Here is a 110,600-nt window from a genome sequence, read left to right as displayed (position 1 = left end):
CATTACGGCAGTGGAAAATTTAGCCCGTCCTTATTTGAACAAGTTTTGAACTCAAATAGATTTTGATTAAATTCCCATCTCTTCAGAAACCGCTGCCAACTCAATTAACGTGTCCTTGCAGCACAGTTCCTTTTAAAATGACAAATACCACGGACTTGGTTTGTGGTAGTTATGGAAATATCTAAAACATTGGTGTTATCCTATAAACCCGGCCATGGTGAGGTAATTACTGTGCCGTTTCTCTTCCCTTGAATTGCCGGATCAGATTTACATGCGATTTCGGAGGATCACTCACCATATTAACACTGTTTTACACAGTTCTGCCAGAGTTCCTGTCAGGCCTGGGGTTTGTGCACAAAGGAACATTTTCAGTGAACAGTATTTGAAGAAAACTTCCCACATACTATAGATCTACTAAATTCAACTTTTTTTGAAGTCTGTCTTGAAGTATCATTCAAGAAGTCCATTTGGATGTCCAAAGATCATTTTCAAACATTCTAAATGACAACATAATCAACAGTTTCTAGAAGCAAAAGGAGTGATTTTGATTTTATTGAATATATATTGAGCACAGAGTAAATAAGAGAACATAAACACAACTAAAATATTTTAAAATAACTCAAAGAATAATAATTAATTCCATTATATATTTTATGTCACGTACCCCGTGACGGGGATTAAGAAACCAGCAGAGATGGAAAACACTTTGGAGTCTCGTATTGCTAACAACAAATAATATTTATTAGTAACTACGCAATACAGTAATATAAATGTAAATAAATCAAACAGGTTAGCAATGATTATATATAAAAGTAAGCGTGGAATATGTATGTATGAAAACCAAGCTTCGTTAAGTCTAGGGGGGACAGTCTTACGATGTTGAGTAAAGTTCAGTTCAGTTCAGTTCGTGGTATTTAGTTGAGTAGTGATGGAGAGAGAGAGAGTTGAGTCTTCAGGTGAGCTGATGCCGTCAATCTTCTCGTCGTCCTCCCAAATCCTTTACAAGTCACCGACTATGACTTTAACCAGGGGCACCGGTCTTTCTGTGGTGGAGCTATCACCCAGGCGAGGGTGGGCACATCGACAACTCCCCACCAGTCAACCCCTTCTTCACCGTTGGAATAGCAATTTGGATCAATCCGCCTGATCGATCCTCCAAAACCCACTTTCTCTGCGGGCACAACAATGCTCCAGATCATGTGTCCTCTGTCCCGAGGTCTGTATCATCTGACCTCCCATTTATCTCACCAGGCTGAGCATCACACAGTCCAACTGTTAATCTTGGTCCCTCTCTCTCTCTCTTTTCAAAAGCAACATATCAGTGGTAAATAACTCTGTCTCTCTCTCCTTTCCAAACAAACCATTGTGACAAGAATACACATAGATGTTAGCTGTCCTGTGTGATCAGCAGTTGGTCTGCCACCTGTCTTCAGGAGAAAGAGAGATAAGGAAGACAATGCAGCAGCATTTGGAGATGTGTAATGAAGGGACCGGAGAGAGAGCTGTCTGGAGCGGCTCCCCCTTTGAACCCTGAACTGTTTGAAGTGATGGACAGGCGATACCCCAGCAGGGGGATAAAAAGGGACAGGTTCGCTAAGGCAGGACACACACGACACCCGAGGTAACGAGACCCTGGAAGCGGTGCCCCCCCCCCCGCAAGTCGGTGGGAAGTACCGGGCCATAAACGCACAGGGTGGAAAGGCACGATCGGCGGGAACCTGGTGTGTGTCCACCCTTGCCTGGGTGCCAGGTTCAGCGCAGAGAAACGATCGTATCTGGAAACGGAGGGGTCACGGTCGGTGACCTCATACGACATCACAAAGGGCTCGCACGAAAGCTGACTGCGAAGGTCTGTGTGGAAGCTGTGTTGAATATTCATTCGTTTTGCTCCCTCTCTCCTCCCCCCCCCCCCCACTGTCCATCGCCATGGCAACGATTACTGCGAACTGAACTAAATTGAACTGAACTTTGTGTCATTTTGAAACTGGTCATTTGCCCCTAGACAACGATAGAGCTTGTTTGATCCTGAATTCTATGTACATGTATGTTTATCATTGCTGAACTGTTGCATTCATTATCCTTTTGATTAGAGTACTGTGTTGCTTGTTTCTTTAATAAAACTTTCTTAGTTCTAGTAATCCAGACTCCAACTGAGTGATCCATTTCTGCTGGTTTGGCAACCCAGTTACGGGGTACGTAACACCATCAATGATAAATGTCTCTCTCCAAACAGTTAATAGGAGCACTCCAGGATCCCCTCACACTCCCCTTCCTCAGGGAAAAAAAAATTGTCAAAGACGATTTTTTTTAAATGTCCGTCACAGGGTTTTATACAACACGGGAAAAAAACAGATTACAAAGCAAAAATAGTTACAGTTTTCATCTTAACATCTGGATAACTAATCAGCTATAACATTGTCAGTACCTTTCACATGTTTGATTTTTAAGTCACCTTCCTGCAATACCAGACTCCAATTTAACAACCTTCTATTCTTATCCTTCATCTCAGTTAGAAACATCAACTGATTATAACCCATGTAAACCACAAATGGTCTCTGAGCAACAGAAAGGTTTTGAGGTCTCTGATCACGGGCCTCAAAATGTTGTAAAGCCAGAATAAGTGCTAATAATTCCTTTTCAACAATTGAATAATTTTTCTGGTGTACATTAAAGTTCTTTGAGAAATAAGCTACCGGATGTTCAGTATCATCCACTCCGTTCTGTAACAGTACTGCCCCAGCAGCTTCCTCAATAACACCTGTTGTTGTAGAAAATGGCTTTGAAAAAATCCGGTGCTTTGAGCACAGGATGGTTTTCAAATGTTCAAACGCCTCCTGGCAAAGATCACTCCATTCAAACCTTTCACTCTTCCCTAGGAGTTTTGTTCGGGGGAAAGCAATGCCAGCTAAATTCTTACATAACTTATGATAATACTCAACCATTCCTGAAACCCTTCTCAATCACTTGAACCTTGGCCTGTACAGGAGCCAGCTGGCCTTGGCCCACCACATAACCCAGATATGTGACTGGGGCATGGCCAAACTCACTTTTAGGAAAGTTCACCACAAGATTGGCCTTGGAAAGTCTGTCAAACCGTTTCTCTACAGCTGCAATATGCTCTTCCCACGTGTCATTCCAGACCACTAATTCATTGATATGAACTCCTGTGCTTTCTAACACTTTAATCACAGAATTGATCATTCTTTGAAATGTTTCTAGAGCATTCTTCATCCCGAAGTATAAAACATTGTATTTATGCAGTCTAGATGGTGTCACAAATGTTGATATCTCTTTAACCCTCTCTGTTAAAGGACCACCCCGGTATCCTTTCAACAAGTCAACCTTAATAAGGGTATTTAGCCTTCCCCACTCTATCAATACAATCATCCATTCTCTTTCTTTGTTCCTTCCTGTTTCTAATTTCTTCTCCACCCATTTTACTTTTCTCAAAGTTCACTCTGTGAAGATGCCATTTCATAAGCTGGACTAAATTCATAATGATGTCATTCACTGCACTGTGCCCCATTTCAAAACACCAATTAGTCCTTTTACTTGTTTTTTCGACTTTGGGTCCAACTGGTGGACCTTATCAGTAATAATTTTCAAAACAATGGAATTCTGACGTCTTGGTGAGTCTAGATTCAGTGAGAAAACATGTTTTTCCATTCCATTATCAGATTTCACGATTCTATTTTGTACTCCAACCATTCTCCCAGCTGCAATTCTAGTAAACAAGTGTCTTATTTTGACTCGACCATTTTGTAAACTTTCCTTGACAAAGTCACAAAGCTTACCAAATCCCTTCCAAAGTTCTCTGAGTAGGGTCAAAGGTCCTCTTGGCCTGTAACTGAACACAGGTTCCAACAAATTACCCCTCACTGCCTTCTGAATCGCATCTCCACCACTAAATAAGAAGAGGGGAACCCCCTTGTTCCCACTTTCCTCATTTCTCACACAATGATGTCCACCTAAAGGCATACTGTAAGCCACGTTTAAAATTTCAGCCTTGTAACCTTCCAGAACCACCACGTGTCTTGCAGGCACAGTGGCTGGTCTCCACTTCCTTATCAACACCCCATCTTTAAGGTAACGTCCCACTGACTCTCTCTGAACTTACTCTCCTGTGAGAGCCATCTCCCTTAAAGCCACCATTCCAGAATCTCGCTTCTGTTCCTCGATACATTCCTTTCTCAATAAAGACAAACTTTTCTTATACACCTTACCCTTATCAGCTGTACTACCTTCTAAGTCCTGCTGAAATCTAGAAGGTAGAAAAGTCTCTGACACCTCATAATAATTTAAACCTTTGGTTTTTCTATCACAGGTCTCAATAGCAACTTTGCTCATTAGCTGAATTGCTGAAACACTCTTATCGTGGAGAGCTGTCAACATGCCTCTATTGTTTATTAAACTCAGTACCATCATCAGGCTGATCAGAATATGAAAGAGACCAAATAAACTACCCATCTCATTACGACCTATACTTCGACTTTTATCCATGGCAATTTCCACTCCAAAACCACAACCATTTTCCTGAACAACAGCATGACCTTGCAGATGCATACTTCCAAAGGTCCAAACAAAATCCAACAAACTAGCGCATCCTGCCTCAGCAGGCCTTTGTCCTGCAAGCAGGGTCAAAGGGTTGTGCAACCAATCCAACCTTTTCCAGCACTTTATCCAAAAGTCCAGGAACAGCACTTTTCCCATTACTTCCAGCAACACTGACTTCACCAGGTTCCATTTCATGACCAACTTTTAAAACATGGTCTACTACAAATGACTGAGAATCTTCACATTCCACTGGTACCAAGGTTAACCCCTTACTCACTGAACCAAGATCATCTGACACACAAAAACTGCTTTCCTGTCCAACCAAGTCAGACACCTCAGACTTCAACTGAGCCTCAACACAAGGTTCAGTACCCTGTGAATCCACAGGTACTTCAACAACCTGAACACAGGCAATCGGGACAGCTGCCTCTTCTGGGCTGTCATCACTTGTCCCAGTTTCAAATTCAAGGTCGTCTCGAACCTCCCAGTTATTCTCTGGCAAACTCCCTTCTGGAGTTAACTCAACCTCACAGGTTAAAACTTCTTCGTCTGCTTTCTCATCAGACCCCTGCAGGGTAGGGGCATCTCCTGCCACTGCATATGCCCTTCCCTCATCATTTACACAACTTTTAAATTCATCACACGAAACTAGCCCTTCCGAGCTGTAAAAATCATCAGGGTCCGACAATAAACCTCTTTGCTGCAACCTCTCCCTTTTAAACTGTCTCTGCCTTTCTGCCACATGACATTCACCTTGCCATTTCTCCCTCTCGAGCTGTCTCTGTCTTTCTGCCTCCTCTCACTGTCTTGCTGCCTCTTCTCTTCATTTCTCTGCCTCTCTGGCCTCCCTCTCGAGCTGTTTTAAATTCAGTTCATGCTCCCTGTTTACCATTTCCAACAGAAGCTGAAACTCATCCTCAGTAGGTTCACCTTCCACGAACAACTCTAACGCCTCCTCATCAAATGTTCCCTTATCTATATAATATTCAACTATTTTCCTTTGAATTACTACCTTACTCACACCCTTCTTTACCTCAATTCTCAATTCTTCAGCGATGTCCCGCAACTCATACTTTTTAGCAAACTTCAATGTCACCAGGTCTGGTGATTTCAGAAAATCTGTAACACCCATTTCCGCTGTTTTTCCACATAACCAAATCAAAAGTCCAAATTCAAAAGGGATTTTCCCCAATCAATTCAAACCAGCCTCCCGACCAATTTGTTCATATCGTGGACACAGGCCCCAATTTATGTCACGTACCCCGTGACGGGGATTAAGAAACCAGCAGAGATGGAAAACACTTTGGAGTCTCATGTTGCTATAAACTACTAATATTTATTAGTAACTACGCAATACAGTAATATAAATGTAAATAAATCAAACAGGTTAGCAATGATTATATATAAAAGTAAGTGTGGAATATATATGTATGAAAACCAAGCTTCGTTAAGTCTAGGGGGGACAGTCTTACGATGTTGAGTAAAGTTCAGTTCAGTTCAGTTCGTGGTATTTAGTTGAGTAGTGATGGAGAGAGAGAGAGAGAGAGAGAGAGAGTGAGTTGAGTCTTCAGGTGAGCTGATGCCATCGATCTTCTCGTCGTCCTCCGAAATCCTTTACAAGTCACCGACTGTGACTTTAACCAGGGGGACTGGTCTTCCTGTGGTGGAGCTATCACCCTGGCAAGGGTGGACACATAGACAACTCCCCACCAGTCAACCCCTTCTCCTACGTTGGAATTGCAATTTGGAATCGATCTGCCTGATCGATCCTCCAAAACCCACTTTCTCTGCGGGCACAACAATGCTCCTTCAGTGTCTAGATCATGTGTCCTCAGGTCTGTATCATCTGACCTCCCATTTATTTCACCAGGCTGAGCATCACCTATCAGTCAAAGAGTCCCTCCCTCCTTTGTCTGTAAAGGAGTACAAGCAGGCAACAAGTCCTTGAAGAAATATCAACAATGTGTTGAAAATCATAACATCGAGTGTCCATTAATTAACACTGCCTTCAGTCACCATAGCAACTTTCGAGCTGCTCGGTGCTGTCTCCAACTCCAAACTCAGTAAAAATCCAAAGTTACTTCCAATGCCTTAAAGTGACAGTCCAACCGTTAATCTTCGTCTCTCTCTCTCTCTCTCTCTTTTCAAAAGCAACATATCAGTGGTAAATAACTCTGTCTCTCTCTCCTTTCCAAACAAACCATCAATGATAAATGTCTCTCTCCAAACAGTTAAGGCACCCCAGGATCCCCTCCCAATTGAAATACTAAAAATATTGACAATATATTTATCTGAAAAAACATTTTATGAAAAGACTTTGCTCACCTGCAGTTATAGCTGAAAACTCCATTTAAAATCACTTGGACTTTATCTTAGATTTTAAAGGTAACTGATATCATAACCACAATGTGTTATGCCTTGTTCATGCTTTACATCTAACCACAGTCTGTACATAGGATATTAATTTGTAGAAACTTTAAAATAAACACTGTATTGTGAAAAGCCTAAATTTGTGTCAGTTTTACATATAATAATTGGGAATACAAGTTCTCAGTTATCACCATTCACCATTTCCACAAAATCCATGTCCTTCTGCACTTTAAAGACATGCCTTATGCTTACAAATTGTAACTTAAAACCCAGAATTACTTTTGAATTTTTGGATGTCAAAACAGGTGAAGTTACAAAACAAAATCCCTTAAATTTTAAATAGGTGGGAATAATGACTGAAGATTAACTTTAGTTTTATTTGACAGCTAAACCTCTTCAGGAAGGGACCAAAGTAGTGAACTAAAATCCTTGAAGTGCAGGTTGATACAGTAAAATCTCCCTAAAGTGAGGGTATTAATAGATTCTTACACCACATACAGCTTCAAATCTTGACTTAAGTTTAGCCCTCTTAAACAGGTACACAGAAGTGACTTCTTAAACACCATCATCGACAAAAGGGATGTTATGTTTTGTAATTCCAAAACATAAAACTAATTAAAAGAAATGGAGCTAGGAGATGCATGTCTTAGTTTCGGTTTTGCTTTAGCAAGACACATAAATATGATGTGGTGGTGTAATTTACTTATACATATTATATAACCTGCAATGAATTATTTAAACTAATTAAACCATATATATTTACAATAGTATAATATCAATAAAATATTAAAAACACATCACTCCTCCTTGCTAAGATATAAACTGCAACTCAATATTGAATGCATCTTAACTATATAATACAACTACTATATAGACATCCACAGCATAGTAAATTTTAATTTGTCCCATTCGTGCCTCAAGATTTATTTGCTGTGGTGGATTTCTTGCTCTTACAGGATAATGTCTTTTCTAACAAGGGGGTGGGGGGGGTATCACACTGCTTGGAAGGTGAGATTTGTGGCTGTGAAACAATCTCAGGCTCTGGGACCTGCTCTGTGGTGGTTTTAAGAATTGACTCTAGGACTGCAGGGAGCAGCTCTGATAGCTCTGGACACCTGTCGTCTGGAGGTGGTGTATCCCGAACAGTGCATGGTAAGTTGATCAGTCTGCTGACCAGACAAAGATTTGAGCCAACACTTTCATTTTGACTATCCCTAGATGACTGGCATATAGATCCTCCAACACTTTAGCTCTCAACTTGGATGATACAACAACTCTCAATCCCCACATGAGGCAACCTCCTTTAAGTGCAAGTTCATCCCAGCATTGGTAACAATAGAGAAACTGGGATTTCTGCTGCACTTAACATTCATTTTGCATTGCCATGTATGGGGTCTTTTCCGGTTTCCCCGTGGATCATCTCTGCTGTGATAGAGAGTCTTTTGATTTGCATTAAGGAGAATATGTCAAGAGAAGTAGCCTCTTTTGTAAATTTTTCTTTATCCACGAGCAAATAGGACAAGCTGTCAGCATTTTCATGATTAGTTGTCATCTTGAATTTGGTCTTATACTTGTGTACTCCAAGAAACAGAGCCCATCTCTGCATTTGTGCTGCTGCTGTTAGTGGAGGGTCCTTCTGTGGATTCAAAATGGACATCAATGGTTGATCATCAATAATGGGGGGAAACGCTCTCCTCAAGTACCAGTTGAAATGTTTTTACACCCCAAACCAGATTCAAGGCGTCTCTGTCAATCTGTGCATAATTTTCTTGGCAACAGTAAGGTAATGTGATGTAAAGGCTACCTCCATCACTCATAACATATAACATGACTGCACCTATACCATAAGGTGAAGCTTCACTGCCAAGCTTCACTGAACAATGTGGATCACAATGTGTGAGTACAGTGTCTGATGTCACAATTCCCTTTGCCTTTTGGAAAGCCACCTCAAATTGCTTTGTCCATTGCCATTTTTCCCAATCTGTACTATTGAGTTCTAGGAGTGAAGCACAGAGGCCAGGTTTGGCTCGAACGTGTTACAGTAATTGACAAATTCTAAAAAGGACCTCAACTGTGACACATCCTTTGGGTTGGGGCATCCAGCACTGGTTGACTTTTCTCAGCACACTTGGGTAATTCTTGTATGTCAATGGTGTGACCACAGTAAGTGATGCTTCCTTGAAAGAATTCACACTTGCCATGTTGTGATCTGAGCCCATAACCTTGTAGTCCTTTTAACACTGTCTTGAGAGTTTGGAGTTACCAGTAGCAATGATGTCATCCAGGTCACACTGAGTGCCTGGGCAGCCTTGCAGTACCTGGTCCATAGCTTTCTGCCAGAGAGCAGGTGTGGATGCAACTCAAAAAAATAAACCTATTATAGTGATAATGCCCTTTGTGGGTGTTATGGTGAGAAACACTTTGGACTCTTCCATCTCCATTTGTAGGTAGGCCTCAGGAACTCCACTTTACTGAAATGCTTTCCTCCAGAAAGGTTTGCAAAGATCTCCTCTATCCTGGGCAGAGAGTATTGATCTACTTTCAGTACTGGGTTGATGGTGACCCCACAGATCCTAACAGACCTTTTCTTCTTGGCTACTCAGACCACTGGTGTTGCCCATTGACTCCACTCAACCTTGGAAAAATTATTTCAGCCTGCATGCGATCTAGCTCACTGATATGGATGGTATAAGGAACTAGATGGGCTTTGGCAATTTCATTTAACACCATTTTACCCTTGATATGTTTGAGTTTTCCAAAGCTACCCTTGAACACTGCTGTGGCATCATCCAGTACCTTTCTTAATTCATTTTCAATTGAATCTATTGCAGGGGGGTGTGGTATGCAAATAGTACATGGACCTCCAGTCAAGTTGTAGTTTTCGGAGCACTTATGACCCCATAATGCCGGTCTTTTTGTTTTTACCACATACAAGCCTAGTTCTGCTTGTTGGTTGTTATATTTCACTGTTACAAATGTTATTCCCATAGGAGTTATCTTTTCTCCAGTACAAGTTCTTAGTTGGATGTCTGTAGACTTCACTTCAGTATCTTTGAAATGCTGTTCAAGCTCATTTTAAAAGTTCAAGGTAAATTTATAATCAAAGTATGTATCAATTATACAACTCACAGGCAGCCACAAAACAAGATATCAGAAAGAACCCACTGAAAAAAGTCTAACAAACAACTAATGCGCAGCGAGAAAGAAGAAAAAACACATAACATGCAAACAATAAAAACAAGCAACAGTATTCAGAATGAAAGCAACTCGGTACATATGAAGACCGGAACAGGCCACAGCCTCAGCCTCAGCGCCATGGAGAGCGGAGTAAATGTCTTGGAGCAGTGAGCAGAACCAGCTTGATCCTTGCCTCCAGTCCCAATACGCTGTCTTTTCATCCATCCAGCCTGGCGTTTAAATTTTCCAAACATCTCACACTAGGACCCGGGCTGTTATATCGATAAGCTCAGGGCCTGAACCCTGCCATCATGTTCCCAAATCATTCCAAACATCCTCAATCATTCCAAATGTTCCGACCATTCCAAATCAGCCCAACACTTAGGTTGATCAAACCCCGCTCTCACTTTAGGTGGACAGCCTCCGAATCTCCTCTGCTCTGACTTTACTTCCCTTTGCATGCCCCGGCCCCATTTCAACCTTGTTCCAACCACTTCTCCTTGAGCATATCTTGACCTCACTCCAAAAAGGCATCGCAAGCCTCAACCCTCGAGTCAGCCTCACCTTTGCTCACCTCTTCATTGTTTGCAATGATTATTTACCACAATTCCTAACAGAAAAGGTATTATAAATACTTAGTTGTATTTCTTGCTTTATGAACTACCAGTCAGATGCTGCCAGTCTTCAGTAGCACCAATTTAAATGAGAAGGTGTAAGATTTGCATTTGTGGAAGAACTGAAACAGCTGAGCCAGTGTCTAATTCCATTTTAGTTCATTTGCAATTCACTTCTGGTGTAATCCATATTGCTTGTCTATTGTTAGTTTTCACACTGTAAATTTCAAGACTACTCAGTCCTGTGTCTCATCAGTATCAGATTTTTCATCAGCGGCATGCAAATCAGTGTTCTTTCTAAAACTGCAAATTGACTTATCAGCTTTTTCTCTTCCCTGTGCAGTCCATTTATTTCTCTCTGCCCAACATTCTGTTTGTATGTGCCCTACGTTGTTACATTTTCTGCAAGTTTTACCTTTAAACCTGCATTGTTCTGGTGTATGTGAGTCTCTAGCACAACGATAACACAATTTGTTTAGCCTGGCCAGTTTCTGTTTAAATGTTACAATTTTGTTCACGATCACTTTCATTCCTGACTACAACACAATTGCGTTTCTGTCTGCTGTTTCCATTGAAACAGCAATTTCAACTGCTCTTTTAAAAGTAAGTTGTGTTTCAGTTTGGAGCCAGTTTTAAATGCTTTCTTGTAAGATTCCACAAACTAAACAACCTCAGTGCATCAAGCCCATCACTAAACTGACAGCTTCTTCAATTCAGCTACGTATGCTGAAATGGATTCCACTTATGAAACCTAAAGACTATAAGATATGGGAGCTGAATCAGGCCATTTGGCCCATGAAGTCTGCTCTGCCATTTTATCATGGTTGATCCATTTCCCCCATCAGCCTCAATCTCCTGCCTTCTCCCTGAATACCATCATGCCCTGACCAATCAAGAATCTATCAACCTCTGCCTTAAATATACGTAAAGACTTGGCCTCCACAGCCACCTGTGACAATGAATTTCACAGATTCACCATTCTGGCTAAAGAAATTCCTCCCATCTCTGTTCTAGAAGGACATACCTCTATTCTGAGGCTGTGTCCTCTGGTCCTAGATTCTTACACCACAAAACACATCCTCTCCACATCCACTCTATTGAGGCCTTTCAACATTTAATAGGTTTCAATTGAGTCACTCCTCATTCTTCTGAATTCTAGTGAATATGGGCCCAGAGCCTTCAAATGCTCTTCAATCCTGGAATAATTTTTGTGAACCTCCTTTGAACCCTCTCCAATGTTGGCACATCCTTTTTATGTAAGGTGTTCTGCAATCAACAATGGTTTTGGTTCTAAATGTTCCTGCATTACTTTCATGATATCAACTAAGCTCATTTTGGCTGGTTTGGTTAGAGCAGTCAAACTTCAAAGTTAACTGTTTGCTTTCCCACCCAATACACTCAGTAAAACTGGCACTCGCTTCTCATTGGCTATTTCATTGCTTCAAAATACTGTTCAATTCACTCAGTATATGTATTACAGTTATCTGTTATGCAATTGAACACATCTATCTTTCCACTGCAGCTAGCCAGTTCTGCTTAATTTATTATTACCACCCAGTATTCACTGCTTATGAACCCATGAATTTTATCCATTTTCTGCCATTGTTTTAATCTCGATCATCTTTCCTTTTCTGAAGAAACCACACTTCTTTAAAAACTCTATGGACTCATTGTGTTTTTTTTTAAACTTGGACATATCTTTACCAGTTACAAAGAAAAGAGACCTGGGCTTCAAACAGGATGGTAGTTGTCACCACTATTATGTTCTGTAACTCCAAACCATAAAACTAATTGAAAGAAAAACATGGAGCTGGGAGATGCTCACCTCAGTTTCATTTTTTACTTCAGTGAGACTTGCAAATATGACATGGTGGTGCAATGACATATGCCATTCACATATTTTACATATAATGAATTATTTAAACAAAGAATGCTTAATATATTTACAATATTACTGAAATATTATCAGTATTATTACTAACAAAATGGGAACCCAGTAAACAAGTATGTAAGTTGCATTTTAAGCCAAAATATTATAAATCTATTCTACCTCAGTTTCCTTGAAGTTCTTAGTCAATTTATTTTATACCATGTGTCATCAAGAAATGTTTGAGAACAGTGAATGCAGCAAGCCTAACAGTATATTCAACATAGTGTTAAAGAATTTGTTGTTTCAAGAACCAGTTGACAATTTTTGGTTTCAGACTGGATAACAATTTATAATATAGAACAGCATTGGGCATGATGTTCCGCTGATTTTGACGCTAATCTGTACAAAATGTCCTCCATATGGACATCATCCATATCCCTCCATTCCCTTCACGTTTGTGTGTTTGAAAGCCTCCCAAACTCCACCAAAGTACAACACCTCACACTTGTCTGTGAAACTCCATCTATCACTTCTCTGTTCATATCTGTAACTTGTCTATATCCTTCTGCATACTTTGGTAATCCCTTACACTTCCCACAACTCCACTAACCATGGTGTCATTGTAAATTTGCTAATGCATCCATTTACATTTTCATCCAAGTCAGGAATAGTTGAAGCTAAGTAGGTGTTCCTGAACCTGGCGATATGGGACTTCAGGCTTGCCTGAAGATAGTTGCAAGAAGATGATATGGTCTGGATGGAAGTGATCTTTGATGATTTATGTCACCTTCTTAAGGCAGCACCTCATGTAGATACCATCTCTGTTGGGGAGGGATGTGCCTATGATGTAATGGGCTCTCCCCGCAACCTCTTACATTCCTGCATATTTGAATTGCTGTACCAGACCATGTTGCAACCCTATCAGGATACTTTCAGCAGTACGTCTGTAGAAGTTTGTTGGAGAAAATAAGCATGCTGGTGTACCTTTCTTGTGATTACATTCACATGCTGGGCCTAAGACAGGTGATCTGGTATGTTAACAGACAAAAATTTAAAGCTGCAGATCTTTTCCACAACTAATCCATCAAAGTAAACCAATGCAAGCTTGTCCTCCTTTCTCTTCCTTAAGTTAAGAGTCAGTTCTTTAGTTTTACTGTTGTCTTTATTTTTGGCATTAGATATTGTCATGACACCACTCACTCTGTATGTTGACTCATCACCACCTCTGATTGGCTCAAAAACATTGGAGTTGTCAGTGAATTTCTGGCTAGCTGCACAGTCTCATAAGTACAGAGAGTACAGCAATGGATTCAGCATGCAGGCTTGAGGAGCACCTGGAGGAGGAGATGTTGTTTCCAATCCTTGAGGTCTGCCAATGAGAAAGTTGATGATACAGTTGCAGAGGAAGGAATGGAGACCCAGGTTTTGAAGCTTGATGGTGAGTTTGGGTGTGATGGTTGTTTTGAACACTAAGTTGTAGTCAGTTATCAGCTTATCAAATGCTGTTGTCCAGATAATGCAGAGCTAAGGGCCAGAGAAATCGTATTTGCTGTTGACCTGTTGTGGAGGTAGGCAAATTGAAATGGATTCAGGTCATATATGAGACAGAACATAATAATATAAGAAATAGGAGCAGAAGTAGGCCATCCAGCCCATCAAGCCTTCTCCGCCATTCAATAAGATTATGGCTGATCTGACCATGGACTCATCTCCATCTACCTCCCTTTTCCCTACACAGTGCAGTGAGAATGGTTCTAAATGGGACTGCGTTCTTTGTGTGAGATGAGGGAATTCTGGGAAACCTCCAGCCTCCCGGACAATCAAATCTGCACCAAGTGCACCAAGCTACAGCTCCTCAGAGAACATGTTAAGGAACTGGAGCTGCAAATCGATGAACTTCGGTTCCTATGGGAAACTGAGCAGGGGATAGATAGGAGCAACCAGGAAAGATACTAGCAAGGACTGATTGGCAGGAACAAAGAGTGGGGAAAAAATGGAGCCCTTTCTGATTGGCTGCCAGTGACTAGTGGTGTTCTGCAGGGGTTGATGTTGGGACCGCTTCTCATTATATTGTATGTTGATGATTTGGATGACGGAATTGATGGCTTTATGGCCAAGTTTGGAGATGACACAAAAATAGGTGGAGGGGCAGGTTGTGTTGAGGAAGCAGGGAGGCTGCAGGACCTAGACAGATTAGGAGAATGGGCAAGGAAGTAGCAGGTGGAATAGCATTGGGATGTATATCATCATACACTTTAGTAGGAGAAATAGAAGCATAGACTATTTTCTAAATGGGGAGAAAATTCAAAAATCCAAAGCGCAAAGGAATTTGGAAGTCCCGATGCAGGATTCCCGAAAGGTTAACTTTTAGGTTGAATTGGTGGTGAGGAAGGCAAATACAATGTTAGCATTCATTTCAAGAGGAATATACTAGAATATAAAAACAAGGATATACCCTGAGGTTTTATAAGGCAATGGTGAGCCTCACTTGGAAAATTGTGAGCGGTATTGAGCTCCTTATCTACGAAAAGATGTGCTGGCATTGGAGAGGGTTCAAAGGAAGTTCATGAAAATGATTCTGGGATTGAAAGTGTTAACATATGAGGAGTGTTTGATGGCTCTGGGCCTGTACTCATTGGAATTTAGAAGACTGGGGGAAATCTCATTGAAACTTATCAAATGTTGAAAGGCCAACATAGAGAGGGTGTTTCCTATTATTGGGGCACCTAGGACCAGAGGGCACAACCTCAGAATAGAGGGACATCCATTTAAAAGGGAGATGAGGAGGAATTTCTTTAGCCAGAGGGTGGTTAACCTGTGGAATTCACTGCCACGGACAGCTGTGGAGATCAGGTCATTCAGTGTATACAGGTCAAATGTTGATAGATTCTTGATAATTCAGGGCATGAAGGCAGGAAAATGGGGTTGAGAGGGAAATGGTGGAGCAGAACAAAATGGTTAAATTATATAATTCTGTTCCAATTTCTTATGATCTAAATAACTTTATCTTCTGTCCTCTCCATAATAATTCTCATTTCTGAGATATCAAATTTGTTACTTACTCTATTGATTGCATTGATTCATCTTCTCAAGAAAGAAGCGTTAAGCAGATTAAATATTAAGTTATCACTTTCAATTGAAAACAGACCTGGTGGACCAGAACAAAATAAAAGAAGCAAGTTTGTTCTGCAACATAAAGGCAGCATAACATTAAAAGAAGGCTGATACGAGGCATGTTTCCACACTGAGAAGGGATGCTAGAATAGCTCTGTTGCATGAGTCTGGCCAGTTGTGAAAGCAAAGATTCAACTTGCATAAATGTTTTACTGTTTGGAGGAAAATGAGCCGTATTTTATTTAAATGCTTTCACATAAATATGGTTGCATTCTCATTGTATAAATATGATTATTGGCCTGGATATTTGGCTAGACTATCCCCACAAAAGAATCTACACTTTATCCAACGTCAATTTCCTTTTCACAGGGCAACTGAGAAGACAGAACATCTTTCATCATCCATGGGAACTGACTAAGAAATGATAAAGTATAATTCAATGTTATGGCTTACACAGCTGTTGCAAAAGCCAGCTCTTGGAAGTGTCAAAGGCCATAAACAACTTTCAAAGATCGCACTTTGTAATAATCAATTAAAATATATTGGGATATTATTTAGATACCAATTGATCTGGATGAGAGTAACATCAGTGAAGTATTATCAAACACAGCAGCTGGACTAGATGGAATGTTCCACAAAAGCACATTTACTTCTCAACCATCAAATGCATCAGCTGTAGAAGGTTAGTTTCTGATTTTATGAACCATCAAGAGTCTTAGAATATCAACGTTCAGAATTTAATTGTCCTCGTCTTCTAACATATGATAATCCTAAAGGCAAATATATATTTAAGTTCCCAATAAATCTTGTATCATCAGTGTAAATCATGGTCTGCCTAAATCGAAAAACAAATCCAACACTGCAAGTCTGGCTTTTCAAAAAGGGAGAAAATAAATACTCTCCCGGAAAGCCCAATGCTTATGAAAGGAGTGTTTCAGAATCTCTAATGGATGCCAATTTCACCTTCTTGAAAGTGATGTGCATGGCTTTATGCAATTGCACAAAAAGATTATGATAGACATTAATTCTCTACTCTTCTCTCATCATGTCACATTGAAAAGAGTGACACAAAAAGAACAATTTGTTCTCCCAACCCCACCCAGTCTCCCTCAAAGGACATTTGATCAAATATACCTGAGAAAATTTGAGTCTTACACCAAAATCTCAACACTAAACCAGACTGTACCAAGGAGAATACACATTTTAAGCACCCAATGTTCAGATCCTAGTCAAAATACTATAACACAACAGGTTATATAATCCATTCAGGATCAGATTTATTAATTACTGATATATGTCATGAAATTTGATGTTTTGTGATAGCTATACAGTGCAAGACAAAAACATTATAATAAAATAAATACATTATGCAACACAGGAATAGCGAGGTAGTGTTCATGGACTTTTCAGAAAGCTGATGGTAGAGGAGAAAGTGTTCCTAAAATGTTAAGTGTGAATCTTCAGGCCCTTGTACTTCCTCCATGATCCCAGAAATGAGAACAGGGCATGTCCTGAGTGGTGAGGGTCCTTAATGATGGATGCCGCCTTTTGAAAATGTTCTCGATGGTGGAGAAGATTGAGCTGGTGATGGAGATAGTTGAGTTCTACAACCTCTGCAGCTTCTTCTGATCCTGTGCATTGCAGCCTCCATACCAGGCAGTGAATGCAACCAGTTAGAATGCTGTCCATGGTACATCTATAGAAATTTGCATCAGCCTTTGGTGGCTTTCAAATCTCCTCAAACTCTGAATGAAGTATAGCCACTGGCATGCCTTCTACAGGGTCTTGGCCCAAAACATTGCCCGCTTATCCCTCTCCCTAGATGCTGCTCGAGATGCTGGGTTCCTCCAGCATTTTGTGTGTGACTTCTTCATGATTGCATCAGTATGTCGGGCCTTGGATAAATCCTCTAAGATGTTGAGCTCAGGAACTTGCAACTGTCCACCCTTTCTACAGCTGACCCCTCAATGAAGACTGGTGTATGGTTCTCTGACTCCCCCATCCTGATGTCCACAATCAATTCCTTGGTTTAGGCAGGAAAACAATGATCTGACCAGGATCAATAAGAATGAGCTTTGGTGCTAAATGCTTCTGCAACCCTCCATTCTGATTACTTATTACTTCCTGTGGCTCTCTACATCAGCAATAAATTCATCACTCCCCTTTTTTGATTTTCCACAGAAATCCCTTAGAACTTAATTCATTTTAAAGAGAGTTATCTACCAAATGTTGGGCGTGGCTTGAACGGTCAAGGATAGTCTGTTATTGTATGTTAATATATTGTATTTGTAAACACAAACTTTGTGCTAGTATTTGCATATTTATCAGTGATCTCAACCTTTCAACTTACTCATTCATGAAATAGTCTTATGGGTATTTCTATTAGATTTTCTAATGAACATAATCATGTCTTCTGAGCAATTCCAAGAGTTTGTTTTTTTTTTAATTTCCCTGTCATATTTTGCTTCAGGCTTTGTTTTCTACATCTTTTTAAGACCATTTGCTTGTCCTTCTAAGAACCAGAACTTCTAAACATTATTTTATTAATTCAATAATTTAATTAAGATTATGCCTTGTTTTGAAATTACTAAATTTCATCATTCAGGTTTTAATTTTAAGAAGAGTCTCATAGTTGTTGCAACAGTCATTTTCAAAGTACTATTTTTGAGAGCTGGTAATATTCATCTCATGGAAACTGCTAGATTAGGAACAGAAGCAACATTAATCATGACAGATGTTTTGAATACAGGAAGAACAAATCATTCTATAAGTAACATTGCCAACAAGATGTTTTTAAAAAATTTTCTAGCTCTGACATCAGAAGGATATTGTAAACATGTATACAACTTTTCACATGCATAATTATGTGGATAACATTATCTCCAGATGCATGATTGTTGTTTTTGGAAAATAATTTAATTAAACCTTTCAGAAACAGTGGTAGTTTTAAACAAGGATCCAATATTAATATAGCTTGAACATTTCAGTTACCGTTAAACATTTCTAGGTAGTAATACAGACAAGGATTTACATTTGAGAATTAGTAGTTTTGCACATAATGATAGTTCACTTTATGTTTACTTCATTGTTCCCATTAGTTTTCCACAGGCAATGAAGATAATCCCTTGCTGCAAGCCATAGCAGACCTCATTTATGTGCTAAAATGTTTAGGAATATAATGGCCATTTTATCAGTGTTTGCCATTCAACTCAGTTTCAGTGCATTGAAAGATTTGCAAGCTTTGTTCTATTCTGTATGGTCTTACATAATCTAAAGTGAAGTTACTTCAAACGCTGAACAATCACCGCATTTAGCAAATTGGCTTCTTGCAGAGTTTGCTCTTCATCTGTCAGTTCTTTATTTGGAAATGTGGTCATCAGTACAAAGGAGGAAGTGGCAAAGACAGGATGATGTTGAATAATAAACTGGCGGATATCACTAATTCTGTAATTAAAACAACATATTCTGATTAATTCACAAGTTCAGGAACTATCAAAATTTACTGAAGGAAAAAAATTGATAAGTGCATCCAATCCAAAAATCTATTACACCAGAACTGACATCCGAAGATACCAGTGTAGATGGAATACAGGGTGACTGGCAGGAGGCACAGAGTGGGAATAAAGGGGGCCTTTACCGATTGGCTGCCGAGTGGTGTTCCACAGGGGTCAGTGTTGGGACTGCTTCTTTTCACGCTATATGCCAATGATTTGGATGATGGAATTGATGGCTTTGTGGCCAAGTTTGAAGGGGATACGAAGACAGATGGAGAGGCAGGTCATGTTGAGGAATTAGGATTGGGAGAATGTCTAAAGAACAGTCAGATGGAATATAGAGTAGGGAAGTGTATAGTCATCTACTTTGGTAGAAGGAATAAAGGTGAGATTATTTTCTAAATGGAGAGAAAATTCAAACATTAGAGATGCAAAAGGATTTGGGAGTCCTCATGCAGGATTGCCTAAAGGTTAACATGTGGGTTGAGTAAGTGGTAAGAAAGGCAAGTAACACACATCAAAGTTGCTGGTGAACGCAGCAGGCCAGGCAGCATCTCTAGGAAGAGGTGCAGTCGACGTTTCAGGCCGAGACCCTTCATCAGAAAGGCATGTGCGATGTTAGCATTCATTTCAAGAGGACTAGAATATAACAGCAATAATGTAATGCTGATGCTTTATAGGCATTGGTCAGACCAGATTTGGAATTTTGTGAGCAATTTTGGGCCTTTTATCTGAGAGGAATAATAAGTCAACTATGATGGAATAGTGCAGCAGACTCAGAAGGCCGAATGGCCTAATTCTGCTCCTATGTCTTATGGTCTAACTGCTTGATATTCAGGGACAAATCCGCTGAATGAGGAAATGTGCCAGGAATAGTATATTCTTTACTTCCACTCTTAAGGACTGGCTTGGACTAATAGGTTGTTCTTCTTAACTCTTAAAGTCTCAAACAAAATATGTATTAGCAATCAATTCATTTTGAAATGAACAAGTCATTGGACAAAATCATCCATTACCTTTTCAGAGCTATATTCATTACACTGAGCCAGAATAGGCAGGTCGTGGATGACATCACATGAATATATCTGCAATGATATCAGTCTCATTAAGAGAGAATGAAGGCAACAAATCCATATGTCTTCTTCATCACCCTATGGACCTTTGGCGTCACATTAAGGGAGGTCTGAACTTGTATCCCTGAATCACAGATCACAGGCAGACCCTTTTACTCCACCATATGTATGCATACCGCAAAGCTTATCTACACAAATCTCATGTCCATATGCTTCTATACCCTTCCTAAATAACTTCCAAAATATCATTTAAATATCATTGTGTCTGCATCTATCACCACCTCTGGCAGCTCTTTCCAAAAAAAAACACCGCCCTGTGTGTGACAAACCTAGCTGCTCAGATCTTCTTTAAGTTTCTCTGCTCTCATCTTAAACCTGTGTCCTCTAGTTTTATAGTCATAGTCATACTTTATTGATCCCGGGGGAAATTGGTTATACTCGCTGACTTGAGAAAGAGACTATTTATCCTATCCGTGCCCTTCAGAATTTTATAAACTTTGACAGGTCACCCATCTACGTTCTATATTCCACTAAGAAATCCAACTTATCCAACCACTCTTTATAATTACAACCCTCTATGCCAAGCAATAACCTGCCGAATCTCTCCTGCTGCTCTAATGTGAGCTATAGCCTTGCACCCCAAGGCCTCATGTACATCAAAGCTTCTAAGGCCCCTGCCATTTACTCTATATGTTCAAACAATACTTTGATTTCACCAACAACACACACAAAATGCTCAGCAGGCCAGTCAGCATCTATGGAAAAGAGTATAGTCGATGTTTCGGGGTGAGACCCTTCGTCCTGCTGAACTTGTGCAAAATGTCAACTGTAGTCTTTTCCAGCATTTTGTGTGTGTTGCTTGGATTTCCAGCATCTGCAGATTTTCTCTTGCTTGTTGATTTCACCAAGGGCCTTTTATTCTTTAATCTTCCTTATTGTCCTAACATTCACAGTATATTTCCAAACCTTATAAGGCTCCCAAAAATACATCACCTTATACTTACTAGGATTAAATAAACAATTTCTCAACCCTTTTTACTAGCTAATTAATATCATCCTACACCCTCAGACTATCCTCATCATTAATATTAGACTAAGTTTTGTGTATTTTGTGAATTTTACTAAACATACTTTCTACATTCACATCTAAGTCATTAACAAGAATCCCAGCATCAAACCCTGTGGTACACGATTGATCACAGGCTTCCAAAGACAAAACCAACCCTCCAAAATTAACCTTCTTCTATTACCAAGCCAGTTTTGAATCCAATTTACCAACATGACATGGATCCCATGGGCTCTTAGTTCTTGATCCATTTGGTACCTTGTCAATCTTTTACTGAACTCTATGTAAATCACATCAATCATGGTGTCCTCATTAAAATAAATTCCAAATTGACAGATTCTCCCACCTGCAAAGTTGATTATCTCAGGTCAATTTTTGCCTTTCCAAGTGATGATTAATCTTGCTCTTCAGAATTATTTTTCCAGTAATTTCACCACCACTGATAATAAATTAACTGGCTTATAATGACCTAACTTTGTTTCTTGAAAAAAGATTTCACATTTGTTGCCTTCAACTCATCTGACAACTCATCTGTGGTCAGCAAAGAGGGTTCCAGTTGATACATCTCCAAGAGGGTTCCAGTTGATACAAAGACATTGTTGATTAAAATAATGCACATTACTACAGGTCCAAAATGTTTCATGAACTTCTGAATTAATTGCTATCAAGACAAATTGGAGACTAAAGATAACATTACTCAATTGCTGGATTAATGAGCAGTGTAGAGTATGACCTCAACTGAATACCTGCTCCACATTGGCACCACATGACTTTTTTTTTAAAAAGAGAAAAAAGTGCCCATAAATCCCATCTTATCACTCAGACCTCTAAACTCCACAAAATTGAAGAAATGAGCTGACGTCATAGAAGTCACAAACACTGGTAGAAAATGTGAGTAAAGTTTGATGCTGAATGAAACTGAAGATATTAGGCTACTTTTATAAAATAATCACAACGACCTGCCAATCATTCCAGGTGATTTACAGTGGAATAACTGTTCTTTCTCTTTCAGGGGCAACAATCATACTAGTGTCCAAGAAGAGCAGGATGAGTAAGCTCAGCCACTTTCTGCCAGTGGCTCTCATATCTACTGTGACGAAGCGCTTTGAGAGACTGGGCATAGCCAGAATCAACTCCTGCCTAAGCAAGGACCTGGACCCACTGCAATCTGCATATTGCCTATTCTGACCCATGACTTATGCAATCTCACTGGTTCCCCACTCGTCATTGGATCACCTGGACAACAGTAATAATGACATCAGGCTCAAAGTCTGAAGTAAATTTATCAGCAAAGTTTATGTCTGTCACCATATACAACCATGAGATTCATTTTCTAGTAGGCATACTCAATAAACCCATAATAGAATCAATGAAAGATCACACAAACTGGGTGTTCAACCAGTGTAAAAAAGACAACAAATTGTGCAAATACAAAAAGAAAGAAATAATAAGTTGAAAGACTTTGGAACATTTGAAGTTCAGTTCTTTGTTTACACAACTTCTCAGAGGGAGCTGTAGCATATTTCTTATCAATTTCCTTAATCTTGTCCACAAGAACCAGCTCCTCCTAGTTCAACCTTTTCCTCAAAGCAGCAGAGTACGAAATGATCTGACCACGAATATAAGCTTTAGAAGTATCCCAAAGGGTGTTCATGGATATATCTTCTGTACAGTTAATTGTAAAGCAAAATCAATCTATTCATTCATAAAGTTAACAAACTCCATGTCCTGAAGCAACAGCGAATTAAAACGCCATTGTCTATTATTTTGTGTATTGGCCAATATTTTAATAGAAAGCTTAAGTGGAGCATGGTCCGAAATGGTTATAGAGTCATATTCACATTTAACCACTGAAGAAGTAAGACGAGAGTCAATAAAAAAATAATCAATTCTTGAATAGGAGCAATGAACATGTGAAAAAAAAGAGAAGTCTTTTTCCTGCGGATGCAAAAATCACCAAATGTCCGTTGACCCTGAATCTGAGAGAAATGAATTAATCAAGGTTGCAGATTTATTGGGTAGAGTCCGTATAGGAGCCGAACGGTCCAATAATGGGGATAAACAAGTATTAAGATCTCCGCCCCAGATTAGTGAAAACTCATTCAAATTCGGGAACAAATTAAATAATGATTAATAAATTTCTGGACAGTCCAAGTTTGGAGCATAGACGTTAACCAAAACTACCTTTTTATTAAAGAGTAAACCACTAACCAGTAAAAATCTACCATTCGGATCAGAAATAATATCGTGTTGCACAAAAGTGATTAAGGGATCTATAAAAATAGAAACTCCTCTAATTTTGGCGTTGGAATTCGAATGATAGTGTTGACGCTTCCAGAACTTAAAAAAAAACGTAATTTGTCCCCCCTCTGCACATGGGTCTCTTGTAAAAATAGAATATGTGCTTTAAGTCTCTGGAATACTTTAAAGATTTTTTTCCTTTTAATTGGATGATTAAGACCGTTAGTATTCCAAGAGACAAAATTAATAGTAGACCCCATAATCCCTAAAGTCAACCCTCAAATAAGGGAGGATTGACAATAGGTTCGACCCACGAACCCGGAAAGGGAACAGAGTAAACATGAGATATTGAGAAAGAGGACGCGACAAATACTTCAATATAAGTAGCCCAAGAAGAAAGAAAACCTAAAAAGTGAAGCCCCCCACCCCCCACCCCGTAACCCCAAAGCTAAATCTAAGATAGACTAGCCAGAAAGCAAGCACTAGATCTACCCCCATGACTTCCGATAGACGCTCACTTAAAAAGTGTATATATAGAAAGATCAACTAAAGTTATAAAAAACGTAAGAGTAAAAAAAAGTACACCGATTAAAATGAAAATGATATAATACAAAGAAAAAAACAGGTATATATAAAGAAAACCGTTAACCTACAACAGACCGTATAATTAAACAAGAAAATGAAATATCAGCATAGACCAGCCAAAAAAACTACAAAAACTACAAAGTTTAAGGCCTCCAGGTATGTATGTAAAATGATGCTGTGGGAATGGCCACCCAGAATCCCCAGGGAAGAAGAAAGAAATGACGCAGTTAAAAAAAAAGTTTGGCAACCATATTAATTAAACCGAAAAAAAACATTTCTGCCCTTATATAGAGCAAAAGAAAGAAATTAAACCCAACAGATTAACAGCCTCCGATCAGAGATGATTTAATAGTGTGATTAGGATGTTGAAGGCAAATGTTGATCCAGGTAACTCTGGGCTTCCGACGGAGAGTCGAAAAAACGGGAAGACCCATCAATCGAATCCTCAAACGTGCAGGATAAAGCAACACTGGTTTTAAATCCATCTTGATGTATTCCGACATCACAGATCTGTAACGGACACGTTGATCGTGAACCTGTTTACTAAAATCCTCCACCAATTGAAAGCGGAGATCCGAGAAATCAATATAGCCTTTAGGTCGAGCAAAGCGAAGCAGCTTCTCCTTGTCTTGAAAATAATGAAATTGTAAAATAACATGCCGAGGTTTATCTGACTTAGGCGACTATAATGGGACTCTGTGAGCCCTATCCAATAGTGGTGGTTGATCAGGAAATAAGGTGGGAAATGAATCTTTTAAAAGTTGAGAGAAAAACTTTATAGAGTCATCAGATTCGGCAGCTTCATGAAGACCAATAATTCTTATATTTTGACGTCTCATTCTACATTCTAAATCAGAATTTTTAAAGGTAAGAAAGTCAAGTTTTTTCTTCATTGTACTAATTGTTTCTTCAATTTTCCCCAACTTGAGTTCATTCTGTTGCGTGGAAACTTGGAGATTAGATATAGCAGTCTGATGTTCCGTGATAGATGCTTTCATTTTTTCAATTTCAATTTCATCGATGATTCTCTCCAGTTTAGATGAAATTTCCACACTAATCAGATCCGATATAGCTTGCATAGTTACCTCCAGTTCAATCGGAACAATCAAATGGAACACAGTTTATTACTTTCGTCCTCTACTGCAAATCAATTAATGAAAACAAGAAGCGAATTTTATATACATAGTGACAATGTTGGTAAACTGTTGGCTAACCAGTTGAAGACTAACTCTACTAAATTTCAAATTAATCAGATTTATAATCAAAAAGGTCAACTGACATTTGATCAAGCTGAGATTAATCAATCCTTTTTTGACTTTTATTCCTCTTTATATTAATCAGAGTCTCCTCGAGATTCTAAACATATGTGTGACTTTTCCGATAACCTAGACTTCCCTAAGATTTCACATGATATATGTTCTATGTTAGACACTTCTTTTACCACTGATGAGATTAAGAATGTTATTTTTTCTATGAACTCGGGGAAAGCTCCTGGTCCTGATGGGTTTACCGTGGAACTTTTAAAATTTTTTGCATCCTCATTAATCTCCTGGCTATTCAGGGTTCTGGAGGCCTCATTAAAACTTGGTAAACTACCCGAAACCTTTTATAGAGCATCGATCTCTTTAATATTAAAGACCCCGCTCAATGTGCATCTTATAGACCAATATCCTTGTTAAATGTTGACTCTAAAATTTTTTCAGAATTATTAGCAAATAGGCTAGAAAAAGCACTTCCTTGTATTATCTCGGAAGACCAAACGGGTTTTATTAAGAATCGTTATTCTTTTTATAATATTCGTACACTTTTAAACATTGTCTATACCCCGTCACAAAATGACCTTGAATGTGTCATTTCCCTAGGTGCTGAAAAAGCCTTTGACAGGGTCGAAAGTCCTTACTTAGTTAAGGTGCTTGAAATGTTTAACTTCAGCCCAAAATTTATATCCTGGATCAAATTGTTATACCATTCTCCTATGGCCTCAGTTCATACTAACACTTTAAATTTACCCTTTTTTCCTCTTTTTCGAGGTACCAGACAAGGTTGTCCTCTTAGTCCTTTATTATTTGATATAGCTTTAGAACATCTTGCAATTGCTATTCGAGGAATCTCCTAACATTATTGGTATAACTCGTGGTTTAAAGTCTCATAAAGTATCACTTTATGCTGATGACTTACTTTTATATATTTCTAATCCTCAAAAATCTATTCCTGCAGCTTTAGATTTATTAGCACAATTTAGTGTTTTTTCAGGTTATAAGTTAACTCTCAATAAGAGTGAACTTTTCCTGATTAATAAGCAAGTTCCCTTATATCAGAACCTGCTGTTTAAATTGGTTAATAATCATTTTTCATATCTTGGGATTAAAATTACCTGTAAACATAAGGATTTATTTAAGACTAATTTCCTACCCTTAATTGACATTACACAACTTTCCTTTAAATGGTCTCCACTTTATTTAACTTTGATTGGTCGTATTAATGCTGTTAAAATGTTTATTCTGCCAAAATTTTTATATATATTTCAGGCATTACCGATTTTTGTTCCAAAATCCTTTTTTGACAAAGTTGACTCTAAAATTTCTTCATTTATTTGGCAAAATAAAAACCCAAGACTGGGTAGAATACATCTACAGAAAGCTAAGAGAGATGGAGGCTTGGCATTACCTAATTTTAGATTTTATTACTGGGCAATTAATATTCGACACATGAAATTTTGGTTACTTGACCAAGACACACTATCCATTCCTAAATGGGTAGTATTAGAATTACAATCTGCTCAAGGTTACGAACTTGGCTCCATTTTAGGTTCTTCTCTTCCTTTCGATTTGAAATGCCATAAACAGGTTTGTAACCCGATAGTTAAAGATACCTTACGCATCTGGTTTCAATTCCAAAAATTTTTTGATCTTAATCAATTTGTGCTAGCGATTCCTATTTTAGGCAATATATTCTTTCCTCCTTCCTCTACAAATTTGGAAGACCAATGGTATATCACGGGTTTTGGATTTATTTTCAGATGGCTCCCTTATGTCTTTTGAACAGTTATCTAACAAATGTAACTTACCAAGAATACATTTTTTTAAGATATCTGCAAATTAGAAATTTCCCAAGTACCATACTTTCTTCCTTTCCGGCATTAACCCCTACAAATATGTTAGATACTATAATTAACCTTAACCCGTGTCAGAAAGGTGTAACGGCTATTATTTATAATACTATCATGAAACTTGGATAGCTCCATTCGATAAGATTAGGTCCGACTGGGAAAAAGAATTGGGCTTTATTTTTGGAATTTTGGCGGATGACTGGGCGCATATTTTACAACTAGTCAATACTTCCTCTATCTGTTCCAAACATTCCCTAATTCAATTTAAAGTTGTTCATAGAGCACATATGTCTAAAGATAAATTAGCTCGTTTTTACTCTCATGTTAACTCTCTTTGTGATAGATGGGGAGATAGCTTCCTTAACTCACATGTTTTGATCCTGTCTTACTCTGGACACTTTTTGGAAAGACATTTTTAATATTATCTCAAAGGTATTGAATATAGATATTTCTCCCCATCCTATTACTGCTATCTTTGGATTACCTAAAACCTCCAGTAATCTTTCCCCTTCAGCCCATAGAATGATTGCATTTCTCAGTTTAATGGCGAAAAGATGTATTTTACAACATTGGAAGGAGATTAATGCCCCAACTACCTTTTTTTGGTTCTCTCAAACGATACTATGTTTAAATTTGGAAAAAATCAGAAGTAATCTTTATGATACTTCAGTTAAATTTGAACAGACCTGGAGATCTTTTATTTAACATTTTCATTTAATGTGTAACTTTTTTTTTCTCTTTGACCATATTTACATTCCCTTCTTGGTTTTTAACTGTTATTAATGGAGGTCGGGTTTGAGGACGTGATTGTTTAAGTTGTTTAAGTCTACTTGGTACCTAGTTAGCCCATTGTTTTGCTTTGCTTTTTAGGTTAGTTGCACGGTGGGTTTTTTTTTGGGTTTTTTCTTCTCTTTATTTATATGAAAAATTAGTATACTACTATATTACCTCGTTATTTTATAACTAAACTGCACTGTTTGTATTGTTTTTTAAAGTATTAATATCTCTTGTGTAAGGGGGTTTCGATTTTTATGTTACTGCGGAGGCTAATTAAAATGGCATCTTTGTTATGTTAATCTGGGGAATGCGGCTTTGTTGTGTTAAACACTGAGAAAGTTTGCGCTAACAGTTTGTTTTTGCTTTAGAGTCTGATAAGAGAGTGCTATTAACCAATTGGGATAGTTGTTATGGTTTTGGTGTATTTGAAGATACTGTATGCACGGGGTTTTGGGGCAGAAGGCGGGAGAGCGAGACAGAGGATGGACGAGGTGCTGTGAGTCCGCTAACGGGGTCGGACCCCGAGCGGGACGTTCGGTGAGGAGACGGAGACGGACTCGTGTGGAGCGTCTCGTCGACCACCGTTGTTGGTCCCAGGCGGCCGGTCGAGGTGGTCCGAGGGGGTCGCAGGGTGAAGAAGAAGGTCCTTGAGCTCCAATGGTTTTTGTGCACGAAGAGATTGAACTTTGATAAGTGTGGCGCCTTTTAGTTTCCTTTTATATTTTATTCTTTTAATTATATAGTTCCAGTAATATCTATAAACTGTAAATCATTTAATTGCATCTGGTGTATTGTCTGTTATTTGGGCAGGGTGGGGTACCTCACACAGCATCCACACAAATGAATTATCCAGTTTGGAGGGGCCGAGGCTGTTTCCCTAGATGACAGCGAGCCGAGCGACCCTGAGAGTGGCCGGGGGGGCTACACTTGTAAATTTATATCGCAACAGTGTATTAGTTTCTATATGTTTTACCTTTTGTGTACTAATTCAATAAAAAGATTTAAAAAGAAAGAAAGACTTTGGAACATGACAGGCTATATATACACATTATCCCGATAGTAATATCTACAACTGGTGTCATCCCAAAGGCACTACACAATAGCATTAAACAATTAGGGTTACACAGCAACATCTATGTAAATCTCCAGAAAGCCACAATAGTGAACACCACTAGAATAGACTGAAAGTTCCAAGCAATTGACAAATGAGCGTGCTTGGCTATGCCTGTAACTCAGGTTTTACCAGCTTGAGCTCAGAAAAATAAATAATTAAGTTATAAACTCAGCCAGCTCCATCACGGGTACTAGTCTCCCTAGCATCCAGGAAGCCATCAAAAGCCGATGTCTCAAAAAAAAAGGCATCATTAAGGACCCCCATCATTGCTACCATCAAGGAGAAGGCACAGGAGCCTGAAGAGACACTCAATGTTTGAGGAACAGCTTTTTCCCCTCTGCTAACAGATTTCTAAATGGACAATGAATGCATGAACACTTCCTCAGTATTTTTCCCTCTTTTGGTACTACATACATATTATATATATGTATTACATTTGAGATATTTGATTTCAAACAATCTTAGCCATTCTTGTGCAAGATATAATTCCAATCATTGGAGTGTATGCTTCTTGATGCCCGTAGAACGTATCCTCACCCAGTGATGATGAGACCTGGAGCCAGCTGGTGTTGGCAAAATCCAAAATAATTTTGGGGAGAACTTTGCGAGGTTTGCTAAGCTAGGAGTAATGTTGCTTTGTGGCATACAGAATCAGAATCAGCTTTAATATCACTGGCACATATTGGGACATTTATTGTTTGGCGGAGCAGTACATTTCAATACATAATAGAAACTATAAATTACAATAGGTATCTGTGTATATATCTCTCAATCCCTGAATACCAAAGCCAAGTTCTTCAACAGATTATCTGAGGGCCAACAACCTTCATCTGCTTCCTGAATGATATTTCCTCCATAAGGTTAGAAGTGGTAACATTCAGTTACTATTCCACAGGTACAATTGTACTTGCACTTCTTCAACAAATGAGGCACTCAATGCATGGAAACATCTAGACCTAGACAATATTCAAGATAGGCTAAGAAACAGCAGTAACATTTGTGCCATATGGCTGTCAATGACCGGCTCTCTCTCTTGAAGCCAAGCTACCTACCCATGACAATTAATGGTAATGTTGTCAGCAAATCCTTCATTTTTAGCCTCTGAGATCATCCCTGACAAGAAAATGATATGCATCACATCACTGTCAAAGCTACAAAGGCAGTATATGGATTTGATATTCTGTTGCAAGTTACCCACCTGACAACCAAATCCCTTCCAGAAATTTCAATGCAAAGGTCAGGAGGATGGTCCACTTTTCTGCATGACTGTAGTTCCAACATGTTCAAGAAACTTGACATCACGCTGGACTAAGCAACTCACTTAAATGGTACCACATTCACCAACTGAAGGATTTATTCTTCCACCACTAATCCAGTGGCTGCTGGGACGACAATCTTCAAAACGCACTGTGGTTATGGTATTTACCCATGCCACATCAACAGCATCTCCCAATTACTCATGGAGGTGTATGAACACTGCCACGGGTAGGTTGCCCTCCATTTGCCCGGCCTTGTATGGAAGTACACTAACATTCTTTCATTGAAACAGAGTTTCAATCCTGAAAGCCCCAATCTAACAGCAAAGTGGAAGTACCTTGACGAGATGGACTGTAGCAGTTCGGAATGTGGTTCACAACCACTTCCTCAAGAGCCAAAAGGGATAGATAATAAATGTTAGTCTTACATTGGAAAGGACAAACATTTAGAAAGCTCAGACCAAACTAGGTTTTAGGCACTTGCGTGCAACACAATGGATTTCTCTTTTGAAGGTATACAGCACAGCGGAGGAAATGAATGACCTCCTTCTGTGCTTTCCTACAGGCGCCAAATTTTGTTCGGAGTCTCAGTTGGTTCAGGAATGTAAATGATCTACAGTGCAATATTTTCCAGGTGAAATATCCCAAGTGACATAAATGGACTGAAATTAAGAAGCACCACCACCCTGGTGATGTCTATATTGCATGGATGGGGAAAGAGGAGGAGACCCAATCTGGATCGGTACTTGGATGGTAGGGGTAGGGAGGGCCATGGTCCCAATGTAGGTGGATGACAGTAGGCAGTTTGAACTAGGATAGATGGGTCGATCGGCCTGTTTCTATGCTGTACATTTCTATGACTCTAAAAAGCCAAACAGTATTGATTAATGGATAACAATGGAAACGTTCAGAATCTTATGCTCAAAGTTCAAAGTAAATTTATTATCTCGTATATATTTATCACCATATACATACAACCCTAAAATTCATTTTTTGTGGGCATACTTAATAAATCCATAATAGAATAATAATCATACTAGAATCAATGAAAGAAAGCACCAACTGGGCGTTCAACCAGTGTGCAAAAGACAAACTGTGCAAATACAAAAAAGACGGAAATAATAAATAAAAAAGCAAACAATAGATATTGCCAACATGAAATGAAGAGTCCGTGAGAGTGAGTCCACAGGTTGTGTGAACATTTCAGTGAAGGGGCAAGTGAAGTTACCCCCTTTGATTCAAAAGTCTGATGGTTGAGGGGTAATACTGTTCCTGAATCTGGTAATGCGAGTCCTGAGGCTCCTGTATCACCTTCTCATTGGCAACATTGAGAAAAAAACTTGAGCAGGATGGTGGGGATTCCTGCAGATGGATGCTGGTTTCCTGCGACAATGCTCCATGTAGATGTGCTCGGTGGGGAGAGCTTTAACCGTGATAGAATGGGCCATATCCACTACTTTTTGTAGGATTTCCCATTCAGGGGCATTGGTGTTTGCATACCAGACTGTAATGCCGTCAGTCAATATACTCTCCACCATACATCTATAGAAGTTGGTCAAAGTTTTATATATCATGCTAAATATTTGCAAACTCCTAAGAAAGTAGAGGTGATGCCTTGCTTTCTTTGTAATTGTACTTATGTCCTCTGAAATGATAACACTGAAGAATCTAAAGTTGCTGACCCTCTCTATTTGCTGACATTGTGTAGGACAAAGTTACCAAAGGCGAAGTGTCTGAATCTCAGTGTGAATATTTCTACAATGTTGGACCTTCTCCTTGGGTCATATGTACTATCCAAAGTGCAGGAGCAGCAAGGTACATTTAAATAACACCAGCAACTTCCCTTCTGTGCTAGAACAAAACCCTTAAAGTCAACAATATCAATCCTGCTTACAAATGCTATAACAAAGAATACGATTTCTAAAAATCTTACAACCTTCCATCACTACAAAGAAAGACATGGTACAGTCAATTCTACTTAATAAAACTCAAGCAAAATCACTGGTCAGATACCCTTTGGTAATAGTCTTTCAGGGTCACTTTAGTAATAATCTCAGAGATTATTACTTAGCATTCCTTTACTAGTTTAATTATAATCTCAGATTATGTTGTATTTTCTACATTGTATTGTTCTTCACATAAAAGCTTGAGATCTTTTACACTGAAGATAGCTTGAATAAAAGAAAGCAGAATGTTAAAGTGACATTGTCAGCTCAGTCCTGTTGCAAGTGCTCCAATAATAAAACAAGAATTAGTTGACATAGCTTTGAATTTACTTTTGGATCTCTGCAAATCACATGAAAGATATTCTTTGATATTGCAAAGTGAGACCCATATAATTCCTTACCTATGAGTTTGATTAAATTTCTGCACTAAGCGACTCCCATCTGCGAGACGAATTTGAATGTTGGTAGTTGGCTCAGATTCATTCACGTTCAAAACATTAACAAAGTATTTGAATTCCTCTTCTGGGGAAGACGGAGTGCTAACTATAGTCGGAGTGGGGCTGTATAAAAGAACAAAAGATGATTCAAGATTGCCACAAGCACAAAACATTTTCTGGATAAGCAACAATTTTAAGAAATACAAAAAAAAATTCAATTAATATACATGAGACATGGATTATATTTTCAAATACTACTAGTCCAGAGTCTGGGTCAATCATTTATCTTCAGAACAGATAAAAAGCAGTTTTGACTTCCACCGGACATTAGAGGAATTGAAGTAAGAAATATAATACTTAGATTAATTTACACAGGGATAGGTTAAAAAATTAAAAGGGAAAAATACAAGAATCAAATACAGTAAAACAATGATAATCCACTATATGAATGTATGGAATTAACAGTGTTTTAGCAGTTAATTCACCGGGTATGGATTCCTGTGCTTCTATTAATACATCAGCGCCTCCACTGGAGCCCCAGTCCCTACACTCCCTTTAAATACATTGGGGCAATTTCCCACACTTATTTTAAATGAACTGGGCTTGTTAGAAAATTCATGATACTGATGTGTAACACTACTGAAAATAAAAAGTGAATTAAAAATGTAAGGGTGTTAATTGGAATAATATCCAAGAGTCTAGAAAATCTGCCAGTCTGGCTCCAAAACTTCCAGCATGCCAGATTAATGAAGTTTTACAACATAATTAATTGACATTAAGAAATACGGCTCAGCAAAGTAATTAATGTTAATACAACACACACAAAATGCTGGAGGAACTCAGTAGGCCAGGCAGTATCTATGGAAAAGAGTATGGTCAAAGTTTTGGGCCAAGACCCATCAGGACTAGAGAGAAAAAAAAATGAGGAGTAGAGTTACCTTTTAACTCTGACTCCATCTTTTTTTCTCCAGTTCTGCTGAAGGGTCTCGGCCCGAAACGTCAACTTTACTCTTTTCCATGGATGCTGTCTGGCCTGCTCAGTTCCTCCAGCATTTTGTGCGCCTGTTGCTTGGATTTCCAGCATCTGCAGATTTTTGCTTAATATTAACGTGACTTATTTTAAAGAAAGACCCCTCCCCCAACCTAACATAATTCTTTTGACTCCATATAAAATTCCAGGTTTTAAACTTTTGTAAGCAAATGTTAAGCATATTTACCATTTTCAAAGATCAGGACCCGAGTAACAATTTCTTCATATGTAGAATGAGCTGCCACAGGAAGTGATTCAGGCAGGTACAATAACAACATTTAAAATACATTTGGATAACCGCATGGATAGGAAAGATTTAGAAGAATAGAGGCTAAATATGGGTAATTGGGACTAGCTTGCTGGGTCCCATGGTAAGGAAGGCTGAGCTGGGGCAAAGGAACTGTTTTCATGCTATTCCACATCCCATTCCCATTCTGACATGTCTATCCACGGCCTCCTCTACTGTAAAGATGAAGCCACACTCAGGTTGGAGGAACAACACCTTATATTCCGTCTGGGTAGCCTCCAACCTGATGGCATGAACATTGACTTCTCTAACTTCCGCTAGGCCCCACCTCCCCCTCGTACCCCATCTGTTACTCTTTTTAATGCACACATTCTTTCTCTCACTCTCCTTTTTCTCCCTCTGTCCCTCTGAATATACCTCTTGCCCATCCTCTGGGTCACCCCCCCCCCGTCTTTCTTCCCGGACCTCCTGTCCCATGATCCTCTCGTATCCCCTTCTGCCTATCACCTGTCCAGCTCTCGGCTCCATCCCTCCCCCTCCTGTCTTCTCCTATCATTTTGCATCTCCCCCTCCCCCTCCAGCTTTCAAATCCCTTACTCACTCTTCCTTCAGTTAGTCCTGACGAAGGGTCTCGGCCTGAAACGTCGACTGCGCCTCTTCCTATAGATGCTGCCTGGCCTGCTGCGTTCACCAGCAACTTTGATGTATGTTGCTTGAATTTCCAGCATCTGCAGAATTCCTGTTGTTTTCATGCTATATTACTCTATAACTGGGTTGGCTGTTATTTTGATTTTTATTTACTTACTCATTGCCCATTACACCACTGGCATTTAGGGCAGCAATAAAGGTTTTTTCCCACTGCTGTTTGTTTCGGTTTCTGTCAGGGAGCGACCTTATCGAGGGAAGTGCCTTGCGAGAAAAGTGCAAGTCTTTGTCTCAGGAGTCTTCAGCGAGGAGGTTGAGAGAGGAGACTACGCCACAGTTGGAGAGGGTGAGAAGTGGAGAAGAGATGACCAGACTGATTCAGTGTGCTGCGTGCATGATGTGGGAGGTCAGGGACACTGATAGTGCCTCTGGCTCCTACACCTGCAGAAAATGTGTCCAGATTCAGCTTCTGAAGGACTGTGTTGCAGCACTGGAGAGGCAACTGGATGACATTATGTTAATCCGGGAAAACGAGAGTTTTCTGGACAGGACCTACAGTGAGGTCATTACACCCAGGATACAGGAAGGAAGAAGGAGGACGACGATGAGCAAGGAAAGGATGTTTGAAGTACAGGAGACCCCAGGGGATGTGCCTATTGTAAACAGGTTCTCCCTCTTGGAAGCTGTCGGGACAGAAGACAGTGCCAGTTTGAGAGGCGGATGGGTTTGCGAGTCAACAATTGGCGCTGAGGCAAAGTCGAGGAGACAGACGTCAGGCAGAGCTGTGGTAGTAGGGGACTCCATAGTGAGAGGTACAGAAAGGGATTTCTGTGGCAACAGGCGAGATTTAAGGATGGTGTGTTGCCTCCCTGGTGCCAGGATCCAGGATGTCATGGACCAATTGCAGGGAATCCACAAGGGTGAAGGTGAACATCCGTAAGTGGTGGTGCATGTCGGCACAAATGACATGGGGAAGAAGAGGAAAGACATGCTAAAGCTCGACTTCAGAGAACTCGGAAGAAGGCTGAAAAGCAGGACTTCCAGGGTGGTTATCTCCAGCTTGCTTCCAGTTCCCCGTGCTGGAGTGGTCAAGAACAGGGAGATAATGGATCTGAATGTGTGGCTGAGGAACTGGTGCAGGAAGCAAGGATTTACATTCTTGGACCACTGGGGTATATTTCGGGGTGAGGATGAATTGTACAAAAGGGACGGGTTGCACCTTAATAAGCGGGGCACCAGCATTCTGGCAGGCAGGTTTGCCTCTGCAACACGGGTGTGTTTAAACTAAGTAGTGGGGGGGAGGGGACAAACTGGAAACATAATGATGGAGATAAAGGGAAAGTGAGAATAAGAAAAGTTAAGAATGACAGCAGAATCAACAGAGCAGAAAGCTCAAGAAGGGATCGTACAGTATGGCCAAGTGAAATAGGAATTGATATGGGAGGTGAGGGAGTAATGAATTAAAAGTATTAAATATGAATGCACGAAGTATAAGAAATAAAGTGGATGAGCTTGAGGCACAGCTGGAAATTGGTAAGTATGATGTTGTGGGAATAACAGAGACATGGCTTCAAGTGGACAGGGCCTGGGAAATGAATATTCAAGGGTATACGTCCTATCGAAAGGACAGACTGATGGGCGGGGGGGGGTGGCTCTGTTGGTGAGGAATGATATTCAGTCCCTTGCGAGGGGGGACATAGAATCAGGAGACGTAGAGTCAGTATGGATAAAACTGAGAAATTCTAAGACCCTAATGGGAGTTATCTACAGGCCCCCAAACAGTAGTCTGGATGTAGGGTGTAAGTTGAATCAAGAGTTAAAATTGGCATGTCGCAAAGGTAATGCTACAGTTGTTATGGGGGCTTTCAACATGCAGGTAGACTGGAGGAATCAGGTTGGTACTGGACCCCAAGAAAGGGAGTTTGTGGAGTCCCTCCGAGCTGGATTCTTAGAACAGCTTGTACTGGAGCCTACCAGAGAGAACGCAATTCTAGATTTAGTGTTGTGCAATGAACCGGATTTGATCAGGGACCTCGAGGTAAAGGAGCCATTAGGAGGTAGTGACCATAATATGATAAGTTTTAATCTACAATTTGAGAGAGAGAAGGGAAACTTGGAAGTGTCAGTATTATAGTTGAACAAAGGGAACTATGGTGCTATGAGGGAGGAGCTGGCCAAAGTTTAATGGAACAATACCCTAGCAGGGATGACAGTGGAACAACAATGGCAAATGTTTCTGGGAATAATGCGGAAGGTGCAGGATCAGTTCGTTCCAAAGAGGAAGAAAGATCCTAAGGGGAGTAAGGGGAGGCCATGGCTGACAAGGGAAGTAATAGACAGTATAAAAATAAAAGAGTATAACACAGCAAAGACGAGTGGGAAGCCGGAGGATTGGGAAACTTTTAAAGAGCAACAGAAGGTAACTAAAAAGGCAATACATGGAGAAAAAATGAGGTACGAAGGTAAATTAGCCAAGAATATAAAGGAGGATAGTAAAAGCTTCTTTAGGTATGTGAAAAGGAAAAAAATAGTTAAGACCAAAACTGGGCCCTTGAAGACAGAAGCAGGTGAATTTATTATGGGGAACAAGGAAATGGCAGATGAGTTGCACAGGTACTTTGGATCTGTCTTCACTAGGGAAGACGCAAACAATCTCCCAGATGTAATAGTGGCCAAAGGACCGAGGGTAATGGATGAATTGAAGGAAATTTATATTAGGCAGGAAATGGTGTTGGATAGGCTGTTGGGTCTGAAGGCTGGTAAGTCCCCGGGACCTGGTGGTTTGCATCCCAGGGTACTTAAGGAGGTGGCTTTAGAAAGTGTGGACGCATTGGTAATAATTTTCCAATGTTCTATAGATTCAGGATCAGTTCCTGTGGATTGGGGGTGGTTAATGTTGTCCCTCTCTTCAAGAAGGGAGGAAGAGAGAAAACAGGGAATTATAGACCGGTTAGCCTGACGACGGTGGTGGGAAAGATGCTGGAGTCAACTATAAAAGATGAAATTAAAACACATCTGGACAGTAGTAACAGGATTGGTCCGAGTCAGCATGGATTTACGAAGGGGAAATCGTGCTTGACTAATCTTCTGGAATTTTTTTTGAGGATGTAACTATGAAAATGGACAAGGGAGAGCCAGTGGATGTAGTGTAACTGGACTTTTAGGAAGCCTTTGATAAAGTCCCACATAGGAGATCAGTGGGCAAAATTAGGGCACATGGTATTGGGGGCAGAGTACTGACATGGATTGGAAATTGGCTGGCTGACAGAAAACAAAGAGTAGCGATTAACGGGTCCCTTTCGGAATGGCAGGCGGTGACCAGTGGGATACCGCAGGGTTCAGTGTTGGGATCGCAGCTGTTTACAATATATATTAATGATTTAGATGAGGGAATTAAAAGTAACATTAGCAATTTTGCCGATGACACAAAGCTGGGTGACAGTGTGAAATGTGAGGAGGATGTTATGAGAATGCAGGGTGACTTGGACAGGCTGGGTGAGTGGGCTGATGCATGGCAGATGCAGTTTAATGTGGATAAATGTGAGGTTATCCACTTTGGTGGTAAGAACGGGAAGGCAGATTATTATCTAAATGGAGTCAAGTTAGGAAAAGGGGAAGCACAACGAGATCTAGATGTTCTTGTACATCAGTCACTGAAAACAAGCATGCAAGTACAGCAGGCAGTGAAGAAAGCTAATGGTATGCTGGCCTTCATAACAAGGGGAATTGAGTATAAGAGCAAAGAGGTCCTTCTGCAGCTGTACAGGGCCCTGGTGAGACCACACCTGGAGTACTGTGTGCAGTTTTGGTCTCCAAATTTGAGGAAGGACATTCTTGCTATTGAGGGAGTGTAGTGTAGTTTCACAAGGTTAATTCCTGGGATGGCGGGACTGTCATATGTTGAAAGATTGGAGCAACTGGGCTTGTATACTCTAGAATTTAGAAGGCTGAGAGGGGATCTTATTGAAACATATAAGATTATTAAGGGATTGGACATGCTGCAGGCAGGAAGCATGTTCCCGCTGATGGGCGAGTCCAGAACCAGAAGCCACAGTTTAAGAATTAGGGTTAGGCCATTTAGAACGGAGTTGAGGAAAAACTTTTTCACCCAGGGAGTGGTGGATATATGGAATGCTCTGCCCCAGAAGGCTGTGGAGGCCAAGTCTTTGGATGCCTTCAAAAAAGAGATGGATAGAGCTCTTAAAGATAGCGGAATCTAAGGTTATAGGGATAAGGCAGGAACTGGATACTGATAGTGGATGATCAGCCATGATCACAGTGAATGGCGGTGCTGGCTCGAAGGGCTGAATGGCCTACTCCTGCACCTATTGTCTATTGTAACAATTTGTTTTTAACTAGCAAGGTTGTGGTCCTCTTGGAGAAAGTTGATTTTTAGCTTGGGGTTTATTCCAATTTTTTTTCTCTAGCAACTTTCTAAATAAAGTTCTATAGAGGTAATAATCTACAAACTGGAATATGAAAAGCCAGATACTTATTTCCTACCTTCCCAATTTTTGTCCATCTCCAGAAAATGCCTTAAACTTCAACTTGTGCTTTAAATATTCTTCACTTCTGTGATCCTCCATATCCAAACTTACTTGACTTCTATGAACCAATTTTTGGAGCTCCGCAGGAATTTCCCTGGATAGAATGCACATAAGGAACAGAGCTTAAATGCTTTAAATGTCAGACAAGCTCGAAGTTGTTGCAAACATGCCAAAGTAATTGAACTCTGACTGAATGAGCCATGAGAAAGATAGGACAAAAGTGAAAGAAGAATAGCAAGGAAAGGGAAAATAAATATTAGTATACGATAGGGTCTTTTAAGAGACTTTTGCATAGGTACATGGAGCTTAGAACAATATAGGGCTATGGGTAAGCCTAGTAAATTCTAAGGTAGGGACATGTTTGGCACAACTTTGTGGGCCGAAGGGCCTGTATTGTGCTGTAGGTTTTCTGTGTTTCTAAAACAGATAGTACACCACATAATGGTCAAGGAAGGTTGAATGGACATGACCCATAGCACATATGAAGAAGAAAAAAGTATAATGACAGGGAAACACACAACCAGCTTTTTCCACTGAGGTTGAGTGAGACTATAACCAGAAGTCGTGAGTTAAGGATGAAAGGTGAAAAGTTTAAGGGGAGCATAAACTTCCACGTGCTCGTGACCCTCTTCACTCAGAGGGTCATGAGCATGTGGAAGAAGCTGCCAGCACTTGTCCCGGTCCCGGGACAGGTTGATGGGAGGAGGCAGTTCAGATGAGCTGAAGAGACTGTTTCTGTGCTGTACTTTTCTATGACTCTCTGACACAACATAAATGATACTTGTATTAATTTTTTTCCACATCAGAATCATTCTATGAACAAACTTACCCCCTGCTAATGGATTCCAAGAACTCTGCGTTTTTAGGGTCTGTGTAGGTTCTGAGTTCTCCATCATCCAAGCTGAAGCCATTTTTCCACAACTTTAGCAAAATCTGAACCTGTCAAGAATCAAATACCTACACAAGTCACACAAATTTTTGGGAAAAGAAATTCATACACACAGAATAATTGATAATCAAGAATTAAGATCACTTTAAAAAGTGAAAAAAAACTGAACAGTTAGCTGTGATTTTTGTAGTAGGATCTACTCAAATAAACAATGACTGAATAAGTGAGACGAGTCTTAGAAGCAACAGCTGGACTGACAGTACCTGCGAGATTGATGGCAGATATAAAGAGAGGCAGGTAGAGTGGGAGCAGTCATTTAAGGAACTGCTTGGATAATATTTTCCCTTCATAGACCTATAAGAGACCAATGGGGACATCTTTCCCTCAAATAGCGACTCAGGTCACCACACTGATTAGACCACACTGTGTGCAGTTCAGATCGCCATGCTTTTTTAAGAATAAGACTACACCAGAGAAAGAACGGAAGAGATTAAATACTCTTTAAGAAGTGAGGAAGGCAAAGGAAAGGAAATTATAGACCAGTTAGCCTAACCTCAGTGGCTGGGAAAGTGTTGGAGTCTATTATTAAGGATGAGATTTCGGGGTCTTGAAGACTAATAATAAATTAAGTCAAAGTCAGCATAGTTTCTGTGAAGGGAAACCTTGCCTGATAAATATCTGTTTGTTCTTTGAGGATGTAACAATCAGAATGGACAAAGGAAAGGCAGTGGACGTCATCTATGTGGATTTTCAGAAGGCATTTGATAAGGCACCACACGAGGCTGTTTAACAAGATAAACAGCATTACAGGAAAGATACTGGCATAATGGACAGAGGAATAGCTGACAGGCAGGAGACAAAGAATGAGAATAAAGGGGGCCTTTTCTGGTTGGCTGCCAATGACCAGTGATGTTCTTCAGGAGTCAGTATTAGGATGGTTACTTTTTGCATTGTTTGTCAGTGATTTAGATAATGGAACTGATGGCATTGTGGCAAAGTTTGTAGATGATACGAAGATAAATGGAGGGGTAGGTAATGCTGAGGGAGCAATGTGATTGCAGCAGGACTTAAGACATATTGGAAGAATGGGCAAAAATGTGGCAGTTAGATTACATTGTTTGGAAATGTATGATGATCAATTTTGGTAAAAGGAACAATAGTGCAGACCGTTATCTAAATGCGGAAAAAATTCAAACATCAGGGGTGCAGAGGGACTTAGGAGGTCTTGTGCAAGAGTCCCAGTCGGTTAATTTACAGGTTGAGTCTGTGGTAAAGGTGGCAAATGAAATGTTCGTATTTATTGCAAGGGAAAGAGATTATAAAAGCAAGGAGATAATGCTGAGGCTTTATAAGACACTAGTCAGGCCACACTTGGAGTATTGCCAACAGTTTTGGGCCATATATCTCCGAATGATGGATGCGTTGTCTTTGGAGAGAGTCTAGAGGAGGTTCACGAGGATGACTCTGGGAATAAAAGGGTTAACATATGAGGAGTGTTTGGCAAGTTTGAGCCTGTACTCACTGGAATTTAGAAGAATGTGGGGTGATCTCATTAAAACCTACCGAATGTTGAAAGGAGTAGATAAGGTGAATGCAGACAGTATGTTTCCTGTGGTGGGGGTATCCAGAACTAGAGAAATTGAGAGGCAACCTTTTCGAACAGAGGTAAGGAGGAATTTTTTTTAGCCAGAGAGTAGTGAATCTGTGGAATGCTCTGCCGCAGACTGCAGTGGAGGCCAAGTCCGTGGGTATATTTAAGGTAAGTTGATCGTTTCCTGATCGGTCAGGGCATCAAAGGATATTAAGTGAAGGTAGGTGTACGGGGTTGAGTGTGATCTGGAATCAGCCATGATAGAATAGCGGAGCAGACTCGATGGGTGAATTGGCCTAATTCGGCTCCTACGTCTTAAGGTCTTATGTTTCCAGGATTGGAAGACTTTAGTAAAGGAGAGAGATTGGATAGGCTATTTGTTCTTGCTGGATTGATGGGTGACAATTATAGAGCTATATAAAATAAGAGGCATAAATAAAGTGGAGAGTCATATCCTTTTTTCAGGTGGTAATATCAAAATATAAGTACATAGAGGGGGAAAGAGTTTAAGGGGTTTGAGGGAAAATTGAGTGTTTGATACCTGGAACTCGCTGCTAGAGGTGATGGTGCAGTCACATACTATCATTTAGTCATGCATTTAAATTCAACTTCTACTTCTTTCACTCCATTGTCTGGTTTGGACAATACACACATCAGTAATGATTCTTCAACCAGATCTGTTTAATCTCTTCAAATATGCTACTGATTCCCTGCCAGGGTATTTGGCTTTCTGATGACCAAAAGTCTTGGTTTTAAAGACACTCAAATCTGGGTGTTTCCAATCAAGAAAGCATAGATGAACTGGGTAATCCACTCTCTTCTGAAGTCTAGCTCTGCAGCATTTAAATCAGGTGACCCTGAACTTAACAAGAAATCAAGATATAAAAACAGAGAAAACCTAAAGCACGGCCAGCTGGTGGTGCAATGACATCAGCACCGTACTCTGGAACTGAGGTTCTCGGGTTCGAACCCAGCCGGGTCCGCTCCCGAGTTCGCTTTCCATCCGTGCTGGGTTGAGTGTCGAGATCGCAACTTGACCTTATAAAATAAAGGGGAAAATACTGCGAAATGTCTGTGTGAGGAGTGTCACGCCACACAGTCTCTCTATCTCACTCCGAGCCTTGTAAAGGCATGAAAAAGACATCGTCCTGCGAACATCGCACACTCACGGACGCACGCACAGATGCATGCGCACGCAAAAAGAACCTACAGTACAAAACAGGCCCTTCGGCTCACAATGCTGTGCCTAACATATACTTACTTTAGAAATTACCTACGGTTACCCATAGCCCTCTATTTTTGTAAGCTCCATGTACCTATCCAGGCGTCTCTTAAAAGACCCTATCGTATCGCCTCCACCACCATCGCTGGCAGCCCATATCGCGCACTCACCAATCTCTGCATAATAAAAAACTTACCCCTGGCATCTCCTCTATACCTACTTCCAAGCACCTTAAAACTGTACCCACTTGTGTTAGCCACTTCAGCCCTGGGAAAAAGCCTCTGACTATCCACACAATCAATGCCTCTCATTATCTTATACACCTCTATCAGGTCACCTCTCATCCTCCGATGCTCCAAGGAGAAAAGGCTGAGTTCACTCAACCTATTCTCAAAAGGCATGCTCCCCAATCCAGGCCACATCCTTGTAAATCTCCTCTGCACCCTTCCTATAGTTTCCACATCCTTCCTGTGCTGAGGTGACCAGAACTGAGCACAGTACTCCAAGTGGTGCTGACCAGGGTCCTATATCGCTGTAACATTACCTCTCGGCTCTTAAACTCAATCCCACGGTTGGTGAAGGCCAATACACCGTATGCCTTCTTAAGCACAGAGTTAACTTGCGCAGCAGCTTTGAATATCCTATGGACTCAGACCCCAGGATTCCTCTGATCCTCCACACTGTCAAGAGTCTTACCATTAATACTACATTCTGCCATTATATTTGACCTACCAAAATGAACCACTTCACACTTATCTGGGTTGAACTCCATCTGCCACTTCTCAGCCCAGTTTTGCATCCTATCAATGTCCTGCTGTAATCTCTGACAGCCCTCCACACTATCCACAACACCCCCAACCTTGGTGTCATCAGCAAATGTACTAACCCATCCCTCCACTTCCTCATCCAGGTCACTTATAAAAATCACAAAGAGAAGGGGTCCCAGAACAGATCCCTGAGGCACACCACTGGTCACCGACCTCCATGCAGAATACGACCCGCCTACAACCACCCTTTGCCTTCTGTGGGCAAGCCAATTCTGGATCCACAAAGCAAGGTCCCCTTGGATCCCATGCCTCCTTACTTTCTCAATAAGCCTTGTATGGGGTACCTTATCAAATGCCTTGCTGAAATCCATACACACTACATCTACTGCTCTACCTTCATCAATGTGTTTAGTCACATCCTCAAAAAAATTCAATCAGGCTCATAAGGCACAACCTGCATTTGACAAAGCCATGCTGACTATTCCTAATCATATTATGCCTCTCCAAATGATCATAAATCCTGCCTTTCAGGATCTTTTCCATCAACTTACCAACCACTGAAGTAAGACTCACTGGTCTATAATTTCCTGGACTATCTCTACTCCCTTTCTTGAATAAAGGAACAACATCTGCAACCCCCCAATCCTCTGGAACCTCTCCCTTCCCCATTGATGATGCAAAGATCATTGCCGGGGCTCAGCAATCTCCTCCCTCGCCTCCCACAATAGACTGGGGCATATCTCATCTGGTCCCGGAGACTTATCCAACTTGATACTTTCCGAAAGCTCCAGCACATCCTCTTTCTTAATGTCTATATGCTCAAGCTTTTCAATCCGCTGTAAGTCATCCCTACAATCGCCAAGATCCTTTTCCGTAGTGAACACTGAAGCAAAGTATTCATTAAGTACCTTTGCTATCTCCTCCGGTTCCATACACACTTTTCCACTGTCACACTTGATTGGCCCTATTCTCTCACGTCTTATCCTCTTACATACTTCATACAGCTGTGATAGGACTTACATGCTTTAACAAGTTACAAAATGAAGTCAAGCAGCGTCAATGACAACAGAACATCCCTTTCTGATGAGTTTAACACATTCTACACACATTTTGAACGGCAACGGGAAGGTTACCTCCCACCCTGACTGTCTCCATGCACCCAAATCTACAGTCACTACCACAGACGCAAGATCAGTTTTCTGGAGAGTGAACCTGAAGAAAGCGTTGCGTCTGGATGGCGTCCTGGCCCACGTTCTAAGTGCCGATCAGCTGGTGGGTGTATTTGTAGATATCTTTAACCTCTTGCTGCTTCAGGCTGTGATCCCCTCCTGCTTTAAAGGCACTATCAATCCAGTACATAAGAAAAACAAAATAACCTGCCTTAATATCTACCGCCCTATGGCTCTGACATCTATCATTGTGAAGTGCTTTGAGAGGCTGGTCACATCAACTCCAGCTTTCCATTAAATTTCAACCGACTGCAATTTACCTATTACAGAAACAGGTCTATGGCAGATGCTATCTACCTTGCTCTACACTCACCTCTGGAGCATCTGTGCAGTAAAGACACCCATGTCGCACTACAGCTCTGCCTTCAGTACTATGTTAGTCAGTACTATGATTCAAAGCAAACTCATCACCAAACTCCAGACCCTGAGAGTCAATGGCTTCCTCTGCAAACGGATTATCTGACTTCCTGACCAACAGACTGCAATCAGTAAGGACAGGAAGCAACACTTCCATCACCATTATTCTAAACATTAGTGCTGCACAATGTTGCATCCTCACCCCCTAACTCTGCTCCCTGTACACTCACCACTGTGAGACCAGATTCTGCTCTAACTCCACCGACAAGTTTGCAGATGATACCAGCATAGTGGGCTCCATCTCAAATAACGATGATTTGGAGTACGAGAAGATTATAGAGGGCTTAGTGACTAGGTGTCAATATCCACAAAATAAAAAAAGCTGGTCACTGACTTCAGAAGGGGGAGCAATCACATGCTCTTGTATATATCAAGAGTGTTGAGGTTGAAAGAGTTAACGGCTTCAAGTTCCTGTTGAACATCACCAACAGCCTGTCTTGGTCCAAAAGGGTTGATGGCACAGTGAAGAAAGCTCATAAATGCCTCTACTTCCTTGGGAGGCTAAAGAGATTTTTCATGTTTCTGTCGACCATTACCAATTTTGTGAAATCAATGGACCATACAAACTATTCTGTTTGGATACATAAAAGCTTAGTATGGTAAATGCTCTTCATGCGACTATGAAAAACTGCAAAGTTGTGGACATAGCTCAACACATCACAAGAACCAGCCCCCTTCTCTGGACTCTGTCTATGCTTCTCGCTGCCTCAGTAAAGCAAAGTATAATCGAAGATCCTAGGTAATCACTCTTCTCCCATCTCCCATCTCCCATTGGGAAGATACAAAAGCTTCAACACGAGGAAATCTGCAGATGCTGGAAATTCAAGCAACACACATAAAATGCTGGTGGAATGCAGCAGGCCAGGCAGGCCAGGAAGAAGTACAGTCGACATTTTGGGCCAAGGCCCTTCATCAGGACTAACTGAAAGAAGAGATAGTAAGAGATTTGAAAGTGGGAGGGGGAGGCGGAGATCCAAAATGATAGGAGAAAACAGGAGGGGGAGGGATAAAGCTAAGCGCTGGAAAGTTGATTGCCAAAAGGGATATAAGGCTGGAGAAGGGAGAGGATCATGGGACGGGAGGCCTAGGGAGAAAGCAAGGGGGAGGGGAGCACCAGAGCAAGATGGAGAGAAGGCAAGGAGTTATTGTGACAGGGACAGAAAAAGGGGAAAAAAAAAAAAAATAAACAAAGGGATGGAGTAAGAAGGGGAGGAAGTGCACAAACGGAGGTTAGAGAAATCAGTGTTCATGCCATCCGGTTGGAGGCTACCCAGATGGAATATAAGGTGTTGTTCCTCCAACCTGAATGTGGCTTCATCTTGACAGTAGAGGAGGCCGTGGATAGACATATCAGAATGAGAATGGGACGTGGAATTAAAATGTGTGGCCACTGGGAGACCCTGCTTTCCCTGACGGACAGAGCGTAGGTGTTCAGTGAAATGGTCTCCCAGTCTGCGTCGGGTCTCACCAATATATAGAAGGCTGCACCGGAGCACCGGACACAGTATATCACACCAGCTGACTCACAGGTGAAGTGTCGCCTCACCTGGAAGGACTGTCCAGGGCCCTGAATGGTGGTGAGGGAGAGCTTGAAAGTATATTTCATCAGGTTCAATGATAACTTCTGCCCCACTATTATCATACTCTCAAATGGACTTTTTATATGGTGACTCTTGGCCTCAAAAGCTACTTTGTTATGATCCAGTCTTTTATCATTTACTTGCACTACACTTTTTTCATAGTTTTTACACATTATTCTGCATTGTAATTGCTTTACTTTATTCTAGTTGAATGCAGTGTCATGATTTGAACAATATGCTTTTCATTGTATCTCATGTCCACGTGACAATAATAAACCAACACCAATACCAGATCTTTAGAGCAAGCTATCAAGAAGGTGAGTTGTGAGTGGTGTTCCTTATCCCATCAATTTCAAAATCTGAACTATTGCCTTTATGGCATTTTCTTGAGGTTTACTCTCAAAAAATTGGAATCTTTTGTAACTTGGAAATATATCCTCATTCATTCATTATATTAATATCCCAGAACTCCCTCCTTAATAACGCCGTGGAACATGGATTGCTGAGGTTGAGCAAGGAAACTTTCTTGACTACTATCCTGACTAGAATAAGGGATGGGCAATAAATACTGATAAGTTTACATTCTGGTTCTTTGGGCGGAAAACAAAGAAAGCACCATTTTCACTCTAACATGAACATGACCTTTATTCCACGCCACACTTTCCGCCCTACGTTAACTCACGTGTTCACATTAAGAAGGTCTTCCAAATAAAGTTGGCAATTGATGTCTAAGCAGAATATATGAAATGGACAATTCCCAGTGAGAGTACAGATTATAAGACACTACACAAGCAGGTTTGAGAAATATAAAGTAATTAATTCCCGAGACCTTCTTTAACCTCCAGCCTTAAATTGTCACAACTCACGTCAAGGTTAGAATCTTGTTTTTTATCTTGTGAAACATATTCAGATGATTCTTGTGACGATGCTCCCAATCGGTATCCACCACCAGCAAATGGCTACAAAATAAATTTTAAAAATTGCAATAACTGCTACCACATATATCTTGGTCTCTGTTCACATTACTTACTGGAGCATTAAAAATCTTTAAGTATCAATAACTAAATATTATTTAGATTAGCAAATTTGAAGATCTCTCAATGCCAGCTTGAAGGAGTGCAGAGAAACTTTATATGGATGTAGACAGGACGTTGGCTCCTGAGTTACAAGAATAGGTTGAAAAGTTAGGAGTGCAGGAGAATGAGGGAAGATGTATTGATGTATACAAAGTTATGAGGGGTATACATAAGGTGAATGCCTGCAGGCTTTTTCCCCTCTGGTTGAGTGAGACAAGAACAACAGGTCATAGGTTTAAGGGGAAAGGTAAAACATTTAAGAGGAATCTGAGATGGAACTAACTCGGAGGGTGGTGAGAGTGTGGAATGAGCTGCTAGCGATGCAGGTTCAGCTGCAGCATTTAAAAAATGTTTGGATAAGAATATGAATGAAAGGGGTATGGAGGGCTATGGACCCAGTGCAAGTAAATGGGAGTAGGTTAAAAAAACCGGAACGGCATGGACTAGGCGAGTCAAATATACTACACCTGTCGTCTTTCTGTGTTTGCAGTGCTCTGTGATTCTGACCAGAGCTCCCATGTGAGGCAAACATTTTAAAATGAAAGACAACAGGTGTAGTATAACATTATAGAATATAACCCTTCTACATTATTACCAAATTTTATCTCCAAATGAAGGCAGAATACAAAATACATCAAATTTCAGTAACCTGGCATGCTGAAAACATTGGTGATGCTGAACTGGCAAATTTTCAATATTGAACAAATTGCTCTTGTTACCTTAATGGGACAAATATCACGCGATATGTCATCACTCTGTTGTGCAGCAGGATGTTGAAACCTTATATTTCATCTTGTTTACTTGTTAAATAACACCGATATGACACATTTTTAAGTATTAACTTAATAACACCCTTTTAGAACCGATTATCAAAACAGATAATGTTGAATTTTCACAAAAAAAAATTTCCATTTAAACCACCAATTCAGTTCTTCCACAGATGCTGTCTGGCCTGCTCAGTGTTTCCAGCATTTTCTATTTCTACTTCAGATTTTCAGAATTTTCAGTTATTTTTATTTTGGTTTGGAGAACTAGTCTAGGGTGCATCACAACCTGGTATGGAAGTTGTCCTGTCCAAGACCAAAAGAAGCTGCAGAAGATCGTGAACACGGCACAGCACATCACACAAACCAATCTTCCGTCCTTGGACTCACTTTACACCGCACGCTGTCGGAGCAGCACTGCCAGGATAATCAAGGACACGACCCACCCAGCCAACACACTTTTCATCCCTCTTCCCTCCGGGAGAAGGCTCAGGAGCTTGAAGACTTGTATGGCCAGATTTGGGAACAGCTCCTTTCCAACTGTGCTAAGACTGCTGAACAGATCCTGACCCAGATCTGGGCCGTACCCTCCAAATACCCGGACCTGCCTCTCGGTTTTTTTGCACTACCTTACTTTTCATTTTTCTATTTTCTATTTATGATTTATAATTTAAATTTTTAATATTTACTAATTTTAACTATTTTTAAAATTTAATATTTGTAATCCAGGGAGTGGGAAGCGCAGAATCAAATATCGCCGTGATGATTGTACGTTCTAGTACCAATTGATTGGCAACAGTAAGTATAAAGTAGTCACTTGCCAATTTTCTATTATCCATAAAGGTTCCTTACTTAATGCCATAAGATGATTGCTCTATCCTATTGAACTGAATTAAATTGACTTTATTACTTAAATCCTTTATGTACGTGAGGAGTAAAAATTTTTACGTTTCCTGGATGGTAGCTGCTGGAACAGTTTGTGGTTGGGGTGACTCAGGTCCCCAATGATCCTTTGGGCCCCTTTTGCAGCAAAAAAAATTACTTCTGCTTTACAAAAAAAAAATCAGCATGGTAACTTTTTAAAAAATAGCTAAAAAGAGCAAAATACTATTTTGAGAGCCATGAATTCAGACTGTCTCAAGGCATTCCCACATTCTCTTACCACAGCTCTGTTTGCCTCGCCGACACTTTCTGACCACTGATCCACTGGAACTGCCCCATGTTCCTTAGCTCCTTTAAAAAGGTCATCCACAATGTCATTTAGGTTCTTCTTCTTTGGCGGTTCAACTATTTGTTGGCCACTGTGTTCAGAACCACCTGCATAAAAGCTTAAAAAATTAATGTATACTGAGTGAAATCTAGTGCTTTCATAAACTGACAGAAGCAGCACATTAATAAATGACAATGTCTATCATCACATTTGTTTGCTTCCTAAGCTGGTGCAATATGCATCACATTGAAACATCCACTATAGTGCACCCATTCAATGAAATATTGCCTCAGGAAAAAAAAAAGTTTCATCTTTTGCAAGTCTAAATTAATCACCTAATGCATGCTATATAATTAAATTTATTTGAATAGTTGCAACATTGCTGGAATGGGTTAATACTTCCTTGTATATATCCAAGTAAAATGAGGAAGAAAAAATATTTAATGTGTTAGATACTGTTGATTTTACAATTAATCACTTCTGCAATACAGTTATTATTACATGGCTTAAACAAAAAAGTCAGTCAATTTGTAAAGTTTTCCCACCAACAATACGCAAAAAAAACCAAGCAGTTAATATAACCGAATACTACTGATAGAAGGTGCATTGTAAGATGCTAGGAGGCTATTGATTTGACATCAGCTATTCAGAGTTCAAGGCTATATTGTTTTTCAGACTTCCTAGTCTAATCAAGGGAAATCTGTCAACTCAAGATAATTCCAAAAACAATGTGTATGCTCTGTCCCTTAAACACATATCTTACCCAGCCACCTCCCTCTGCTGCGCCTTCTCCTTCCTTTGTTCCCATAATCCACTCTCCTCTCATCAGATTCCATCTTCTTCATCCTTTTACCTTTTCCATCTATAACCTCCCAGCTTCTCACTTCATCCCTCCACCCACCTACCTTCTCCTCATATGGCTTCACCTATCACATGCTAGCTTGTACTCCTTCCCCTCCCACCTTCTTATCTGGTTTCTTCCCCCATCATTTCCACTCCTGATGAAGGGTCTTTGCCCAAAACTGGTTATTCCTCTCCATAGATGCTGCCTGACTTGCTGAGTTCCTCTAGCATTTTGTATGCGTTACTCTGGATTTCCAGCATCTGCAAAAGCTCGTGTTTTACATAGTTATGTCCCTCATAATTATTTATAAATACGAAAAATTGTGAAACAATTAAATTTTATTTTAATGTTTCTGATATTTTGATTACCTTAATTTTGCCTTTTGGCTCATTTCTTTGTGTTGTACTCTAATTGCTTATTTTAAATATCAGGTTAAAACTGTGCTTAATGCTGTCTGGTATATAGGACTCGATAGTCTTCATGAGCTGGGGCAGGGACAAGAGAAGGGTGCCGAAAGAAAAGTGGGTAAAAGTTATTTTGGAATTAATAAAGCCACATTTTGTTATGTTTCATATACAGCTATCTGTTGAAAACTACTCATCGTATGAAATATATCGTTCTTAATTCTATCTCATTATGTGAAATAGTATCTCCATTCCACTGCTGGCAAAAAATTAAATGCAAATTATATTCTATTCAATTAATTGGATGATTCACACTCTACCCCAGAAATCACCTCAGCAAAAGTATTAGTTATTTGACATTCAATACTTCTTGTTGTCTCCAATGCATTGTCAATTTCAAAGAAATGTCACAAACTCTTACTGTTCACCCATATCAGCCGAGCTGTTACTTTGTTCCTTCTTCAAGTCTTTCAAGGAAGATATCCGGGAGGCACCAGAGCTTGGAGTAGAAATAAAATAATGTTGTTGGATCATTAGGGGAAAAGTTTTTAAAGAATATATAGTTCCAGCTTGTTATTTAATTCAACTATTCACTGTCACTCAATTTTTAATATTCTACTATGTTGGTTGAAAAAAAGAGAAATTAGTGAGTACTGACCCTTCCTCACACCTCCATCTATGGAGAGCTAACACTGAATGTCGGGTCACCCTCTCCAATATGCCTCGTTTCTACTGGAGACCTTCCAGGTTATCAAGACACTATTTAGACACAACCCTCTCTTACCTCCTCAAGGTCCACTGGCAGGAATGACTGGGCACTACACCAATTTCCTCAGAAATTTCTTGTTCCTCAGAATTTATTTTCCTACCCTGACTCTGTTCTCTCTTCCTTTATCCAGTCTCTTCCCATTTGTGTCTGTAAATTTTCATCATAAACTGAAGAGTAGGAACTGCAGAGAATAAAACAATCCTAACAATCTATTCAAGGATACCAGAAGCTATTCAAGGTTGCAAGGTTTGCAAAGCATGGAAGGTAGCAAGGAAACATTTAAGCATAAATTAGAGAAATTAAAAACCATGAATATTTAATCATGATTAGAATTGGTAAATAAGATACATTTGTATCTGATTACTTTATTATGCTTGTATAGAAAGTAAATGGGTATTTACTTTACAATAACATATATAAAGTAAGACCATTCTCTTGGATGTTAGAAAGCCAAAGTAGTAGTGAATTTAAAGCATATTTTATTCTTGTTTGGTCAGACAAAATGAGATGAAGACAAAATCTTTAGTTTGTGGTTAATGCAAAAATGTTTTAAATATCACAAAATGACAGCTGGCCATCAAGTTGACTAACTTCCAATAAATTGATAGATTTGTATGAAAATAACTAACTAAACTTGCTGCACTGGTTAAGCAACACACACAAATTGCTGGTGGAACGCAGCAGGCCAGGCAGTATCTATAGGAAGTACAGTTGACATTTCGGCCCGAAACGTCGACTGTACTTCTTCCTATAGATGCTGCCTGGCCTGCTGCGTTCCACCAGCATTTTGTGTGTGTTGCTTGAATTTCCAGCATCTGCAGATTTCCTCAGGTTTGCACTGGATAAGACTAGATTGCCACTCAACCTATTGCTGAGAGAAAGGGAATTTTTGAAAATGTAGAGTATAATTTCTTCAGATACTTAATTTTTTAAATTAAGAATATGCATAAACACTTTGTATTCTCATTTGTTTGTAATATTTCTAGCAGCAAAATATAATTAAACTTTCCCATTCAATTGGAAAACTATCATGATTTAAAAGACCTATTGTAGAATAAGTCTGGAACAAAATAAGTATGCAAAAACAAATTTCACATCATGTAAGACAGTGATAATAAACCAATTCTGATTTTAATCTGATCAGAAAAGAGGGACGGGCAAATGTCAATATATTCAACCATAACTAACTTGGCTATCTAAGATGTTTTGTAATATGATGGATTTTGGAATTTTTAAGCTTGTTCCCACTCAACTGCAACTTTTATTGCATTTACAATGAAGCACATCTAATAACAAAGTGTTTTTCAATATATCAACAATGTGTTAACGAAAGAAAGTCATAAGAAATTCACAGGTTTTATCCCTTTATGAAAGATGCAAGGAGTGCTTTGGAAGGTAATTTTCCTTTTCAGATTTTTGAAGGTTGTTCAACCCAACGAATTGTATTATAAGAACAGATAAAACTTTCACTAAAGTTACAAATATTTTTTCTTTACCCATTTATGGAATGTGGACACTGTTGCTTATCATTTATTTATACTTCCCAAATTTCTCCTGAACTGAAAAGGCAATTAAAACCACACTAACAGGGCTAAACTCATAGGCCAGATGAGGCAACAATAGCAGATTTTTTACCCCGAAGGTCATTGAACAAGTTAACGTTTTACAACAATCTAACAGCATTGTGATCACAATGCTAAAAAATATCCTGGCAAAACACAAAATTATGATTCTTTGAGTTAGTTGAAGTTTATTTCCAGTGATGGGATCTGAAGTCATGTCTCTCTTCTAACTACCTGTGCAGAGACGCGAGGGCTACAATATCCAATGAAATAAACCTAAAGCAGTTGAAAAGATGTATCAAACATTTGCAAAAAAACAAAACTTGGTTTGATGTACAACTAGTCATTTCTTACCTACGAACTGCAGGTCTGAAATTAGAGGCATTATTAGACTTTGGTACATCTTGAACTGCTTGATTGTCACTGCCATCCTCAAAGAAACTAGATAGTGCTAGCTGCACAAGAAAACACAACAAAAATATTCTTTAGCTAGCTTATATATTAGTATTATGTAATTTATTTTGTTAAACTCGTTAGAATACAGCTGAAAATATGTTCTCAGCTTTGCAATATACTCAAAGGAGAGAAAGCACAAGTTAATTCTTCTGAAAGTATACTCCAATGTTACAGTTAATCATAAACAGCAGACTCTAAATTCAGGTGCACGTGTTTGATAAAAACTATTTTTAAAACACACAGCAAAATCTAGAATTAGTTATCAATAGTTTTTCATGTTTGATTTGTTTAGATACAACAGAGTACAGGTCCACAATCCCTTATCCGAAATCCTTGGGGCCAGTTGCATTTCAGAATTCAGAATTTTTCGTATATCAGACTCCCCCCACCCCCCCCCGCCAACCCGATACCAAAAAACATGTGTGATCAAGTCTCTTATTTAAGCTGTCTCAATGCGATGGACTTTAGGACCCAGCGGCACACCAAACCTACGCACATCCTCCCGTATACTTTAAATCATCTCTAGATTACTTATAATACCTAATACAATGTAAATGCTGTGTAAATAATTGTTATACTGTATTGTTTAGGGAATAATGACAAGAAGAAATTTTAATTCCAACAAAAACATTCAATAAAACATAAAAATATATAGCTTCAAACGAACCGAATCAAACACATAGTAAATGACTTATTGGAATAAATGTAGAACGTTACTGTCACTATAAAACTTCAGTAACTTGTCTTTCTGTTTATTTAAATTATATACAGTGGTAGTTCCGACACTATTTTCTTCAGTAGGATGCCGCACAGACACACCATGATCAAGCTTCTGCTATAACTCCACTTTCTGTGTTATTGATAGAGAAGATTCCGTCTCTTTTTCTCATTGTTACCCATAGGGGTATCTGCAGCTCTTTTTCACTGTTGACTTTGTGTTTAATTTCACCGTGAAAACAAAATATCAGCGAACAGCAACTGACGTCTGGCGGCCTTTGCTAGTGTTGTCACGTCACACCTGAGTGACGCCAGCTTTTGGCGAAAAAACCTTCGGTATTCGGAGCTTTTTGGATTTCAGAATTTCAGATAAAGGAATGTGCACCTGTACCAAGCCCCTGCAGCCCAATGAGTCCACGATCCCCTATTACACCCATGTGACCAATTAACTTATTGATCTGTCTGTCTTTGAAATGTAAGAGTTCAATGCTGTTTGGGTTTGGGCAGATGGGGCTCATCAGCCGCCGTTGGCAGCTCGTCTAGAAGAAAAACTCTGATCTCAAACTTCAGCTAGCTTGCGGCTATATCCACTCATGGGGAAGGTTTTGGGAGTTAAGCCAGAGGGAAGAAATCTGGAGCTGGAGTCCCTAAGGCAGTCCTACGTTGAATTCAGCACCGACGGGCAACTCCTGCAACGCCACTGCAAACTGCATCGGTCTCTACCATTCCTTTGGATTCATCAGCTGCTTGGAGTTGGGAGAGCCTGCTACACGGGCAACAGCTTGCTCTCCGTATCATACTGCCCTGGCTTGCATATCCACTTGAACAGCTAGGACACAACATCTATAGTCAACTCCAACAACAGAGGCCATCAATACTGCTCAAGATAAATTTTAAAATAAACAATTCCATTGTGAGGAAGGAGGACCATTCAAAACAACCACTGATTATAAAAACTCAGATTTATTGAAATTGATGAAATTTCCTTTGTAACATGCTACAGAGTAAAAGTGCTTTAAATTCTTCAGTTAAAACAGTCTTATTTGTGTTTATAGGACTGTTAATGTTATTAAGATGTACCGTGAAGAGCATTATAACTGGTTGCATCAGCATCTGCTACAGCACAGGATCGGAAAAAAACTGCAGGAAGTTATAAACGTTGCTAGCTCCATCATGGGCACCAAGCTCTCCAGCATTCAGGACACCTTCAAAAGGCAATGTCTCAAAAAGGCAGATTCCATCATTAAAGACCCCCATCACCCAGAACATGCCCTTTTTTCATTGCTACCATCAAGGTGGTGGTACAGGAGCCTGAAGATGCACAGTTAACATTTCAGGAACAGCTTCCTCCCCTCTGCCATCAGATTTCTGAATAGACAATGAACCCATGAACACTACCTCAGTATTATTCTTCCTCTCTTTCTGCACTACTTATTAATTTAATTTTTAATGTATAACTTTATTATTATGTATTGCAATGTACTGCTGTGACAAAACAACAAATTTCACAACATTTGCCAGTGATATTGAATCTGATTCTGATTAAGCTTTCTTTTCCTCTTCCTGGTTCTCATTCCAGCCCCAACTTTGAAAAGGTATTAGCCAGCGAATTTTTAAGAGTTCCCTATTCAACATTAATTTCATTTTCTCTAGATTCACTTCTAATGCCAGAGAAAGGACGAGAAATGAAATAAATACAATCCATTCATATACTGTACAGCAATAAAGATGTTTCACAGCTGGTCTCTTTACAGTGCACCTAGCCAAGGAGCTGTCCATGGTATGCTTTCAAAACAAGATGAAATTCCGTGGTACAGTACATCTAACAAAGTGTTAGCAAAAACAGCTCACTGAATTAAAAATATGACAAGATCAGAAAATCCCCTCTGTTTTTAACCTACATGGATTCCTAATGAATGAGATGTAACTGAATCTTTAACACTTTGCTACAGAACAACCTCTCACAAGCCTATTAACTTGACAGATGTGGATATGTACACATACACACGTCATTTTTCCAGAGCATCCAAAATTATTAAACTTTCAAAAATTGTTTAACTTGCAATGTTATTTTTGATATTTTGAGTTTTGATATTCCAATTTATAAAGAATGTCTTTTCCTTTATTTACTGAAAGCTTCAGTTTGAGTGATCTTTCAGGCACCCTGATAACATCACAGTTACTGATTCCCAAGATCCTCTATTGATAACTTCTGATTACAAATCATACTTGAAAAGGAGAAAGGCACCAGAGCCAATTAATTTTTTTTCAAGGCAGTTTTGAAGTTGGTAGTAAGCATCAGCCCTTTTAGGGATTATTCTGGAGATACGGAATTATGTGAATATTGGATCACCTGCTGTTACCTTTGATCTTAAGGGTATAAAAATGCATAAAAATCAGCTTGAGAGACACTAGTGAGAAGGCCCCCTGGAGAATGTCTGCTTATTGTGATGAATAAAGACTTTTATATCACCAACTTCAATGTCTCCCCAATGACTTGGATCATAGTCACAAAATCCCTTTGCCCCTGACTTGAAAACCAGGAGCTCCTTGAAAAGCAAATACCGTACAAGTTGGCTATATTTCTATTGCTTTTAATCCACAAGAAATATTTAAAATTGCTTCACCTAATTAAAAGTACCATTGGCTATTTAAGTAATTGTACATAGTAACTGCTGGGATAAAGATCAGGTTCCCTGATCATTTCAAGTTTACTTAAATATATAAAATGATACAAAAGGTGGTTAAATACTCCACAATAGATTTTTAATCTTTCCCATGTTTACTAATCATACTCGATCATTAACAGTATCAATGTTAGTACAACATTCTGGAAAAGCTTTCCAGATTTTCAATTTGTAAATGAAACTGTTTTTCTATGGAGTTAAGGGTAAAGGTTAATAACCTTATAGATGACAAAGTATTAGGCCATCAACTTATCAATCCTCAGCAAAAATATACACCAGTGTACAGAATTTTTAAGTATTTTAACAAATGCTTTCATGACTTAAGCATATTCCTGTATTATTCCACCAAAACAGGCAGTAGTTTGACAATATAATTTCGCTCTGCATTATCAAATAAATGTTTAAATTGTTCAAACTTGCTTCAAAAAGGTTCAGGCATGAGAGGGCTAGGAAATGTGTGTATATTCAAGTACAGTAATGTGATTGAGATGACTATTACAGTGAGGTACGAGAGATTATAGGTTTAGGTCAGAGTTCTGAAGGCTGAAGCAGCTGAGGCAAGTGGGCATCTCCTCGAGGGTGAACTGCTGTAACCAAATGGTAAAAATGCAGGTTTCTCCATATTCACTCACCCATCTCCCAGGGCTCCACATACAAATTACCAGATTCATTAAGTGGACCTACTCTCTCCCTAGTTACCCCTTTGCTTTTAATATAGTTATAGACTATCTTGGGATTCTAATTTGCCTTATCAGCTAAGGATACCTTATGTCCCTTTGGTCTTCTAATTTCTACTTTAAGTGTACTTCTACAGAACTTGTATGCAAGAGATTTTCTTAATCCCAGTTGTCTAATTCTAGCATGAATCCTTTTTTCTAAACAGAGCCTTTCTCAATAGGGTTCCTTAATCATGCCAACTTTGCCTTTCACGCCAACAGAAGTATGCTGACCTTGAACTTTTCCCATCCCATTTTTCACAGCTCCCCCCTTCTCAGACATTCCTTTACCTGCTAGCAGGGTCAACTTAACCAAATATAAAATGAGAAGCAGAGAGGTGGTAGATAGTCAGTTTCAGCCTTATGTCGATAGTGGAGAAGTTACCGGAAGGGATTCTGAATGCAGAATTTGTAAAGAAAAGTACGATTAGGGATAGTCAGCATGGCTTTGTGCATGGGAAAACTATAAAAAGAGATGACCAAGAGAAATTACAAGGGAGGGCACTAGACATCATGTCTACCTTTGACAAGGTAGGCTGATCCTAAAGGTTAAAACACCTTCCAGGATGAGCTAGCGAACTGGATGTAATATTGGCTTGGTGTTATGAGCCGGAGGGTCTTAGTGGAGGGTTGCTTATGAGACTGAAAAGACCTGAGAACAGTGGTGTGTTGTAGGGATCATTGCTGGGTCCTGTTCTTGTAGTACACATTAATGATTTAGATATGAATAAAAGATGTATAATTAGTAAGTTTGCAGATGACACCAAAATTAATGTTATAGTACCCAGGGAAGGTGGTTATCCAAGGTTACAACAGTCACCTTTTGGGATGTCATCTGGGAAAGAGAGGAAAGGATGGAATTTATCTCTGACAAGTGTGAAGTGAAGCAGTTTGGGAAGTTAAACCAGGCCACGGCACACACGGTCGATAGGAGGTGCCCTGGGGAGTGTTGTTGAACAGGAAGACCATGGAATACAAGTACATAACTCTCTGGAAGGGTAATGATAAAAGCATCATTATTGGAATTGAGTAGAAGAGTTTGGACATTATGTTACTGTTGGTTATACCACATGGAGTATTGTGTGAAGTTCTGGTTGCTACACTACAGGAAGGATGGTTAAGCTTGAGTGGTGCCTGGATGGAAGGGCTTGAGCTACAAGAGAGGTTCAATAGGCTGGGACTGCTATTCTTGGAGTAAAGGAGGCTGAGGGGTGATCAAATAGAGATCTATAAAATTATGAAGAGCATACAGATGGGCTGATAATCACCAGTCTTTTGCCTCAGGGTAGAACACCGTAAAACTAGATGGTTTAGGATTAAGGTGAAAAAGAGAAGATTTAACGCGGATCTTAAAAGGTGATGAATGTATGAAACTAGCTGTCAGAGATGGTGATAGAAGACAGATACAATTATAACCTTTAAACATAGCTTGGGCAGGAAGGTGGAAAGGTTTAGAGGAAACCTGGCAAACAGAGAGACACACCTTGATTGGCATGGATGAGTTGAACAAAGGCAGGGGTGAATCCCTTCCTTAATGGTATTGGTATCGGGCCAAGGGTAGTTTCCATGCTGTATATCCATTTTAGAAACTATTAAAGACATTACAGTGGGGCATTTTGGAAAATTCATGGTTATCAGGCAAATTCAACATTGCTTTATAATAAGCACATCATGTTTCCTAAATGAGAAAGAGTGCAGATGCTAGATATCCAGAGCAACACACACAAAATGCTGGAGGAGCCCAGCAGGTCATCTATGGAAATGAATAAACAGTCGAAATTTCAGGCCAAGATCCTTCTTCAGGATTGAGAAGGAATGGAGAAGACACTTAGTCTACAAAATAGTAATTATATATTCTAATTCAATATCCCCTCATTTGATTCTAAATCATTACATCTGAAAATTCAGAGGTACAAAAACTTGTGGTATTTATGTAGAGTATAAAATAATCAGAAATCACCCAAATTATGGATCCATTCTCCAACACTATTGAACATTCTTCACATAGAACCACTTTTCCTGGTTAGAGCATTGAGTTTGCATCTTTCAACTATCTTGTATGTTTGCTGATGATACAGAGTCCAACTTCAGTTGTCAGTTTCACTGCCTATGTTCTCAGTACTTCTTTTAATCCTTTGACACATTTTATTTCTTTTAATTCTCCTATCCACTCTGCCTTTTTTGCAACTTCATCTGTGAATGTGTTCCCATGACTCTTCATTGTAGTCATTTTGGAGTAGCTTTTACACTTTGATACAGCAACTTCTGACAACAGTTCTATGACATCCATCAGTTCTTATACTAGTTGGCTGTCCTTGATTGAGGTTCCTACAGCCATAAGAAATCTCCTTTGTCTCCACATTTCCAAGCTCATGAACAACTCCAAAAGCATATCAAGAATCAGTGTGAGTACAGTATTAGCCTTTCTTCTTTCTGCCACTTTACAGGCTTCAATCAGAGCTTTCAGTTCTGCCTTTGCACAGAGCTACCAGAAGCCAGCACTTCCATTTCAGAAACAATGGACCAGCCAGCCTTTCAAATTGTTCAACCGTTGAGGAACCATCAGTGTATAGAAGCAGATCTAAGTTCAATAGAGGTGTTTCATTGTAATTATTTTACTTCTTCATGGCTCGTTATTATTCTTGCACAGTCAAAGTCATCAAAATCTTATCAAGAATTCGGCACATTCATTCCCAATTAGTAAGTTAACATAAAAGCTATCTAGTACTTGCTCTATCAAGGCAAGGGCTGCAGGGAAAGGCTTAGTCATTCTTGATTCAATGATATGTCTATTACATCTAACACTGCTTGTTGAAGCCACATCATCAAGTTAGAATCTTGTGAGGCAGGGGATTGAACTTGTTGTTGGGCTCATTTCTGTTGTCCACTTTGATTCCTATACCAACACTTCAAGCCCAATGTCCTTTCTTACTACAGAAATGACATTTTTCTTTAGGGAATTGGCTTCTGCACTTTGGCTCAAACTGAGAGTGCAGCAATACATATGGTGAATTCCAGCCCACCATCTTCTGTTGACTAATAGTTGACTCACCTGTAGCAGCTGTGGCTGTTAACTAGCAAGCAATGCCAGGGGACCAATGGTCGGTGACTGCTGATTGACAATCGAAGCAAGCAGCTGAAGAAGCGAGTGGAAGAAATATCTTATTCAGGTATGAACTCAAACCCTTAGTCATCAATAATTGGAGGTTCAATTTCCCCTTTTTCTATAGTAGGTTTCATGATTTTGGCTATTGTCTTAATTCAATTTCACACTTGATTTGTATGTTTTTTTTAATCACTTGGACTGTGATTGAAATATTATGGATTGTAATCGACATATTATTTTACAATTGCGATCAGACTCACTGCAGATTGCAATTGAGATATCTTAGGAACACAGTATTTTATGTTAGGATTACAATAGGAAATTTGTAGGATTGCAAATGACAAGTTTTTCCTCAAATGATTGCAATCGAAATTGTTTTTGAGCAATAGATTACTATCAGTAAGTTTCTTAGGTACTCCACTAGTTTGTATAAATTTAATTTGAGCACAATGTTTTTGCTCCCAGAATAGCAACATATAATAGTTTCCCTTCACTATTAAACTTCCATTAGATGGTGTATTGAGGCAAGAACTGGGCAATTTCTTAGACAATTTGGGAAAATAAGGGAAGCAGCTCTTACCTCCTTTTTACGGAGCACACTGAATGCTTCTACTTTGTCTGGGATTCTTCCAGTCAACTCCAATCTCCCGCCTTCTTCCCACATCCCTTCATGCCCTAATCAGTCATGAATCTATCAACCTCTGCCTTAAATACACATAAAGACTTGCCCTCCACAGCTGCCCATGGCAAAGAAATCGAGGATCCAGTTGCAGAGAGAGACAGAGGCCCAGGTTTTGCTTGTTTATTAGAACTGAAGGAATGATGGTGTTAAACGCCAAGCTGCAATCAATAAAGTGTCTCGTATCTTGACGTTGTCTAGGTGCTCCAGAGCAGATTGGAGAGCCTATGAGATTGTGTATGCAGCAGGCCCAAGCTCTTGTTCAGGTAGGTGTTAATTTTTGCCGTAACTAACCACTCGAAGCATTTTATTCCAGTAGATGTGGGTGTACTAGTCAATAGGCAATGTTTCAGATTCAGCTTTTCACACCTGCATCAAAACATACAGTGAAATGCATCGATCGCCTTAACAACCAGCACACTCATGGATGCGCTGGGGGCAGCTCAGAAAGTGTTGCCACACATTCCAGTGCCAACATAACATGCTCACATCACGAGCTGCAGCAACAACAAAACAACAGCACAAAAAAGTGACGCTTTCCCATCCCTCACACCCACTCATGTACTCAAAAATCCTCCAACCCCAGGCCAGGCTGCCTCTGGGTCTCTAGTGTTTGTCTCCGGATTCTCAGACATTGGGCCTCTAACCTCAGACTTCACCCCAAGATGCCATCACAGGTTTGACCTTCAGTCTTCAGGACTAGCACCAAGATTGTGGGTGTAGTGGACTGCAAGGAAGTCAATCAGGGCTTGCGGCAGGATCTGGACCAGCTGGAAAAATGGGCTGAAAAATAGCAGACAGAACTTAATGTAGGCAAGTGCGAGGTGTTGCACTTCAATAGGACCAAGTAGGGTAGGTCTTGCACAGTGAATGGCAGGGCACTGAGGAGTGTGGTAGAACAAAGTGAATAGGTCCATAATTCATTGAAAGAGGCATCACAAGTTGATAGGGTCATAAAGAAAGTTTTTGGCACACTGGCCTTCATAAATCAAAGTATTAAGTTATACAAGACATTGGTGAGGCCTAATTTGGAGTATTATGTGCATTTTGGTCACCTACCTACAGGAAAGATGTAAAAAAGGTTAAAAGAGTACAGAGAAAATTCACAAGGATGTTGCCAGATCTGGAGGGTCTGAGTTATAAGGAAAGATTGAATAGGTTAGGACTTTATTCCTTGGAACATAAAAGTTTGAGAGGAGATTTGAGAGAGGTATACAAAGTTACAAGGGGTATAGATAGGGTAAGTGTAAGCAGGCTTTTTCCACTGAGGTTAAGTGGGACTACAACTAGAGATCATGGGTGAAAGGTGAAAAGCTTAAGGGGATGATGAAAGTCACGAGAGTGTGGAACGAGCTGCCAGCACAAGTGGTGCATTTGAGCTCAATTTCAAAATTTAAATGAAGCCAGGATATGCACATGGATGGTAGGGGTATGAAGGGCTATGGTCCCAGTGCAGGTTGATGGGAGAAAGCAGTTTAAATGGCTTGGCACATACTAGATGGGCTGAAGGGTCTATTTCTGTGCTGTACTTTTCTATAACTCCAGATGTCACAAGAAGTTATTATAGAAGATTAGAGCACATGGTGTAATATTCAAATGACCAAGGATTGATTAACGAAGAGAAAAGATTAGCAACAAATATGTGGCTTTCAGGCCACTTTCAGGGTTTCTACAGGGATTGGAACTCGAACCCCCGCTGATTATAATTTCTTTCCTCTAAGTTATTGATATAAATTGATATATAATTTTACAACATATTTCATTTGCCACTGTCTTGCCCATTCAACTAATCTAAGTCCTTCTGCAGCCTTCCTATTTCTGCAACACTACCTGCCTCTCCACCAATCTTCATAACATCTAAAACATGACAACAAAGCCATTTATTCCATCACCTAAATCATTGATATATATGAGAAAAAGAAGTAGTCTCAACACCAACCCCTGCAGAACACCACTAGTCACTGGCAGCCAACCAGAAAAGGATCCTTTTATTCCCACTCATTGCTGTCTACCAATCAGCCATGCTTTCCTGTAATGCCAAGGGCTCTTAACTTGGTAAGGAACCTCATGTGTGGCCCCTTGTACATTTGGATTTTCAGAAGGCTTTGGACAACAGCCACTACATCCCCTTTATTTATCCTACTTGTAATCTCCTCAAAGAATTCCAACAGTTTGTCAGACAAGATTTTCCCTTAAGGAAGCTATGCTGACTTTGTCCTATCTTGTCCTGTGTCACCAAATACAGTACTCCACAACCTCATCCTAACAATTGACTCCAACATCTTCCCAACCACTGAGGTCAGGCTAACTGGTCTAGAATTTTCTTTCTACTGCCTTCCTCCTTTCTTAAAGAGTGGAGTGATATTTGCAATTCTCCAGTCCTCCGGAACCATGCCCGAGTCCAATGATTCTTGAAAGATCCTTACTAATGCCATCACAATCTCTGCCGCTATCTCTTTCATAACCTTATGGTGCAGTTCATCTGGGCCAAGTGACTTATGTACCCTTGGGACTTTCAGCTTTTTGAGCATCTTCTCCCTTGTAATAGTAACTGCACTCTCTCACTTCTCTTCCCTACACCCTTCAACACCTGGCACACTGCTACTGTCTTCCACTGTGAGGACTGATGCAGAATACTCATTTAGTTCATTTGTTATCTCCTTGTCCCCCACTATTAATTCTCCGGCCTCATTTTCTAGTGGTCCTATATCCACTCTTATCTCTCATATACTTGAAAAAGCTTTTTCTATCCACCTTGATACTGTTTGCTAACTTGCTTTCATATTTCATCTTTTCCCTCCTAATGATTATTTTAGGTGCTTTCTGTAGGTTTTTAAAAGCTACCCAATTCTCTATCTTCAATCTAATTTTTTCTTTTTTGTACGCCCTCTCTTTTGCTTTTACATTAGCTTTAACTTCCAGGGTTGTAATATTTTGCCATTTGAGTATTTCTTTGCTTTTGGAATATATCAATCCTGCACCTTTCTCATTTTCCCCAGAAACTCAAGCCTTTGCTGCTCTGCTGTCATCTCTGTCATCATCTCCTTCCAATTTACTTTGGCCAACTCCTCTCTCATACTATTGTCATTTCCCTTACTCCACTGAAATACTGCTATGTCAGACTTTACTTTCTCCCTATCACATTTCAAGTTGAACTCAATCATATTGTGATCACTGCCTCCTAAAGGTTTCCTTTCCTTAAGCTCCCAAATCGCCTCCAGTTCATTACATAACATACAATCCAATACAGCTGAGCCACTAGTAGGCTCAATGAGAAACTGCTCTAAAATGTCATCTTGTAGGCATTCAACAAACTAACTCACTTTCTTAATATCCATTACCAACCTGATTTTCCCCAATCGACCTGCATGTTAAAATCTACCATGACTATCATAACATTGCCCTTTTGAGACACCCTTTCTATTTCCCGTTGTAATCTGTGGTCCACATCCCAGCTACTATTAGAAAGCCTGTCTACAACTGCCACCAGGGTCCTCTTACCCTTGCAGTTTCTTAACTCAACCCACAAAGATTCAAAGTCTTCCAATCCCAAGTCATATCTTTCTAATGATTCGATGCTATTCTTTACCAGCAGAACCACGCCACCCCCTCTGCCTCTTCCTCACCCCTGCCTCACTCCCTCTGCCTCTTCCTATCCCTCTGATACAATGTGTAACCTCAGACATTCAGCTCCCAGCTACAACCATCCTTCAGCCACGATTCAGTGATGGCCACAACATCATACCTGACAATCTGTTATAGTGCAACAAGATTATCCACCTTATTTCTTACACTTCGTGCATTAAAACACTTTGAGTACTGTATTTGCTTCCTTTTTTGATTTTGCATCCATAATGCACTGATACTCACCCTGCTGGCTGCAATTTTGTCCTACCATCTGACTGTCCCACCCGATAGTCTGATTGCATGCTTAGTTTTTTTAAACCATCCGTCCTATCCTGAGACCCTTCACTCCAGTTCCCATCCCCCCACCAAATTAGTTTAAACCCTCCCCAATAGCTCAAACAAGCCTGTCTGTGAGAATATTGGTCCTCCCTCAGGTTCAGGTTTTCAATTCTATGTCGGTCTTCTGATTTCCGATCTAACTCAGAAGACAGATAAACCTGTTGAACAAGTTAAAAACTAGCAGCTTGACTAAATACACCGTGGAGTAGGTTGGTTATCTATGCAGCCCCACCTCTGCCAAACCCAGGGGTAGGCAGGCTGGGTTTGACTTTTTATTTTGACTTCTAATTTGTCAGATTAAAACATCACACATCCAAGAAAGAAATATTTAATCTGATTGATTGAGGAAATGCACAGATTCTGAATCAATGCAATTTACAATCTAAAAAACACAAAAAGCATCTATGTGAACATGTCTACTGAACACAATTAATTTGCTAATGACTTTGTCCCAAATCCCAAACCCTAACTTAAAAATTATGAAAACTTTAAATTGTTCAGATCACAGCAATGTTCTTTTTTAACTAAGAATATATTAACTACTTTCTGCAACTTTAACATAATCAAATATTATGGGAAAAATGGTAAATTCAGAGTTAAACACAAAGATATATATTACATATGAACACAAGAATACTCTGAATGAGAGAACCAAAAAAAGGTAGTTGGAGCATTAAGCTCTTTCCAATGTTGTAAAATACATCTTTTCGCCATTAAAGTAAGAAATGCAATCATTCTACGGGCTGAAGGGGAAAGATTACTAGAAATTTTAGGTAGTCCAAAGATAGCAGTAATAGGGTGAGGAGAGATATCTATATTTAATACCTTAGAAATAATATTAAAAATGTCTCCCCAAAAAGTTTCCAAAGTAGGGCAAGACCAAAACATATGAGTTAAAGAGGCTATCTGCCCCGAACATCTATCACAAAAAGGATTAATATGCAAGTAAAAACGCGCTAACTTATCTTTGGACATATGTGCTCTATGAACAACTTTAAATTGCATTAGGGAATGTTTAGCACAAATAGAGGAAGTATTAACTAATTGTAAAATCTGCCCCCAATCATCCACAGAAATGGTAAGCTCCAATTCCTGTTCCAAATCTACCCTAATCTTATCAAATGGAGCTTTCCTAAGTTTCATAATAATATTATAAATATAGCCGATGCACCTTTCTGACATGGATTAAGGTTAATTATCGAATCTAAAATATATGTAGGAGGAAGCATTGGAAAGGAAGAAAGTATAATACTTAGCTTAATGCTCCAACTACCTTTTTTTGGTTCTCTCAGATGATATTATGTTTGAATCTGGAGAAAATTAGAAGTAACCTTTATGATTCTTCATTTAAATTTGAACAGACTTGGGGATCTTTTATTCGATATTTTCATTTAATGTAATATATACCCTTCTTGTGTTTTTTCACTGTTTTTAATGGAGGTCGGGATTGAGGACGTGATTTTAAGTTTAACTCTGTTTGGTTTCAAGTTAGCCCATTGCTTTGCTTTGCTTTTAGTTAGTTGCACGGTGGGTTTTTTTGGGGGTTTTTTTTTTTCTTTTTTTATATTGATATATATATAAAATTTAGTATACTATTATGTTATCTTGGTTTCTTATGTTTAAATTACATTGTTTGTAGTATTTTTTTTGGTATTGATACCTTCTGTAATTTTATTATATTTTAACATTGTATTAATGTTTATATGGCTTACCTTTTTGTATACTTATTCAATAAAAAGATTTAAAAAGAAAGAAAGAATACTCTGAATGAATTAAAGTGTACGATTCTAATCTATTACATAAAAAAAAGGTCAAAGTCAAAAGGGTGGTATCAAAATCAGATAGATAAATATTTAAGAACGCAACCATGTACCAACAGGCTTGGTGCACAGAAACAAGATCACATGATTATTATAAACATGAAAACATCTGCAGATGCTGGAAATGAAAAGCGACAAACGCAAAATGCCAGAAGAACTCAGCAGGTCTGGCTGTATCTAGGGAAATGAATAACAGTCAATGTTTTGGGCCTGTGTATTCATTTTCATAGATGCTGTTTGACCTGCTGAGTTCCTCCAGCATTATGTGTGTGTTGCACAAAATTATTAGCCTCAATGTCAGTAAGAAAGGGCAAGTCATAGAGGGATCATTAGTGGAAAGAGTGAGTAATTTCACGTTTCTGGGTGTCAACATCTGAGGATATTTTCTGCTCTCAACATGTTGATACAGTTCCAAAGAATGAACTTTGAGATTTGGTATGTCACCAAAGACATCTGCAATTTTCTACAGACGTATTGTGGAGAGTATTTGAACTGCAGCATTGAAGGGGGGGGGGGCAAGCACAGGATTGAAATAGGCTGCAGAGAGTTGTAAACTTAGTCAGCTCCATCATGGACACTAGCCTCCGTAGCACCTTCATGGAATTAGTGCCTCAGTATCACTTGAAAACCAAGGTGCCCTACACTTGCTCTCTTTACCTTTTATTCTGACAGGCACATACAAAATTTCACTTTTGAAGGCCTCCCACCTTCCAAGCACACCTTTGCCATAAAACAGCCTGTCCCAACCCACACTTGCCAAATCATTTCTGGTACCATCAAAATTGGCCTTTCTCCAATTTAGAATCTGCGGACCAGACCTATCTTTTTCCATATTTACTTTGAAACGAATAGCATTGTGGTCATGGGATGCAAAGTCTTCCTATACACAAACTTCTGTCACCTGCCTTGTCTCATTCCCTAATAGCAAATCTAGTATTGCATGCTCTCTCAATGGAACTTCAACATACTGAAGGGGGGTGGGGGTGCAGAGAGGGATGATTATTTGTCGGGTGAACAATTAGTTTTTGTTGTACTGCAGATCATGGTCTTTCTTGGGGGCTTTACTACTGATTGCTTGGCAGCTGAAGAGTTCTGATGCTTGTTTGCTGAAGTAGGTGGGGGAGAGGAAGGATTGTTGCTTTGCTGCTGCTTATGCATGGGAGGGGGGAGTCGGGGTGGTTAGGGTTCTAATGATTTTACCATCACTCATTCTTTGGGGTACTCCTCTGTTTTCATGGATGTCTGTGAAGAACAAGAATTTCAGGATGTACAGTATATTGCATATATATATCTGATATTAAATGAAACTATTTATAATTTCCGGTCTAAACTGTGAAGCATACAAATTGAATCAGATTGAACAGCTACGGTGCAGCTAGAAGAATTTGGGAATTTTGTTTGAAGAAGCTATATGACTGCCTCCTTCCCTCTGTATCCTAAAACTAAGGCTGATAAATGCCCAGAATTAAGAGTTGGTTCCTAGAGTTAAATTCTTCTCCACAGCATGTGGAAACCACTCACGTCAATGTGCAGCACTCTACAGAGAACGTGCAATCTCTATGATTCAATTAAACAAATGTGTAATAAAAATGGAAAGACTCAGTGCGTCAGACAGCATCTATTGTTAAACAGTCAGCAGTTCCAGTTGATAACCATCGTCAAAATTAAGAAAACTGGACATCAAGTATGTTTTAAATCACAGAAAATGTAGAGAAGGCAATGGTAATATCTACCATGGGGTAGAAACAAAGACCGAATGACAGAAATGGTGATGGCTTCAACTGAAAGAAGACAGTGGAAGATTATTCATCACAGGTCATCTGCCTGGAACAGATACAAACAGGAGGCAAATGAAAAGAGAGAGGGAAAATTCAAATGAAAACAAAGCACGGCAGTTGTTAGAAATCTGAGATAAAGAGAGCACGAAGAAAATTCTTAGTAGGTCACGTAGCATCTGAGGAAAGAGAAATAGGGTTGATATTTCTAGCTTTTGATCTTGCATTAGGAATGGTGAGTTCGACGATAAGCAGAAAAAGCCAGTTATCGCCTTAGAGCTGTAATGTGCCAAGCAGGACGAAGAGACTGTTGTTCAATGACATTGAGTTTCTTGGGAGCAGGTAAAAGGCCTAATGTAATGAGGGTAGAACAGGCACTGTAGGAAAGTTAAACTGACAGGCAATTAAATGAAAAGGTCATTCTTGCAGCCTAAAAGCAGATGTTAGTCAAAATGGTCATATAATCTATATTTCATTTCTCCAGTGCCGAGAAGACAACATCATGGACAGTACACTTTTTTGGAAACAGGTGCAAGGAGTGTTGGAATTTCTGGATGGTGGAAAAGAAATAGATAAAAACATGTGAAAGTAATGGTGGAAACTGGTTGTAAACGTGATTGTAATATTGATGCGACTCAGACACCGCTGTAGATTGAACAACCAACTTCATTCACCAGACTTCCATTTTTTAAACCCTTTTCCACGTCCTGACATGATATGCACTCTGACGCTACGAATACTCACACAATACATTACATCCCCCTTCTCAAGATTTTTTTTTACAACAGTGTGAATTACCAAAACAATGCCTCTAGGTATGCCCTTCTTACAGTGCAACAACTATGACATAAACTAAAAAAAATCTTACCTTCTTATACTGTATTCTGCATTGTACTTTACAATACTAACAGCAGTGTATTTTCTTTTACCTACATAGACTAATAAACCTTTCATTAGTCTCTGTATCTAGCTGGAAGTTTGACTTGTCTCCCAGACCGTGTGTGATACAACTGTGACTGTGCTTGACCTTCATGCATGTCAGTCTCTCGAGTGACCTCTGTGTCTTTGGGGTCTGCATCACTCTTAGTGTCGTTTGTTTCCATGTCTGTATCTGTGGAAATGTCCTGTGCATCTGTACGTGGAAACTCCCTCTCACCTGTCTTCAGCAGATGCTTCCTGTTCCTCCTGTAGACTCTTCCATCTGGTGTGCGAACTATGAAGGATCTTGGTTGCTGATGTCTGTTCACAACCACAGCTGGTTGCCAAGTGTCTCCTCTCTGTACTCTGACATTTTCACCAGTTTGCCGATCTGGCAACTGTCTTGTATGCCTGTCATAGTAGCTCTTTTGCTTTATTTGCTTGTACTTTTGCTTGTCATGTACTTGAGCATTACCTTCAGGGGTCAGTAGAGTTGTGGATGTTGGCAGTTTGGATTTCAGACGACGTCCCATCAACAGCTGCGCAGGAGAGAACCCCACACCCTCAATCGGTGTGTTGCGGTATTCAAGCAGAGCAATGTAAGGGTCACCGTTGCTGCTTTGTGCCTTCTTGAGCATGTTCTTGTCAGTTTGTACAGTTCTCTCTGCTTGTCCATTAGACTGAGCGTGCCCTGGACTGGAAGTAACATGTTGAAATTCCCAGCTTTCTGAGAACCCTCTGAACTCACCACTGGCATATTGTGGACCGTTGTCACTAACGACAATATCTGGAACACCATGTCTTGTGAATGTCGACTTCATTGTGGTAATGACACCTCGACTGGACGTGTCACTTAACTTGATGATCTCCGGATATTTTGAATAGTAGTCCACACAAAGCAGATATTCTGTACCATTGTAGTGAAAGAGATTTGTGCTAATCTTCTCCCATGGTCTTCCTGGTAGTGGGTGGGGAAGCAGAGGCTCTCTGGGATTGCTGTTTTTGTTTTCATTACAGACAGCACACTGAGACACAATGTCCCCAATCTGAGTTGACATGCCTGGCCAATAGAGAATGTCCCTCGCTCTTTCTTTACATTTCACTATCCCCAGGTGTGACTCATGAATCCTGTTGAGCATTTCCTGTCTCATTTGGTTTGGTACGATGAGTTTTGCCGTTTTGAACATCAGTCCTGATGCATAGCTGATTTCCTCTTTAAATGTCCAGTATTTCTGCATTTCCTTTGGAACATCTTTTCTTTCTGTTGGCCATCCATTCATTGCAATGTCTCTTAGCATTTGCATTTCAGAATCATCTGTAGTCGCTTTCCTTAACATGTTCAACTTCTCCTCAGAGATGGTAGCTGAGGTGTAACCCAGTTGCCCTCCAGCTCTCTTCCTAGCAACATTTCCTTTCGCTCTTTGAGGTAAGCACGGCTCAAAGCATCAGCGATGTGCAGTTCTTTTCCTGGCTTATAGGTGACTGTGAGAATGTACCTCTGTAGCCTGAGAAGCATCCTTCGCAGTCTCATAGGAGCTTGGTGGAATGGCTTTTTGAAGATGCTCTCAAATGGTTTGTGATCACTCTCAACCTGGATTTCTTTGCCATATACATATTGGTGGAACTTCTCACACCCATAAACTATGGCCAGTAATTCCTTCTCAATTTGAGCATATTGACGTTGGCAGTCCGTAAGTGCTCGTGATCCATACGCCACAGGCCTCCCATCCTGCAGTATAACAGCTCCTATTCCCTCCGAACTGGCATCCACAGACATCGTCACTGGTTTATTGACATCATAGAACTTGAGTGCTGGTACATTGCTAACCAACTGCTTCAATGAGTCAAAACTTTTCTTTTGTTCGTCTTCCCAATGCCATTCAGTGTTGCTCTCTAGTAGCTTTCGGAGTGGAGCGCTGACCTCTGATAAGTTGGGAATGAATTTGGCAAGATACTGTATCATGCCCATGAACCTCAATAGTTCTTGCTTGTCTTTGGGTGGTGGTAGCTGTACCACAGCTCTGACCTTTTCATCATCTGGTTTTAGCCCATCAGCACTGAGCACATGACCTATGTATTTGATCTCTGTAGTTCTGACCTTACATTTACTTTTGTTCAGTTTTAGGTTGGACACACGTGCTCTCTCCAGGAGCTTCCTCAGTCTCTGATCATGTTCCTCAATTGTGTCACCCATATCAGCAAATTATCAATGATGTTGACCACCCCGTCCAGGCCTTCAATCATTTGTGCCACGGATCTCTGGAATACCTCTGATGCAGAAAAAAATCCCAAAGGGTAGACGCAGGAAACAATATCTCCCTATGGGAGTGTTGAAAGTGCATAATTTGGAACTTTCTTCATCCAGCTTGATCTGCCAGAAGCCTTGGTTTGCGTCTAATACTGAAAAGTATTTTGCATTAGGCATGCGGGAGACAACCTCTTCAACCGTGAGCAGCGGATAGTGCTCTCTTTTGATGGCTTGGTTGAGATCTTGTGGATCCATGCAAATCCTCGTCTTTTTTTCCTGTGACTACTGTCACCATCCTATTCACCCAGTCAGTCGGTTCTATTTGTCTTGTTATGACTCCCATCTGTTCCATTCTGTGTAGCTCCTCCACTACTTGATCCCTGAGAGCTACTGGAATCTTTCTGGGGGCATGCACGACTGGTGCAATAGTTGGGTCAATCTTGATATGGTGTTTCCCTGGTAAACATCTTAATCCAGAAAACAAGTCAACAAAGTCTTTGAGAATGTCATTTTCTTTTTTAACACCATAGATTCCCTTCACCAGGCCTAGCTTTGTGCACGTTGCTTTGCCCAGTATTGCTGAAAACAAAGTACTATTTCAACCTCAATCTTGTATTTTTGACGTTTGTACACACAGGTGAGTGCTTTTTTGCCCAATGGCGCCGTCTTGTGGCCGAAATATGCAACAAGCTTGCAGTGGATTTTTCCAGTCTTCCTCTGATGTCCAGTGAGTTGAATGTTTCTGCCGACATTACATTGCACTTTGCCCCAGTGTCAAGCTTAAATGTCACTTTCCTCCTGTTTATTATCAGATCTTGGGTCCAATCTTCTTCATCCTCCATCCCTGCATTGTCAACACTCTTGATGCATACCTCCTGTTCCACTTCAACTGTGCCAATGAACATGTCACTGTTGCCCTCACTCTGTTCCACAGCATGCACTTTCCTTGCGTGCTCCTTCGATTTGCACATCTTTGCAAAGTGATTTCTTTTCTGGCATAACTTGCATGTTTGACCAAAGGCTGGACATTTTCTGTATCCATGTTTATAACCACACCTGTTGCAGTTAACTTCCTTTTGATCATCCTGTGGAGCTGGCTTGTCCTACTCTTGTCATTTTTCAGAGTTTTTATTCTGTGCACGTCAATCTCTTCATTGAGCACTTTAACCTGACTTAATGTGATCTCGCTGGCACGGCATATATCAATTGCCTTTTCTAATGTAAGATCTGCCTCTTTCAATAGTCTGCCTCTCACTTGATATCTCGTATACAGCATACAATCCTGTCATGTATTAAAGAATCATGCAGTTGTCCGAACTCACAGTCTTTTGCCTTGCTCTTCAAATCTGTTACGTAGGCGTCTATGGTCTCTGTTAGTCCTTCAGCCCTCATAAAAAACCGGTCGGATGAACGGCAAGTTTTTTCCCGGTTTGCAGTAATCTTGAAACCTTTTTTTCAACACTTCAATTTTATCCTGCTCATCACCTTGGAAGACAAACGTGTTGCAAACCTTTATTGCCTCTTCCCCCGCCACGTGCAGAAACGTAGCACATTGCACTTTCTCCGTCTTTTCAGCTAGGCCGCTAGCGGTGCAAAACAGCTCAAACTACTGGATCCATATTTTCCAGTTTTCAGGAAGATTACCTTGTAGGCTTAAACTTGACGGTTGCTGTAACTGTGACATCTTTTACGTGTCTTCTCTTCCTTTTTATTTTTCGCATTTTCTTCTGACACCATGTAATATTGATGTGACTTGGACACCGCTGTAGATTGAACAACCAACTTTATTCACCAGACTTCCATTTTTTAAACCCTTTTCCACGTCCTGACGTCATACGCACTCTGACGCTACGAATACTCACACAATACATTACAGTGATGAGACCTTCATGTTCTTTAAAAAGAGGCCCACTTTCAGGGGCGGGCAGCGGAGTGCGCGGGAGCAGAGTGCTGGGCTTTGGCTCAGTGGGCTTCGGCGTAAGGGGGTCTTCGGTGAGAGGTAATCAGTGAGCCTGAGTACGTGCTTGCTGAGGAAAAAAGGTAAAGTTGGTAGGTACTTTTTCATTTATTCTGATTAATCTGGGATCAGGTAGTGGGGGAGATAGTTACAGCAGTGGTGTGCTCCGTATGCAATATGTGGGAGGTCAGGGTCAACGCAGTTGTCCCTGATGACCACACCTGCAGAAGGTGCATCCAGCTGCAGCTCCTATCAGAGCGAGTTAGGGAATTGGAGCTGGAGCTAGATGAACTACGGATCATTCGGGAGGCACAGACGGAGATAGATAAGAGTTATCGGGAGGTAGTCACACCAAAATACGGGAGGTAGGCAACTGGGTGACTGTCAGGAGATCGAGGGGGAGCAGGCAGAGAGAGCAGAGCACCCCTGTGGCCATTCCCATCAACAATAAGTATACCGTTTTGGATACTGTTGGTGGGGATGACCTACCAGGAACAAGTGGCAGTGGTCCTTTCTCTGGCACTAAGGTTGGACCCTCGACTCAGAAGGAGAGGAGGGAAGAGAGGACAGCAGTAGTGATAGGGGATTATATAGTCAGGGGGGCAGATAGGAGATTTTGTGGAGGAGATCGGGAGTTTAAACCCGATGGTATGTTGCCTCCCTGGTGCCGGGGTCCGGGACATCTCAGATCGGGTGCAGGTTATTCTTGAGAGGGAGGGCAAGAATCCAGATGTTGTGGTCCATGTAGGGACCAACGACGTGGATAGGAAGAGTGAGGGGGTCCTGCGTAGTGAGTTCAGGGAGTTAGGTGCGAAGCTGAAGGGCAGATCCTCCAGGGTAACAATTTCAGGATTGCTACCTGTGCCACGTGCCAGTGAGGCGAGGAACAGAAGGATTATACAGATCAATACGTGGCTGAGAGGGTGGTGCAGGAGGGAGGGCTTCAGGTTTTTAGATAATTGGGCTTTGTTCCAGGGAAGGTGGGATTTGTTCCGATGGGACTATTTACACCTGAACTGGAGGAGTACTAACATTCTTGCAGGAAAGTTTGCTAGTGCTGCTTGGGGGGGGTTTAATCTAAATTTGCAGGGGGCAGGGATCCAGAATGTGAGAGAGGATAGCGAGATGAAGTATAAAGGACAGGTGGGGACTACACAGTTCCGGAATATTAAGTGTGAAGTAGAGAAAGGTGAGGCGGAACGAGTGATAAGAATGATACATGTGCAGTGGGATGGTCTGATGGAGCATGGCGTTAAATGTGCAGAAGAGTAAGTAAATTTAAGAAGGACAACAAAATTCAAGGGGCATATAGCCCAGTGAGAGTTCGGGGAGCTGGGTTATGCACAATAGGCAGCGATTTAAACAGAGAGAGGAGAAATGGGTTAAAAATTCTATATCTGAATGCGCGAAGTGTCAGAAGTAAGGCGGATGAGCTTGAAGCTCAGGTGCGAATGGGTAACTATGATGTTGTTGGGATAACGGAGACATGGCTGCAGGGGGATCAGACCTGGGAATTGAATGTACAGGGGTATACGTGCTATCAAAGGGACAGAAAGGTGGGCAGAGGGGGTGGGGTGGCCCTGTTGGTGAGGAATGAGATTCAGTCCTTTGCAAGGGGGGGCATAGAATCAGGAGAAGTAGAGTCAGTGTGGATAGAACTGAGGAACAGTAAGGGCAAAAAGACCCTAATAGGTGTTATCTACAGGCCCCCAAACAGTAGCATGAATATTGGGTGCAAGTTGAATAGGGAGTTAACAATGGCATGTGGCAAAGGAAATGTCGCAGTAGTTATGGGGGATTTCAACATGCAGGTGAACTGGGAAAATCAGGTTGGTACTGGACCCCAGGATAGGGAGTTTGTAGAGTGCCTACGGGATGCATTTTTGGAGCAGCTTGTACGAGAGCCGACCAGGGATAAGGCTATTCTGGATTTAGTGTTGTGCAATGAAAAGGATTTGATAAGTGATCTTGAAGTAAAGGAGCCATTAGGAGGTAGTGACCATAATATGGTAAGTTTTTAATCTGCAAGTTGAGAGGGATAAGGGCAGATCAGAAGTGTCAGTATTGCAGTTGAACAAAGGAGACTATGGAGCCATGAGGGAGGAGCTGACCAAAGTTGACTGGTCGGATATCCTCGCAGAAAAGACAGTGGAACAGCAATGGCAGGTATTCTTGGGAATAATGCACAAGGTGCAAAATCAGTTCATCCCCTGGAGAAGGAAGTCAGAGATAGAATAGCATTAAAAAAAAAGTATAACAGAGCTAAGGTGAGTGGGAAGACGGATGATTGGGAAATTTTTAAGGAGCAACAGAACTTAACTAAAAAGGCTATACGGGGAGAAAAAATGAGGTATGAACGCAAGCTAGCTAGGAATGTAAAGGAGGATAGCAAAAGTTTTTTTTAGGTATGTGAGGAGAAGGAAGATAGTTAAGAACAATGTTGGGCCCTTGAAGAATGAATTGGGAGAAATTGTTATGGGAAACAGAGAAACGGCAGACGAATTTAAAAGTACTTTGGATCTGTCTTCACTAGGGAAGACACAAGCAATCTCCCAGATGTATGGATGGGCCAAGGACATAGGGTAACAGAGGAACTGAAACAGATTGACATTAGGAAGGAAACAGTGATGAGTAGACTGATGGGACTGAAGGCTAACAAATCCCCAGGTCCAGATGGTCTGCATCCTAGGGTACTAAAGGAGGTGGCTCTGGAAATTGGAAAATGATCACTAATGCATCCGCAATGTTCCTTAGATTCAGGATCAGTTCCTGAGGATTGGCGAATGGCTAATGTTATCCCAATTTTTAAGAAGGGAGGGAGGGAGAAAGAAAACAGAACTATCGCCCTGTTAGCCTAACATCAGTAGCAGGGAAGATGCTAGAGTCCATTATTAAAGATGAAATAGCGGCATATCTTGATAGCAGTGATAGGATTGGGCCGAGCCAGCATGGATTTACCAAGGGCAAATCATGCTTGACTAATCTATTGGAGTTTTTCGAGGACGTAACCAGGAAGATAGACGTGGGAGATCCGGTGGATGTGGTGTACCTTGACTTTCAGAAGGCATTTGATAAGGTACCACATAGGAGATTGGTGGGTAAAATCAGAGCTCATGGCATTGGGGGGAGGATATTGACATGGATAGAAAACTGGTTGGCAGATAGAAAGCAGAGGGTGGCAGTGAATGGGTGTTTCTCGGAATGGCGGGTGGTGACTAGTGGGGTGCCACAGGGCTCGGTGTTGGGACCACAGCTGTTTACGATTTACGTCAATGATTTAGAGGAAGGCATTATGAATAACATCAGCAAGTTTGTTGATGATACTAAGCTGGGTGGTAGTGTGACATGTGATGAGGATGTTACGAGAATTCAAGGAGACTTGGATAGGCTGGGTGCGTGGGCAGAAACTTGGCAGATGGCGTTTAATGTGAATAAGTGTGAGGTTATTCACTTTGGGAGCAAGAACAGAAAGGCAGATTATTATCTGAACGGTGTGGAGTTAGGTAAGGGAGAAATACAAAGAGATCTAGGAGTACTTGTTCATCAGTCTCTGAAGGTGAATGAGCAAGTGCAGCAGGCAGTGAAGAAGGCTACTGAAATGTTGGCCTTTATTACAAAGGGAATTGAGTACAAAAGCAAGGAAATACTTTTGCATTTGTACACGGCCCTGGTGAGACCACACCTGGAGTATTGTGTGCAGTTTTGGTCTCCAGAGTTAAGGAAGGACATCCTGGCTGTGGAGGAGGTGCAGTGTAGGTTCACTAGTTTAATTCCTGGGATGTCCGGACTGTCTTATGCAGAGAGGTTAGAGAGACTGGGCTTGTACACGCTGGAATTAAGGAGATTGAGGGGGGATCTGATTGAGACATATAAGATTATTAAGGGATTGGACAAGATAGAGGCAGGAAATATGTTCCAGATGCTGAGAGAGTCCAGTACCAGAGGGCATGGTTTAAGAATAAGGGGTAGGTCATTTAGGACAGAGTTGAGGAGGAACAACTTCTCCCAGAGAGTTGTGGAGATGTGGAACGCGCAGCCTCAGAAGGCAGTGGAGGCCAATTCTCTGGTGCTTTCAAGAAGGAGCGAGATAGGTATCTTATGGATAGGGGAATCAAGGGTTATGGGGACAAGGCAGGAACCGGGTATTGATAGTAGATGATCAGCCATGATCTCAGAATGGCAGTGCAGGCTCGAAGGGCCAAATGGTCTACTTCTGCACCTATTGTACAATGTTTCTGTATGAAGGGAGAATCAATACATATTGTACATCAATGAGGTGAACAATTGATCAAATAGAGGAATGTTCTACATTTCCCACAGAAAGACAAACAGGATATGAACCAGTGTGAGTTCCCACAGGTACACTTTTGATTTGGAGGAAGCAGTGAAGAGGGACTATTTGGACATTAGGCTATCCAGGAATGTAGAAAGGCAATTGGGTTGAAAAATCCTAGCCAAATAAATAGACATGAAGGCAAAAGTGGAGGAAAAAAAGCTGAACATCATGCTGGGTTCAAAACTCAGTAATGGTGAAAACAATCTGGCTTGGATGCTAGCAACTGACAAATTTGCAGAGGTGTGTCTAAAATATAAAAGGAAAGAGAATAGATACAGGAAGGAAGGAAGATAAGGAGAAGGTAGGAAAAGAAACACTCTGTAGGACAAGAACAAGCTGAGTAACCAAAGTGAATTAATGGATGAGGAGTTAGAGCTGGGCTGTAGGCTTGAGATCTCCCAAGGATGTGAAATCGGTGAAAGTCTGGGTCAAAGAATTTCAGTGGTGCGATCATGATCCAGGGAGAAGTATGAGAGCTCATGACCAACCTCTGCAAGATACAGATGAGATCACTAAACCCCACAACAGTGCTGCCCTTATTAACGGGTTCCTTACAAAGAGTTCTTCATCATACAACAGATTGCTACTTAATCCCGTACTTTATCAACTTAAGTACAGACATTCCTGTGCCTAGCATCACTTTATGGACATACAATGTACAAGTTATCTTTATGTATTTAATTTGTTTCATTATTGTGTTCTTTACCATAATTGTATTTTTGTGCTGCACTGGTACCAGAGTAACAATTATTTTGTTCTCCTTTACACTTGAATACTGGAAATGACATAAAACAATCTTTCATGGTCTTACAACAGAAGAATACAAGCTGAGCCTCGTAATACATGCTCGCAAAGCTTTTGTACCTTCTGCTTGATGGAAGAGGACAGAAGGGAGAACAGCTGGGGTGGGCAGTGTCTTTTATGTTGGCAGCTATTCCAATGCAGAGGGATGTATAGATAGTCAACGGGCAGGAGAAAGATTTTTTTTATGATAGGCTAAAACAACTGAGGCAAAATATTCTGTCCAAAAAAACTAGACATGAAGACAACAGTACAGGAAGAAAACAGAGCATCATATTGGGCTCAGAATTCACAAGGAATGAAGCTGAGGAATGATTATTTTGGCTGTCTCTATTTTAATATTTAAGTTTTGCCTCTCCAGTGTTTATCTTAGTTACAACAACTTTTCCCTTTTTCTGTTCCATTTACCCATTTTTATTTATTTCTATTTACATGTCCTACATACAGATCAACTAAGCTTCACCACCACGTGTCATTTAGTTTCCACCTACCAAACATTCCTGCTGCTCTAGCCATGTTCAGTGTTTATCTACTGCGTACATTTCAACATCATACTGCTGGCCATTGTTAATGGAGAATCTTTCAGTGAACAGCCACCACAGCAAAGTCAGTACAAAAGCAGAGCAACTCTGACAATAATTTCCAGCTTGCTGTCTTTGTGCAAAATCAGGCACCGGCATGATATCAGTTTATTTGATCTTCCTTTGTTCCATGGAACCCTGGTTAACCCCTTCTGTACCAATGCAGTGATTCAGATTGACAGGTTTACTATACCGTCAGGATAGATCTATAGAATCTCTCAAAAGCAGAGGCAGAGGAGTATGCCACATCATCAACTCTTCTTGGTGCACAAATATATCAGTGCTGTCCCAGTTCTGCTCACCAGACCTGGAATATCTCATAATTAAGTGATTTACCTACCACAGGAGATTTCCAGGATCATTTTGGTAGCGGTATATATTCCATCTCAGGCCAATGTCAATCAGGCTTTAGATGATCTGAACAACGGGATCAACATGTACGAAACAGCACACCCTAACACCTTCACCATTGTTTTTAGGGGTTTTTAACTATGGTCAACATGCTCGTAGAAGACAGTGGTGCGGCTAATGTAGATGAACTGAACACACTGATGAGGGAGAGGGAGAAATGGACAGTCCGTCATCGTGCCCGACGCCGGACCCCTAGGTAGTAGTAATAGTAGTTTAACCAAACCAATCTGAAAAAATTACTAATTACCATCAACAGATCACTTGCAATACCAGAAGAAACAACACACTGGACCATTGTTACACCACCACCAAGAATGCCTACCATTCTATTACCACGCCCTCACTTCGGGAAGTCTGATCACCTGGCTGTACTTCTACTCCCTGAGTATAGGCAGAGACTGAAGACTGCAGTACCAGTAGTGAGGACCAAGAAGGTATGGACAAGGGAAGCACAGGAACACCTACAGGACTGCTTTGAATCGGTGGACCGGACTGTATTCAAGGATTCATCTTCGAATTTGGATGAGTATGCTGCAGTTGGTACTGACTTTATTAAAACCTGTGTGGATGAGTGTATGCCTACAAAGATTTGCTGTACATTCCCAAACCAAAGGCCATGGATGAACCAGGAGTTCCGTCGTCTGCTGTAGGCTAGATCTGTGGCATTCCAGTCTGGTGACCCAGGTCTGTACAAGAAAGCCAGGTATGATTTGCGGGAGGGCTATTTCAAGGACAAAGAGACAATTTTGAACGAGGTTGGGGGGGGGGCGACATCACATGTAAGACAACTCTGGCAGGGTTTGCAGGACACTGTGAAACCCAACAGCATGAATGGCAGTGATGCTTCACTACCAGACGAACTCAATGCCTTCTATGCACGCTTTGAAAGGGAGAATATAACTACAGCTGTGAAGATCCCTGTAGCACCCAATGACCCTGTGATCTCTGCCTCAGAGGCCAATGTCAGGCTGTCTTTAAAGAGGGTGAACACTTGCAAGGCAGAAGGTCCCGATGGAGTACCTGGTAAGGCTCTGAAAACTTGTGCCAACCAACTGGCAGAAGTATTCAAGGACATTTTCAACCTCTCACTGCTATGAGCGAAAGTTCACACTTGCTTCAAAAACACAACAATACCAGTGCCTAAGAAGAATAATGTGAGCTGCCTTAACGACTATCGCGCAGTAACACTCACATCTACACCGATGAAATGCTTTGAGAGGTTGGTCATGACTAGACTGAACTCCTGCCTCGGCAAGGACAGGGACCCACTGCAATTTGTCTATCGCCACAGTAGGTCAACGGCAGATGCAATCTCAATGGCTCTTCACATGGCTTTAGACCACCTGGACAACACAAACACCGATATCAGGATTCTGTTCATTGACTATAGTTCAGCATTTAACACCATCATTTCTAAAATTCTGATTGAGAACCTGGGCCTCTATACCTCCCTCTGCAATTGGGTCCTCGACTTCCTAACTGGAAGACCACAATCTGTGTAGATTGGTGACAATATCTCCTCCTCACTAATGATTAACACTGGTGCACCTCAGTGGTGTGTACTTAGCCCACTGCTCTACTCTCTCTATACCAATGACTGTGTGGCCAGGCATAGCTCAAATACCCTCTATAAATTTGCTGATGATACAACCATTGTTGGTAGAATCTCAGATGGAGACAAGAGGGTGTAGAAGAGCCAGATATGCCAACTAGTGGAGTGGTGTCGTAGTAATAACCTTACACTCAATATCAGTAAGACAAAAGAACTGATTGTGGACCAGGAAGGGTAAAATGAAGGAACACATACCAATCCTCACAGAGGGATCAGAAGTGGAGAGAGTGAGCAGTTTCAAGTTCCTGGGTGTCAAAATCTCTTGAGGACCGAACCTGGTCCCAACATATCGATGCAGTTACAAAGAAGACAAGACAGCAACTATATTTCATTAGGAATTTAAACAGATTTGGTATGACAAAAAAATACACTCAAAAACTTCTATAGATGTACCATGGAGAGCATTTTGACAGGCTGCATCACTGTTTGGTATGGCGGGGAGGATGCTATTGCACAGGACTGAAAGAAGCTGCAGAGGGTTGTAAATCTAGTCAGCTCCATCTTGGGTACTAGCTTACAAAGTACCCAGGACATCTTCATGGAGCAGTGTTTCAGAAAGGCAGCGTCCATTATTAAGGACCTCCAGCACCTAGGGCATACCCTTTTCTCACTGTTACCATCAGGTAGGAGGTACAGAACCCTGAAGGCACACACTCAGCGATTCAGGAACAGATTCTTCCCCTCTGCCATCTGATTCCTAAATGGACATTGAACCCGTGAACACTACCTCACTTTTAAAATATATTTTATTTCTGCTTTTTGCACAATTTTTTAATCTATTCAATATGTGTATACTGTAATTGATTTATTTATCATTATTTTTTTCTTCATCTTCTATATTATGTATTGCATTGAACTGCTGCTGCTAAGTTAACAAATTTCACAACACATGCCAGTGATGATAAACCCGATGCTGACTCTAATTCTAGTGGTGTGTACTGATAGTCTAACCTTTAAGCTTAATGCAGAATCCAGACCAAGATATATCTCTGCAGACATAACTTTTACAAACTGGAGAAAAATTACTAACCACCTGAGAAATTAATATCTGTATCACTGGGAATAGATCTGTTAAAAGAATACACTAATGTTCTGATACATAACCTTGCTGAAATGAGCCAATAAAAGTAAGCAGAATTATGCAGTTGGCCTTTTGAACCTGCTTCACCGTACAACAAAATTATGGTTGATCTACCTCAGTAACAATTTTTTATTGCATCAATCCTATATCCTTTGAATCCCCGATAACCAAAGATCGGACCTAGCTTTGAATGAAATCATTTACCGAACCTCCAAAGCCCTCCGGGATAGAGAATTCCAATGATTCAGCGACCTCCGTGGACTAGCCTTGTTCTGAGAATGTGAGCTTTGGCTCTAGTTTGCCCAGTCGAGGTAAAACATCTTCCTGTACTCACCGTGAGAAATTTTATATTTAGCATCAAAACCAATGCCAAGTAAGCATTCACTTTTTTTTTTGTGCTGACGAAACTGGAGTTGTGGATCATTGTTGGGAGAGAAGGGTACGTCTCTCACACATCAAACACAGCTGCGCCCAGCTCCGGACCCGGCTCAGAGTCCCGTCGGCCCGTATCCGACAGCACCCACGCCACGTCTCAGAGTTCCCCGAGAGAGCGAGCCCTTTACCTGAACGTCCCGGCCGGTCGCCTCCAGACGGGCGTTGGCGTTTTCCTCCGCCGCCCCGGTCAACCGCACCAGCCGCCGCGCCCGCTCCTCACGCTCGGCGCCCTCCGCCATCTTCATGCAACCGCGCCTGTGCGCTACGCCCCGCCCGGGCACGGCGCCTCCCGGAGATCTCAACTCCACGGTCAACAATGAACCTTCCTGGCGCTTATCTTCCCATCAATCTCCTCCCTGCCATGCAAACTTCCCACCCGCTTTCCTCTCTGAGGTCCTTAAACCCTTCCAAAATGCCTACTCGCCAAATTCCCAAATCAGCAACTCGACATTTCAGCTGCATTTGTCCCTGGTCAAATTCATGAAGAACATCTACCATGTCATTGTTCCTTATGTACACGTCCACACGAGCCTTGAACATAAATTGCAGCACCGTTCCACATTTAATATTGTTAATTGGTTAGAAATTGAAATGCAAGCTTGTTTTGGCAAGTCTCATAAAATATGCTATGTAAAAGTCTGTATCAATTTCTCATTAAATTGTTAGAGAATTTGCTAAGGATAAGTTGTTATGATGTCATTTTAATACTTCGCCCTTCAGTGTTGTCCTTTCGACTGAATATTTTCATTCCTTGCATTTCCCCCAATATGCACTACTCATATCTCCCAGCCAATCCAACTCACTAAAGTTCTTTCAAATCCAGCTAATACTGTGGCATGCACACACAACTCTCATAGGTCCACGCACAATAGCTCTCAACATGCAAATCACAGCAGTTCCCTATAGCTAACTAACTCTGAGTTCCTTTCTAACAATGAAAGCAACAGAGAAAAAGGTTGCTTCAGGCCTTTTGACCATTAAAATGTACAGTAACATTGGAAGTATTTAAGCATTACAAAGGTTGGTAAAAATTATTAAAAGAGATTCTTTTTTTAAAAAAGTATTTTTATTTGGATAAGGTATTCACAATAATACACAAACTTTTTTTACATATATAAACTTTTCCATTTTTTATGTGAGTTAATCTATATTAATTTGTACTTTCACAAGTGCACATTGAGATAATATAGAAAATAACTAGGCATTCAAATAGATGTTTATGTGCAATTGTAATTCCACTCTATTAAAGTAAATAATGATAATAGTTGTTACAAAAATATTAATAATAGTGGTTGAATACTAATTTCCATGTATCTCTTCTGGTCCAAAATTCCCCAGATCTTTTCTTTACTTTAAAATAAGAGATTCTATAGATCTGGAAATCTTGAGCAACACGCAGAAAATGCTGGAGGAACTTTGCAAGTCAAGCGGCATCTATGGAGATATGATCCTCAAACTGATCAACTAATCTGCATTTGGCTTCTCCAGTAGAGATGACATCACATTGTGAACACCAAATTCAGTGTACTAATGAGAGGAAAGTGCAAATGTATTACTGTGTAGTGATGTGCTACACACAGAGCTAGAAATAATGTCATGCAGTCTGTCAGTTGCACTCGAGACTAGTTTATTCAAACTTTGCGGCACTGGCTTTTTACGCAGTTCCGTTCCCGCCCTCTCCAGGCAGAAATGACGTCAGAGGTGCATTACAAAAGTCTCTTCCCGCACGTGGGTTTTCTCCCCTTGCTGGTGAAGAAGGCGGCCCAGCGCCATTTTGGGGCTGGCCTCTCTGCCAACGTGCGCGCACCATTTTGGGGCCGGTTCACCTGCGTAGAAAGTGGGTCACCACATAACCCGCCCCCCCCGAACCGGCGATACACCCCCCAATGTCCATAGTCTGGATCAGCCTCTGTTTGGACGGTCTGCCTCTGCGCCGCGGTGCCTGAACCTCGACCGGCTGCGCCAAGTCCACATGGGCCGGTTTGAGTTGGTTCACCATGAAAACCTCCTCTTTCCCCCCAATGTCCAGAACGCATGAGGACCCATTGTTCCTGATCACCTTGAACAGCCCATCGTACGGCCGCTGTAGCGGTGCCTGGTGTGCGCTCTTTCATATGAATACAAACTTACAGTTCTGCAGGTCTTAGGGTACACAGGTCAGGATCTGACTGTGCTGTGAAGTCGGTACGGGGGCCAGGTTGCTGAGCATTTCACGTAGTCTGTCCAGGACTGCTGCGGGTTCTTCCTCTTGCCCCCTTGGGGCTGGTATGAACTCTCCTGGGACGACCAGGGGTGCACCATACACCAGCTCGGCCGACGAGGTATGCAGAATCTCTTTGGGCGCTGTGCGGATTCCGAGCAGGATCCAGGGAAGTTCATCCACCCAGTTAGGCCTCTCCAGGCAGGCCATGAGAGCCGACTTCAAGTGATGGTGGAAGCGTTCCACTAGTCCATTCGACTGTGGGTGGTAGGCAGTTGTGTGGTGTAGCTGTGTTCCCAACAGGCTGGCCACAGCCGACCACAGGCTGGAGGTGAACTGGGTGCCTCTGTCAGAGGTAATGTGCGCTAGTATCCCGAAGCGTGCTACCCAGGTTGCGATCAGTGCTCGGGCGCAGGAATCGGCGGTGGTGTCAGTGAGCGGGACCGCCTCTGGCCATCTGCTGAACTGGTCTACCATAGTTAGGAGGTGCCGTGCTCCTCGCGACACTGGCAGGGGCCCCACGATATCCACATGAATGTGGTCGAACCTCTGGCGGGTGGGTTCGAACCGCTGTGGCGGAGCCTTGGTGTGCCGCTGCACCTTGGCCGTTTGGCACTGCATGCACGTTTTGGCCCATTCACTGACCTGTTTATGAAGCCCATGCCACACGAACCTGTTGGAGACCAGCTGGACGGTTGTCTTGATGGAGGGGTGCGCTAAGTTGTGAATGGATTTGAAAACCCACCGGCGCCAGACTGCCGGGACGATGGGGCGAGGTTGGTCGGTAGCTACGTCACATAGTAGGGTCCTCTCACCTGGGCCTACGAGGAAGTCTTGCAGCTGCAAACCCGACACTGCGGTCCTGTAGCTGGGCATCTCGTCGTCTGCCTGCTGCGCCTCCGCCAGTACTGCATAGTCCACCCCCGGGACAGGGCCTGGATAGCTGGTCTGGAGAGTGCGTCCGCCACGACATTGTCCTTTCCCAAGACATGCTGGATGTCCGTCGTGTACTCGGAAATGTAGGACACATGTCGCTGCTGGCGGGCCGACCAAGGAACTTTGTGAACGTGAAGGTCAACGGTTTGTGGTCCGTGAACGCGGTGAATGGCCTGCCTTCTAAGAAGTACCTGATATACCGGATTGCCAGATATAGTGCCAACAGCTCCCAGATGAAGGCACTGTACTTGAGTTCCGGTGGCCATAGGTGCCTGCTGAAGAATGCCAGGGGTTGCCAGCGCCCCACCGACTGCTGTGTTGGATGCGTCCACTGTGAGGGTGGTTGGAACGTCCGTTCGGGAGTGCACCAGCATCGCGGCGTCTGCCAAGGCTTCCTTGGCTTTAGCGAAAGCGGCCACGGCCTCTCCGTCCCAAGTAATGTCCTTGCCTTTACCTGACATCAGGGTGAACAAAGGGCACATGATACGGGCTGCTGAGGGGAGGAAGCGGTGGTAGAAGTTCAGCATACCAACCAACTCCTGCAGGCCTTTGACTGTGGCGGATCGCGTCTACCTTGGCGGGCAGAGATGTCGCCCCGTCTTTGGTAATCCTGTGGCCCAGGAAGTCGATGGTGTCGAGTCCGAACTGGCATTTGGCCGGGTTGGTTTTGAGGCCGAAATCACTCAGGCGGGAGTAGAGATGGCGGAGGTGGGACAGATGCTCCTGACGACTACTGCTGGCTATGACGATGTTGTCCAAATAGATGAACGCAAAGTCCAGGTTGCGACCCACCGCATCCATTAGCCGCTGGAACGTCTGTGCGACATTCTTCAAGCTGAACGGCATTCGGAAGAATTCGAACAGGCCGAACAGGGTGATGAGTGCTGTTTTGGGGATGTCTTCAGAGTGTACCAGGATTTGATGGTATCCCTGGACGAGGTCTACCTTGGAAAAAATGCTGGCCCTGTGCAGGTTTGCTGCAAAGTCCTGTATGTGCGGCATGGGGTAGCTGTCTGGAGTTGTAGCCTCGTTCAGTCTGCAGTAGTCGCAGCATGGTCTCCAGCCCCCAGCTGCTTTGAGCACCATGTGCAGGGGGGAGGCCCATGGGCTGTCAGACCACCGTACGATCCCCAATTCCTCCATCCTCTCGAACTCCTCCTTCGCCAGGCGGAGCTTGTCCGGGGGGAGCCTCCGTATGCGGATATGGAGGGGTGGTCCCTGGGTCGGAATGTAATGCTGTACTCCGTGTCTAGGCATGGCTGCCATGAACTGCGGTGCCAGAACCGATGGAAAGTCCACCAGGATTCTGGTGAATTCTTTGTCGGACAGCGTGATGGAGTCCAGGTGTGGGGCCGGCAACTTGGCTTCACCCAGGGAGAACGTCTGGAATGTCTTGACATGGACCAGTCTTTTCCCTTGCAAGTCGACCAGCAGGCTGTGAGCTCGCAAGAAGTCCAGCCCCAGGAGTGGTTGGGCCATGGCGGCCAGTGTGAAGTCCCACGTGAACCGGCTGGCGCCGAACTGCAGCTGCACTGTGCGGGTGCCGTAGGTCTGTATCGTGCTGCCGTTTGCGGCCCTCAGGGTGGGTCCCGGCTCCCTGTTGCAGGTGTCGTACCCCGTCAGGGGTAAGATGCTGATTTCCGTTCTGATGTCGACCAAGAAGCGGCGTCCCGACTGTTTGTCCCAAACGTACAAGAGGCTGTCTTGGTGGCGAGCCGCCATAGCCATTAGCGGCGGCTGGCCCTGGCGTTTCCCGGGAACTTGCAGGGTGGGTGACAACGGCGGGCTTCTGTGCCCCACTGCTGGTAGTAGAAACACCACTGTTCATTGGCCTCCTCACACTAATGGGGCAACCCTCTGGGTTGTGTGCTCTCCATTGCTGGGCCTGGTCTGGCCTGCTGTTGGGCACGTGGCTTGGTAATCTGTCCAACGGATGCCCCGCTCTCCCCCTTTGCTTTCCACAGCACGTCTGCCCAGGCCGCCACCTTCCGGGGGTCACTGAAATCTGCATTGGCCGGCAGTAGATGTATGTCCTTGAGCAGTTGTTCAAGGAACACCTTGTGTCCTTCAGCCAGGGCCAGCATCTCGTTCATTTATGTTGACGGCGGCCTATCTCCCAAACTGTCCAGGTGCAGCAAGCAGGCACCTCGCTCACACCATGAAAGGCCAAAGGTCCCTATGAGCAGCACTTTGAATGCTGCATATTTGCCTTCTTCCGGGGGTGACTGTATGAAATCCTCAACCTGGTCAAGGGAGCTCACCACATAATAGTAACACGTGGAATCAGAAGAAATCTGCCGAATCTGGAACTGGGCTTCTGCTTGGTCAAACCACACGCGTGGTCGCAGCATCCAGAAAGTTGGCAGTTTTAGTGAAACTGTGTGAACAGATGAAGAGTCGATCGTCTTTGGTCCAAATCCCGTTTGGACCATCGGGGTCACCAATGTAGCGATGTGCTACACACAGAGCTAGAAATAATGACACGCAGTCTGTAAGTTGCACTCAAGACTAGTTTATTCAAACTTCGCGGCACTGGCTTTTACGCAGTTCTGTTCCCGCCTTCTCCAGGAGGAAATGACGTCAGAGGTGCATTACAAAAGTCTCCTCCCTCCCACGGGCTTTCTCCCCTTGCTGGTGAAGAAGGCCCAGCGCCATGTTGGGGCTGGCCTCTCTGCTGACGTGCGCCCATTTTGTGAGCCGGTTCGCCTGCATAGAAAGTGGGTCGCCACAACTGCTTACGTGATGTGATAGATATTCACTTTCCAGGGCTTATTGCTAAACTCAGCTTTTTAGCTCAGTGGCAAAACCGTTCCAAAGGGTCAGAGTTGTTGGTGATAAAGTTAAACTTTTAACAAATACGCTTTGCTCTGTTTTTTTGTGTAAACGAGAGCCAGTCTCTGGTTCTTAATGTAAACTGCAATCGCTAACCAGTTTGAAGTTGCAAGCACAGCTTTGTAAAATGAAGTAACCAAGAGACTTCCTGTCTGCTTTTAACCAAACACAAGACCATGGAGTTATGTCACTTAGCACATCAAACATGATTACAAACTGAGATGTTTGTGTACTCAGAGGGTCAGCCATCACAGCGTTAATTATGGGTACTTGGGATTTCTGCCAGCAGAAAAGACCATCTGTGTGCATTACCTTGTCCAGCAAATGTATCTGGAAAAGATCAATGCTGATTATGTCATCTGTCTGAAACTAGTATAAATATCAGAAGCATTCGGGACTATTGGGAATAACAAGGAAAATGACAGAAAAATAGGGTTACAGAAAAAACGTTGGAGATGGCAGAAGTTATGGAGAATAATGTGCTGGACGCAGAAGCTGGTGGACAGGTAGGCGAGGAAAGAGGAACCCTATTCCTGGTGGGGTGCTGGGAGGATGGGGTGAAGGCAGACGTGCGCGGTTGTGGGCAGCGTTGGAGCAGTGGCCTATCTAAGGTATGGCAGGCCCTGGGCGCCACTGAGCAGTTTCTATTAAAGTCAGACAAGCCATCCTCGGATAGTGAAAAAAGAATTTTCTTCAGATGTATGATCTGTCTTTGATTATCATGGGTGAGAAGCACTAGGATGGCCTTATTTCAGAGCATTGTGTAAGAAGACCATGAAACATTTCTTCATGAAGAAGGAGGGAAATGGATCTGAAGGACGGAAGAGACGAAAGTTGGAGGCGGAGGGAGCCAAGAAGTCGAGCAAGTTCTTCATGCCCTTCTTTGAAAAGCCCGGAACAAGTAGTTCGACATGTTCCATGGAGTCGCCTCCACCTGCTACAAGTTTGTTAGAATTCGAAGGTGGATCAAGTACAAATGCGTCACAAGCTGCGTAGGAAGTCAAATCAGATAAATCCAAGTATGATGAGATTAAGAGTGAGGCTGCCACAGAGAACGTGGACATGACCGGAGGGGAAGACGGTGATGATGGTGGTGGTGGTGATGTTGAGTTTATTGACGAGATTGAACCTGACGACACTGAACATATTGAACTGGATGGTGGCAAAGAGCCTCGAACTATTATACCAGAAGTGATTGAATAGCATGACATTGGACTTCTGAGGTTCGACAAGGATATTGGAAAAGCAATTCTGCCTGACGCGTTGAGAACAGAAATAATAAATCTGGGTTTGAAGTATTTCCAGAACAGTGAGGGGCCTTTCCTACCAACAAATAACCACTCAATGAACAACACTTGGTCCAAGAGGAAATTGGGAAATGGCCGTGGTGAGGAAGTGACTCGCTCATGGCTGGTCTATTCCCTTTCTAAAAAGTCTGCATTTTGTATCTGTTGTCTTCTCTATTCCCAGTCTGGCCATCAATCCTCATTGGAGCAGGAAAGTGGATTCAACCAGAGGAAAGCACCTGAAAGGATTAGTGTTCATGAAAATGCCAAGAATCACCGGGAATGCTTCACATAGTGGAAAGAAATGGAAAGAAATTTAGCTGGAAACAGAGGAGTTATTGATGCGGTATTTCAGTCACAGATTGAGAAGGAAAAGCAGAAGTGGCGTGATATCTTGACGAGAATCCTTCACTGCATAAAATTCCTTGCGACTCAGAACCTGGCTTTGCGAGGACACAGGGAGTCACTTCAGCTGGACGATGACTCCCATGTGGGAAATTTCCTTGGCTTACTGAAATTACCGGCCATCTTTGACCCTGTCATAAAAGAACACCTGACTCCTTTGGAAAGTCATCCTGGATCCATGTCTTATCTTTCACCAGGTGTCCAGAATGAATTCATCCACATAATGGCATCTACTATTCACCAGAGTTTACTGAGAAGCATTTGTAAAGCCAAGTACTATGGTCTCATGTTTGACCCGACTCCTGATCAGGCACACTGTGAGCAGATGTCAGAAGTAATGAGGTATGTGGAAGTTGATTTTGAGAGGAAAACAGTCTGTATTAGAGAGTCCTTCCTTGGGTTTTATCCAGATAAGCCAGAAGGATGCTGAGAGTTTGGTTGAGGACATCATGAAGCAGCTAGAGAAGGACGAAATGGAGCTGCGAGATTGTCGGCCACAGTGCTATGACAATGCTGCTGTGATGGCTGGACACAGAAGTGGTGTTCATCAAAGAATAAGTGAGAAAAACAATCTGGCAGTGTTCGTGAATTGTGACAATCACTCACTCAACTTGGTGGGTGTACATGCAGCCAAACAGGATACAATGATGGTCACGTTTTTTGGAACCATCAAGTTAAGAGAGCTTTGGGTACATTGGCCTTTATTAACCAAAGTATTGAGTATAAGAGCTGGAACGTTATGATGAGGTGAAAGAGAAGAAACTGAAAAAACTGACACATCATGGACCAATTTGCATCAATCAAAGCAAGGAAGGTGAAGTTATAATTGTCATGTAGTGCCATAATTTGTTAATTAAAAGATTAATGAACTTGACTTGTATTTTTGAGCTGATGTTATGTTAAAGTTATCTAAAAGATGGATGTCAGATGTTTGGACAGGGGTGCAATTTCAGTGCTTGCCGTAGATAAGGCCTGTTTCTGTGCTGTAGTTTTTCTATGGTTTCTATGGTTAAGTCGGAGTCCGAAACCAGGTGGAGTGCAAGGACAGAAGCAGTGAAGCCCGTCAACAAGTACCTTGAGGAGATACTTCAATCTCTCCAGGACATGATAGACATTGAAAACGAGACCGGTGAAGCAAGAAGTGACAAAAGGTAGCTGTACAACTGCATGTTGAGTTATGATTTTCTGATTTTGTTATGATTTTGGAACAAAGTACTCATTCATATTGACCTTACTCAAAAGTGGCTGCAGGATCATATCATGAACTTCCACAATGCTGCCCTGGATTTGAAATCCCTCCGAAATAATTTTTATGATGAAAGAGAAGTGTTGGTCAGTAAGTCACTCGAAGAAGGAGTCGGTCTCTGTCAAGAATGGAATATTGAAGTTGAAAGACGTCAGAGATGAAAGAAACGATTGGCTAATGAGAACTCGAGAGACGTTGGATTAACAGCCAAAGAAGAAATGGAAAGAGTCATGAAGGGCACACTTGACCATCTTCACAGAGAACGGAACGAAAGGTTCGCTTATTTGCACGACACTGACGCCAAGTTTGGGTTCCTTCTTGATGTCGAGGGACTGTGTTACGCCGCTGACAGTAACGACCTAAAGAAGAAGTGTGAAAATTTGGGTGAAATGTACAGCTCTGATGTTGATGGACAGCAGCTATATGAAGAAATTTTGGATTGCAGAATGTTGCTATCAAGGCGGGTCAACATGAAAATATCAAGACCAGAAGAGCTTCTTGAACTTATTGTTCGGTTTGGAGGTGAGAGCGCCTTCCCCAATCTTCGCATTGCTAGTCAGATAATGCTAACCATCGCAGTTTCCATCGCCAGCTGTGAAAGATTATTCAGCAAGTTAAAACTGTTTCTTTTGTATTTGAGAGCCTCCATGGATCAAGGCAGACTCTGTGATCTTGCTCTGCTGAGTGGAGGAAGAGAAGAAACTGAAAAAACTGACTTTGATCACATCATGGACCAATTTGCATCAATCAAAGCAAGGAAGGTGAAGTTATAATTGTCATGTAGTGCCATAATTTGTTAATTAAAAGATTAATGAACTTGACTTGTATTTTTGAGCTGATGTTATGGTAAAGTTATCTAAAAGATGGGTGTCAGATGTTTGGACAGGGGTGCAATTTCAGTGCTTGCCGTAGGCGCTATTTTCCGTAGATACGCCCCTGCGTTGAAGGCAGAGGCAGGGAAGCGCATTGCTCTGAAGAGGGATGGAGGTGCAACACCTTATATTCTGTCTGGGTAGCTTCCAACATGATAAATAGAACATCGATTCCTCAAGCTTCTGTTAATGGCCCCCATCCCCCATCCCCCATCTCCCTCGCCATTCCCCATTCCCATTTTCCTCTCTCACCTTATCTCCTTATCTGCACATTACCTCTGTCTAGTGATCCTCCCCCTTCCCTTTCTTCCACGGCCTTCTTTCTGTCCTCTCCTATCAGATTACCCCTTCTCCAGCCCTGTATCTCTTTCACCAATCAACCTTCCACCTCTACTTCACCCCCTCCCCCTCCCGATTTCACCTATCACGTACTACCTTGTATTTCTTCCTCCCCTCCCCCCACATTCTAACTCTGACTCCTCATCTTTTTTTCTCCTATCCTGATGAAGGGTCTTGGCCTGAAATATTGACTGTACTCTTTTCCATTGATGCTGCCTGCTGAGTTCCTCCAGCATTTTGTGTGTGTTGCATGGTTAGTTACCAACCAATCACTTTTACTCTTAATCATCCACAAAGTAGTGTCATAGAGTCATAGGAAAGTACAGAAAAGTCCCATCTAGTCTGTGTCAAACCATTTGAGCTACCTACTTCCATCGACCTGCACCAGGACGATAGCCCTCCATACCCCTACCATCCATGTACCTATCCAAACTTTTGTTAGATGTTGAAATCGAGCTTGCATGCACCACTTGTGCTGGCAACTCATTCAACACTCTCACGAACCTCTGAGTGAAAAAGTTTACCCTCATGTTCCCCTTGAATTTCTCACCTTTCACCCTTAACCTATGACCTCTAGTTGTAGTCCCACCCAAACTCAGTGGAAAACAGCTGCTTGCATTTACCCTATCTATACCTTTCATAACTTTGTATAGCTCTATCAAATCTCCTCTCAGTCTTCTATGTTCTGAGGAATGGAGTTTTAACCTATTCAGTCTTTTCTTATAACTCTGGTCCTCCAGTCCTGGCACCATCCTTGTAAATTTTCTCTGTATCTCAACATTACTTACATCTTTCCTGTAAGTAGGTGACCGAAACTGCACACAATGTTCTAAATTAGGTCTCACCAACACCTTATACAACTTCAACATAACATCCCATCTCCTCTACTCAGTGCTTCGATTTATGAAGGCCAATGTGCCAAGCACGTTTTACAACCCTCTCTACCTGTGATACCACTTTCAATGAATTCTGGACCTGTATTCCCAGATCGCTTTGTTCCTATAGCACTCCTCAGTGCCTTACCATTCACTGTGTAAGACCTACCCTGATTAGGCCTCCCAAAGTGCAACACCTCACACTTGTCTGCATTAAATCCCATCTGCCATTTTCCAGCCCGTTTTTCAAGCTGGTCCAGATCCCACTGCAAGCTCTGATAGTCTGCCTCACTGTCTACTACACCCCAAATTTGGTGTCATCTGCAAATTTTTTGGTCCGGTTAACCACATTCTGATCATTGATATAAATGAAAAACAACAATGGACCAAGCATTGATCGCTGCAGCACTCCACTAGGAATAGGCTTCCTGTCAGAAAGGCAAACATCTACTACTCACTCTCTGGCTTCACCCACAAAGCCAGTGTCAGTCCAATTTACAACCTCATCCTGAATGCCGAGCGAATGAATCTTCTCATGTGGGACTTCTCAATGATTTTAAGTTCCCTGGCCCCCACCGCTTTATTTTCACCATGGATGTCCAGTCCCTATATACTTCCATCCCCCATCAGGAAGGTCTCAAAGCTCTCCGCTACTTTTTGGATTCCAGAGCTAATCAGTTCCCCTCTACCACCACTCTGCTCCGTCTAGCGGAATTAGTCCTTACTCTTAATAATTTCTCCTTTGGCTCCTCCCACTTCCTCCAAACTAAAGGTGTAGCTATGGGCACCCGTATGGGTCCTAGCTATGCCTGCCTTTTTGTTGGCTTTGTGGAACAATCTATGTTCCGTGCCTATTCTGGTATCTGTCCCCCACTTTTCCTTCGCTACATCGACGACTGCATTGGCGCTGCTTCCTGCACGCATGCAAAACTCATTGACTTTATTAACTTTGCCTCCAACTTTCACCCTGCCCTCAAGTTTACCTGGTCCATTTCGGACACCTCCCTCCCCTTTCTAGATCTTTCTGTCTCTGTCTCTGGAGACAGCTTATCTACTGATGTCTACTATAAACCTACTGACCCTCACAGCTATCTGGACTATTCCTCTTCTCACCCTGTCTCTTGCAAAAATGCCATCCCCTTTCGCAATTCCTCCGTCTCCGCCGCATCTACTCTCAGGATGAGGCTTTTCATTCCACGATGAGGGAGATGTCCTCCTTTTTTAAAGAAAGGGGCTTCCCTTCCTCCACCATCAAATGCATCTCCCCCATTTCACGCACATCTGCTCTCACTCCATCATCCCGCCACCCCACTAGGAATAGGTTTCCCCTGGTCCTCACCTACCACCCCACCAGCCTCCGGGTCCAACATATTATTCTCCATAACTTCTGCCACCTCCAACAGGATCCCACCACTAAGCACATCTTTCCCTCCCCTCCTCTCTCTGCTTTCCGCAGGGATCGCTCCCTACGCGACTCCCTTGTCCATTTGTCCCCCCCATCCCACCCACTGATCTCCCTCCTGGCACTTATCCTCGTAAGCGGAACAAGAACTACACATGACCTTACACCTCCTCCCTCACCACCATTCAGGGCCCCAGACAATCCTTCCAGGTGAGGCGACACTTCACCTGTGAGTCGGCTGGGGTGATATACTGCATCCAGTGCTCCTGATGTGGCCTTCTATATATTGGCGAGACCCGACGCAGACTGGGAGATCGTTTTGCTGAACACTATGCTCTGTCCGCCAGAGAAAGCAGGATCTCCCAATGGCCACACATTTTAATTCCACTTTCCATTCCCATTCTGACATGCCTGTCCACGGCCTCCTCTACTGTAAAGATGCCACACTCAGGTTGGAGGAACAACACCTGATATTCCGTCTGGGTAGCCTCCAACCTGATGGCATGAACATCGACTTCTCTAACTTCTGCTAATGCCCCACCTCCCCCTTGTACTCCATCCGTTATTTATTTATATACACACATTCTTTCTCTCTCTCTCTCCTTTTTCTCCCTCTGTCCCTCTGGCTATACCCCTTGCCCATCCTCTGGGTTCCCCCCCCCCCTTTTTCTTCTCCCTGGGCCTCCTGTCCCATGATCCTCTCATATCCCTTTTGCCAATCAACTGTCCAGCTCTTGGCTCGGTCCCTCCCCATCCTGTCTTCTCCTAACATTTCGGATCTCCCCCTCCCCCTCCCACTTTCAAATCTCTTACTAGCTCTTCCTTCAGTTAGTCCTGACGAAGGGTCTCGGCCCGAAATGTCGACTGTACCTCTTCCTAGAGATGCTGCCTGGCCTGCTGCGTTGTAGATGTCAGTCCGGACTCTGAGTATTGAGGAGTCTGATGGCTTGGGGGAAGAAACTGTTGCACAGTCTGGTCGTGAGAGCCTGAATGCTTTGGTACCTTTTGCCAGATGGCAAGAGGGAGAAGAGTTTGTGTGAGGGGGGCGTGGGGTCCTACTGTTAGCTTTGCAGGTGCAGCGTGTGGTGTCAAGAAATTGATGTTCATGCCATCAGGTTGGACGCTATCCTGATGGAATATAGGGTGTTGCTCCCCGAACCTGAGCGTGGCCTCATTGTGACAGTTGAGACCATACACTGATGTGTCCAGCACCGAGCACCTATGCTCCATCCACCAGAAAAAGTGGGATCTCCCAGAGGCTACACATTTTAATTCCACTTCCCAATCTCATTCCAACATATCATCTTCTACCTCTGATTCCTCATCTTTTTCTCTCCAGTCCTGATGAAAGGCCTCCGCCCAGAACATCAACTGTACTCTTTTCCATAGGTGCTGCCTGGCCTGCTGAGTTCCTCCAGCATTTTGAGATAATTAGTTACCTCCCGATCACTTTTGCTCTTAGCCATCAGCAAAGTAATAGAGGATATTGTTAACAGTACAGTCTCCTTACAGGCATCCACAAAACAAAGAAACACAACAGAACCAATTCAAAATAAGACTGTCAAGCACCCAATGTGCAAAAAAAAACTCAAATTGTGCAAACAAGAAAATTAAACAAATAACATTCAGAACTGAAGTTCACAAAAGTGAGTCCACAGCTACGAAGCCATTCACAGCCGATCCAGGAACCTGTTAGTTGCTGCCACAGCCTCAGTTCAGCACAGAGGTAAGTAAGCCTTGTGGAGCAGTGAGCTGAACATCGGCTCGTCCCTTGCCTCTGGCCCCAAACCTAACCTTTTAAATCTGGCCTGGCGTTTAAATTAGCCAAACTGTGGGTCATTCCTCGCTCTCGGATTCATGCCCTGCTGCTTCAATTCGGCCCATATTCAACCTTTCTAATTTGGTCCAGTGCTTAAATTGGCCAAACAGCGGATCGTTCCTCACTCTTGGATCCAGGGCATGCTGCTTCAATATGCTCTCAGTCCTGGGACCTTCCGCCCCAATTCACCTGACCTTTCTAATTCAGACCAGCACTTAAATTGGTTAAATCTCAGCTTGTCTGTCACCCTAGGGCCCAAGGAATTGACGCCTTGACTCTGCCTTGCCTTGGTTCTGCCGCTTCTAATTTCCTCCAAGTCTGCTCCAAACATTGGCTCGTACCCTGCTCGCGGGCCAGGTCCCCAGAATCTTAATTCAGCCCACATATGTCACGCCACAGTCATCCTGCACCTTTGAGACTTCAGTTCACACCACAAAAATGCCAGGTCGTACAGGCGTTTCAAAAACTCAACTCTGAAAGTAAAGTTCAGGCTGTTGATTGCAGTGATCGTTTTCCAGAAAGTCATCACTGTGATTCACCAATGCCATCTTAAACCGAGGCTTTGATCAGGAGTGGCATCGTCGATCCCTGGTACAAACAGAAATCAATAGGAACCAAGGGAAAATCATTCCAATGGTTGGATAAGTATCTTGCATGAAGAAAAATGGTTGTGCTTTTTGGAAGTCAACCACTCCAGTTCAAGATATCACTTCAGGAGATCTGCAGGGCAGTGTCATCAGCCAAAGGCCTTCCTTCCCCAGTGAAGGTCAGAAGTTTGGATATTCACTAAAAGTTGCACAATATTCAGTTTTATTTGTAACAGATATTCACTGATGTCTGTGCAATGTTCGATTAAAGTTCAAATGGACATATGTTGATGACTGTGCAATATCCACTTTCACTTGCAATTTCTTTGCAATTATTGCAGTCCTCTCCACACGTAGCACACCCTTAGCACCTTTCAGCCATGGGCTGAGAAGAGGCAGCATTGTTTGTGCCACAAAAGTGGCAGCAATGATCCACTTCCAATGTAGGACATTAATATTCTCAAATATTTCATGGCATTGCCATTGACAAGCCTTCCATTGTCAAAACGAGATTATCATTGAATAGATAATAAGCTGGATGAGCCACACAAATACCATGCCTACAAGACACTGGGTATCCTGCTGGCAATTCATCTCTGGACACCCCAAGTCCTTTCCATCAGTCGATTATCATTCCTGCAACACTAAATGCTAGCTTTATCATCAAGAACGTGAAGGGCAACAGATAAGAAAAGTATGAACTGCTGACTGCCCATTCAAGTTGTGTATAGTCTTGACTTGGAAATGTCACCGGTCTTCATTATTGCTAGGTCTGGAATTGTTCACCTAACAGCTCTTTAGGAGTACGGTTACCAAATGGACTACAGCAGTTCAGGAAGGCAGTACGCCACTGCTTTCTTGAAAGCAGCAGTGCCCAGATTCTGAAAAGTGAATTAAGAAAAAGTTATGTAATTGCCCACCTCAGCATAAAATATTATCCAGAACTATGGACTTGCCGTTAATAGTAATGATCCTATAGTACTTTTTAACATCCCTATTCTATATTCAATGTCAAAGTCCAAGTAAATTTATTATTAAAGTATGCATACTTTATGTCACCATGTTGTTGTTGTTCTCCGTGCCTTGTGGTGCATCGGGTGGCAACCTCACCGTTTCTTTAGCATTTGTCTGTTTTTTAAACGAGGTCGAGTTGCTAGCTCAATGCTCAACCCAGCAAGGATGGAAAGTGTGCAAGGAGCCAGCCAGATTCGAACCCGTCACCACTTGCCCTGAAGTCCCGTGTGGTTGCCACTACACCACTGGCCGGCTATGTCAACATATACTACCTTGAGATACATTTTCTTGTAGGCATTTACAGGAAAATAAAAAAAAACAATAATATTTATAAAAAACTATACTTAAACTAAGACTTACAAGCAGCCAACACACAAAGGAAGACAACCTGTGCAAATACAAAAAAAAAGTAATACCGAGAACATGATTTGCAGAGTCTTTGAAAGTGATCTGTAGGTTGTTGAATCATTTCAGAGTTGAGGTGAGTGAAGTTATCTATGCTGTTTCAGGAGCCTGATGGTTGTAAGGTAAAAAGTGTTCCTGGTCATTTGTGACCAAAGGCTCCTCCTGTCCAATGGTAGTGGTGAGAAGAATTCATGGGCTGGATGGTGGGGGTCTATGATGATGGATGCTACTTTCTTGTGGCAATATTTCTTGTAAATGTGCTCAAGGGAGAGGACTTTGCCTGTGAAGGACTGGGCTGTATCAACCACTTTCTGTAGACATTTCTGTTCCTGGGTGTTGATGTTTCCATACAAGTCCGCATCTTTAGAAGTTTCTCAAAGTTTTTGTGACATGCCAAATCTGTGCAAGTTCTAAGAAAGCTGACATTGAGTGAGAGATCGTTGCTGTGGCAGCATCCAGCAACATTTTCAATATCTCTCCTATGTGCTGATTCATCACCACCTTTGATATGACCAACAAAGATCAAGGTTCAAAGTACATTAATTATCAAACTATGTCTACTTCATACAACCTTGAGTTCCCTCTCCTTACAGGCAGCCAAAAGAAACACAATAGAAGACCACCGAACACCCAATGTGCAGAGAGAAGAAAAAACAAATCGCGCAAACGAACCAATAAAGTTAAGCAAATAGCATTCAGAACTGAAGCTCATGAAAGTGAGTTAGAGGCAGGCCACAGTCATAGTTCAGTGCAGAGATGAGTAAACCTCGCTGGGAAGTGAGCTGAACACCAACCTGATTCTCGCCTCTGGCCCCAACCTTTTCAATGTGGCCCAGCACTTAAAGTGTTCAAACCTCAGGGTCCTTGATCTCGGACCTGGGACCCGCCTCGCCTCAGTTCTGCCACATCAGATTGCCTTCAAGTGCACTCAGGCAATGGCCAAACATTGGCTTATTTCCCCTCTCCAACCCAGACACTGGCGCCTTGATTCTTCCTAAGCACACTTCGCTCCGACTGTCCTGCACCTTCAAAACTTCAGCTCCCACCTCAAAAATGGCAGGTGGAAAGGTGGTTTAAGAGATAACTCCGACAGGGAAGTTACAGGCTATTGTTTGCCGCGATCGTTTCCCAGAAAAGGTGTGATTAATGAAGTATTTAGTTCTTTCCTTTGTTTTATTTGCCACCAGCAAGTAGTTGCTGAGATTCACCAGCATTATCTTAAACTGGAGGCTAAAGTTAAACAGGAGTTTCATTTGCAAACTTAAATATGGGATTGGAGTTGTTCTTAGCCACAAAATCAGACAGTAAGTGAGTGAGTAGAGTGGGGACTAAGCACAAAGCCTTGTGGTGCACCTATACTGATGGTGATTGTGGTGGAGATGATGTTGCCAATCTGAACTGACTGGGATCTGCAAGAGAGCAAATCGGGGATCCAATTCTTTTTGCCTTTGGTCGTATTAGAACTTTGCTCCTCTTCGAGTCCATTCAACCAAATTCATTTTCATAGGGACAGTTAAACAAAAACTGTGCACTGGTCTTTCAACAAAGTTTCTGATACGAACAATCAGTGGTAAAACATCCCAACAGCACCCTAAGACTGAATAAGTATCCACTGTAAGCTGGTCGTGCTAGCTGTCATTGTCTCCTTCCAGATTTAGATACCAATTGCCAGAATTCGATGAGGTTGTGAAGTCTTTCTTCTGCACAGTTAGCTAGTGTCTGGTGAAGAAAGGTTGCGTGCACAGGAACACAAGAGTCAATGCTGCTGCCTCACAGCTCCCCTGATCAGGTTTGATCATGACCTCATGTTCTGTTTATGTAGACTTTGCACATTCCAAAGGTTCAATGTTTTATTATTATCAAAACATGTATCCATATATAATTCTGAAATTTGTCTTTCCCCAGATAGCCACAAAACAAATAAAGAACATGAAAGTTATTCAGAGAGAAGCATCAAATCACTCCCTGTGCAAAAAAGAACAGCATGCCGATTATCAACTCTCTCCCCCAAAACCATCTCCCCCCAACACAAAACGGAACAGGATCATCAACTCCCAAAAAAAACCCCTCTCTGCACAAAAAAACTAGCAGAACACAAATAGAACGTCAACCCCAAACACCTCCCCTCACACAACAAAAGGGAAAAGCAACAAATGATAAAAAACACACTGAATATAAAAGCCGTAAGTCTGAAAAGTCCATAAACGCAATAGTCCAATCCAGAAGCACAGAACCACGATACCATCCTACGATATCAACGACATTCTTCAAAAGAGAGGGACACCATATGAGCCAGAGAGGCCTACCTGCATACCACAGCGAGCCGTTAGTGAAAGGCTGCTCACAGGCTCCTTTTCTGGCAGCAATCAATAGGCAGGCAGTCAGCACTGAAACTCTCGCTCGCCTTCTGCATTCACCTCAATGTCTCAGTCTTCCTTGATGCTTTCATTGTCAATTAATGGATGCTTTAAATGACAACACAGAGTCAAATATCGGCTCGCTCCCGTCTCAAAGTTTCTTCACATCAAGGCCGTCCGAGTACGCACTCACTTCCCAGAATCTTCTCAGAGCCAGCAAAGTGCTGGATCACTCAAACGATCTCCAAGCTACGAATTGCAGTCTCGAACAGTCCCAGAAACACCTTTAGGGTGAAAAACAGGTGTAAAAGAAGTTTAAGAACCTATTTTCATTTGCTGTTTGGAAGATGTTGACCAAGGGAGCATTGTACGCTGACGTCACCTTCACCAGATCTTCCCCCTATGTTTTTGTGACTCTCAGTTTCCTCCCTCATCCCAAAAATATGTTGATATGTTAACTGGTGAATGTAAATTATTTTTTATGTGGGTAATTGGCAACATAATCAGAAGGGGAGTTGCTGGGCAAGAGAACAAGAGAGGGAGAGCATGAGGGAGAGAAGAAATTAATGTAGTGCAGGTGAATAAAAAGAATGCAAACGATGCTGATGGAAGTGGTCTGGGAGAGGGCATTGAACTGAATGGAGTTGGAATTGGTTTATTATTGTCATTTGTACCAAAGTACAGTGAAAAGCTTGTCTTGCACACTGTTCATACAGATAAATCTATTACAAAGTGCATTGAGGTGGTGCAAAGTAAAGCAATACCAGAATGTAGAATAAAATGTAACAGCTACAGAGAAATTGCAGTTCAGATAGACAATAAGGTGAAAGATCATAATAACTTAGATTGTGAGGTCAATAGACCATCTTATTGTACTGGAAACTATTCAATAGTCTAGCAACAGCAGAGTAGAAGCTGGTGCCATATGTTTTCAGGCTTTTATGTCTTCTGCCCAATGGGAGAGGGGAGAAGAGAAAATGTCTGGGAACAACAGGAATTCTGCAGATGCTGGAAATTCAAGCAACACACATCAAAGTTGCTGATGAACGCAGCAGGCCAGGCAGCATCTGTAGGAAGAGGTGCAGTCGACGTTTCAGGCAGAGACCCTTCGTCTGGGGTAGGGTTTCAATTTACTGAGGCAGCTAGAAGTAAAAACAGAGACCTTGGCATTATGCTAAACTCAACAAAGGAAGTACTCATGGGGCTAAGGAACCATAAACTTAGTGTGAAAAGAATGTTTACTACTTCCATCTTTTTAAAATGAGAACCAGTTAAAAGATGATGTCTATGTTGTTCAGAATCTCTTCTCACCATGACTGGGACGACAAGTCATCAAGAAGCTGAACCTAAACAACAGGAATTCTGCAGATGCTGGAAATTCAAGCAACATACATCAAAGTTGCTGGTGAACGCAGCAGGCCAGGCAGCATCTGTAGGAAGAGGCGCAGTCGACGTTTCAGGCCGAGACCCTTCGTCAGGAGCTGAACCTCATTGGTTGTATTCAGTGGCAGGAGAATCATCTGGAGTTGTTCACAGGCCTGGGGTACTGAAAGAAAGTACCTTATCCAACTGAGGGCAGGAATGATGCCCTACTCTCTGACCACAGCGAGGTGTCTACCAGTCCTAGTGATGAATAAAGTCAAAGACGATTTTGAGAGAATGGAGGCGCTTGACATCATAACTAGAGTGAATAGACCCACTGACCAGTGTGCTGGCATTGTTCCTGTTCCCAAGCCAGATGGAACAATGATGATCTCTATTGATCTTACAAAATTAAATAATGCGGTGAGGCGGGAGAAGTTTATTCTGCCCTTTGTTGAGCACAGATTGGATATGCTGCATGGAGTAAAGTTCTTCACCAAACGAGATGAAAACTCAGGGCTCTGGCAGATCCATTCAGCTCCTGAGTCACAGAGGCTCACAACCTTTATCTCACCATATGGACATTATGCCTTCAAGAGACTCCCTTTTGACATCTCTTCAGCCCCTGAACTCTTCCAGATGAGGAAGAAACAAATTTTGGAGGGACTGGAGGAAGTAGTCTGCCACATGGGCAATAAACTCATCTTCAGAGGCTCAAATGAGGAACTGACAAAAGAGTGGAAGTTGCCTTGGAGAAACTGAAACAGGCTGGAATCACTCTGAACAAAAACAAATACTAGAAGTATTTGCAGAGTTAGAGGTGAAGTTCTTAGGTAACCAACTGTCCTCAGAGGAGTGCAACCAGATTCAAACAAAGTAGCAGGAGTTTGGAACCTGGAACAACCTATGAATGTATCAGAGATCCATAGTTTCCTTGGCATGGTAAACCAGCTGGGAAGGTTAGTTCCAGATTTGGCAGAGAAAACATAGCCGTTATATGACTTCCTCTCTCAGAGAAATGTTTGGACCTAGGACATACAACAGGAGAAGTCATTCTCATCACTTAAAGCAGAGCTTCTCTCTCCACCAAAATAGACGTTCTTTGATCTGATCAAAGCAACCAAGGTCTCAGCAGGTGCCTCTTCCTTTAGCCTAGGGGGAGTACTCATGTAAAACTGCAATGGTGTACGGAAACCAGTGGCGTATGCATCAAGAGCACTGACTCCAGCTGAGCAGTGTTACGCCCAACCAGAAAAGGAGAAGCTGGCTCTCGAATGGGCTTATGAACGCTTCAGCTACTACTTGATAGGCACTAAGTTCTTACTTGAAACAGACCACTAGCCACTTGTCAGCCTCCTCACTTCGATGTACTTGGATGACTTACCTCCACGCCTACAAAAATTCAGAGTGAGGCTTATGTGATACTGTTATGGCAAATCTTTCACAACACCAGACACTCTGTCGAGGATGCCATGTAAAAGTGAGTGGATGGAAGCTGACTCTGCCCTCATGGAAGATACCAACATCGACTTGCTTAGGTACGTGAAAGCTTCCCTTCATCACAGAATAAACTGGATGAAATTTTACACTGAGTTGGAAAAGGGCCAAATCTGCTGCAAGGTCATGCATGCGAGCATGGATGGCCAGCTGTTTGAAAGGGAGCTCATGAATTCAGACTTTACTGGTTTGAAAGAGCCACACTCACCATTAACACATTTAAATCTACACCTCAGCTTTTTTCCTCCACTCCTGCCAAAGGGTGTTGCAAGGACGTGACTGGGGACGAACCCAAGGGCAGGACACAGGCATGGAGACACGGTTGTGAGGTGTTAGCACAGCCACGAACGTGGAACAGGTATTCAGAATCTTTACACGGAGATAAGGTTTACATAGATTATCCGGGGAATGGTGCGGAGCTTAGAACTGACAGTCCTAAGGAATCAGGAAACAAGGTTTACACACACTAGAATAGACCAACGAACTGGCAAAGCATGACAGTGACGCCAGGGTTCTTATCCTCAGTTCGCTGATGGAAAGCAGGTGTGCTGTAATTAGATTTTTTTTAGATTATGAGGACACGCAGTCCTCTTTTATTGTCATTTAGTAATGCATGCATTAAGAAATGTTACAATTTGTTCCTCCAGAATGATATCACAGAAACACAAGACAAACCAAGACTAAAAAAACTGACAAAAACCACATAATTATAACATATAGTTACAACAGTGCAAAGCAATACCGTAATTTGATGAAGAGCAGACCATGGGCATGGTAAAAAAAACTCTCGAAGTCTCTCGAAAGTCCCATCATCTCACGCAGGCAGTAGAAGGGAGAAACTCTCCCTGCCATGAGCTTCCAACGCCGCAAACTTGGCAATGCAGCATCCTGGAAGCACCCGACCACGGTCCGACTCTGAGTCCGTCCGAAAACTTCGAGCCTCCGACCAGCCCTCCGACACCGAGCACCGAGCACCATCTCTGCCAAGCGCTTCAACCCCGGCCCCAGCAACAGGCAATAGGCAAAGCCAAGGATTTGCGGCCTTCCCCTCCAGAGATTCTCGATCGCACAGTAGCAGCGGCAGCGAAGCAGGCATTTCAGAAGTTTCTCCAGATGTTCCTCCGTGCTTCTTCACGTCTGTCTCCATCAAATCAGGATTGTGCATGGCCCCTATATAACAAATACGATATCATTTTGGAGTGGCTGCACGCTCTGCATTGCGCCGCCATCTTCTCCTCCCCTCCCCTCTGAAAACTGGGAACAATTGGAAATCAGACGAGGGGATTAAGACCTAATCAAGGAGATAATAGCAAGATGGGGCATTGCCGGACAGGAACATGACAGTATCTCCCCCTCAATGGGAGCCTCCAGGTAGTCCTCCAGACTTGTCCGGATGGTCCAGATGTAAATCTTGGATGAGGGAGGGGTCCAGGATGAAGGAGCAGGGAACCCAGGAACGCTCATCTGGGCCGTATCCCTCCCAGTCGACCAGGTATTGGAGGCCCTTGCCCCGACGGCACACTTCTAGTAGCCGCCGGACGGTGTATGCCGGATGGTTGTCGATGATCTGGGTGGGTTTCAGTCGGATGACACAAGGGGCTGACGGAAAGTGGTTTTAATTGGGAAACATGAAAAGTAGGGTGGATGTGCATAGATCTTGGTAGTTTAAGTCAGACTGCTGTGGGGTTGATGATACTTTAAACCTCGAAAGGTCCCAGGAAGTGAGGGGCAAGTTTCTTAGGCTCGTTTTTGAAAGGGATGTCTTTGGATGAGAGCCACACCTTCTGCCCAGGTCGATACTCAGGCGCAGGAGTCTGGTGTCGATCTGCTGATCTGAGCAGGGCCGTGTGTGTGTCCTCCCAAACCTGTGGCACTGATCGATATGGGCCTGAACAGATGGCACCACAATCTCCTCTTCTTGCGCGGGGAACAGCGGGGGTTGGTACCCAAGGGAGCACTCGAAGGGAGACCTTCCGATGGCAGTACTAACCAGAGAGTTATGGGCGTACTCAACCCACGCGAGGTGGTCGCTCCAGGTAGCCGGGTTGTTGGTTGTTATACAACGTAGCGTCGCCTCCAAGTCCTGGTTGACCCATTCCGTTTGCCTGTTCATCTGTGGGTGGAAGCCGGATGACAGGCTGACCGAGGCACCCAAGGCTTGACAGGAGGCCTTCCATACCTGCAAGACGAATTGGGGACCTCGATCAGAGACGATGTCCACGGGAATTCCGTGGAGGTGGATGACGTGGCGGACGAGAAGGTCTGCAGTTTCCTGAGCAGAAGGGAGTTTAGGGAGGGCTACAAAGTGCACCGTCTTGGAGAACCGGTCTAGCACGATGAGTACAGTGGTGTTTCCATGTGAAGGGGGTAGACCGGTGACAAAATCTAGGGCAATGTGCGACCAAGGACGACCAGGGACAGGTAGGGGATGAAGTAATCCTGCAGGTGGCCGATGGGAGGCTTTTCCTCGGGCACAGACAAAACATGCAGAGACATAGGAACGGGTATCCGCCTCCATGGAAGGCCACCAAAACTGTCTTTTCAGGAGAGCCAGTGTCCGATCACTCCTAGGGTGGCAGGCGAACCGAGATGTGTGCCCCCACCGGAGAACCTGAGATCTGACAGAATCAGGCACAAAAAGGTGATCGGTGGGTCCATTGCCGGGGTCAGGGTCATCTCGTTGGGCTTTGTTTACTATTGTTACGAGAATACACATAAAATTAAGATGTTTGCTGGCCTGGGCTAGCATCAGTGGCATCAGCAGTTGGTCTGCCACCTGCCCTCAGGGGAAGGAGAGATAAGGAACAATGGAGCAGCGTCTGGAGATGTGTAATGAAGGGATGTGGGAGGAAGAGCTGTCTGGAGCGGCTCCCCCCTTTGAACCCTGAACTGTTTGAAGTGATGGACAGGCGATACCCCAGCAGGGGGATAAAAAGGGACAGGTTCGCTAAGACACACACACGCCACCCGAGGTAACGAGACCCTGGAAGCGGTGCGCTTCTCACGAGTGGGTGAGAAGTACCGGACAACGACAAGGGTGGAAAGGTACGATCAGCGGGAACCCGGTGTGTGTCCGCCCTTGCCTGGGTGCCGGGTTCACTGCAGAGGATCGACCGCATCTGGAGGAGGGGTCACAGTCGGTGACCTCAGGTGACATCACCAAGGACCTGCCCAAAAGCTGTTTGTGAGCCATCTCGCTGGTCTGTGAGCCATCCCGCTGGTCTGTGAGTGAAGCAGTGTTCTGAATGATCAGTTGTTCCTATTCTGTCTCTCTTCCCCCACCTTGTCCATCGCCATGGCAACGATTACTGCGAACTGAACTACAAACTGGACTGAACTTTGAGTCATTTTGAAATTGGTCATTTACCCCTAGACAACGATAGAGCTTGATTGATGCTGTTATCTTAATTCTGTGCACATGTGTGGTTATCATTGTTGAATTGTTGCATTTATTATCCTTTCGATTACTGTGTTGCTTGTTTCTTTAATAAAACTTTCTTAGTTCTAGTACTCCAGACTCCAACTGAGTGATCCATTTCTGCTGGTTTGGCAACCCAGTTACGGGGTACGTAACATAAGTGGGGGCTCGTCCGGGATTTTGAACGCTAAATTTGGGACGAGTGAATTGATTGGGTTAAAATTCCTGAAAGAAAGAAAAGACAAACAGCAGAAATGGAGGTTGAGGAATTTATAAAGGCGCCGACCTTGGAGGCATTAGAGGATGCCAGGAAATCGGAATTGATAGCTGTGGCCAAACGGGTGAATCTTGCTAAGGTGAAGTCGACAATGAGGAGAGAGGAGATACACAGAGCTATTGTAGAGCACTATGTATCTAAAGGTGTGTTTCCCCAAGGTGAGCTGGGGGAGGTGTCTATTGAAAAACCTGCTGGAGACGCGGTACAGGTACAGCTTGAAAAACTGAGACTCGAGCACGAGTTCCGGGTACGGCAGTTAGAACACGAAGAGAAGGAGAGAGAGAGGGACAGACAGTTGGAGAGAGAGGAGAAACAGAGGGAAAGGGAATTTGAGCTGGAGAAGTTAAAGATAAGGGCCGAGCAGGGGCTCGTGCCGAACCAAGGTGGAGGGTTCCGGGCGACCCAGGAGGTTAGGCTGGTTCCCCCTTTTGACGATACCGATGTGGATCGGTACTTTCTCCACTTCGAAAAAGTAGCTATAAGTCAGGACTGGCCGAGGGATAAGTGGGTTGTTTTACTTCAGAGTGTACTGAAAGGGAAAGCCCAACAAGCTTACTCCGCTTTATCCGCGGAAGATGCCCAGAAGTATGAGGTGGTGAAGGAGGCCATCCTCAGGATTTATGAGTTGGTCCCGGAGGCATACCGGCAGAGGTTCCGGAATGCGAGGAAGCAGTGGGACCGCACGTATTTGGAGTTTGCTCGCGAGATGCAAACATATTGTGAGCGTTGGTGCGCCTCGAAGGGGGTAGAGGGGGATTATGACAGACTGCTGCAGCTGATTCTGATTGAGCAGTTTAAAGGTTGTGTCCCTGAGGGTATGAGACCCTACCTCGATGAGAAAGAGGCAGCCACGTTAGCCGCAACTGCTAAGTTAGCGGATGAGTATGCGTTGACGCATAAAATGAAGGTTGCCCCGAGTAAAGGCTACCAGAAGGGTAGTCAGGACGGCGGGGAGAGTCCACCGGAAAAGTCAGAAAGTAAGCCGGGGACTAGTGAAAAGGATAAGGTAGACCGGGAGCAGTCTGGTAGGAAGTCTCCTGGGGTCGTCTGTTTTAATTGTGGGAAAGTCGGACACTTTGCGTCCAGGTGCTTTGCCCCAAGGAAGGAGACGGGGAAAGGAAAAGCGGAAATTTTGAATGGCTGTATTGAGCTGTTAAGTGAACCGCTAGGGAAGGACAGGTCTGAAAAAGTCCAGGAAGGGCGCGAGAGGTTTATCTCGGCCGGACTGGTGTCAGTGAAGGAGAGGTTAAAACCAGTTCCAGTGCGGATCTGGAGAGACACGGGAGCGTGTCAGTCACTAATACTGAAGAGTGTATTAGAGTTTAGCTCAGAGACCCAGACTGGGGAGGTAGAGGTCAAAGGTGTTGGGGAAGGGACAGAGTCGGTCCCTTTGCACCAGATACATTTACAGAGCAACCTGGTCTCTGGACTAGTCACGATCGGGGTGAGGTCCGAATTACCGATGAAAGACGTGGAAGTCTTGCTCGGTAATGACATCGCCGGAGGAATCGTGTTCCCAGTCGTGAGATTGACGGGTCACCCTGCCAGCATGGAGGCCCCGCCCGCGATGGTGAATTTG

At 42.1% G+C, this 110,600-nt stretch overlaps 1 protein-coding gene across 2 annotated transcripts; it reads right to left on the bottom strand.

Annotated features, from left to right (window-relative positions):
• Positions 1–16,977: 16,977 nt before the first annotated feature.
• LOC134354740 (NSFL1 cofactor p47-like) lies at positions 16,978–84,208 on the bottom strand. 2 transcript variants are annotated; one of them, XM_063063938.1, is made up of 9 exons: positions 84,021–84,207; positions 53,945–54,045; positions 51,681–51,758; positions 49,964–50,129; positions 47,828–47,920; positions 40,096–40,205; positions 39,223–39,360; positions 32,762–32,920; positions 16,978–19,143 (listed from the first exon to the last, which is right to left on the bottom strand). In XM_063063938.1, exons 1-9 carry the CDS (start codon positions 84,135–84,137, stop codon positions 18,981–18,983), a joined length of 1,125 nt encoding a protein of 374 aa, XP_062920008.1. In that variant the 5' UTR covers positions 84,138–84,207; the 3' UTR covers positions 16,978–18,980. The 2 variants fall into 2 exon arrangements, with proteins under 2 accessions (XP_062920008.1, XP_062920018.1); XM_063063948.1 differs by lacking the exon at positions 51,681–51,758 and having other exon boundaries at positions 84,021–84,208.
• Between the last annotated feature and the right edge of the window lie 26,392 nt (positions 84,209–110,600).

Source organism: Mobula hypostoma, chromosome 1 (genome assembly GCF_963921235.1).
Source record: "Mobula hypostoma chromosome 1, sMobHyp1.1, whole genome shotgun sequence".
NCBI lineage: Eukaryota > Metazoa > Chordata > Chondrichthyes > Myliobatiformes > Myliobatidae > Mobula > Mobula hypostoma.
The sequence above is the reverse complement of the archived record's forward strand: the minus strand, read 5'-3'. Positions and strand labels throughout refer to the sequence as shown.

Bases quoted from the DNA above. Each gene is read 5' to 3' on its own strand.
- LOC134354740 (XM_063063938.1), bottom strand. From the start codon at position 84,137: ATGAAGATGGCGGAGGGCGCCGAGCGTGAGGAGCGGGCGCGGCGGCTG. The intron at 51,759-53,944 runs GTAAGAAATGAC...TTCTACTCCAAG, and splicing joins TTCAGACCTGCAGTTCGTAG to CTCTGGTGCCTCCCGGATAT. The intron at 47,921-49,963 runs GTAAGAGAATGT...TTTATTTTGTAG, and splicing joins GCGAGGCAAACAGAGCTGTG to CCATTTGCTGGTGGTGGATA.